This window comes from Equus asinus, chromosome 20 (assembly GCF_041296235.1).
Source record: "Equus asinus isolate D_3611 breed Donkey chromosome 20, EquAss-T2T_v2, whole genome shotgun sequence".
Lineage (NCBI taxonomy): Eukaryota > Metazoa > Chordata > Mammalia > Perissodactyla > Equidae > Equus > Equus asinus.
In genome coordinates, this window is record NC_091809.1 from 55,433,285 (window position 1) to 55,577,463 (window position 144,179).

Consider the following 144,179-nt stretch of genomic DNA (forward strand, 5'->3'; position numbering starts at 1 on the left):
ATGGCAGCACTATCTCCAGCATTAGCCAGTTATACACACTTGCAGCAATTTGTCACATGGAGATGTTTTTATCTCTCACCCACCAGATCATTTTAAAATAAAGCATTGGAAAATGCACAGCCTTTGGATTCACAGACTGTATTCTGCTTATTAATATGTGACCTCAGATAAGTTACTGAACTTCTTTGAGCCGCAATTTCCTTAGACATAAAAATTGAGAATAATACTTTCTTTTTAGGAAAAAGGTTAAACCGGATATTATTTAGACATCCTGTGCTTAATCAGATAATTAGTGCCTGGCAATTAATCAACACTCAATAAACACTAGTTAATATTATTATAACATAAGCAAATTGTTCACAATGCTTAGAGCATAGACGGCTTTAAAAAAGTGTAAGGATTGGTGGTGGGCAATGCTGCTGCTGCTATTTCAACGCTATCTCTTCTAGGAGGGAAAATAAAACACTTTGTGAAAGTTAGTGATTCTTTCTTTTCTTTTTGAAAGCAGGAGAAAGGTATAAGAGAATTGCAGATTTCTTTAATCCTGAAGAGTACAGTGTATTTCTCAAAATGCAAGGAACTCTTGAAGTATAATATCTGAAACACCTATTCAATTGCGGACTCCTGCATCAAGCCCAGGACTACGGAAATGAAATCTCTGAGAGTGGGGTCTGGCTTGCCACATTTTAAACCAGCTCCCCAGATGATTCTTGTACTCACTAAAGCTTGAGAACCACTAATCTACAACATCCTCCAACGCCAGCCCCCAGGATTTGCATTTCTAATATTATCCAGGATTTGGGCACAGGTTGGACTGAGGACTTCACACATTTTCACTTTCTCGGAGGGATCACAGAATTCTCACCCTCATTCCCTTGAACTACAAGTTTACATTCTTCTTCTTCCCAGTCCCTCCAGGGAAAGCTCTCCTTCCATCCTCCACACCCATTCCCAGTCGGATCCCACCCTGGATCTATAGATTCTCTCCCAAATGAGGCTGCTTCTTTGTACTTGCAGATTCAGATCTATCCACAGCTACGCTTACTAAGTTGATTTTTTAAAACCTGAGTTTATACAGTGTGTCAGCTTGTATGCAAGAGTTCTATTTTGATATATTCAAAGAAAAGTTGGAACTGTCATTCAAATTTTAATAACTTTAGAACATTAAATATCAGTAGATCTTTCCAAATTTTGCTCCCAATTGACCCCCACCTTTTTCCTGGCAGTCAGGTTGCACCCCAGGATAGAAAAATCACCATAAAGCAGTCTTCACTTCAGACCTCAGATTTAAAAGATTCAGAACTTTGTTACTTTCTCCCTGGGTAGGTAAAGTGAAAATGAGTTTTCTCAGCAGCAGCCATTCCATCCTGGGTCTGCCCGATGCGATATCGGTCTGGCGGCTGTGTTCACTGGCTCCAGCCAATACTGTGCGACCCAGATCCAACTGTGAATTGCTTCTCTTCCAGCCACTTTCCCACTTTATATTCCTCTGACACAGCCTCAAAAAGGCCATGGAGGAAAAAAGTCTATTTTCTATATATGCTATGTCTACGATGATGACATGCATAGTGATACCCACCACCCACACACTCACGTACATCCCGCCAAGTGCCAAGTTAATTTGTCTTCACAATGGCAGACTCTTCAGCTCTTCAGAGCTTTCCTGGTGATTATCTGACAATTTAACATGAAAGCTGCTCCTGTCCTTTGCTGCATCTCCATTGAACATTCCATCTTCATCCAGAATGACAAGGCATTCAGAGCGTCTTAAAATCAATGTTGAGACTTCTCTGTGAGTAGAAGAGCTACACTCGGAATCAGGTGATAGCGTAAGGCCGTTTTTGTCAGTCACCACTCCCATTCCCACCCTGTCAGATTGACTGGGATCACATTCGTATTGCAGACTAATAGAGAAAGTGGGAAGCTATTGTAAGATTTGATTTTGTCATGTGTGATGATACCTTAAACCTTGATTTTGGAAATGAGAAAGCCATATGCAATTCGAGACTGCCAACCTGAGAAACATTATGCATTATAGCATGTGTCACTGACATTAAGGATGGTTTTGGACCAGTTTGTTTTGAATGTCGGTTATGAAAGATCATATCTTTGACATTTAGTACTATTGATAATTAGTCTCTGAGCCATGAAGTATTCTCTTCCTGGGAAAGATGTGTATAGCTAAATATATTTCCCTTGAAGATCTCTGTATTGGGTTCCATCTTCTCTTTTCCCTCTTTTCCCGGTATTTTCAGCGTCCCAAATATGCTTAGACTGATACCATAATGATTAATATGCACTTTCGGGTAAGGTTGTATTTAATCTGCAAATCAATCCCCCCAAATAAAAGGACATCCTTTCTATCTACAGTGAAAAGGTAAAGCAAGTCCAATGCTTCAGACCTAGCTGTGCAAACCACATGACCACTCATCTACGGAAATGAGAATGAAGGGCTATCTCTGCTGTGAGACAATGATGGAGTAGTACCTGACTGCAGGACGTATATTTTGATAAGCATTATTTTTTATTTGCAATTCAAAACTGGCAAATATTCTTCTGAGCATTAGGCATGATGACTTGAAAAAAGATACCAGAAGCTTGTTTTCTATCTTGGTGCCAATGAAAAAACAACTCAGCTCTGAAATCTGAACTGCTATATGTTACTGTGCTATTTTAATCACAACTCATTAGAACCCTTCATTATAAAGTCTTATATTTTCTGGGAAGAGACAAATTTACTCAAATTTTGCTTGGCTAGAGTTTCCCTGAGGCAGTCAGAACTCTTTGGTAAGGTGAAAATCGGTCCTAGCCATGTTAATGGAAATCCTTGCCTTGGCTTACCTCTTTCATCAACAAAAAAATACAGAATGGATAGTGGAAGAAAGTAGTTACAAATACCAGCTGTGATCGTATATATATATGCACACACACACATATGCACATACAAGGCCTCTGTAGCTGTGTATGTGTGTGTATGGGACATATAAAGTCAATATATCTTATGTTACATTATGAGGGAATTTTACCTGAAAAGGATGGGCTCAGAGATGATGGAATCAGAAGCCTGCAGAATCTTTTAGAATCTTTCCTATGGTTATTTAATAATAAACACTCTAGCCTTCATTACGGTTGGAAGTAGAAAAAAAAATTCAGCAAGCATTGAAATTTTAGCTGTGGGAGGAATAAATAGCCCCTATGACCTCTGAGATTTCCTACAATATCATTGGACGGTTTCCCTGAGAACTTTTTACAACTCTCAGATGCTAAAACCAGCAGCTTACAGATATCTTTCCTTACTCTCAAGGAACATGATCTAAATATGAATCATCACAGGCACCAATATCTTGGCTAGAAAATCTTCCTAGTGACACAGTATCCTATTCCCTGAGAGATGCCAAAGGAATTCTTTCCACAGCTTCTTCCTCAGAAGAGAAGCAATAGGGCATAATGGAAAAAACAGTGGCTTTGGCTACAATTAGACTAAAGTTTTAATCCTGACTCGGCCATTTATTAATTGTTTGACCCGTGACAAGTAAATTAAAACTCCCTGAGACACAGTTTTCTAATCTAAAAATGGAGATAACATTCCCTACCTTAGAAGGTAGTGGAAGAAGTAGAAATAGTGCATATAAAGTACCCAAACATAGTAGATTCTAGATGAATTATAACTCGTAGCTATGACTTTTAGGTTGAATCTGGTTACTAGAATGGAGCATCATCTCCTCATACAAGGTAAACTTTTGAAAGTTTAATGTCTCACTAAGCCCACCACACGTGTCTCTGTGTTGAGGGTAAGTGTTGGGATGAGCGAAGATAAGAATAAGAAATTAGAAGCTAATTTTCATCTTTTTTAGTAAAATTTTAGTATTCCCTTTCACCTTTCCCTTTCCAATTCCTTTCTGCCTCATTTACTTTTTAAAAACAATATTTACTTTTAAAATCAAAAGTAATACATCAATATATTTTTGTTAAAAAGTGTGAACAGAAGCATCCTTGTCATTCCTTTTTTCTGACTAGGGGAGAGTCAAAATAGCTGCTGCTATAGAGATGAAATGCTAGGGAGTAAATAACCAAGCTTGGCTCTTCCGACTAGAAGTCAAAAGTGTCTTAATTATTCTTGCATATTAACTATTTCATGTGAAGTTCAGAATCAGTTTTTAAAATTTTATAAAAGGTCCATTAGGATTTTTATTTTAAGTATAGTGAGTTGTAAATTGATTTTAAGAGAAGTAACACCATTAAAAGATTGAATATTTTAAAATCATGAACTTGGTGTATTTCTCCAAATATACTAGTCTATTTTTAAAAATGTCCTTCAGTAAAATTTATAGTTTTAGTTAAAAGGACTTACATATTTTTTTCTTTTAGTTCCATGATTACTTTTTTAAAATTGAGCTGTAATTGACATACGACTTTGTATTAGTTTCAGATGTACGTCATAATGATTTGATATTTGTATGCGTTGCAAATGGATCGGCACAGTAAGTCTAGTTAACATCCTTCACCATACATAGTTAGAAAAATTTTTTTTCTTGTGATGAGAACTTTTTTTTGATGTTGTAAACTTTTTTTATTGAAGTATAGTTGAAATACAATACTATATTAGTTTCAGGCCTACAACATAGTGATTCAACATTTATATACGTTATGAAACGATCAGCACGACAGGTCTAGTAACCATCTGTCACCATACAAAAGGGATGAGAACTTCTAAGATCTTTTCTCTTAGCAACTTTCAAATGTGCAACATAATATTATTAACTATAGTCACCATGCCATACATTACACCCCCAGGACTTATTTATTTTGTAGCTGGAAGTTTGTACCTTTTCCTCTTCACCCATTTTACACACCCTCCCTCCTGCCTCTGGCAACCACCAATCTGTTCTCTATATCTATGACCTTGGTTTTTTGTTTTAGTTTTCAGATTCCTCACATAAATAAGATCATATGATACTTATCTTTCTCTGTCTGACATTTCACTTAGCATAATGGCATTAGGTTCCGCATATGTTGTCCCAAATGGCAAGATTTCATTCTTTTTTATGGCTGAATAATATTCCAGTGGATGTATATGTGTGTGTATATCACTTTTTTTTTATCCATTCATTCGTCAATGGACACTTAGGTTGTTCCCATATCTTGGGGATTGTAAATAAGGCCGCCATAAACATAAGGGTGCATCTATCTTTTTGAGTTAGTGTTTTCATTTTCTTTGAATACATACCTAGAAGTGGAATTGCTGGATTACATCATAGTTCTATTTTTAATTTTTTGAGGAACTTCCGTGCTGTCTTCCATGGTGGCTGCACCAATTTACACTCCCACCAACAATGCACAAGGGTTCCCAAAAAGGTCTTATGTATTTCTTATTAAATTTATTCATATGTACTTCATAGTTTTTTGCTATTATGAACAGAATATTTTTCTGTTAATTAAAAAATTAATATTGCTATTAATAGTATGTTTATTTTATATCCAGCCACATTACTAAACTCTCATTAGTTCCAGGAGTTTGGCAGTTGTTGCTTTGGAATTTCCTAGTGGACAATCACTTATTAGGCAAATAGTGATGCTTTATTTCTTCTATTCACATGTGTATAGCTTAAGTTCTTTTTATTCATGTTGCATCAGCTAAATTCTCCAGCAATATGTTGATCAATGGAGATAATAGAAGGCATCGTTTGTTTCTCACTTTACTGAGAATGCTTCTACAGTTTCCCCATTAGGTATGATATTTGATCTAAGTTTTGGTAGGTAACTTTTATTTGGTAAAGAGTTCCTTTTCTATTCTCAATTTGCCAATTTAAAAATTCAAGGTGTGGTTTTAGCTTTATCAAATGCTTTTTTACCATCTATTGAGATTATCATATAGTTTCTTCTTCATTTGATCTGGTAATTAAGCTACTTATATATCTGGGAAATATCTTACTTGATCACAATATATTATACTTCACTATATAACCAGAGTCAGCTTACCATCTTATTTACAATGTTCTCCCCTATATTGATAAGTGGGATTGGTTTTTTCTTTTCTTTTCTTGTGTTATCCTTCTCCAGTTCAGTTTTGGCAATAGGATCATGCTGGTCTTATAAAATACGTTGGATAACTTTCAGTTTTCCATTTATAACTTGTAATATTTTATATAACATTGAAATTATCTTTTATTGAGGATTTGATAGAACTCATTGGTAAAATGCTTGGTGGAATACTTTTATTAGGGATAGATCTTAGACTATACAATTTCTTATATTATTACTGATCTATCTAGATATTTTACTTCATGAATCAACTTGGGTAATTTATATTTTCTCTTAAAAATCCTTCATTTCTTCTTGGGTCTTAAACATATAGCAGGTGGGTAACTCAGACCAATACTTCCGAAAAAAAATAGCTAGAAAAGCTGGACAAAATATTTTTAAGAGATATGTTTGAAGGCTTTGGGTAGCTAAAAAGGGCATGAAGAACTTCAGGCTCACGTTAGGGGATTTCATCACTGTGTGAACATCACAGAGTGCACTTACACACACCTAGATGGTATAGCCTACTACACACTTAGGCTCTATTGTGCTATTCTTATGGGACCATCGTCATTTATGTGATCCATTGTTGCCCAAAACATAGTAATGCAGTGCATGAATGTATTTCGGACTTTTTTTTCCTATTAGTTTTTAGATTCTGAAGAAGTGACTGAGACAGTCAATAGTGTTTTAGATAGCCTTTAGGAACTAAAGGAATAAGCATTTGAATTCAGAGTCCTCCAAGAGGAGGAGTTATGGAAAGCTCCCTAGGCTTTGGGTAGACTGTCAAAAGGTTACACTAGAAGTAAGATAAACCAGAAATAAACTGGCCTTCATAATAACTGAAGTCCAGATTTTTATCCCATCTGACAATCTCTGTCTTTTAATTCATATATTTGGACCACTTACATTTACATAATTATTGATATGGTTGGATTTAGCACTATTTGTTTTCTATTGGCTCCCTGTTTTTGTTTTTCTGTTTCTGCTTTCCTGTGTATCTGGTGTATGCCATTTTAATTTATCTATTGGCGTTTTGACTACATTTCTTTGAATAATTGGTTTAGTGGTTGCTCTGGGGATTACAATATATGCTTTTCACAGTCTACTTAGAGTTAATATTTCATGGCTTCAAGTGAAACGTAAAATCTTATAACCATATAGATCTCTTTACCCTTTTTTCTTTACATTGTATTGCATTTACAACCACTGAAAACCCCCATACATAATGTTATAATTTTTCTTTTTTTCTTTTTAAAGAATGAAAAGTCTTTTTTTCTTTTCTGGGAAAAATTTTCCTTGAGCTAACGTCTATTGCCAATACTCCTCTGTCTTTTTTCCCCTCTTCCCAAAGCCCCACTACAAAACCCCAGTAGTACATATTCTAGTTGTAAGTCCTTCTAGTTCTTCTATGTGAGCTGCTGCCACAGCATGGCTACTGACAGACAAGTGGGGTGGTTCCATGCCCAGGAAACAAACTGGACCACCAAAGAGGAGTCCAGCAAACTTTAACCACTAGGCCCTGAGGGCTGGCCCTAATTTTGCTTTCAATAGTCATATATGTTTTAAACAATTTAGAGAAAAAATAGTCTAATTATTCAGATATTTACCATTTCTGTTGCTCCTTCTTCATTCCAAGTATCCTTCTGATACAATTTACCTTCCCCCTTAAGAACTTCCTTTAGCATTTCTTTTAGGGCTGGTCTTCTGTCAACAAATTCCCTTAGTTTGCCTTCATCTTGGAACATTTTTATTTGCCTTCCTCTTTGAAGGGTATTTTCACTAAATATAGAATTTTGGGTTGACCATTATTTTCTTTCAGCACTTTGAAAGTGTTGTTCTGCTGTCTTCTGATCATCATGGTTTCTTATGAGAAATCTGCAATCATTCAATTTGTTGTGCTTCATATGTAATATCTATATGTTTTATTTATCTCTGACTGCTTGCAAGATTTTTCATTATCTTTGATTTTCAGCAGTTTAGTCATGATGCACCTGGTTGTAGTTTTCTTTGAGTTTATCCTATTTGAAATTCACTGAGCTTTTTGAGTCTGCAAACTCAAGTCCTTCAACAAATCTGGGATGTCTTCAGCCATTATTTTTTCAAAAATTTTTCTCTGCATCAATTTATTTCTTTTCTTCTTCTTGGACCCTCATAATAAGGATGATAGACTTTTTTACATTTTCTTACAGATCCCTGGGTCTCCATTCAATTTTAAAAAATTGTTTTCCCCTTTGTTGTTCAGATTTGATGATTTCTGTCCATCTGTTTTTAAATTCACTTACTCTTTTCTCTGTCATTTCCATTATGCTATTGAGCCCACCAGTGAATTTTTTATTTTAGTTATTTTACTTTTCAGTTCTAAAATTCTCATTATTTTAGTCTCTCTCTTTTTTTTTTCTTAGAACTCCTATTTTTTCCATTCATTTCAAGAGTATTGCCCTTATTTCATGGAGCATACTTAGAATGGATACTTGTAAAATTTTTGTGTGATCATTCAACAGCTGGTCATTTCTGAGATCCTACCTATTGATTATATGTTCTATTGAGGATTATTGAGAATTTCCTTATCTTTACATCAAGCAATTTAAAATTATTTCCTGGACATTTTCAGTATTATGTTATGAGGCGTTGGGTTCTGCTAAGGTCCTCTGGATGATTTGATCTTTAGTTTTAGTAGGTAATCAATCTGGTTAATTTAAGATTGCAAGTCCCAATCTGGTTAATTTAAGATCGCAAGTCCCAATCTGCCTTCTCTGTGCTGTGATTCCAATGTCAGCTTAGTTTTTAAAGGGTTTGCAGTGTTGTTTGGGTTCACCCCTGGTGTGGCCCACTCAGAGGCTAGTTTGGGACATGGGCAATGGTCTACATCATAGTTCAGTTCTCAAAGTCTTTGCTATGTTGCTTCCTATCCACCCATGAAGATCTCAGAAGTGACTGACTACACAGATTTAGAGGATCCATTTCTACAGCTGTCCTTTCTATGATTTCCCCAATATTTTCTAGCTCTCAAAGGCCCCTTCTCATGGTCTTTAGAAAGCTGGAGGGAAAAAGCTGGAGTTTTGGCCTCTCCATGCTGCTACATACTTTCCAAAACTGGATCTGCCTCAGGAGCAAAGGGTAGAGAAAAAAGAGAGAGAAAACACTTAATAGACATTCCCCTGATACACTTCAGACCGCAGGACTCCTTTCCCCAGTTCTTCTGCAATAAAGAAGGGTTTTCTCTGCGTTTTAGGTGACTTCAAGCTCACCACTGCTGCTCTGTTCTGAGTGCAGCTTCATGACTTGCCACAGGCCACAGCCGAGAGATTAATAAAAGAAAAAGTAGGGGATTCCCTCCACATTGACAATCCTGCAGGGCCTCTTACCTGGTCCTCTGACTAGAAAAAAAGGGTTTCTCTGAGAGCTTTTCTGTTCACACCTGTTCCAAGATTTGGGCTGCCCTGGAGTCTAAATTAGGAGATATGGGTAGAAAAATAAAAAAACCGGGAACTCTCCGCTACAGTGGTTATTACATGAGTTTTGAGAAAAAGATAGAAGATGAAGCAAGTTTATTTATTTTAGCCAAAACCAGAAGTCCATGAATTCTAGATTTGAATCATCTAAACCCCTGATTGGATTAAGGTGATAACGAGACCCCTAGTGCCACAGTGGTCTGGCAGGTCAAACGAAAGCTCTCTCAGGAGACTCTCTTAATCCTAGGCCTCAATTTATTTTTACAGTTTTTTCACATGCGATATCTGCCACTCAATAAAAATGACTAGGCATATGAAGAGACAAGTTAATAAAAAACAAGAGGATCAATAGACAATAGAGAAGATCCACAGAGAATATAGATAATGCAGTCTTTTGACGCCGACTTTGAAATAACTCTGCTTAAAATGTTCAAGGAGGGGCTGGCCCCGTGGCTGAGTGGTTCACTTCGCGCGCGCTCCACTGCAGGCGGCCCAGTGTTTCGTTGTTTCGAATCCTGGGCGTGGACATGGCACTGCTCATCAAACCACGCTGAGGCGGCGTCCCACATGCCACAACTAGAAGGACCCACAACGAAGAATATACAACTATGTACCAGGGGACTTTGGGGAGAAAAAGGAAAAAAAATAAAATCTTTAAAAGCAAAATGTTCAAGGAAAAAATATATATTGTTATAACATTGTCGCTTGTATTCTTTTATAGCTTTTAATATTCTCTGTATCTGCAATTTAGTCTTTTATTAGAAGGCTTACCAACTTCTTATTTCCATCAAATGAGTGGAGTCAAACTAGAATTTGTGACATTGGAGTGAGGGAATCACTTTAGAAGAAAAGAAGGTTTTAAAGTCAGTTACCTTCCCAGAAAAAAACAGTGCTATTTTCTATACAGTTTAAATAAAGAAGTAATTAAGATCAGTTTTATTTAGCCCATATTTAATATACACACACCTACCCAGCAGCATTTTTTATTCAACTTACCCATTCGGACTATAGTTTCCAGGTTATTCAAGGGTTGTCTTTTTTGACAGTAAATTTTCTTCTGGGAATCCCACTTTTTAAAAAATTTGATTTGTCTTCATCTTATTTTCTATCCTGCCTCACCTTAACTTTTCCCTTTTCTTTTCTTATCCCGTTGAGAAAGCTTACGATTCCTCCAGAATTGGGATCTTGCCACTTGCCTCAGTTAATACTGAGAAAGAAAATGTTTAAACTCACCCAAATCTGTTACCACTGTTGTAAATCTATCACTACATCCTGATGAGTGTGAACTGTCAATTTCAGTCAAAATTAGTTCAAAGGAATTGATACTCCAATATTAGCAGAAATAGAGGAATAAAGAAGCTTTGCATTTATGGAAAGTGCAATACACTAATTGGCTTATCTCATACCCAGCTTGCAGTCTTATGGGCATGAAGTATTCGTACAAGAACGTAGGCTCGTCCTTTCACTGAAGTTTGACTGTTCATAGCAGAGACAACTAGAAAGAGACCACTATCTATGGAGCACAGTACATTAAGTTATTCAGAGCAACTGTCTTTGAACATGTTTTCTCTTAAGTAAAAAAAGTCTTCACAAAAATGAAAATACATTTTCCTCTCACCACAGTGTCCAACAGCATCTCCTAATATATAAATTATATATTATTTCCAGACAAATGCATTATTTTAAATAATTTGCTGCAATATGAATTGTATTTGTTTTGTTTTGTTTTGAGGAAGATTAGCCCTGAGCTAACATCTGCTGCCAATCCTCCTCTTTTTGCTGAGGAAGACTGGCCCTGGGCTAACATGCATGCCCATCTTCCTCTACTTTATATGTGGGACGCCTGGCACAGCATGGCTCGACAAGCAGTGCATATGTCCGCCTCTGGGATCCGAACTCGTGAACCCCAGACTGCTGAAGTGGAATGTGCGAACTTAACTGCTGTGCCACCAGGCCAGCACCCGAATTGTAATTTTTTATTCTCTCTGCTTAAATTTTTCTTTTACAGTTATATGATTAAGTAATCATGGCACATAATCTGATTTATTAAAAATATGATTTATATGGGTGTTCCTCCGAATCTTGTTACTCTGTAAATCGAGGGGCATCGGCATTCAAGTGTTTTTAGCTAAAATCTCAAGTGACGGGTATATTTTAGGTGCATAGCCGCTTCCTCTCTTTTTTCTCAGAGGGATTTCAAACACAGCAGAGCATGGAGTCCTGTGATCTCTCCTTTCATCTCTCCCACCACCTCTCTTTATTTTATTATTTCATCGTTACTTCTGAAGGGGTATTTATGATCTAAACAAGGTACAAAATCTGAGCCAAACATTTTACTTCTTCAAAAAACGAATAAAACGTGTGGTTGCAGCTATAAAGTGAGTGACTCCATGTATAGCATTGGGGAGGGGACAGTAGCCCTTGGTTAAAGAGATGGACCCTTTGCCTGGAATGAGCCTTTCTGGAAACCGTAGCTTTACTTGGACTCCCTCAGGAGTTTCACTTCATGCCCTGAGGTGTGACCAGACTCATACACAGCAGAGGGCGCCCCAGTATAACAGAAGAGCCCCGGGGCCACTGAACAGCTCTGTGATGACTGGATTTATGCTCAGTTCTTATGCATCTGGAGATATCTATTCAACAAAGATCTGGTGAGTGTGTTTTATGAGCCAGGCACATATACACTTTAGGCACTTCAGACACAAAGATGAATTTGGCTCAGTTCCTGCTCTCAAGAAACTTACGTGCAGTCAAGTAGGGGAGATGAGAGTATGTGTTAACTAAAAATAACAACAGCTAACATTTATTTTCTACTTACTATGTTTCACGCACCACGCTAAGGGTTTTGCCTTCACGATCTCATCTAGTCTTCATAAGATTTCTTCAAGTTAGGTACTGTTATTATGGCAGGAGTCACACAGAAAGAAGTGCTATAATTGAGGAATGAGAGTGCTTGGGAAGAAATAAGATAGACTTAAGTCCATCTAAGGGAGTTAGGGTAAAAAGTTAAAAAGTGACATTAGCTATTTACTTGTTTGCCTTGTCCTCAGCTGTGAGCTGGATGAGTGTCTTGCTTGGTTTTGAAACATCAGTGCTTAGACTCAATGAATATCTCAGGAAGGAAAGAATGATGTCTGAGCTCAATCTGGAAGGGTGAGTAGATTTTCACAATATAGGAAAGAGAAAATTGCCTTCCAGGCAGAGGGCTCAGCATAACAAAGGCAGTGAGACACTCAGTAATTTGGGGTAAAGGAAGATCAGGGTATGAGTTGGGGAGTGGAGGAGAAGCAGGAAAGTAGGTTGGTGTCTTAGTCAGCTATTGCTGTGTAATAAGTCACCCTAAATGGAGTGGTTTAAACAAGAAGTATTTATGATTGCTTGTGAGTGTACAGGCCTTTTGGGGGTTCTGCGGATTCGGGCCAGACTTGGCTGATTTCAGCCAGGCTTGGTTATAAATCTGCAGTGACCTGACGAATACACTGAGGAATGGCTTGTACACAAGTGGTGGATGGCTGGCTGTCGGCTGGGTGGATAGAGGTGATTGGGCCATGTGTCTCTCATCATTTAGTAGCCCAGCCTGGGTTTGTCCATGAGGCAATGGCAGGATTCCAAGAAAGTGAGCGGAAGTGATCAAGGCCTCTTGAGACCTAAGCTTGGTATTGGTACTCTGTCATTTCTGCCACATTCTATTGACCAAAGAAGATCACAAGTTCAGCCCAAATTCAAAGGGTGGGGAAATAGACTCTATCCCTTGATAGGAGGAGCTGCAAAGTTACATTTCAAAGGACAGGCATACATAGAGAGGTGAAGAATTGGCGATATCTTTGCTCTCAATCTATTGAGTTGGGATCAGATACCAAAGGGTTATCACCATCTGAATACCAAGTACGGACTTTATTTTCTAAGAATGGAAAACTCTCAAAGGCATGACATAGATTTTGGTTTTAGAATGATATCTCTGGTAGTGGTATGATACAAACTTTGGAGGGAGGAGAGGTTAAAGGCCAAGTTCCTTTGAGGTGGCTAATGCAAGAGTCCAAGATGATGTGGGTTTAAACAGAACCTACAACATTAGTTCTCTCCATCTAGTCTGCCAAGTTACATCAAGATCACCTCTTGTATTCTCTGCCCCTACCAATTCATTTTGCGTAGAGATTTAAGGATTTGAGTTTAAATATGTGGGCCTACAAATTAACTTAGATGGCCTGTAAAGTTCTACCCTATGTTAAGTTTCCATCATTTTAAGAAGAACCTCATCTATGGTTGTTCCAAATGCTTTGAGGGTGAAATACTGTCCAAAAGTTGTTTTCTTACATAAAAGAAATATGGCTTTGTGGGGAATCAAGGAAGGTTTTTGAGCGAGAAAAATAAGTGATCCTAGATATTATTGGGAAGTTAAATTTCATAATGAAAGGTAGGTTAAATTGCTAGGAGAAGGTTGTAGTGAAGGAACCATTTGTAGCCCATAGAAATAGTTCATGTATGGATTCATAAGGCCTGAATTAGACAGGGGGTGGAGTGTGGGGTACGGGCTCTGGGAGTGGGAAGGGAAGAAAGGACCTACAGGGTGGTTCTCTTAAGATTGGAGAGAGCTTGGAGCCTGACTGGATGTAGGAGTGGGACAAGGGAGAAGAAGAGTTGAAGGTAAGCTCACTGATTAATGTCAGTCTTCAGTCTGATTCATTGTGTCTCCAAGGTCATATTTTACAAGAATTAAATTTTCTTGCTTCTAAAAGTAATACTTAGTCATCACGGAAAATACATTTGTTCTTTTATTCATTTATTGAACAAACAGTTAAGGAGTGCTTCCTATATGCCGGTCACTGTTCTAGGCACTAGGGATACAGTAGAAAGCAAAATGAAACAGAAATCCTTGTCCTTTTGGAGAAAAGGAAGGGGCAAAAGTGAGGAAAATCACTCAGACCCTCCCTCCTGCCCAAACTTAACACTTTAGAATATCTACTTCTCTCTCTTTCTCCTCCCTTTTCTCTCTCCCGACCTCTTCTTTCTCTCTCTGTGTGTATGTCTCTCTCTGTGTGTATGTCTCTCTCTGTGTGTATGTGTCTGAACATGGGTTGTTTGTTTAGCAACATCTTGATCACTAAATAAAATACTGTTTTTCTGGCTTAAATTATAGTACAAGATTCCCCCTGCCCCATATTAGTACCTATTCTACATTACTGTCTCTTATTAGCTGTGTGAACCTAGGCAACCTCTGTGCCTCAGTTTCCTCATCTGTAAAAAAGAGATAATGGTAGTGCTTCCCTCCTAGTGCTGTTGCGAGGGCTGAGTTAATACATTTAAAGTGCCTAGAACAGTGTATATTAGAGTACAAGCACTCGACAAATTTAGCCATGAGAATTATTATTTTTATCACTAATATTTTAAAACACTATTTACCAGTCTACTACTATTTTTAGTTCTTTAGATTGCTTTCATTCTAAAGTAACACTAAATAAGCATCTCTTTATGTGAAGGCTTTTTTCTCTATTTCAGATTATATCCTAGGGACTGCTTCCAAAGGTGAATTACATGGCTAAAAGTTACAAACATTCCTTTGGGTTTAGTGGCCTTGTGATTTGACTTTTCTGGGTTTGCCGCCCACATTGACTAAGCTGATTGATTGCAAAATCTCTGCATTACTCTGTGATTGGAATCTGGGAGATTCAGGCCCAGCTCTGGGCAAAGATGAGGTGAAGGGGAAAGTTATTTAGGTTCCTCCATCCTCTCCTTTCTATGCTCTATTCATATCCTTCTCTTCATTCATTCCTCAATTTTTTTTTTTTATTTTTTTGCCTGAGGAAGATTAGCCCTGAGCTAACATCTGTGCCAATATTCCTCCATTTTGTATGTGGGTCACCACCATAGCACGGCTGACAGGTGCTGTCAGTATGCGCCTGGGATCTGCATCCACAAACCCTGGTCACAGAAGCCAAGTGTGCTGAACTCAACCACTACGGCTCAGGGACCTCCCCATTCCTCAACTATTTTGCAGAGAACTTGCTGTGTAGCAGATACTGTGTTGGAGACTGACTATGCCGAGAAAGCCCAGCCCCTGCCTTGGCTGAGCTTGAAGTCCAGAGGCACAATTACAATCAGGTGAAACTGTGATGGCAGGATAGGAGATGAACTGAGCTGTGGGAGCTCTGGAGAGCTCCTCAGACTGATGCCTGGGATTTCAAGGCTCTCTGGAGGAAGTAAAACTTGAGTTGAGGCAGACAGTAGAAGTTGGTCAGATACAGACATGAAATTGACTCTGCCATTATTACTTCCTAGATGTGGGACCCAGGGCAAGTTTTTATCATCTCTGAGCCCCAGTTTCCTTATATATAAAATGAGAATGATTGTGCCTACTTCATAAATTGTGAAAGGAATAGAAAATTTTTTGTGAAGTACTTGGTACATAATGACAATAGCAAACAATTGTATAGCACTTACCAGGTGCCAGACATTATTCTCCTTCACTACATTATTAAATTTCTCAGGCAATTATTTTCAGGCAGTGTAACTCACTGAATCCTCATAACAACCCTATGTTGCAGATACTTCTATTACACCCGTTTTACAAACAAAGAAACTGAAGCAAATGTGTTACTTATTATATAGTTCATAAGTGGATAAACTGGAATTTTAACCTGTGCTACTCTATAGAGTCTCCATAAAAACTGCAAAAAATAGTGAATTATTGTTAAAGGAAGAAGAGCATGTGATGCAGAGGAAACAGTACATAAAAGCACAGGAAGTAAGAGACAACCTAACACTTTGACTTATGTGTAAGACAGGTTCTGGTGGAACATTATCATATCAGTCAGGATTCTCAGTTACTTACAACAGAAACTGACTCAGCATAACTTAAGTTAAACGGAATTTGTTGGTAGGATGTCAGGGCGCTCCTGATAGCAATAGATGGAAGGTTGAAGGACCAGGCTTGGTGACATGTAGAGTCCATGAGAACCCATGGAAACCTCAATAGGCATTGTGGGGAAGAAACAGCTTGGTGAGCAACACCTAGAAAGAGTAACACCCAGCCCTCACCCTGCTTGCTCAAATTCAGAGTCCTCAGAAAGTGTCTTATTGGCCAAGCTTAGTAACGTGCGTGACCCCTGCCCCTACTCCCAAGGCCAGGGGAAGGAGGATCTGAGCCCTTCATCTTCTATTATGGGAAATCGTTTCCAAGAGTTTCCCTTTTTCCAAGACTACTCAGTGGAAGAGAGTTATTTCCCCACAAGAAAATTGGGGTGCCATTAGGATAGGAGTGGGTGTTGGAAGCTAAATAAGGACCTAGTCCACTACATGTGTTAAGAGAGCAATGAGGGTTGATATTGAGGCACCATTCCTGACATCATCAAACAGGTATTTATTTGAACACTGAGCCTTTGTGTTCTAAGGAGAGAAAGACATTTGATCATTTTCACACTGTCAAAAAAAGTAGACAGAAGCCTCATTATGCTTGGGAGACTTGAAACATTTCTGGAAAAAGATAATAACCAAAAGATTATCCTTTTTCAAACTGTGTTTTAAGCCTGACATGTATATCTTCATCATCCTAGGCTTTGAAATGACAATTTGCCGGCTTTTTCTTTCCTCTTCCAGGTTGATGGTGAAGAACTGATTCTTCGGCCAAAATTAAGGTAGATGAAATATCCCAGAAATTATATTTTCTGCTTTATAGTTGGGTTCTTCTTTCATATAAGAGTTGGAGAATTGTAGAAGAGGAGGAAATATTAAAGATTACCTAATTTCTTCATTTTATAAATGAGGAAACTAAGATCCAAAGATGTTCTGTGGGCTGCCCAAGTTCAAGCAGAAATGGTCTCCTGATCTCAGCTCTCTGCTTTTTTCATTCCAGCACATAACCAAAGAAATAATTTTTCCGGATTTTTTTTTTATGGCTTGCAATATGACTCATATTATTCAGTAAACTGTCTGAGCTTCCAAATTTCCAGGGATTATATTGTTCCCATTTCATGGGAAAATCTCGCTTGGTTTGTCTTCTTCAGTTTTCCTGTGTCCCAGTGCTGTCTCCCTCCTCCGGTTTCTACCTCACTCTGCTCCTGCATCTTGCCAGTGTGCATTTAATCATATGGCAAGGATCGTTATGCTCTGCTCATTTCATGAGTATGAATCTCTTCTCCTCAGTTCCTTTGTCTTTGCCCCGAGGCCTAGCCAATTGCACCACATTGTTTCAACAAATGTATAAATGGGAACTTGTAGGTCGATTCATTCCATTTGCCAGCCACCAGTTTCTGCAACTTACTTCTGCCTTTTAGCACTTCTCGGCCCTGCTCTCCAAGGCCTCTGGCTGCCAGCGTGCCCACTGTATCAACTCACCTGGGCTGCAACCACATGTTCGTCTCTTTCCTGCTGTCTTCCCAACCACCAAAAGTAGCCCATTAGTGTCTGGGGCTTTGTTGCCTTTGTTAACTTTGATAATCACATTACTAGGCATAAATGGAGAATGTCTGTTTCAGCTATCTATTGCTGTGTTATAAACTGCCACAAAACTTAGCTGCTTAAAAGAATAACCGTTTATTATTTCTCATGATTCCATGGCTGGATGGTTCTGCTGATGTGGCTTAGCTTGGTTGGGCTTGCTCATGAGTCTGCTGTCAGCTGGCCGGTCAACTGGGGCCAGTTGGTCGAGGATAGCTTTAGCTAGGACACCTTGACTTTCTTCCAAATGGTCTTTGGTCCTCCAGCAGGCTAGCCCAAGCTTGTTCTCCTGGTGGTGGCCAAGTTCAAAGAGAGGAGGAAGAAACTCAAAGGTTCTATTTCAAGCCTCCGTTTGTGTCAAGTTTGATACTGTCCCATTGGCAAAAGCAAGGCACAAGGCCGAGCCCAGAGTCAGTGGGGAGAGCACAGAGGTCAGACTCAGGGAAGTGTGAAACTGGGCCTACTAGTACAAACAGTCTAGTACAACATCCAAATTAAAGCAACTTGAAAACTATCCAAGCTGGTTGGTGGTTATATATATATTATACATGTATACAAATACATAGGGGTGTGTGTGTATGTGTGTGTTGTTTTAATCTAGAGTAATAATAGTAATCAATGGAGTAGTAACCAATGGAATGGACATATGTTGTTTTTTGCCACCCCCCCCCCCCATATGCATTTCCCCTATTTCTTGCCATGGTACCTGATTTCTTTAGGAGTGAGTGACTCCTCCCCTACTCTCAGTATATGCAGCTTTGGGAGAGTGGCACATGACCATGTTTAGTCCATCAAAGCACTGCTTTCCCCTAGTAACAGTGATGGGTACACGTCTCAAGTTGGACTATTAAGAGACTCATTTTCAGGTCTTTAGTTGAAACAGCCTCCTCCACCACGCAAAAGTCCACAAAAGAGACTCACTAAAAGTACACAATGTGGGAGCTGCTTCAGTCACTGCCACTGTGGAGCCGAGAGATGAAGACAAACTCAATTTTACTGATTGTTTTTGAGTTGCTGGATCCACGTGTATCTGAAGCCCGATATGTGATTCACTTTTTCATTTACATGAGCCAATGTCTTCTCTTTTTATTGAAATGAGTTAAAAGATTAATACATATAAAATGCTTAGATCAATGTCCAGCAATAATAAGTACTCAATATGTGCTACCATTACTTGTCCATATCAGTTTGAGTAGGATATTCTGTCATTTGCAACCAAATGAATCTTAATTGATGCAACCAATGAGAAAATATGATGTAAAAAAAGATCCTGTTTACAACAGCAACAGGGAAATAAGAAAAAAATCCATAGGTATTCACCTAATAAGAAATAAGTGAGACTCATATGAAGGAAATGACAAAACATTATTTTGGGACCAGAAGAAGATTTGAATATTCGAAAAGAGACAATAAGAAACTTGATGGGAAGATTCCATATTTTAAATAGATGAAATTTCCATAAAATAAAGTACAAATTTTTCTATTTGTTGGTTCCTCCTCATTCTCCCACATTTGGATACTCCTACCCCAACACTTCCAAATGCGTACTCTATTCCCCTGTAATCATGTATTAATTCCTCCTGATTTAATCTTTCAATAGTTTCTGAATCTGTTTCCTCTTCTACATGCCCACCCCCACAATTCCAGCGTGGGCCTCCATAATTTGTCGCCTGGACTGCACTACCAACCTCCCAGCAATCTTACTGTTTCACTTTTGACCCCTCATGTTCACCCTCAAGTCCCAGCTCTGTAACAAAGCCTTCAAGGCCATTCTTATCCTGTGTTCTCTGCTCTCTGACAACACTCAACTGTTTGTAACTCTTGGCCCAGACTGCACTCTTTTCGCCTTGGTGCCTTCATTGATGTTGTCCCCCTGAGTGGCATCTCTCAGCACCTAAGACTTAGCGCCAGCCATCACACTCACCTCACTGTAGCGCAACGGGCTGTTTGTGTGTCTATTTCCCGACTAGACTTTCAGGCAAGGTGCGTGTCTTATTTTGTATCCTGGCACCCAGCACAATGCCTGGCATTTGGCAGGCCCTCAATGAATATTCGCTGATGAGCAGATGAATGAATGCAAGTTTCCCTAGCCCTCTGATCGACCAGGAAAGGAAAACTGAACATTTCTTTGAGGGGTATGACACCGATGGAAGGATGCCACACTCTGCAGCAGAACGCCTGGAGCTGCTGAGTGGGAGGAAATAAAGACACGAATATCCAGGGTTGAGCAGTGAGATGGAAACGAATAAGGTCGCTTGTGCTGAAACTGTCATTCTTTGCTGCAGTGATAATAACAAGACATAAATATTCATAGTGCCATTATTCAGACAGTTATGAAGTGTTGGCAGAGAGTGTGCTGTCTGAATTTTTTGCTTCAGTGCCTGAAATTATTACTGATAAAATTAAAAGAAAGAAAAACTAACAAACTAGTGGTCTCTGAGAACCAGTGAGATGATGGGAGATTTTTGAAGTAATGGCTAAGTGAAAGAAAGGTCACGGCCAGCACCAGCCCAGGGGGCTGCTCTCTGACAAGGCTTTTATTGGGAATATTATTAGGGTTGGCTCTCACGCCTAGTGGCAACCTGGGCCTGATTATTTAAAACAGGCTCCTCTTTCCTGCCAAAGAACATGCATAAATTTAGATTCCCGAGGCTGTTCTTTCTTTCTCAAGCAGTTTTATTTTATTATTTAAATAAAAACGTTTGTTATTTTCTTCAGATTATAGATACCATGCATGCTTATGGAAGAAAATTTGGAAAAGGTAGATAAGTATAAAATAAAAATAATCTATAATTCAATTATCCAGAGGTAACCATTTTGGAATATTTTCTTTCAGTTCCTTTTCTGAAAAATATAGAATCTGAGTGTTGAACTGGTGAAATATAGCATATGGTTGTGAAATAGAGACCTGAACCAAGCCAGAGAAATTGAGTTTGCAGTATATCCTTGCCAGTTTCCGGCTAGGAAACTCTGAGCAACACACTCAACTGTTCTCTGCCTCAGTTTCCTTATTTGTAAAGTGTGGATAAAAACAATACCCCAGAGAGTGAGTCTGAGGATTAAAAGAGACAATGAATATAAAGCACTTGACCCAAAGAGGAGCACGGAGTAGGCGATCGGTAATTTGTGGCTATTTCTAGCACCATTTTATTAATAACTTAAGTCATCTAGTCCCAGAATCCATCCTATACCTCATTCTTATGTTTAATCATCCACCAAACCCTGTGGATTTTACTTATTTTGTGCTATTTCGAATATATCCCCTCCTGCATCTCTGTGTGGAGGAAATACTCAAACATCCTTTCAGTCTCTGCTTTGGTTCAGGCCCTCAGAATTTTTTGCTTGGGCATTACAATTTTATTTGCTTCTTTTCCTGTTGTGCTCCAAACCATTTTCCATGAAGCAAGCAGAGAAAATTTCTTAAATGTAAATCTGACCACATCACAGCCCTGTGCTAGTCACAGGGCCGATGTGTGCACCTGTGTGTGCATGTGTTTGTGTGTGTATATGCATGTGTGTATGTACACATTTTGGGATTCTGAGGGTGAGGGAAGGAATTCCGTGTTTGGCCCAGGAGAAGTATAGAGAGGGTGGTATGGAGTGGTGTCCAGCTGGTCTTGGACCTCCCTGATGGAAGAGGGTAATTTAGGCCAGAGTCTGAAGGTATTATCACCTTAAGTGTCTTTGGTAAGAATATAGCTACAATCAGTGACGCTCGAGGTACCTGGTGACCAAGGGGCTCTAAATGATCTGTCCTAACATCTGCATGACCCACGACTGCAGAGTCAGCTGCTGAAGCAGCAATGAAGCCAGGAGTGCTGGGCTGCCCAGCAGAGCTGCTGGAGGCAGCAGCCTCAGGGAGTGTTCCAGCACAGTGCCAAGGCCAAGGCTCCCTCTCAGTGGTTTGTGGGAGAACACATCTGGATGCATGGGTGTTCCTAGGATTGTTAGGCAAGACTTTGAACGAGAGCTCTCTGTTCCTGTACAGGAGCGGATCTGGCATACCACACCCTTCATGACCGGGCCCCTGCCTTTGTCTTTGGCTCCTGCTTCATTTCTAGTCAGATACCAACGAGTGCTCTGTGCTCCAGCTGTTCTGACCTCCAGCTGTTCTGAGCTAGTAGTGTTCCCTGGATGGGTCCTGTATGTTTTCATGCTTTGGTACCTGGTATTAGTCAGGATTCAGTCCGGCTGTAAATACCAGAGGCCTAAATAAAGGATGGTACCTTAAACCAGATAGTTTATTTCAGTCACATATAAAATTCTGGGGAAAATGGGATTGGTAGTTCTGCTGAGGGCCTCAAGGACCTAGACTACTTCCAGCTCACCACTCGGACCTCCTTAGGATACGTATTTATGGTCCAAGATGGCAAACATCACATCTGGTTTGTAGCAGTGAGAGGAACTGAGAAATAAGTAAAGGGGCAGAGTATGTAAGTCTTTACTCTGGATAGCCATGTGCTCTAGGTCAAAATTAGGGGTTTCTACTACCTTGAGAGACGGTTGGTCAGACATTGGGGAACAACTAGCAGTCTCTGCTATACCTAGAAGTTCCTACTTATCTTTTATGTAAAATGGTACAGCCTCTCTGGAAAACAATATGACTGTTTCTTATAAAACTATTACCATATGGGGCCGGCCCCGTGGCCGAGTGGTTAAGTTTGCGCGCTCCGCTGCAGGCGGCCCAGTGTTTTGCTGGTTCGAATCCTGGGCACGGACATGGCTCTGCTCATCAAAACCATGCTGAGGCGGTGTCCCACATGCCACAACTAGGAGGACCCACAACGAAGAATATACAACTATGTAACGGGGGGCTTTGGGGAGAAAAAGGAAAACATAATATCTTAAAAAAAAAAAAAACGATTACCATATGTATTGCCACATGACCATATTGTATTACCATATGACCCAGCAATTGCAGTCTTGGGCATTTATCCCAGAGATGTGAAACCTTATTTTCGCATAAAAATATGTGCACCTATATTCATAGCAACTTTATTCTCAATAGCCAAAAACTGGAAACAATCCAAATATCCTTCAACAGATGAATGGTAACCGAACTGTGGTATATTCATTCCATGGACTACTACTCTGCAATAAAAAGGAATGAGCTATTGATACATGGAAAAGCTTGCATAGAGCTCAAGAGAGTTATGCCGAGTGAAAAAGCCAATCAAAAAAGCTGTATACTGTATGATTCCATTTATAAAACATTCTTGAAATGACCACATGCTAGAGATGGAGAACAGACTAGAGGTTGCCTGGGCTTAGGGACAGGGGTTGAGGGAGGTGGGTAGGTGTGGTTATAAAAGGGCACCACAAGGCATCCTCACGATGATGGAACTGTTCTAAACATTGACTGTGGTTGTGATTACACAAATGTACATACAGGATAAAATGGCATGAAACTAAACACGCACAAACTTGTATATGAAACACTGGTGAAATCTGAGTAAGATAAGTGGATTGTATCAATGCCAATTTCCTGGTTGTGATGTTGTACTACAGCTATGCAAGATGTTACCTTTAGGGGAAAATGGATGAAGGGTCTACGGGATCTCTCCATGTTATTCCCTAGAAGCGAATGTGGTAAGAAATGCAATATGTTAAGTTTAATAAAAAATGCTTTCAGGAGTTGGAAAAAAATTAATTTAATTAAAACATTAATCCATAAAAAAATAAACCCACAGTAAATTAATGGTGTTTTAGATGGATCCTGTTTAGATGATCCACACATCATCTTGTAAATAGCAATAATTTTTTTAAAAAAGCAACCCTGGCATTTGTGTAGCACCTTCACACCCGTGAATCTATTCATTTATTAATTCATTTATTGAGATGTAATTGACATATAATATTGTATTAGTTTTAGGGAGACAACATAATGATTTGATATATGAATATATTTGAGATCATGAAAACTATTCAGATTGTCGTTAGTCTGTGTGAGATTTTTTGGTTTAATTAAGAATGGCCTTATTCTGAAGATGTTTTGATATCTCTTAAAATAGGGTCGGAATACTTGGGCAGCAGAGTTGCATTGTTTTGGCTCTCATCCTCTTGGCACTGTCAAGCTCCTGGATTCACTCTAAGAAGCACAAGGCCTGGACTTCAAATAACTTCTATGAATAGTTGCCAAGTTGCAACTACATGGTTTCTGTTCAGTGAGGGGAAAACTTTGGTTAATAAGTGAAGACCCTATTTATTTGTTTTCTCCAGCATGTAGGAGGCTGGCCATCCTGACTGACACTTGAGAGAAGGAAGCTGTTTGAGAACGGCCATCAGTGAGAGTGTGCATCTGGGGCAGCACCAGCACTGGCTACGGTAGGAAGCTTCTCAAGAAGCATTTGGGGTGGGAGGGCAGGCCATCCACCCGAGGCCTGTGCCCAAGTTGATGTCTTAGTTTGGGCTGTTATAGTAAAAATACCACAGACTCAGTGGCTTAAATAATAAACATTTATTTCTCATAGTTCTGGAGGCTGGAAAGCCCAAGATCAAGGCGCCAGTAGATCCAGTGTCTTGTTAGGACACTCATCTTGGTTTGTGGATGTTCATCTTCTCCTTATATCCTCACGTGGCAGAGCAGCAAGCGAGCGAGAGAGAGAGAAAGCAAGTGCTCTCGTGTCTCCTTATAAGGGCTCTAATCCCACTCAAGAGGGGTCTACCCTTATGACCAAATCACCCCAAAGGCCTTACCTCCCATGACCATCACACTGGAGGTTAGGATTTCTTTTTTTTTTTTTTTTAAAGATTGGCACCTAAGCTAACAACTGTTGCCAATCTTTTTTGTGTTTTCTGCGTTTTCTTCCCAAATCCCCTCAGTATGTAGTTGTATATTTTAGTTGTGGGTCCTTCTAGTTGTGGTGTGTGGGACGTCACCTCAACGTGGCCTGACAAGTGGTGCCGTGTCCATGCCCGGGATCCGAACCAGTGAAACCCGGGACCGCTGAAGTGGAGCACATGAACTTAACCACTTGGCCACTGGACAGCCGAGGTTAGGGTTTCAACATACGAATTTTGGGGGGACACAAATATTCAGTCCACAACAGCCCTCCTCCTTCTCCATGCTAACTCCTATTTGCACCTCTGGGCAGATGACAACAGAACTTGCAGTCCTTCTTTGTTAGAGGTGGGCCGGTGTCAAGTTATACTGACAGAACAAGTTGAGGGAAAACAAAGAGAATGTTTGATTTATCTTTAAACCATTAACGGATGAAACTGTAGGGGAGGAGGACATTTCCTCTCCCCAAATGGGGGTTCGTCTAGCTGGAGAACGAATTAAATTCACATGAGACAGAATAGCAAGAGAAAATTAAACAAAGCTTTATGAGGAACCATGGCCCGGGGCCTTTCTTACCAAAGGAAGAAAGGGCACCGAAGAAGTGGGGTGTACATAGTGGATATATAGCCCCCAAACGGGGTGTTTCACATGTGATTGAAAAGTCCCTTTTACAATAGTCACGAGGCTGCTCTGTCAGCACAGCACTTGATGGAAACGGCAGATAGGTCTGCTGTCTCAGTGAGCGCCGCAGGGTGGCAGGTGTGTTGCCTCAGGCTGGGGAGGGGGTCACAGATGAGCGCCGCAATCGGTTCCTAGCCTAAGGAAAGATGCTTAATCCTTAAGAAATGCCAGCGTTGGGAGGGGGAGGGAAGTTAGTTACAAGAGGTTACCAGACTAGTACAATAAAATGCAGATTTTAAGTCCTTGACTTTGGTATTAAGAGTTTTTGGAGAGTAGGTCATCACCTTTCTTCTTCCTGGTACAGAGAGGGAGGCACCTTTTACAGATAGAGATTTACCTTACAAATGTAAACGTGTACTAACAAAGGGCAAGTTCCATTCCTCAGAGCCTCCTTCCCTGTCCCAGTTTATCAAAAGCAATCAGCCTCAAATAATCCTGATGCCAAAGAGACATATCTTGGGGTGGCCAACTCCAGGTCCCCACAAGACTAAACCTTGTCAGTTTTCACTGGAGAGTAACGAGATCAATACCTTCTAGAGCAGTGCTTCTCAAACTTCACTGTGTGCACGAATCATCCGGGGAGAGGGTTAAAATGAGGATTCTTGTTCAGTAGGTCTGGGGAGTGGGCTGCGATGACTCACTTCTAACAATGCTCATGCCAGTGGTCCAAAGACCAGACTTCAAGAAGCAGGTGCTAGATGTGGACTACAAGGTCCATGAGATCAAGGACACTGTCTTCTTTCCCATTTTAGCCCCAGACTTGGCATAATGCCTGGCACAAAAATAAGTTCTCAATAAATATTTGCTGAATTGAATTAATAGGGGACGCTGGCTACAAGGACAAATTCTGTAGCTTAATTTTCTGCTAAAGTAAGCTCATAGCCAAAAACCAAATGGATAAAAACCAACCATAATTAAACATGTGGTTGACTAGGACTTTGGAGTTTCCCAAGCACTTTAATTAAATGATAGCTTATTTGACTTTTACTTTTCACAGTAATCCTCTGAAGAGTTGTCGTTATTATTTTCCTGTGACGGATGGTAAAAGCAAAGTCAGAGAGGGTAAGTCATCGGTTTAAAGAAGGCTAGCAGCACGTACACTGCAACATGGGATCTTCTGACTGCTGGATTTGTCCTGCTGTACTCTGCAGAAATAGTAAAAACTTAACCAGAATTGGATTACGTAAGTATTGTACGGCTTGAGGCTGTTGATGTCCCTATTCCTCTGTAATTGTTACACACTTGGTACAGAAGAGCTAATATATCTAAAATGTAAGTGTATGGGTGCGATGTGAGGAGATGTGTCAAAAAATAACTCAAGCTCTCTCTGGGCTGCTGGGACAAACCAGCTGTGCCTGAAGACTCCTCTCTCTCCCAGCAGAAAGGGTTATATCCAAGCTCAGCTTCTCTTGGGACCAGAGATTTCCTCCCCCAGGGCAAAAATCCATAGACCCCCAAGGTCTGAGGGGCAGGTCAGCTGGTGCTCCCCCTGGGTTCCCCACCAGCTGGCAGCCAATCAGGGCTGTCTGGCTACAATGTGGTCCGATCAGATCACCCCCCCTCTGTCAAGGTTGCTTTCAGTCTTGCCCTAAAAGAAGGAAGGACAGCAGCGGGTGGAGGGTCTCCACCTGAACTCAGCTCTCCAGTGTGTCTAGCACAGGACATGGGCCCTGCGTGCCTTGGGACGATGGGAAGCACTTGCACCTTCTCTCTTGCTGATTCCTGCTTTAGAAATTTCCCTAACAAAGTCTATTCCAAAACCCATGCCGTGTGACATTGTGGAATTCATGAGAACCCTTGTGTGGTATGTGGCAATCACACAGGGACCCACCTTAACTCACTTTACAGGAAAGAGGGGGTTTAACAAGTTTAATCTCGGCTTTCTCTTCTCCTTGCCACACATTCCTAGTCGCCATACACTTTTCTTCTAAGTCTTTCCCAAAGCAGACCACAGTAGATAAAATAACAGAGAGGTACCGAGTCAACATTGTGTTTTTGGTAATCTTGCCCTGATCCGTTTCCTAATCATCTATATGAGGTTTCTGTACAGCATCCTAGGGACAGTAATGGACGACATCACACCTGTTAGCGTGTCTGGGAGTAGCAGCATTCTGGAGGCTAGGTCAGGTCAATGGGGTGTAAGAACCTCAGAAGAGAAAGTAATGGTTTATTTACAGAGAGTCCACACGTCCAAAGTCCCACATGTTTCTCTTTCCACGGATATGCCCCATAGCTCCCGGCCTGAGCATACCACAGCACAGGCTCTGCAATCCCACCTTGCTGAAGTTTCCCATAAGGGAGTGAGAAAGGAGTGTGCAGACTTCCAGGGCCCTTGGGGGACATGGGATCAGGAGAAAGAGCTCACAATCCTGTCAGGATTGTTTTTTGTGTATCGAGGAAGAAATTCTGACCGAAAATGTGGGAAGTCCTAAGGGACATTATGGCAGCCTTTGTGATTTACAGGTATGAATTCTCCCTGCAGACACCTCAGCAAGAAATGTTATTTACACATATATCATCACTTGGAGTTAGAATGTGTACGTGTCTTTATAAGCCACCAATCCCCTGGACAGTAGAGAATAACTCCAATTAGGTAGGTGGCATAATGTCAAAAGTCTGGGCTTAAGGCCCTGGGTTCAAGGTCTCTATGTCATTTACTTTTTTGTACCTTTTGATCCCCTTCATCTGTTTTCTCTACGCCTACCATCCCCCCACCACCTCTGGCAACCACTGATCTATTTTCTGTATCTATGAGGTTTTTTTGTTTTTTTCCTTAAGATTCTACATATAAGTGAGATCATATGGTATTTGACTTTCTTTGTCTGATTTATTTCACTTAACATAATGCCTTCAAATTCCATCCATGTTGTTGCAAATGTCAAGATTTCCTTCTTTTCTTTTTTTTTGGTGAGGAAGATTGGTCCTGAGCTAACGTCTGTTGCCCATCTTCCTCCTTTTATGCTTTAGGAAGATTGTTGCTGAGCTAACATCTGTGTCAATCTTCCTTCACTTTATGTGGGATGCTGCCATAGTGTGACCTAGATGAGTGGTGCTAGGTCCATGCCTGGGATCTGAACCTGTGAACCCTGGGCTGCTGGAACAGAACATGCAAATTTAACCACTACACTACTAGGCTGGCCCTGTGGATTTCCTTTTTTTCCAAGGATGACTAATATTCCATTGTATATACCATTCGTCCATCAATGGACACTGGTGTTTCCATGTCTTTGCTATTGTAAACAATGCTGCAATGAGCAAGCGGGAGGAGGTATCTTTTTGAGTTAGTGTTTGTGTTTCCTTCACATATATTCCTAGAAGTGAAATTGCTGGATCATATGGTAGCTTTATTTTTAATTTTTTGAGGAACTTCCATACTGTTTTCCATAGTGGCTGTACCAGTTTACATTCCCACCAACTGTGCACAAGTGTTCCCTTTTCTCCATATCCTTACCAACACTTGTTATCGCTTGCCTTTTTGATAATAGTCATTCTAACAGGTGAGAGGTGATAGCTCGTGGTGGTTTGTGGTTTTCTTTTTCTTGACACCTTTGGTAATGCATTTTAATTCTCTAAGCCTGTTTGTCTAGAAAAACAAGCAAGCAAACAGTCTCCCTTTGTATGTTGTTGAGGAGGTGAAATAATGCAGGTAAAGGGCTGGCATGGTCCTGGCATCAGAACTCACTAGCATTCCTCTGGAGATGGAATCCATACCAGAGTTTAGCTCATTTTCTAGGACTTGATGTTATCCTCGCTTCTGCTTCTCTGTCATTTTGTTTCTAGATTAGAGCAGTGACTTCTGCTAAGCTCCCTGCAGAGTTGGAAGCATTGCTTTGATAGAGCACCTGTCACTATGGCTCAAAGTTTCTAGATGTGCTGTTGGTCCAGCAGACACTTTCCTTTTTGTCTGTCCCCTTTTTCTTCTCTCCAAATCCCATTCTGTTCCCACACACCACCAACTCTGGTCCCCTACTCATTCCCATTCAGTTTGGATCTGGCCCCATATGTTTATGGGTCAAAATAATTTGTGACCATGGAATATGATTGCTGAGTTTTAATTCCCCATTGCTGACTTGCAGTGAGCCCAGATTATTCGGCTGACCTCCCAGCACAGACCAAGCCCACACTTCTGATGGGTCTTTAAGATTTTGGGTAGTATCCTGGATATCAAACTGTCTATGTCTCTATGATGTACTTCTCCTACCAGAGGTTAGAAAGTGAAGACATTGGGTTGTGTTTGTCTAATTGAGTTGTGCGAGGACAATCCCTACATACATCTGTCTATTGGTCAACTAACATCTCATTTCCTCAAACTGTCCCAGTTTACCCTACTGTTCTAAAGAAATTAACAACATCCTCTTTCTCTCTCAAATGTGTCCTGGTTTGGAAGTTATATTGTAAGGTCATCCTATCCTTTGGGATTGGTATATATTTAAACTTCTTTTCAAATAGAAAAGATGGTGAGTTACCAGGCAAAAGATATTTTTTCAGTAGAATAACAAGAATTGTGAGAAGGAAAGTCAGAATTTTGAAGTCACAATTTTCAGAAATGATGCTTCGAAGAATTTTCTTTCTATACTGCGAACTGGGAAGTGTTTTTATCATAGCAAGTCGTGTTTTGGAAAACTTGGAAGAGGCTTGCTACATCATTTACATTTTAAGTGGTCAACCCTTGTTCAATGGAATAAGTACAAGCGAGCTAAGAATGCTCAAGGGAAAAACACACATCACACATTTTTTATGCTTTTGAAACCTTCTCCTCTTCTTTTTCTCACCTCACTTCATGTTACTGGCTAGAAGGCATCTTCCACAAAGAGGTGTGAAAGAGAAAGCTAATAATACTCTGAAGTAGAAGGAGCTGGCAGAGTCTGTTCATGCTAAAATTGTGCAGCCACGTTAAGATACAACAGAGAGAAACGACTCAAGGAGCTGGGAGGGAAAACTCCCAGCTTTGTTACCATCAACCATCGACCTGAACAGAAGAGACATGAGCTGGTGTAAATGCCACATACTATCAAGCCATGTCAGTGACACAGGACCACAGGAGACAATGCACACATGTGGCTGACAAAGTCTGTACTGCGTGTGAAATAATGCCTTCATCTATAGCAGCTGCAGCTGCGGTGGAAATTCAGGGCTCCCCAGACAGGCCTTTTACCAGGTTCACAAGTTCTTACCTACTCCAGAGGGAACATATATTCTTGTTGTTACTCACAGGATACAACACGCATTAACCCACTCCTTCCCTTCCCCATTCTAAGAAATGGACAAGGAAACCACAGGCAACTTAATGTTTCCTTGATCAGCTGCCTATCAGTAGACAAACCATGCTTCACAGGAAGGTGCAAAGAAAAGCTGGATCTTACTCTTTCATTAAAGCACCACCAGGCCTCAAGATTAGTTAAATAAAAGAAGTCCCTGAGACATGACACACTAATTTACACCTGGTTACTCTGAATGATCACGTGACTTCTATTTGGCGCCAGGTCTGTGACATTTTACTCACTCACATATTTGCATATTCAGAAGCTGTATGAGCATAAAACTATTAAAAATGAAATCCACTATACATTACAGTAGAATGACATGTAATTTATTCATATAACCGACAGTTAGGCAGTACTGAAAATTCATTTAAATAAGCAAGTGATTACACAAATGTCTAATAATACTAAAATTGATAGTCAGAAGGTATAAAATACCATGGGTATGAAATGCCATGGTAAGTACTATTCAACAGACTACAATCATAATTCCAAACTAAATCATGGTTTTTAAAATGATTTTTAGCAGTTTTGGAATGGTTTGATTTTTCCCCCCTTCCAAGCAATGTACTTCTTCTACTGATGTAAGACAAGGTCATTATTTTCAAGAAATATTGCAGAACAACATAGCTCGGGTTTCTCTCTTGTAACGCATTTTCTTGCAAACTGTTTTTTAATATTGCCTCTTGACATAGAAAACAAACCAGTCAGCACTCGGTTCCCTAAGCTTGGATTCTTGGATCAGAACAGCGCCAGGGTGTAACTCTGAGTTCAACAAGAGGCCGGCAGTGAAAAACCTTTTGCAGCTTTTGAAATATGCATACTTCTTTTCTGAGGCTCCAAGCATCACAAACATATGTAGGGATCCAAGCCAATGAAATTATGGGAATAAAATAATTTGATAGCCAGATGACTATGACAGAATTGTAACTGGGTGTAAGTTACGATATAATTCCGCGGTACTTCAAACAAAAACAGCACCTACCTAAAATTGCTTCTTGTAAGCCTTGGTACATTTTCATGAAGCACAGCTATGTTTGCAGGAATGGTTTGGCTTATCATGTGTCTGTCTGTCTGTATTATTTTAAAGTCATACTTTATTAGAATGAGGTCCAAGCATGAACCCAGCTTGAAAAGCTAGCTGCAGTAGTCATGAAACATATCAATAAATTAAAAGGCTTTCACAGAACAAGACTCAGCTAAATCTCTGACATACAAAATACAGCTAGAGAAATACAATTCTTCAATGCTGAATTATGAGGGGGAGGAAAACAATCTAAAAAAATAGAAAACTCTCTCCATACCTGGGTGTCAAGGCAAGATGCAACACTGCATAATGCCACAATATGAGCAGTCACTGGATGACAGATTCTCCAGAAACAGTGGTATCGGGGGATCTGGTAATTATGACCAAGAGATGAAAATACTGTACCAAAAGGCATGCATACAATTACTGTGCATTCAGTGTGTGAGCTGGGATCTAAGCAGAGAACTAACACGACAATGAGGCAGTGTTCCGGGGCATCCATTAAAACCAGCGTGGGTGACTACATGTTGATTAAACCTTCCGAGGCAGCAAAGTGTGGGCACAACGCCATGTCTGGGTTCTGCAGCTGTTTTATGATCCTCTTGCGGAATTTCTCCCGCACACGATTAAATTCCATTATGTCCATGGGGTCCTCTTCAATCCAAAACTTATGAAACTCGTGCATCAAATAGCCTGTTAGAGATAAGACAGTGATAAGAACCCTGGTGAAAAAAAAAAGTCCTTAATCACATTCAAAATCAGCCTGAATGCTGGAAGAGATGTCAGACCAAATAACAGCAACCACAGAGCTCAAAGAAAAGATCAAAATACAGCAAATATTGCTGTTAAAAATTATTCTTTAAAATCGGTGCAGTAGAAGCTACCAAGATGCAAGATTTTTGCAATTGGTCTTAGAATTACTCTCACTCTTCTCAAGCAGGAAGAAAAATCAATTCTGCCATCTCTTGAATACGAATCACTTCTGGAACATACTCTGAAAGGCTGACAGTGACTACTTCATCCTTCCCCTCCTAATTAAATTAGCGTAATGGTCTGATTTTCCAAAATTACTCCACTCAGCCTTTTTTTCCTTGATATTCGATTTGAGTAAAGTTTTAAATTACCCTGACAAATCAAACAAATGCATTCTGACAACCTATTATGAGACAATAAAAAATGTAAATCAACTCTGAACAACACAGACTGGTCATTTAACTACATGAAATTGTTAATAAGCCTGCCTTGCTCTGAAACATAATTTCATATTCAAATACTTCTGTGTCTCAAAAAAATGATCCAGATTGGGAAAATTTGGGGAATAAACATGAAGTATTTGATATGAGAACCTATTCATTGTATTCTGTTTTCCCATTGTGCCCCCTCCCTCCACCACATTTAGAATTGAAATGTGAATAGCTTTTTAAAAAGAGAATAAAAGACATTTGTGTATAGTAAATCAATTGCAAGCTCAAATGTCCCCATATATATTAGAAAAAAGTATTTAAGGAAATAATCCTAGTTAAAAAAAAGAAAACCAAACATTAAACTGGCTTTTCTTTGTCTTAACATTGGAAGGCAATAGAAAATAGTTGGGAGTAAGGAGTCTGGAGCCAGAAACCTGATTTGAATCCTAGCTCTTTCAGCTTCATGGGGAAGGAGTGAGCAGCAGAGATAGTAGGAGGCATAGGAAGAGAATTTTGGAACAAACGTACTAAATTCTAATAGTAAAAAAAAAAATCAACAGCTTTTGTTTGTCTGGTAACTAGCTGCTTATGGGAAAACCTTCAGCATAGCTCCATAAAACAGATTTTTAAAAATCTTTATTCATCTCTCGCTACAATACAAAATTAGAAGTGACCTTCCCTCCCACTCCCAACACACTGCCAGAGGCTGGTCCACTTCCACAAACTCACCTCCAATTACTCATCTCATTACATTGTTAAGTATGCTTGTACATCTTTAAGTATTTGGTCTCTCTACAACTACAAGAGGAAGGGTAGTAAGGAAAGAGAGAATTTATTTTACTTTTTTGGGGGTGGTTGATGGTTCCATTTCTTTTAGGACTAGACTGTCTTTGGACCCTCCACACACAGTAACTGATGTGACTGCTTTTAACAACTCTGACGGGGACACACACCAACCCTCACCCGAATAGCTTCTGGGCTACACAAGCCAGGGCTCACTACTGCTGTCATGGAACCTGACGACCTCAGAGAAGCCCCAGACCAGAGCATCAGCGACCCCAGGAGCCATCCCATCTGTCTCTGCTCTATTCTGTACTTGGATTCCCCAAGGTGGCATCCAGCCTTGAACTCTTCTGGTAAACAACACTGACATTAGCCTGTTCCAAGATGAAGAACCTGATTCTTAAAAGGTTCTTCATCACACGGGGCCAAAGTATGTTGCCCTGTATTTCTCGGAACAAATTCAATCCTTCTCCAACTCAAATATTTGAAGTGCCCTTCATGCACTGGGTGTCTCTCTTTTCCAAGTTAAGCATCCCTATTTCTCTTCACCATTTCTTGCATGCCATAACTTGGAGCTGTTTATCATCCTGGTCATTTCAGTGAAACGCTAACAGAAACTTGTTTCCTCTACTCTCAGTATCTTATTCAACCCAAAGAATTCAACCATCTATCCATCTAGTGACTGGGCAAACTCCTAAGGTACCCAAAGAATGGTATGGGGAACTCTCTAAAAACACAGACCCTTCCAGATTCAACCAGATATCGCAGTCAGTAAGGGGAACCTTACATCACTAAGTTTGTGATGGCCTTTAGTCTAGACGATGGTCTCTAGGAGATGCTCTCTTTTTAAGTTCCCTTGGCTTCTTTCTAAATATTGTAATTTTTATGGTTCTAAATGAAATCTATGATCATTTATAATTTCTTCTTCCCTTGCTGTATAAAATACACACATAATTTTCCTGACTTGGCCTCTGAGCTTAAATAAACACAACTGAGCTGTTCATATCTAGAGTCAAGTTTCCTATTCTATGAATTAAAATAATCCATGATGAATGAAAAGCATCTCATTAGTATGTCATGAACGACAAAGTCTTTACTCCTATTGACAGTAATAAATAGGAACTGTAAAAAAAACAATCTTTTAATGAAGAATTCATTTTTCCACAATGTAGATAAAAATATTCACTCTTCTACAACATGCAGGTATATTGGCAACTCACTCCAAAGGTGATCGAGTATAGCAGAATTTTAGGAGAATGCAGATCCATTTGGTTTCCCCATTTTTCTACCTTACATGCAATTATAGAAAAACATTTTGAAAGGTTTAAAAGACAGGCTAGGATAAGAGTAGAGGTGGGGGTGGTTCATCTTCTCAACCATTCTCAGGATCCTTCCTCTTAAGGCTATAGCAGTCAAGCTGTAAAGACTTGAGACTCTCTTTCTTTATCCCATCAGGAAAATAGAGACTGCATAACGTGATTTTAATCAAAATGCAGAAATAGTTGCTTGGCTTCCAGGGTGCATATTATAATTATAAAACTCCACTCATTTATGTAACATTACAGAGTGTTCAAAAATCCATTTGGTCAATTGGTCAATTGGCCCACCTACCAATTAACAATATGCAACAGATACAAAAGAAGGTAGAGTTCCTATGCTCCTCAATTCTTGGTCTCTCAGTGACAGGGACCCAGGTAGATGATTTCAGATGATGATTTCTTAGCTAAGGAAGCCAATAAAACGGCATGGAAAGTAGAGGAAGGAAACAGTGGCCAGGCTATTGCTTACAATCTCTTATTTAATTCTTATAACAGCTTTGTGGAGCAGGTAATGCAGATATATCTTCATTTTACAGTTGAGAACAGTGGGCTTAGAAAAGATACTTGAATGGTTTACAGTTGCACAATTACAGCTTGAAGCTGGAAGCCAGGACCTGAAATCAGCTGACTTCCCACCGTACTAGCAGTCTTTTCCAGTGTAGTCTCTTCCTCAGGCTCTTCCTACTGAATAGTTCCTTCTTTTGAAGGTCAAAGTAAAGATAATTCTTTCTCCTCTTCTGGCCATTGTGCTTTCCTTCTGCTCACTACACCTAACCTTACTTCATTTCAATGGAGCTGTATGTTGAGTGGAGCTTTAAATTGAATGCAATTTTTGTAGCAGTGCAGTGTTCACTGAATAGTACTGTGAAGTCAGAATGATGCGGCTATTATATTCTTTCACCTAGATGAAATACCTGCTTTGAATACTAATTTGGCTTTCCAGTCCAAGCCTGCAGCATATTTGCTGTTGCTTGAATGTGTCTTGGTTTTGCTTCATTGCATTCAGTTAGTAGATAGTAGAGACATATGCAAGGACACAGGTAATTGCAAGAATATTACAGAGGAGAAGCGAGGAACTGATCATGTCCGATGGAGGAACAAGGAATTCAGAGCACAGTTTGCTTCCTCTAGAGAGGGCTGCGACCCTCTGCCTACACCCCAATCCATAGTGGGATTGCTGCTGTGTCTAAAACCTGGTGAGAGCCTTGAGAAAGAAATAATCCTATTGCATGCTTTCTCACCAGAGCTAGGGTTCTCTTGGAAGCATATCAATTCAGGCCAAGGCTAAATTTTTCCAGAGAAACTAGACTCCTTTTCTCTGGCAAAGGACATCATCCAATATTTTAGCCTCCCATCCATCATCCATCCATCCAACAAATAGTTACTGAGCACCTTCTCTGTACCAGGCTCTGTGCTGAGTATACAGCAGGGGACAAAACAAACATTCCTGTCCTTAAACGTCAATTCCTATGATTCTAACTTTGATTCTCTCTTGCAAGAGCTCCCCCACTGTGTGGCCCTGCATTCTCCTCATGCTGAAGAATCCCAAATCTGCCCTTGCAATTCTTCAGACCACCAGAATTTTACATTAGAATGCCCACTATTCATCTCCTTGTGGGTTTCTTTAAAAGAACTCACTCCTAGCATGCTTAAAACTAAACTCATTCTATTTTCCCTCAAAACTGCTTCCCTGGCTTCCCTAAGGAGCATGGTATATACATAGAAATAGGGTAAGTACAAGGGGCAGGAGACAGAGCAAGGGGTTTTATTTATCTACATGCTTATGTTCTTGCAAATGGCTGACGAAGCTCTTCAAGATATGCACCCCCATCCCCACCCCTGCTTTTCCTACTGTCATCTCTAGTCACCCCTCTTCTCAGACCCTCTGCTCTGTTCCTTGAATTCACCATGCTCTGCGTCTTGTGCCTTTGCCCACGCCACTCCCTCCCTCTGTCTAGACCACTCACCCATGGCTGCTCTATTGCCCTCTATTCACCCTTTAGGTCTCGTGGAAAAGGGCATTTGCTTGGGAAGTTTTCCCCAACTCTCAGACCAAGTGAGCTATGCCAGTCATAGGCCTTTTCCATTTTTAAAAACAATATCTTTATTCCTCAATCACAATTCCTCAATTCTTCCCGCCACATTCTCATTATTTGTTTAGATGTCTGCCTTCCTCAGCACAGAACGTAATCTGTAGTAAAACTTCAATAATATTTGTCAGAAATGGTCAGAGTTGTTAAAAGAGTAAATATAATCATCTAGTTGTCAAAGTAGGAGCAGTAATCACATATTGAAGGGACTTTCATTTTCCATTAATAAGTCATAAGGTGTATATATTTTAAAATTTGCTTTTTATTTTTACCTAATTTATACACACACATAATTTAGAGACAAAGAGTTTAACAAGGCTTGTTACAAAAAGCAAACAAAAACCCAGCAGCAACCCCTGCCCTAATTCCTGCTTCCCTGAAGCAACATTTCAACTCTTTCAGCTGAAGCTTTTGATTATTGACCTGCATAGCTCTAACTAACAGACTTTCCATTGCTTGCTTTTTTTCACTTCCCTCAATAGAAGATGAAGATTTGGCTCCCTTTCACTCATTCCAATCACATTATCACATATTTTCTAAAAATTTTCTTTATCTACTTTTATTAACTGCCCTCTTTTTATTTGCTTAGTTTCTACTTATTTAATTTAACTCTAAACTATTCTCTAAGTATGCCAATGTGTTCAACATGGTAGATATTCCATCAATGTCACATTCTTCAAACAGTCTCTCCCAGAGCACTCTGACCTGCTAAAATCTGGGTTTATTTCTCTTGGCCTATTGCATAGATATCATCCTGGGCTTTCCCTTCACCTTCATCCTGAAGATTCTCTTCTCTTCTCTCCTGTAATAGATTTCCTGCTTTCTGGACTCCATTTATTCCTTTTAGAATTACTCTCTTATCTTGTGGAAATGCATCCTTTAGGAACCTTCCTGATAAAGGTACAAGGAGGTTAAATATTTAAGACCTTGCATGTAAGTCTTCATTCTATTCCCACATTTAACAGGTAAATTAGACTGAGTAGAGAATTCTAAATTGGAAATCATATTCCCTTAGATTTTAAAAAACATTCTCTTAAATTTTTGAAGGCATTATTCTACTGTCTTCTAGAATACAATTTTGCTGCTGAGAAGTTCAATGTCATCTTAACTCCCAAATCTTTATGTGAAAGCTTTGGAGGTTTTTAGAATCATCTCTTTCCTGTGTCATAAAATTTCACGATGATGTAGACCTTGGTGTGAATCTATTTTAATCTATTATGCTGGTGCTTACTAGTTTAAATATGAAAACTCATTCTTCAGTTCTGAATATTTTTCTTGATTTATTTCTTTGATTCTCTCCCCTTAGTTTCACTGTTCTTTTTCTGGTACTCCTATTATTCAGATATAAGATGACTTTCTAGATTGGTCCTTTAATTTCTCAACCTTTATTTTCTATTTTTCATCTATACTTTTTGTTCTACTTTCTGGGAGAGTTTTCAGCTTTATCTTCTAATCTGTCTTAGAGATTTCTTTTCTGTTATCTGATTTTTAATTTCTAAGAGCACTCTTCTGTTCTCTGAATGCTCTTTCGATGGCACCTTGCTCTCGTTTCATAGTTGCAATTTCTTTTGTCTTTGGAGATATTAATGACACATATTTTTAAAGTTTTCTTCTCCCTGCATAGTTTCTATTTCCTCTTCTAGTGGCTTTATTTCTGCTTGTTTTAGACTCTTGCTTGAGGCTTTCATGCTTTAGGCTTTTCTTACTGTTCTTGTTATCTAGTGCTGCTTAAGAAGTTATTCTAAAATCCAGTGGCTTAAAACAACTATTTTAATATACTCATGAATTCAGTGGGTTAGGAATTCAGAAAGGGCATTGGGTGGATGGTTCACAATGTCTGGGGTCTCAACTGGGAAGACCTGAAGTTTGGGGTGACTTGACAGCTGCTGGCAGGAATCATTTGGAGGCATCTTCACTCACATGTTTGATGGTAGATACTAGCTGTTGGGTCCTCATCTAAAGCTGTCAGTCAGGTCACCTACATATGGCTGCTGCATGTGTCCTGGACTTCCTCACAACACGGAGACATCAGATCCCTTACATGTGGCTCATGCTTCCAAAGGCAGCTCAGTCCCAGAGAACCAGGCAAATGCCTTTTCTGATCTAGCCTTGGAAGTCACGTAGTGTCAATTCTGCTATACTCTATTGGTCAACTAACCAGCCAGCCCGGATTCAAGCAGTGAGAGGGACAAATAAACCTTACCTCTCAGTGGGAGGAGTGTCAAAAAATTTGAGGACATGTGTTTAACCATCACACTCAGACATCTGATAATCCTTGGTTGTCTCTGAATATTTTCACAGTTGAACTGAACAGCCAGTTGGACTAAGAGCTGATTGAAAGCTCTGAGCATTTAGACAGGGCTTGTTTACTGGGAGCATGACTATAGAGTGATATGGCTGGGCTGTTTCACTGGGGAGCTCCAGAGGTCAACATCTTGAGCTCTTTTCTCTTGGGCTGCTCAGATTCCCCAGAGAAGAGAAGGCCCTGTCAATCTCTTGACTGGCTGCCAAAGTTACAGGAACTGGGTGGGAGAAGGAGTCTGGGCGTCTCAGCTTTCACAACACTTTCGGTATGGTTTGCTGTTAACTGTACCTGATTCTCATCAGACTAGAGATCCTTTATTTGTCTCTCCCTGGAGAATAATCCACCAGCTTCTGCTGGGGAAGGGGAAAGGGAGGAGGTTTGGGTCTCTAAGAGCTTCTCATCATACTTTCAAGCAACCTCGCTGTTTTTGGTCCTACCTTCACCCCCATTTCCAGAGATACCTAATGCTGCCAATTCTTGAACCTTCTGGGGAGTCCTATGGAATAAATTAAGTTGCTTCTTAACTTTCCACACTACCTGTTTGGGATTTGCTCTCTCAGGACTACTAAATCAGTTACTACCTAATCTGTTTCTCTGCTTTCAAAATAAGGTTTTTCTTGCCTTGTTTCTGATTTTTCCTGTCCTTGTGGATTTATGTTTTCTTTGAAAAATTCCTTTATATTAACTTTAATGAAGTTTCAGAAGGGAGCATAACGCATGCTCTCTTTAACCAGAAGTCCTGATTAATCAGATACAAAAGAAGACAAGACCCTAGATAATATAATCACTATTAATTTAGGAACTTAGATAAAATAAATTGCTATTAACTCGTGATGTTATCACATTTTAAAAATGAACTGGAGAACAGTACTGCCCTGTGGTGGATTTGAGGTGAAACAACTATGTCTCAACCATACTTAGAAAGAGTGGCAGAACTGTTTAGCAAATTATCAGCAAAAAAAATCTGAAAGAGAAGGAGAAGAAAAACTGAGATTTTCTTGCTAAGAAAGCCTAGGTCCAAGGCCCTCAGGGTGGCAGGCATGGTTTAAGTGACGTTTCTCCTTTAATTTGCCTAGGTTGCTGGACAACTTGGTGGACTAGCTTTCCGTTTCCTCCAAACCAGGTTGCGTCAGGCCCACAGGATCATAATGACATACAGCTGGATTTTAGGATTCTGCCTCCAGGAATGGAGACTAGCATCGCAGGGCTCTACCATACAGTCTCAGTCTTTATCTTCTGAAACCTCAGCACAGCTGCAGCCCCGAAGGATACCCCTCAGTCAAGCACAACGTAAGGCTCTGGTTCAAAGCCACCAATACTTCCCTCTACTAGCACCTACTCTTAGAGGGTAGCAATGGTAGTGTTAGTAGTAAAAGTAATACCAATGACAAATCTACCACCATCAGTATCACCCACTAAACCAACACCTTTTCTTTCTAATATTCACTGAGCACTAACTACGGGGCCGGCTTATAACAACTTTTGATCTATCATTTCATTCTATCTTCATAGCACCTCTATAAGGAAAGGATTCCTTTTATAGATGAGATAACTGAGGCTTAGTGAGATCTCAGGCTGTCTTGAGAGCCTGCATTAAGTGCTATGCCATGCTGGGTCAAAGGGAGAGAGAGACACCCATAATGTCTTTAAATCAGACCAGAAGTGATTCATTGGCTATTATGCAAGGGCTGGGAAAGAGGAAAAATCCACCATGCCTGAAAATATAAGTGTGGGTTTTTTAATGAGAAAACCAACAAACAATCTAAACTGAAGGAAGAAGTTCAAAGGCCCCAGAGCAGGCAAATCACAGGGATCTCTCAGCTTTGATCCTGGTTGAGTGTTCTATAGAAACCTACATTGATAATTAAGCAACAGGACACTTACAGAATGTTTGTTGGAAGTGAGACAATGTTGGAGCTTCTGGGGCGATGTTGTAGAAATGAGTTTTTAGAGCTCCACTCACCAGTAGATTATATGCCAGATCAGTTATATTGATGCCCACGATTGCAAATGAGTACCTGTAAAGCATAAACCACAAAACCAACTGTGTGTCACATATGGGAAAGAAGCATTTAAAAATATGATAATCTGATTATTAAATTACTATTAAATTATTAGAATGGCAGGTTACCCTTCCCTCTCGATCAAAACCCTGAATTTTGTAATTTACCAGAAAATTTGAGTAATATGTACCAAGAGAATTGAGAGTTCATATGCTTTGACTTGGTAATTCCATTCCCAAATATATGAGAGAAAAAAATCAGAAAGTGACAAAGCTTTATATGCAAGGATATTCACTGCAGCATTATTTATGATGGCAATGGCATGGAAACTATTAAAATACTCTAAAAAAATGATTGGTGAAATAAATGATGGTAATCTCATGTAACATACTATAGCCAATAAAAACTATATTTCTAGAGATTATTTAAGCAGGATATAAAACATGTAGAGAATAGGCCAAGTTTTATTATATACACACAAACGTGCACAGAAAACAGGCTAAAATGAAATGCTACAAAATACTAATATTTGTGTGTTAGAGTAGTAAGATTGGGGTGATTTTTTTTTTCTATTTACTTTCCTATATTTTCTTTTTTTTTTTTTAAAGATTGGTACCTGAGCTAACAACCGTTGCCAATCATTTTTTTTTTTGTCTGTTTTTTCTCCCCAAATGCCCCCAGTACATAGCTGTCTATTTCAGTTGTGGTTCCTTCTAGTTTTGGCATGTGGGATGCCATCTCAGCATGGCCTAATGAGCGGTGCCATGTCTGTGCCCAGGATCCAAACCAGTGAAACCCTGGGCCGCTGAAGCAGAGCGCACTTAACCACTCAGCCATGGGGCCGGCCCCTACTTTCCTATATTTTCTAAATGTTCTATGACAAATTATATAATACTCTTAAAATTAGGAAGCACTTAAATAAGTATCTTAACACTCAAGGTACATTTTCTAGTCCTTTTTCTACATATCTGTCAAAAATGAAATGGAACTGAGTTCTTAAGTCCTCTCTGGTAATATAAATCCAACACATTAAAAAAAAGTTCTCTTTTCAGAAATATTTTTGGATGAAATGGGGAATTATAAAAAAAAACTTCTAAAGTAAGTTTTTATCTGATACTTGATAGAAATTCTTAAAAGAAAATTACCAAATATACTTCTAAATGATAATTTCTGAAAATCATTTCTATATAGTTCATTTTCTAAACCTTGTCAGTTGGTCACAGGCAATGTAGTATCATGTAATCATATAAATAAAGCCAAAAACATATAAGCAGGTCCTTTTAAAAATTCAACTGGATTGTATATTTCCATCAGGACAAGTGGGTCCTCATCCTTGTCATCTTTCACAGTGCCCTTAGGACATTTTTGCTCTGGTTCTGGTTCAGACTGACACCCTTCATATACGAAATCCCCAACTCACCCAATTGCTTTATCCATCCTTTTCTTCTCCCAGTCTGCTTTGCTGAATTTGCTGAATGGATGAATGAACAAATAAATAAATATGATTTAATTTCTAATTGGTACTTGTTCCCTTAATGTTTATGTTAAAACAGTCAACTAGATGCAGAGATCTGTAACTTGGTTATCAAAACTAATCAACTTCCATGTCATCTATTAAAAAGCCACAATACAATTTATATGGAGCTCAGGAATGGAATTATTTAAAGCCATGCTACTTATCCTGTATTCACTTTAGTACAGTAGTGGGAGACAGCCCTAAAGGCCAATATTAAAATACTCTTTCACACTATCAGTAATTATCAAACACAACACTTCCTCCATGAAACCTCGCCTGGCCTCTCTCTCTCCTCTAACTAGATGCTACCTCCCGCTCTCATGATTTCCCATTGCACCTCATTTGGTTTATCTCAGGGTATTTATCCTACTCAGCCCTATTTGCAATGTCTGGCACACAGTAGATGCCAAGTAAACGTTTATAGATTCAGTTAGTGAAAGACAGAAAGAAAGGAAGGAAGGAGGGAGAGGAGGAAAGAAGAAAGGGAAGGAGGATATCTAGGTTTTAAAAATTCCAACAAGTGCTATGGCATTTCCTCCAGCTAAGCTAAGACAGCTAACACATAGCAGTTCCATTTTAATCCACTTCAGAATTTGAGCTTCTGAATAAGACTGTTTGAAGAGAGCATTCTGTCACAGAAGCACTTGGAAAATACTGCCTTGCCTTTCATTACTTTGTGCACTTGTTTATCCCCCCCATTCTCACCCCCTCCATGCTGCCAATGTCTTATAGGCAGGAGCCACGCTCCACACTTCTTTGTGGCTAATGTAACTTTCATTCGTTGTTTTACACTAAAAAATGTGATTAGCATTTAAACTAAATAAAATTTTAAAACTAGAGTTGTTATGAACATTTAGTTTTCATCTAAGTAGGAGAAGAGAGAGTTCTCATAATACACTGCAAACACTACATTAAAAGATACATGTAATACACACAGCGCAAGACCACAAAAACATGATGAGAAATATATGTACTTTCTACTCAGTACATGACTCATTATAATTCAAAGTAACTGCCTTTACTTTAGTTCATGTTAAAATATGCCACCTCTTTCATTTGTTTGTTTTTGGTGAAGAAGATTGGCCCTGAGTTAACATCTATTGCCAATCCTCCCCTTTTTGCTTGAGGAAGATTGTTTGGTGAGTTAACACCTGTGCCAACCTTCCTCTATTTTGTATGTGGGACACTGCCACAGCATGGCTTGATGACCAGTGTGTAGATCCACACCTGGGATCTGAACCCATGAACTCCGCCAAAGCAGAGTGTGTGAACTTGACCACTACACCACCAGGCCGGCCCAGTCACCTCTTTTTAAAGTGTAACTGCCAACTAACCAACCAACCAGCCAAAGAGGCATCAGGAGATTTTTATCTAAAAAGACTTATAACCAAACTAAAATGAGTTAGGCATGAAATTTAGGAAAGTTTATGTAAATGAATTTATAAGCACCTATTTGTTTTTTTTTTAAAGATTTTATTTTTCCTTTTTCTCCCCAAAGCCCCCCAGTATATAGCTGTATATTCTTCATTGTGGGTCCTTCTAGTTGTGGCATGTGGGACGCTGCCTCAGCGTGGTTTGAGGAGCAGTGCCAAGTCCGCGCCCAGGATTCGAACCAACGAAACACTGGGCCGCCTGCAGCGGAGCACGTGAACTTAACCACTCGGCCACGGGGCCAGCCCCATAAGCACCTATTTTCTCTTCAACAAATCATAAATATATAGTGTCTCTGTATTTGTTAAGTGAAATCTCTATCTGCATTGGAAATATAAGAAAAGGCCAAAAGACCTCCACTCATGTGATTACTTATAGGATATCCTGGCCCAAAGAGAAGGAATCCCTCCCTTCAGGAAACACACACACACACAACAAAAAAACAAACAAAAACTTAATAGTCAAAATTTTCCTCTTAAACTTCAATCTACTTTTATCCCTCAAGTTACTTCAGGACTCAATGGATGGATGTTCACAAGAGCAATCACATATGCTTGCTGAAGAATAGACAGGAAAGAACTTTCTTTACTATATATTGGCTTCTCCGTGTTGAACCCCTGAAATATTCAGGGCCTGACAGAAACTACGTTGATATGGCAATCAGTCAACATACACTTCTTTCAGACAATGATGAAGGACAGTAGCATTTTCAAAACATTTTGATTTGTATTCAGAGACATTTACCATGAATTTGAAGTGATGCGTACTTGAACTTCATCTAGTCAATTTTATTGTAGCTTGAGGGACAAAGCCTGGTAGTTTTATCTACATGTCTACACACACAAACACACACACACACACACAAATGCTAGGCTCTCCTTAAATAAGAACAATCACACAAACCCTGAAATACCTCCTCTCTGATAGCTGACACAGGAGATAAAACTATAAAGCCTTTTTTGGAGAACGGCTCATAGACAAAATTAACCTCCCTCCAATGGTCAATCAAAAAATATTTGAAGCTTATTGTCACTTCCCGAGGACCATGGAGGATTCCTGTCCTCTGGCTGGTGCTCCTCCAGGAAATGCCACTTGTCAGTGCACACAGACGACTCAGCCAATTTTAGAGGGATTATGTTACAGAAATATGCAATTCAGAAAATGTAGTTAATAAATAAAATAAATTAAAAAAATTAAAATTGATTTTAACCATGTAATATGTCAAGAAAGAGCTAAATGGTCTTAATGTTTTCCAAAAAGTAAATAAAAGGTAAAGAAAATGAAAATTTAATCTTATAAAAGATTACAAATACAAATTTGGGACATACAGTATGATTTAATGAACCTTAGCCAATAGCAGCTAGAATAAGTAAAATAGCAAGGTGGGAGAGGGGCCCCAAAGTCAACCTGTTTCTGAATTTCAACAACAGTGTATGAAATTTTGGACTTATTTAGCAAACATGAGTGCTAACAAGGAACTTGCTATGCTGAGGAGAAAAAAGTGAGACAAAACCACGACTGCAAATAGTAGAACTCCTTATAATAAGAGTGAAGTATATATAAATAATAACTACTATTTATAATAATAAAATTAGAAATATACTAATAGAAGAGCAAATTTGCTCTGTGCAACAAATTTCCCAAATAAAATGTCCCTCTCTGGCGAGTAGGTGGGGTCACAGCACACGTGATGAGGGATCAGCCTTTAGGTGAAGTGTTCAAAATGTGTCTCCAACCAGCATAGTTAAGGCTGTAGAAAGACTCTGACATTTTCTATCAGGTTGGTCTAATCTGATTTTTCCTTCACTAAAACACAGCCCAAATATAATAAAACTATATCATATAAAAAGTTGGGAAATGTTGCTTTTTGAAATTTTTTCATGAATTTATATTTCTTTAAAAATTTTTACTCACACTTATTCTAAAATAAAATAAAAGTAACAAAACACAAAAGCAAAGAAAAGAATACCTTATTTCCTCTTTAGTGATATCCCTTCATGTAATCAGTTAAAGAAAAAAAAATTAGAAAGGTAAATGAAAGTGCAAATAATTCAGAATCTAAAATTTTACAAAAAGCAAATCAAAAAACCCACCTCAGCAATTCCAGACTTTCTCAGTTGGCCCCTGACATCATGACTTCCATTCTCCCCTCTATTCCCCCATCATGCTCCCTTGTCTCTGAACTCTTTCTCCCAGACTCTGCTTCCTCTTTCTTCCAGGCCCACATCCTTAATCTTCCAGGACCCCAGTGATGTTATTAGTGCCTTTAAATACATATGTCACTTGAATGGTGCCACTTCACATCCTAAATCCCGAAATAAGAACTGGAAGTTTTAACTTCCCTGTTCAGCATTTGTCAAAATGGCGCATGTGAAAGAGCTTTCAGTCTCACCTCAGCTGGGCTGACTCTCCTGAGAATCACATCAGTATATCCACTAGGAGACGAAGTTAATTCTACCTAATCCATAAAGCCTAATGCATCTTTTATTTCCAACAATTACCTGCACTTGGGATGAAGAGAGTCAGAGAGGACCTGCTGAGCTGCCGCCGAGTCCCTTTCAGCAAAATACCTGTGGTTGGAGGGAAAGAAAACCGTAAGTCCACACCTGTGGATTACATTCATTTTAATCCAATCTCAGGCCACTTTGCATTCAGAGATGGACATCAGCAGAAGATCATCGCTTGTTTCAGCTCCTCCAGAGAATGAAAAGCTTTTCATAATAGAATTTTCCAAATATACTGACAGAATAATAGAGTAGTTGTAAAACTCACACAGATTTAGGAATGAGTCCGGTAGGTTTGAAACTTAGTTATGAACTTTACCATCCCCAGAGAGCTAAGAATATTCTTCTTAAGGAGGGATAGAAGTCAGACAGAGAAAGATAAATACTGTATGATTTCACTCATATGTGGAAGATAAACACATAGATAAGGAGAACAGGTTAGTGGTTGCCAGAGGGGAAGGGGGTGGGGGGAGGGTGGATGGGGTAAAGGGGCACATATGTATGGTGACAGATAAAAACTAGACTATTGGTGGTGAGCACAATGCAGTCTATACAGAAACTGAAATATAATAATGTACATCTGAAATTACACAATGTTATAAGCCAATATGACCTCAATAAAATTAAAAAAAAAAAAAAGAAGGGATATAGATGGGGGGCAGGATGAGGCCCCTCAGAAGGCAGAAGCCTGGATGAAAGGGACATGGTGAGGGGCTGTGACAGCCAAAGTTGGAGAGAGAGAAAGAGATTAGAGGAAGAGAGAGAGGATGCGTTTCAAATGCATTTTTCTTGGAGCATATACATGCAGTATTTGAATTCTGGATGAACGGAAAATATCTTATAGAGCTTAGGGATGTTAAAAATAAAATTCTGTTCTGGGGAGAAAGGCACAGTGAAGCTTCCTAATAAACACAAAAAGCTTACATACTCTCAAAAACACATTGTAAAAAGTGCTTCATAAAGAATTATAAAGTAAAATTATAGCATATATTACTTAACTTGATGTATATAAATTTCTTGCATAAATCTAAACCATAAACAAGCTCTTGAATTTTCTCTCAGAAAATCTCAAACCAAAGTCAGCAATTTGAACACATATGTCCATGATTATTAATAAAATTGAGTCTATTTTCATACTGCTGTTGGTCATCCTGGTTTCGTCTTTTATATCTTGTCTGTTCAAATTTCTTGGTCCAGTGTATCTAAAAATGTCTCAAATAAATGAGATAAATAACCAGATAGAGAATAATATCCTGGATATGGATCCTTTATCATTTATATTAGTGCCAGTCTTGGCTTATCTTTTCACTTTGTTTATGGTGGCTTATCCTACAAAAGTTTTCTATTTTAATGTGTGAAATTTATTGATTTTTCTAGTTTATGCTTTTTTTGGTCCGTCTTTAAGAGAGACCTCTTTACACACATATCTGAAAGATTGTCTCCTAAAAGTTGTAAAGACTTGTTTTTGACATTCAATTTGTGAATTGAGGTGAGGTGCAGATTTAATTTTATTTTTTTCTAAATGGAAGGCCAATTGTCCCAGTTCTACATATTCAGAAGCTCATCCTTTACCCACTTATTTGTAACACCACATCTGTTATCAAAATTTACTTTTTATTCATTCACATTACTTAATAATGTGGCATTTAAAACATTTCATAAAAGATTAAACTTCCTAAATTTAAAATAAAGGCACAGATACATGGAAAAAATGGGGTGCCATCAAAAATGACTGAGTAAGGCTTAATTTCTTTTAAAAATACACCACTATCCTCACTAATAGGATGATGTTAAAGGACATAAGAACCAACTTAAAAGGACTCCCTTTGGCTTGAAAAATAATAACTATATGTGGCTCAACTTAAGGGTGAAGAAAATAAGAAGCACAATTAGTTGAATCACAACGAGCATATAAAAACCAGTAGTTACAAATGACATTTAAAAAATACAGACATAAAGCAAAAAAAGGTTTTTTTGGTCACTAACAAGGGAACTAGGACACCAATTCCTCACTCTGAAAACTGGCAACTAAATAGAAAAATTGAGCATCTGTCCTGCCTATATTTTAGAGAAACCAAATTACCATAGTTGATGAAGGAAAATGAGACTTTACAGAATTCCAGCCAAAAGTTGTGGGAAGAATAACAGAATTAGAAGGGCACTTTTCGCATAATTAATTAATTGGTTGAATGAAGATCATAGAAGGACGAAATGATTAGATAAAAGGCTGATGGGGGATTTTGCAATGGATTTTACAGGCTGTGGACCCTCTGATCCATCTCAGCGTAGGACTGGGAGTGGGGACACCACAGGCCTCCCCCCGTGATGTCAACCTGAACCTACTCAAGCCTTTCCAAATACCTCCAATTTTCAGGACATACAGGGAATGGGTACAAATGCAAACAGAAAATCCAGACCATGGGGCACTTTAGAGGACAGCTGACCTGGAATCTTGCACAGGTTAATGACACTGGGGAGGGGACAAAAGGTCACGGCAGAGGGGAGAGACACAATAACTAACTGCAACGTGTAGATCTTGTATGGAACTGAATTAGAACAAAAAAGCTATAAAAAGACATTTTTGAGAGAACTGGGAAATTTTCACATGGACTGGATATACATGACACCAAGGAATCATTGTTAATTTTGTCAGATGTGATAATGGCATTGTGGTTAATGTAAGGTAATACTGATTTTTTTTTAGAGCCACATATTGAAATATGAGGGTGAAATGACAAATAGTATAGGATTTTCATTAACACACCCTCCAAAAAAAACGAGCATTGCAGGTATTTCAAAACCTCAATAATGACTGAATCTGGGTGATCAGTATAAGGAGAGTTCTTTACAATCTTCCCTCTTTATTTGAAGAACTTGAAATTTTTCATAATAAAAAATGAAAAATAAAACCATTTTCAATTTGCTTTAAAAAATCATGATGTTTGTCAAAGAAAGGAAAGATGGTAGTAGCTTTTTAATTCTGCAAACCTGAGTTATCTCTCAGAGGACTGGTGCATTTTCTTGGAGTCCTCTGGGAAGTGGCTTTTTGACCTAATAACTCAACTTTTCCATTTCCATATGAAGAGACCAGAACGTCACTCTAATGCTCAACCATGCTTCATTTTACTTACTGCAAGTTGTACAGTCCCAGGAGTCCCATTCCTCGAAAATCTGTCTTAGGATCATCACCTTGGAAACCAATTTCACACCATTGCTTGGAAATCCGAGATTCCAAAGGAGTATTGGGCTTCAAGAATTTCCATAACTGGAGATAAGAAAGAAAATTAGCCTGTTGATATAAACACAGAAATACTCTTTCCTACTGGCTCAAAAATCTCCTCCTTTACATTATTAGAGGAGATTTGCAAAGCTGAATATATGTAAATACATTACAATTAAAGATTTGATCATCTTTCAATTATGTAAGACATCAGTTCGCAATGTATGGTCTGAAGACTCCTTGGAAGGACCCTAAGACCTTTTCTGAGGGTCTGGGAGGTAAAAACAGTTTCATAATAAAATTAAGATATTATTTGCCTTTTTATTCTCATCTTCTTGTTGAGTATATAGTGGAATTTTCTGGAGGCTGTATGACGTGATGATGTCATCACTCTGAAGGTAATGGACTATGCACTATTTTGGTGTTTTACATCTTTCTGTTTTAATTTCCAATCAGAAATATATATATTTATACATTTAAATATATGTGTATATGTATATATATATATATATTATCTCCCATAAAATCTCTTTGGAGTTCTCAAAAATATTTAAGAGAATTTATTTTTGGTGAGGAAGATTGGCCCTGAGCTAACATCTGTTGTCAATCTTCTTCTTTTTGCTTGAGGAAAATTGACACTGAGCTAACATCTGTGCCAATCTTCCTCTACTTTATGTGGGATGCCACCATAGCGTGGCTTGACGAGCCATGCTAGATCCATGCCTGAGATCCAAACCCACAAATTCCAGGCTGCTGAAGCAGAGCATGTATGAACTTAACCACCACGCCACTGGGCCGGCCCTAAGAGAATATTTTTAAGAGAAAATATTGAGGCTATGTGTTATTCAAATTCTCAGAACATGCTTTTCTACTTATATAGGAAAACTTTTAGCAACATTGTTAACAAAAAGAAGAGTAAACTGACTTGAGTTTCATTTCTCACCTATACCAGGGGTGAGAGCAATAATGGTCATGAATAAACCTCAAAATATATTATCATCTTTAAGAGTTACCTAAAAAAACTTCAATTACAATCAATTATATATATTAATTTACAAATATAAATTCTAAACACTGTGCTGTTCACTGCTTAAGAAACTGGTTCTATTTTTCTAAGTTTTCTACAGGAAGAGAGATTCTGCACATATCATTACTTGAGAGAGAGAGAAAGGTTGAGACACACAGTTGTATAAATACGTAATGCTGGAACCATTAGTTCTGTCTAATAAACAATGATAAGCATGAAAGCAAATTTACTTTTTAGCCTATAAATAATATTTTATATTATATCTTCATTATAGACAAATACAAACGTAAAATATCCCTGTTTCTATTTCAGACATTATCCAAATTTTAAACTGCTTATTCTATGTTATACGATTTCAAAGCTTAAACAGAACAGTAGTACGCAAACATCTTGTTTTATAGCGAATTGCCACATTTCTGACAAGTATAAAATAATGTTCAATGACAGGAAATACTAATCAAAAAAGAGTTGTAATTCATGAAAGTTATTTTAGGCATTAATCCAAAATTACCTATTATTCAAATGACACAATATTTTATGTTAGTTTCACAACAGGTAAATTCAATCTAAAGAGTAAGAAAAAATTTCAGAGGAAAGAAAGTAAATCTATCATGTGCGAAAGCAATATATCAAACAATGGTATAAGAAATCTTTTTTATATTACTTATAGAAGAATTTGCCAGTGCTCTGCATTCCTCGAAACAGAAAATGTTTCTGAGTTCATCAGAAAAGTACTAAAAGATGTGAGAAAAGGTCACTTAAAAAATCCTTTGGGAACTGATTTGGTTACTGCTACAATGGAAAAAAAAAAAGAAACAAAAGGAAACAGATTGTAAAGCTCATCACATTCATTTAAATAACATTTTTAAGTAATCTCAGGGTCCTACACAGTTTAAAAATACCTAGTTTCATGAGTGAGTGGAGTAAAATGGCAAAAGCAAGCATTTTATTTCTACAGGTAAAGTTACAAGCCTCATTCATCAGGGGAATACTTTGTTTGTGGGGTAAAAAGTTTGAATAATAAAATGCTTTAAAAAAACCCTCCATTTTAATAATTTCATGTATGATGACAGACTAGACTAATGGCTAAAACATGTTCTTAATTAAATCCTTAATCCTTTCTTCTTTAATAAGGGTCTCTTTCCTGGAAAATGAAAGTCGATTATGCTAAAATACTTCTATGAAGTACACCATGTGTCTATGTCCTGTAAGAACGCTTGAGCCGTTGGATTCTCTTCTGATAGGCAGGCTCTTTCCTGAAAAGGAGGAAGAGGGTGGGAAGCAGGTGTCCCTGAAGGGTGAGGTCATTTCTTGCATCTAGGAAGCTGACTGGAAATCTGAACTAAAGTGGCAGGCCTCTGGTGGAGGGGCTCTGAGGAGTGCAGCCATGTAAGACTGTGCTACTGGGAGCAGAGTTATGGCAAAGCCACCAGCCAAGTGCAGGAGACCAAAGCTAGGAAGGGTGATTCCCGTGGTAGATGACAAGGTACATGTGTGGAAGCTGCACTCTGAGTCAGTCTATCACCCATCATGGCCTGTGCTCTCTGTGCAATTCTCTTCTCTTTGCACTCAGTCTTTACCACAAGCTTATTTGCCTTGCCTCAGGTCTGTAGCAGAACAGAACGGGCAAGGCCATCTGTCTATCATTCATTCGAGGAGAAGCAGTTTCTCTCTGAGGCCACCATGGAACTGTCTCTTCCTATCAGGAGAAGACTTTATAATTCTGGGTTATATTTTTTCTATTAAGTGTATGAATCCACCTAAAATTTTGCCTTTATTATTAATTTGGTTAGAAACATTTAATAGAAATGTGCATTTGAATAACTCATATGGACAGTGCTACATGAATATAAAGTGATGTTATACAGTTTCATTCCAGTCTATGTTTAAATGATTATAAAATCCAGATTTTTGGGGCCAGCCTCGTGGCCAAGTGGTTACGTTTGCGCACTCAGCTTCGGCGGCCCAGGGTTTCACTGGTTCAGATCCTGGGTGCAGACCTAGAACCGCTCATCAAGCCATGCTGAGGCGCTGTCCCACATGCCACAACTAAAAGGACCCACAGCTAGAATATACAATTATGTATGGGGGCGGTTTTGGGGAGAAGAAGAAAAAATTAAAAGAAAAAAATCCAGATTTTTTTATCCTCTAAGACTTTAAGTAGAAACACTGATACTGTGTTTCTATAAATTATAGACTTTTTGTATAAACTATAAAAATAAACATATATTTATTTATATAAACTATAAATCAAAGCACTTAAACAATGTGGCAATATATTACCCAAGCCTCTAAACCAAGAGTCGGCAGACTTTGTAAAGGGCCAGATAGTAAATATTTAGGCTTTGGTGGCCATACAGTCATTACTGCAACTATTTAATTTTGCCATCATAGTACAAAAACAGCCACAAACAATACCTAAATGAATGAATGGATGTGTCCAACAAACCTTTGCTTACAAAAATGGGTCCTGGCCAGATTTGGACCACAGGTTTTAGTTTGCTGACCCTTGCTCTAAACAATTTTATGAAGTCAGTGGTACCAAGAGTGTTATTACCCATTTTAAAGATGAAGCAGCCTAAGCTGAGGCAGTTAAACAAACCACGGGCCAGCCCCTGGAAACACAAATGTGAGCAAGACATGAGGTAGTGCAGGGCACCAGGGCAGAGCCCTTTCTAATCACCTGGGCAGTCATTTAACTGCCCAGCCTCAGTTTCCTCATCTGAAAACTGGGAATAATGCCAAAGTCTCACCTCAAGGTTCTTGTGACAACAAATGAAATAATGCTATAAAATACTTACTGTGATGATTGGCACATATTAAACATTCAATGAATGTTTCATTACTACTGATTTTATTATTATCATACTTGGACTTTGAATAAACTGAAGAGGAGAATCAAGACCCCACTCTTAAGTTTCTAAGTTTGCTTGGGGAGACTAGTAGAAGATTTCAAAATTCAATGAATAAGGATTCAAAAAAGTGAGCCAGCTTCTGCTGTGAGAATAGTGCTAACAGAGCGATGAGCAGGAGCAAATACCTGGGCCTAGGGGATGGCATGGCCTATTCTGGGTCAGGATGAATGACAGCATGGTGGAAACATGCTGTACGTAATGGAGGTCCAGGAGACAGAGTCTAAAGATATAAATTGGAAAGGGTCCAAAATGCAGGCTAAGCTGCGTGGGCTTCCTACAATCAGACAATAGGGACCCTGAAATTTTTAACCTAGAGACTAATAATGTGACTAGGTAGTCCCTCCAGCAGTGTTTGAGAAGATGGAAGGGAGGAAGCTAATGGTTAGTGGTGGAATTAAAAGGCTATTTTAATAGCTCAAGTTGGAGATGATGGTTAGAATAAGGCAGTAGGCATGGAAAACATTCGAGAGGTATTTTGGGGGGGCTCTATGGGTAAGATTCAGTGATGTTTGTAGATGCAGAGTATCTCCCCAATCATATTGCAAGCCACTTGCAGGTGGAAAAGATGCCTTTCCTCAAAGGGCCTAAGGCAGTGGTCGACAGTCCTGGCTTTATCATTTACTAGTTGTGTGAATCAGAGCCTGTACTAAAATGCTTGTAGTTTGCACACCTCTAAACTAAAGATAACAACCATCATCTTGTCCCCCTCTTATAGCTGTGACAATAAAAAATGATAACACATACATACTCAAATCATGACCACAGATAAAAGCCATGTCATAAAAGTTCTTGACATGTATCTAATGAACTACTATAATTCATGTATTCGCCCACACATGTTGAAAACCCACTATGTGCCAGCACACATTCAACAGATCAATTAAGATGGTGCAATGCAGGTACCCAAATGCCACTGATTCAGAGGGCATCTGAGCCATTCTAAAGGATTGTTCAGGCCCTTGGGGCCAGTCTGTTCATTATACCACTTTTCTCTTTTATTCACCTCTTATTTCCCATCTTGAGGTCATTGCATTGAGTTTGACTACCTCTATCAGAAAACAGAAAATAGAAGGCAATAAAAGGAGATGAAGCTCAGCCAGCAGGTTGGCTAAAGTTAAGCAGAGGCGAGAGGGAAGAAGAAAAACTATTGCTATGAATGAGGCTCCTTTAATTTTTAATGATTCACAAAGATCTAGCACTAATTAGTAGTGACAAATGAGTCATCTGCTTAAGTACTTACATACACAAAAACACACACTCCTTCACACAAAAATATAACGGGCTACATTGTTAAAATTACACCCTCTATTGATATTTTTCAATAAAATAAAGTTAAGGCAGCCAAACAAATGTTTTCTTCCAATTTTCTTTCTGCCTTTTTGAATCCTAGGAAAGGACAAGGAAGCATGCCATCCTAAAAAGCATCTATTTTCAGAAATCAATTTAGAAAATATTTCAGATGAGTAGTTATAAAGCTTGGTCTTAATTTTTTTGGTCTGAATTTTTTTTAACTCAAAATTCAGTGTTTTGAGGTAAAGTTTTATTGATGTTTCATAATACACCATCAGATCCTACGAGCCTTTTAAGGTTTTGCTTTGACAGCTGGAAGGAGTATTTATAACTGCATGTTATTCTTCCAATGGTTTCAATACACCAGATATAAACCTTTACCTCTTCTTCTAATACTCTCCGAGTTACATGAATAAATAATCAGCATTAAGATCTTGGGTAATTTCCCAAGAGGGCTATTGCTGAAGCAGAAACCAACTTCCTCTTCTTTGATGTCTATTAAAAGTCATAAAAGGAAATCCCAGGTCAGTCTTTGACAAATGCTATTACTCCTATTGGCTTTCAACACAGTTAAACAAGCTAAACTTGAGTCAAATGTGAGAGCCCAGAGAAATCTGACGCTTTTTCAGATTAAAAAACTTATATTTAAGCTCTCATGTGAACCTTCTAATGAAGAATTTGCCTCCAACAGTTGAACCAGCAAGAAAAGTAGCCTTTACCAACAGTTCAGTGCCCACGTCTTACTCATCTTTGTTCCCCCACGTCCAGAGCAGGGCCTAGCACACAGTAGGCACTTGGCAAACATCAGCTGACCTAAGTGAAGGACTGAACTGTGTTTAAGGACTAACCTTCAAAAGCATTTCTTCATGTTGAGGATTATCAGAATCATAGGGTTCTCTGCGTAGTTTTTCCACATCTGCAATAAGGTTCCTGTACCCAACGATTTGCAGAAGGCAAGCCTGAAGAGAGATTCCCAGCCTAAGGTGTTCAAAAAGAGAAATACATGAGGAAAAACAGAAAATACACTTTGGTGTTTGTTCACTTGATGTATGCACAATATGACTTTTCATTTTATTTAATATTTAGGAAATTGCTCAAATTGGATCTATTTAACAGAAGCACAATTTCTTACTGAAGTGCCACATGGATAGTTCTGGGACTTGGTTAAATTTACCTCTCATTCTGGCCTTTTCTTAAGTCCAGTTGCAACAATATGGTTTAAAAAAACAAGGGAGCTCATTATGCAGGCAACTTGAAAGAAAGATGTAGAAAATAAAGGTGATAATGGGTTCTTAAGGGATCATTTAGTCCCCCCAGGTGGGTATATTAGAAACACCTCAAAAAGGTGTGTGTGGCAGGGGTGGGAGGAGGAGAAAGAGAGAGACAGAAAAAAAGAGAGAGAGAGAAAGCCCTCAGGGGCTTAGGGATAAGAAAAATTTTCAAAGCAAAACAAAACAATAACGACAACAAAAACACCTCTGCTTGGGAGCATCCCTAATAGACTGAGGCACTGCCAAGAGAAAGAACTCACTACTTTACAAAATTTCCTTTTCATTCCAACTGCTCTAGTTGTCCGAGTGTTTTTCTTGAGGCTGAAACAAAATCTGCTTTCCTTATTACCAAGTGGTTCAAATTCTGTTCTCTGAGCAAATTTATTTCCATTTTTTTCCCTACCATGCCTATTTATTTTAAGATAGCAATTCTTTCTTCTAGTCTCATCCCCAGGGTAAAAAAAAAAAAATCCCTCATTCCTTCAATTCCCTCTCATGGGACACGGTTTTCAGATGTTTTACTGTCTTGCTGAGTCTGCTCTGATTAATAGCCCCCTTAAAACTTATCACCAGAACAGAGAACAATCTGGCACATTACTTCCTGTGATCTGAATGCTCTTTTTCTCTCCTACAATGTAGAAGGTAAACTAGAGTCTCTTTCAGCAGTCATTACAACTTTATTAAACAGGTGGGTAAATAATCACCAGGATCCTTTTTCACATAAACTACTGTCATGTAAATTACTCTCTACTTGTGTTATGGCATTTTTAAATCTAAAGGTGGCATTTCATGTTTATTTATTCCCGCTAAGTTCTTTACAGTCATTCACTTTTGTGGTTCAAAAATGGTTGAACATAAGCAGTTTCACATGATTCAACCCAAGAGTTACTGTCCGATATACTCCCACTCCTAATTCACTCACTGAAGTTTTGTTGTTGTTGCAGTGGTCATTATAATTGTGATGATGGTGTCATCATCATCTTCTTTTTTGGGGGTGAATGAGATGTATAGAGGTGAAATCTAAAGTTAGGGACAATAGAGAATTACAAGTCTTAGGATTGTATACTTATTCCAAACATAGAGGGCAGTGTCCAATAATCCAGAAGACTGAACTTAATAAAACTGAATATTCCATAAATGGCCTTTATAATTACTTGTTACTGTAGCATCAGAGGACTAAATAAGATATTTAAATTTAGGAAAAGGGGACAGTGCCACTGACCACCCGGAAAATCAACGCAGGACTGAGAAGAGAAAAAATGTAATTAATTGTAATTGAAAAAAACATAATTAAAGTGAGGTTAATAGTAGTAATGGCTTGATAAATTATAGAATATTTCCCCCAGCCCTCCCTCCTATTTCTTGTTTCTTTTTCAGAACATCATTTAATTTTTTAAAAATCACATTTTGTCAATGTTAATCTGGTAAAAAGCACTAGAATCCATATTGAGACATAAAGACACAATTTACTACATACAAGGATTTTTCTCCCTAAAGGAAATCAAAAAAATAGATAGTGAGGAAATGCTTTTGAATGAAACATAAAACTGACATAGAAAAGATTTGCTATTAAATCATAATCTGTAAATATGATTATAGGACTAATACATTCCTCATGCCCAATTGTAGTCTTAAATTTTTGGTTCAACGTAATTTAAAATGAATTGTCTTCTTATCACCTTCCCAGAGGAGTAAAATATATGTCACAAGGTTTCAAAAAGACATTTATTGCATAATTAAATCAACTTTCAATGGCTGAATAAGGAAAAGGGAGCTAATTAGCTGAAGTGGCTGCAGAAGGATGCTATGGCAACCACGTGGAAATGGAGTTTTGTGATGAGCCCCAATTAGCTAGTCCCTAAAATCTCTCCAAGAGACAGACCTATACAAAGTGCACTCTGAAATTCCCCTCAACAATGGCTCCCAGTCTTCGGCAATTAAAAGCATTTCTCAGCGACAACATTTGAGATTCCCGTGTATGCACATCTATCTAGAAGACAGTTTGATTGCTACCTACCTAAACTGTCGCTAAATATCTCTGCATGCAGAATTTATTCTATCCAATATCCTTAGCCCAAAGTTTTACTGAAAAATTCCTGTGCTCAATGGAAAATATAAAGCTAAATTTTAAACATCATGTACATTGCCAAATGCATTTTAATACTTCCAAGACGAGATGACTAAATTACAAAGTTCTAAAGTCCTCGTACAAAAACCATCTCTCCCACACACATGCCTGTCTTCTTGACAAGCAGGTAGGAACTGTCTCCAAGATTATCAGCCTGTCATGAACCGAAGGAATATTTTTGATGGAGCAGAATCAGCTCCAGCACATTTACGATTTGAACATTTACTGTTAATGTAAAACAGAGGCAGCACATAGAGCAACTGTCGATGAATGGTTCCCCTTTATTTCATCTTCCGATATCAGGGGCATCCATCAGATTTCTTGCATTCATTGTATCTCAGAAGCACCTGCATAAATCACAACCAAGGTACAGAGTTGCTGCCATTTACAAACATGAAAAAGGCCCCTTTTCTCTTTTATCCTTCATCTGAAAGTCAAAACATGGCAGACGATTGTTTTAGGGGGGAAGGGGGAGATGGGGAGAGGGAGAGAGAATGAAAGAGAGAGAAAGAGATTGAGAGCACACTCAAATGAGTGCTATAGAACCACTAAATATGTGGCCATGTGACTTGTGTTCTATATTTTCAACAAAATAAATTCTTACTGTGGGTTTATGTCGGGGTTAATTTTTTTCAGTTCCATGATGTCGTCTATGGTTTTTTCAATAGCATCAGGGTGGACGCTCACTGAAGTTTGCAACAGCTGGAAAACATTTTTCAGTCAGTCCCCTTGTCATGAACACCAGTGGCTTAAGCAGGGTCTACTTAGACAGGGGTTTCAAGTATTTGGTTAAAGCTTCTATAGGAAGATACTAACCTAAACTAAAAGCAAAAATTGATTTAGTTTTGGAATTCTAGTAAATTTGACATTTTCACAATGGGGGTAGTGCAATTTTCCTGATTAAGGTAATTAACATAAAACACAAATACATATGATTTTTCTAACCTCTTCCATCTGTTTCAAGCTACTTACATTGAAATATTTTCTTTTTTCCCAAACAATATGATTTCCACGGTTAATGGGCATCATGTATATGATTAAAGAGTGAAGTACTTAGGGGAGATTAGTCTTAAGGATGCTAAAATTAAATAATAATATAGAATTATAAAGAATCTTGAAAAAGAAAACAGATTTTCTTTCTTATGTGGATGCTTAACTATGTGCTATAAAAGCTCGCATGGTGGCTTCTTTGGTTTTCTTGGAAAATATTTTTTTTCTCAGATACATTAGACAAATGGTATATTTCTTCACGATTCAATCTGCTGAACTCAGCAACCATCATAGTATGGAAAATCTTGAGTATAAAGTTAAATGATTTGGATATTGAAGGAAATACCAGAGTTAATGATGTATGTATTTTCAAGGAATATGTATTTTATGATTCGGAAAGAGGTATAAAGAAGATTAATCCAACAATGAAGTAATAAGTGCTTCATAAATCTGCCTAGAAATTCACATACAGTGGCTGCTCTCATGTCAAAAGTACAGTGGTTTGTGATGGGCAAACGCTTCTTTCTTCTCAGTTTGTAGGGCCAATGGTATATTTCTTAAAAGTTTTACTTTTGATGATGGAGGTAAGCCTCTAGGTGAAAAGTTGCTGAAAAATATAGAAATGATCTCACTTACCTTACTTTTTGAATCCCTCAGTGATGTTTCTGTAAAACAGAGAATAAAAAAAGTCATGCAAAAATTATCCTTTATGAGTGGTTTAAAATTACTATAGTGAAATATAACACTGTATCCTCCATCCCAGCAAGCTTGCATTTTGCTTACTTCTTTGTTTCACGCTTACCGATTTTCATGGTTCTAGAAGCTCCAGGCTTGGTATTGTAACAGATCCGTTGCAGTTCACATCTTCCAGTCAGCTTCCTCATTACAAATTTCAGGCAGCGCCACAAAAATTTGCAGTAAAAATATAGGCACACTTGGATCAACATTCTGTCAAAAACAAAAGACAGCACCCTTCCAATAGAACTCTGGAAGGGAATAGAAAGCAGCCACCACCAGCAAGAAAAGAACCCCACAAGAAAAGCAACCATTAGACTCCTGGGTTTACAAGCATATTTCATTTTTCTAATCCCATGTTATTTTATTTCTGGTAGCTACACAACCCATCATTGAGAGGGAAGCCCAAGGTCTGTGAGGACGCTCTTACTATGACTGCAAGCAACTCCAGAAGACCCTGTGCTAACAAATTTGATATTCCAACAAACTGAGGATGAAGCACAGGAATCCTTTCTTTTCTTCCCTTTGCCTAAAAACATTTTGAAAAGAAATCAGTACCATGAAAAGAGAATCTTTGTGTTTTAGGAGTTGTCTCACCCTTAGACATGGGGGAAAGAACGTGTTATGGCAACTCTCATCTTCTGCCTCTGAGGACAGCTTCTCAGCTCACTCTGGTTCATTACCAGCCCCTCCTCAGTGCCTTTTTTTGGGCCACTATTTTATTTCTTCCCTTGTTTCCACTCTTTCCTCCTTCCCTCTGCTTTCCTTCAGGCACTGTTGTCCTCCCTAAGGACTTGGTTGTATGGCCACCTGTCTTCTCTGCTGACCAATCCCAACACTTCTTGGACTTGCCAGAGGCCTCCCCCTCAGTTCACTGAACAAAGCACATTGACCTTTGGTTCCCCAACGTTCTCTGATTTAAGCCTTCCCCAAACTCCTACCTCTTGACAAGTTTGTTCCTGGCTCTTGCCAAACAAATTTTTCTTTATTGCACACCCTATCTTACTCCAATAGTACCTCAACAAGCTATGAAGTATACTGTCATCAATTATGCACTTATTCACGATATCTCTGGCACATGAGAATTTGTGTTTTTATGCTGACTTTTAGTTTTTAATATGTGAGTGCCTACTGCTTCACAGTCCTGCTCAGAGTCTCAAAATGACTCAAGCTATAGAAGTAAAGAGGACTTATCATCCAGGAACTTATTTTCAACTCATCTTCCCTTAATACTCTGAATTCGTAGGAGGCAGAATTATTTATATTACTTCCTATTGGTGTCACTTCTAAAAGATGGGTTTTTTTCCTCCAATGTCCACTAATTCCCTCCAGTGCTAACATAAGGTGATCCAGGGTCATTCAGATGAATAGGAGTAGTCAACTAATAGCCTCAGTGATGTGATCCATCCCTGAATATGAACCAACGCCTTGACTGTGTTCCTATGCTCAAATTGCTCTGACTCCAATATCTTGAACAGCCTGTGTTAAAAATAAAAATTCCAGGGGCTGGCCCCGTGGCCGAGTGGTTAAGTTCGCGCGCTCCGCTGCAAGCGGCCCAGTGTTTCGTTGGTTCGAATCCTGGGCGTGGACATGGCACTGCTCATCAAACCACGCTGAGGCAGCGTCCCACATGCCACAACTAGAGGGACCCACAACGAAGAATATACAACTATGTACTGGGGGGCTTTGGGGAGAAAAAGGAAAAAATAAAATCTTTAAAAAAAATAAATAAATAAAAAATAAAAAAAAATAAAAATTCCAACAGGCTAACTTGTACAACAGCATGGAGTCTATATCATATAAATGCAAAGGGAATATGGAGGAAACAGTATAAGTAACCAAATTGCTACACTAATATAACACAATGGAATCCTTTGTAGGCAGTCAAATTATGTTCTAGAATATCTAACAACATGAGAAAAATGCCCATAATATTCTTATAAAATAGAAAAAAGTTAGAAAGGAATGTGTATGGAATGATCTACTTTTTCTTTAAAAAATCAAGTAAAAAATTTTAATGGTGATATATTAACAAGGAGGAAAATACTGGCAGGATACAGGACAAAAACGCTAACAGTGGTATTTTTTGGTTAAGTATATTTTCATTTTTTTCTATAATAAGTAAGTATTATTCTATTTAAGAAAAAAAGAAAGTTTTAACAACAATTAAAATGTACTAAATGATCACCAAAAGCCATTACAAAGTGCATATAAAATTTCTATGTGAAGTCAGATTCTGCTGAAAGACAAAAAATGGATTTACTATGTCGTAAAGTCTGCAATTCAACTGTTTTAGTCAAATATGTTTTAAGATCTATTAGGATTTGGGTATTAGCTTTCATAAAAAATGGAACCCTAACAACAAAATTAGTGGAACATTTTAATTAGATGAGTGAAAAATTAGATGAGCAAAACCTCAACTTGCTCTCTTGGAAAAGGTTTTCCAGTTTTCCAATTATTGGATAGCTATGCCAAAAAAAAAAAAAAAAAAAAAGATTGAGCAATATATTGGTTAACTGGTCACCAGCAAAGTGATAATGATATTAATTACTGGTTGGCATTGTTCTTATTACTAAGTCAAGTGAAGTTTGACTTATTCTATTCTATTACTTATTCCAGTAAAGTTTGTCTAGCATGTGGGCCACTTCCTCAAATGAAGCCTCTTTTAAGTCTGTGAATCAGGACTCCATGATAATCAAGTTCTTGTGACACTAAATCTTCCCAGAGAAAAGAGCTCTGATTATTGCTTAAGGAGCATCTTTGTACTCGCCCTACTTAGGGCACAAGCCAGCAGATCATATTATAGCTCAGATCAACCCATAGAAAGTTTCCCTGGTGCAACCTCTCTGTTAGATCTACACAAAGATGTGACTTGAGATGGAGAGGTGTCACTCTAGGTGGCAGGAAGTGTCCAGAGGGAGAGTGGCTTATAGCCCATCTGTAATTTCTCCCATTGGCCTCCTTGCATATGAGAAGAAAATGCCTGGGGAACTGTTTTCATCAAGACAGTCTTACATAAGAGGGAGAAAAGACATCATGTTCTATTTGCTTTTATCTTTTTTTTCAACTCCCCTGAGGATTTTCACACTGTCAAAGACAGGGAAACCCAGCAGAAATCCACAGTGAGGGCTTAGGGAGGATGCATCATTTCTTAGGGCTCCCCACTCTGTGAGGTGTATCACATCTGTCTCACCTAATCACAGAAACAGCATCACAAATCGTGAAAGAGACATGCCCATTTCAATTGTGAAATGAAATTTATACACTGTTTCCTTACCCTTTCGTAATTTCTGGGCCTGTAGTTCTGATAATGCTATTTATTACCAAGCATATATTTTTATTGTTTTCCTTGTTTTTCTAATGGATGACCATGCCCATAAATATTTCATTAAAAGGTCAACTTGCTATGCTAGGCCATATATTTTCTTGCTGTGTTAGGTGCTATATTTTTTTAAGCCAGATCATCAGATCAAACAACATTTTGACAGACATAATTTATCTTGTGTTTAGATCATAAACTTAAGGGATGGTCAGAGATTGAAACACCAGTGCTACCCCTTACTTTGGAAGCCTTATTTTGATGACAGAAATAATACCCAACTCGCTTCCTCATGAAAGGACCAGGTCAGCAAAACCTCCATTTGAGCATCTCAGGATGGCTGTTCTTCACCATCAAGTGCTGCCAGGAGCTCACTTCTTAAATTTTTGGGCCTGCTTAAGTCTCCAAATCGTAAAGGTTATGGAAAAACTGCTGAAGGTCCAGAGAACAATAAGCATGGTGAAACGTTTGGGGGGAATGTTAAATTGGTTTGGTATATTTATCCTGAAAAGGAAGAAATTAAGAAATGGGTCTTTAAATGCTTTTAAGCTAATCAGTGGTTGGTTGACGGAAAAAGAAAGATAAGAAGGAAGGAAGGGAGGAAGGGAAGAAGGAAGGAAGGAAGGCAGGCAGGTAGGAAGGTGTGCCTGTTTCTTACCTGAGTTTAAGCACTTTTGGATCATAGTACCTTTCCTCCTTTTAATCTCCTTTATGTCCTTATGTTTCTGATGGCATGCCTTGAGTGGAGGCATCTCAAATATACCTGTGAGGCAGATCCCGTTTGCTTTCTTTGATCCCATCCTTCTGTTCCTACTCTTAGAATAAGCGTTAGAGCCAACCCCTCTCCATCACCTGAACCCTGTGTTCAAGGGGTTTATAGCTCGGCTCGTGTTTTCCTCCTGGCCTGAATCATCAAACCAATAAGTTTAGTTTTAATTAGGGGAATATTTGCTTTTTTTCTTCAGAACACTAGACAGTTTTCTCAGTTCTGATGGAAGATTCTCAACTCACGACTGAAAGGATCTCCTACATTTTGCAGGAACAACAATCAAATTCTCAAGACTATGAGGAGACACTGCTGATCACCATCTCCTATTTTTAACAACTACCTGCAGAGACAGCAGTTTCTGTGTTTGTTTCTGGTTTTTTAATCACAGCTTTTTGATAGTATTCCAAAAAGAGTGTTACTGAAGCACTGGGAGAATCTGATTCAATAATAAGAGCTACTTAGGTTCTATTTCCAATATTTTCTGTTACTGCCATTTATTAACATGCCGCAGAGTGAAGTTTATGGCTGAGTTCACAGCAGTGCTCTTCCATAAAGCAATTATGATCGCTTTCATTATTTAACATTCATTCTCTAGCTTGAATCAGAATAGCCACCCAATGTAAATTATTCAAAATGGATCATATCTCTGCTACCAAATAAAAGCGAGCTCCTGTCTTGTGGTGTTTTGTTAGAGGGATCTATGCAGCATGGATGGGGCCTCTGAAACAGGAGATGCACCTAGAACCATGTGGCCTCCTGCCATGGGTGGGGGGCTGTGGGTACCTGTGGTGCAACTCTACTCCATCATCTTAACTTTGTGACTGCTGTCTTCTTTTGGAATAATAGAGAAAAGTGGCTTATTTTGAACAGTCTCAATGAATTTGCTAATGTAAGTTAATTCTTGCTTGAAGAAATCCTGTAATAAATAAGAAGTACACTATTGGTGAGGAAGGATATGTACAAAATAATCACAGTTCTTGGTTCAAACCGCAGTTTCCTAAATGAAACATTTTTCATCCAAATGGCCATAAAGAACAGCAAAACGCTCAATGTTTCCACCATTTCATGCACTTTCTAAAATCACGTTTTGAAAAATTTTAGTTGCTCTATTGAAGTTCCTAATTAAGGGCACTGGTCATCAATTGGAGATTAACTTGTCAACAGGTGTTTGGCCTAGTAAATGAGACCCTCTCTATCATCAGCTTCCTACTGGGAAGAGAGACTGCAGAGGACTTGATACATGAACTGGAAATGTGAAATCACACAAAAAAACCATTTGTGGGCCTCTAGAAAAACAAGAGTATTTTACCCGCATTGAGCAGCAGTGAGGCAGTGCCCGGTGTCCAGGCGATTGGGGCCCCATGGTCTTTTCCATCATTCCTTATCTGAAGAGATCATGCTGGTGGTTTTGGTTTTTGTTTTTGGTGAGGAAGATTGGCCCTGAGCTAACTTCTGTTGCCAATCTTCCTCTTTTTTTATCTTGAGGAAGACTGTCCCCCAGCCAACATCCGTGCCAATCTTCCTCTATTTTTTTATATTTGGGGTGCTGCCTCAGCACGGCTTGATGAGCGGTGTGTGGGTCCATGCCCTGGATCCGAACCTGTGAACCCCAGGCTGCTGAAGTGGATGTGCGAACCAAACCACCACGCCACCATGCCAGCCCCATATCATGCTGCTTTTGAAAAGTGGTGGGAATAAATCTCTCATGGATCAATATTTTTCCAAATTCTATTGCTATAGCAAAGGGCACTGTTTTTACATTCAAGGGAAATTTTATCTGAGGGCTTAGAGAGCAACAGCTGACTGTGGGATAACTAAAATAATAAATTAATTAATGGTTTATCCTTTTCTTTTTAAAGAAAAGGAGGCACAGGTTTATCTTAATGTATTAGTGACATCACTATTCAATTAAAAATTTGATGCTTAAATACATACATTTTACAAGATTTATTTTTTTAAAAACCAGATTTTTTTTGCTATTTGGATAATACTTTTATTGACTTATAAGGGAAGCAGCATATACATTATACTTTGACACTTAAAAAGTATTTAAATGTAATCTCAAATATAAACTTCTATTGTAAATAAAAATATTTTTTAAAAGAACCAAAGTTAAATAAATCTATAAATAAAAGAAAGTCATCCTCACAAGGTTGTAATCTATCATAACCTTAATAAAAAAAATTAAATACATAAAAAAATAAAAAAGAAAGTCATCATCCAGAATAGGCCTTAGAATCTTCTATAGGGGATAAGGCGCAGGCTTCTTAATATTATAGATTCTCCACATAACATAACTTTTAAAAAAATATATAAAAACCACCAGGACCAGGTGAGAGGCCCTTCTCAGTATTATGAATAAATTCTTTCTGTTGAGTTAAAGACCTGCAGCAGATGAAGGAGAGTGATGTGAAATGAACTGGGGAAAACATTAAAATGATCACTGAAAGGCAGTTTACTTATTATTTCAAGGAACTGAAGAAAAACAAGATGAGAAGACTGGCCACGCAGTACAGAAGGAAAAGGAGTGGGGATCACGGCAGAGGGAAAATGTGAATATAAGTCAAGAACTTAATTTCATTGTAAACCACACGCCATCCCTGTCCGCAAGGAACTCAGTCTCTAGCCAGGAAAATGACAACAACAACAAAAAGCAGAAAAACAGTGTGATAATTTTATTAAAAAAAAATTGCCCAAAGTGTTGGAGAAGCAGAGGAGAGAAAGTCTCTTCCTCTGATATTGGACAGTAAAACCAGCTCTTTTCTTTTTTCTTTTCTTTTTGATTTAGAAATAATTGCTACCCATACAGCCGACTCTTGATTATCCTAACAAAGAGGGCAAGAACGACGTGGGAAACCAGCGTGCCTTACTCAGTTCAGAAGAAAAGTGAAAAATACAACAGTTAGATGAATGAAATTCAAACCAACATTTATTGAGTGTCCGTGGCCTTCATTTATCTTGCTCATGCTCTGTAGGAGGGACTTGAACAGTGACGTGGCCGAAAAGTTGGCCCGAAAAGTTGAGGGAATTAAAGGGGCAGGAGAGCTGGGATGCTGATGATGGAGCCTCAGAGAATCTCTGATGGCAGCTTGATGGCGACAGGCAGGCTCCGGTGAGCACTGACAGGAAACTGCCTAGAAAACTATTCAGGTTAACACCTGTCAACAAGGGGGTGGAAACAGTTTTTGTTCTAATGCAGCAAACAAACTAATTAAAATATATGTATGTGTAGATACATGTGTATGTGTGTGCTGAATGGAAATACTGCCACTTAAAAGGGAAGCGTCTGGAGGTCGGACTTCAAGTCTAGTCTCATGTTGCCACTAGGAGCTGTGTGACTTTGGACGAGCCACTTTGCTTCTCTGGGTCTCTGCCTTCTCATTTGTAAGGTGAAGGGAATGGACTAGATTTCTGGCTCTAGGGGGAGGCTAGATACGTGTTGCAAGGGAAAAAGATTGTTCACCTGACTCTCCCTTCTCTTTAAGGTCCATTTGAGGTCTGGCTGAAAATTGCCATGCTTCTGGGCGGTTTTATGTCGTGCTTGCAAAGGTGTCCCAGCCCTGCCCCCAACTTCATCTTTGCAACTTCTACTCACCCCAACAAACCTGGACCTCCTGCTGCTTGTGGCAGCTCGTCACACTTTCTCAGGCTTTGTTCACAGCATCCGTGCCACCTCCCACACCCTCTACCCTTATTTAAAAATATGAGCAGCCTGGTCCTTCCTTTCCCTCAACATCACCCATGTGAAGCCTTCCCTGGATATCACAAAGTGCCTGTAGCATGCCACTGGTCACATCCTTTCTTTTTTTCTTCTTCCTCTTCTTCTCCCCAAAGCCCCCCAGTACATAGTTGTATATTCTAGTTGTAGGTCCTTCTGGTTGTGCTGTGTGGGACGCCACCTCAGCACGGCCTGATGAGTGGTGCCATGTCCGCGCCCCCCGGATTCGAACCAGCGAAACCCCGGACCACCGAAGCAGAGCGCAAAAACTTAACCACTCTACCACGGGGCCAGCCCCTCACATCCCTTCCTATACCTTAGTTTTATATGCGTGTGCCTCATCTTACCAGGTGGTATATTACTTTGGAGCAGAGACTACCTCATATTCATTTTTGTATCTTTTGTATCACTTTTTTCACTTTCACGTCTCACAACAGGGATGCAGTGAGGGGGAAACGCAATGCAGAAATGATGAGAAACAGCTTTTAATTCAGACAGGCCTGCATTCAAATATCTGTGTGCCCTTGGGCGACTTACTTAACTTTGCTAAGCCTTCTTGCTCTATGCTGTAAAGTGGGATATTAATTCCTACTTTATTACAATTGTTATTACTAGAAAATAATATTTAAAAATGTGGAATAGTACTACAATTGTGAGCAGTAAATTCTTACTAAACAAATCAGTGGGCCAAGATACTGATCAAGTGTGAACGACTTCTAAAACCCAACTTACAGATATTTTTGCTAATTGGAAGCCTTTATTTTCCTAATTATAGGAGTAAAATATATTTTTCCCTCAACTGTTTCACAGCCAGGACTTGGGCACAAGTCTGCTGTATTGCTCAAAGCCTTTCCCCTGGGGGGCTGAGTTTGGCACAGGCTCTCCCTTCCTCTCTTCTGCCTAAGGAAGGGAAATATGCAGTGAAGTCCATGGCCAAGAAATGCAGATCCTGGGGCTGGAATAATTGGCAGCAATTATCTATACGGAGTGACTTAAAAGATTCCCTGTATTAGAAATTCTCAAAACTAATAATGTTTTGATGACTATAAATATATAATCTCAATAACTAAATCCTAGCAAGGGAAAAGTTCTCCAGTGAAAATCTTAGGCCCTCTCTTTTATATACATCAACTGAATTAAAATTAATAAAATATATTATTCAAACTAAATCCTAAGCCTCGGTTCTATTTTGGGCTTCAAAAGTGTCCCCTCTTTTTCTGATCACCCATAGACACACTTTCTTCTCCATTTAAACCCTTGTTTTCTTTTAATGCAGACCATGGCTAAACTCATATTGGGTGACAATGGGGTACTTATCCAATATCCCACATCTACTCTCGATTTAAAACACACTCTTCAGCCAGGTGTACTAATTCTGTAGCATTTGTTTCTAATATTTCACACAATTTTTTTTTAACAAGCATCAAATATCTTCTCCACTCCTTTATGCTCTGAGTAGTTATACCATTAATATATCTGACGGTAGCAGTGACCTAGAGAGAGCAGAGTTTGGGTACCATGTATCTTAAATGTGGATTAATTAATTAAAACCCATTCTTTCTCACAAACTGGTTTCCTTAAGATTAACTTCATTTTCTTCTAGGGCTGTACATGGAGCATTTCGTTCCAGAGCAACTCAGAAATTAACAGATTAATTACTCTGTGGGCTTTTAAATAATGCTGAATTCATCTCGGTGAAAGTCAACTCCTTATTCTGCAAAATATATTTGCTGAGCTCAGGAATTAACACCTGATTTAGTCAGACCATGTTTACATAACCTTCTCTTTGGTTCAAATGAAAAGATTGCCAAAATTGTCCAATACCTATGGGAATGGATTATAGGGAATAAAATGTAGTCTAAATTATCTGATAGAGCTTATAATGCAGGATTATTACTTCTTGCCCTCTTATCCTTCCAAATTCCATAAACATTAGCATATAATGAATACACACACATTGTAACTTAATAAAAAGCATTAAAAACCAAAACCAAAACCAAAAAACAAAGCCAAAAGCAATAATCAACTAAAGAGGAGCAATGATCAAGTTTCCTTTTACTATTTCAGAATCAATGGTCAATAAAAATCCTCAAGTTTCTTTCTTAATGTGTAATCTATTATCTAGCTTCAGTTTCACACAAATAATCAATGTCAAGTAATATTTGTGAAATATATGTGCCAAATTAAAAGAGAAAAATTTGTGTCAGAACACATAACTGACAGGGATATGCTAGTTCCATCATCCTTGGATCTGCTCTGTGTGATAGATCTTGCCTGTATCTGTTTTAAATCATCAGATACAAATTAATTTTAAAATGTTATAATCTCTACTAAACACAGTGTTGCATCTATTCAGTCTAACAAAAAACTAACAGAAACCAGTGCTGCTATTTCCCCTAAAATGGCTGGTTTTGAGGCCACTTGAGTTTTTCTAAAACAAGATGCTAAAGAAGAAATCCAGTAGTACAAGGGTTGGTGCAAACCTCATCATAGCCATCTTCTCTTTTAAAAGGGATCTCCTGACTTCTAAGCTTCATCTAACACTAAATCGTTCTGTTCACATGATTCTACAGCTAAAAGACACCATGTTTACATTCAGGAGGGATTCATAAATACCAATTTTTCATGAATGTGTAAACAGATGGGTTAATTACCATGGCAACCAAAAACCGTATCAGATCAAATACTTTGCTGGCAAATGTCCTAGTGATTTTTCAAATACTTTCGTTTTACATGGCTGAGATAAACAGAATGAAGAGTATTCTACAGAATAAAACAAATGCTAATGCCTGTAAATGGTTTAATAGTGACCTCCTGCGAAGTTTTCACAGTTCTAAGCTCCAGCAGCAAAAGATAATGAATCCCACAAAAACTGATCTAGGTGCTTCAGAAACAATGATACAACCAAAACCAGTGGGGAAAAGAAAACCTTCATGCAGCCACTGAAAGAACTGTCACTTCCCTAAAAGAAGAAGCCCACTAATCATTTGCTTAGAGAAAACAAGCCATTGCAAGGGGTGAGAATGTGTAATAGGGGTAGGCCGCCATCTTGAGGGAAAGAGACTTAATATTCTGCGAGGTGTGTTTTATTTTCTAACTTTCAGGACCAGACTAACTTTATTTTGTTGTGTTTTAATATGATTAAAAATTTCTCCAAGAATTTCATTAATAGAATTGTGAATGGCAGTCAACATTCTTGGAAATAATTCTAACTATAGGTCCAGCCATATGGCTTTCGAAACAAAACAAGATCACTCCCAAACCCACTGACATGTACAGCACTCCACACAGCACAATCTTCAGGGAGTCAACAACGCGCATTTCAGAGGCATCACTGAGGCAGGAACAGCAAGACTTAGAACATTTGTTTTTTACCAAAAATGAACATTTTAAAATGCCTGTGTCGATTGGCCAGCCAACTGAAATCTAAATTAAGAAATATTTAAAATTCCTTATCTCAGGAAAATGATTCTACACAAATTACATTGATTCCTAGACTACTAATTCCTCAAACGTCAACCTCAAGGTCAGCAGCACACCATTCTTTAGAGATAGACGTGGTGTGAGGTTGTCCAAAGTACTCCCTGCCCCGTGCAGTCTTGTAATGCTTTGTAATCTACTACTTTTAAGTGCTCTCAATATAATATGCATATGGAGTTAGCAGAGGAACCTTGTGACCAAATTACTGTTAGCCAAAACACAATGCTATTTTATGCAATCCCAAGAGACCTGGTTACAGAATCACATGGTGAATTGAAATATTATCCTAATTGGCAAGGAAGTTTCTCTATTTTAGAGGGCTTGTCCAGGGAACCCTACACACTTACCTCAGGAAGTGCTTCATTGTGCCTGTTTTGATTATCCAGATCTTATCCAAACTGTTCTCAAGTAATTGCTTCCAAATTTGCCTTTAGCAAAGTAAGCGTAAGCTGTGGGAAGAAATTAGATATATTTACTATTATGGGGGCTGGAAATCCCAAACCCCAAATTTCTGCTTATCTTAGTAAGCAGACAACACGCTATGCACACAGAACATTATCAACCGAACTGCCCACGTAGCAACGCAATTCAATGGATGGAAATCATAGCTAAAGCCTTTCACTTATAATTATACAATTAGTCTTTCATTTTAAGTCGCTTGCTAGAAGAATTATTAGTTTCATGAGCAATCTCTTCAATAGTAAGCTTTTTCTCTATTTTGGGTATTATTTCTATAACCAGAAGAATAGTATTTGTAAAAAAATAAATAAAAATGAAGAATCATAAAATTAACCACCTGATTTCCAGATATCTCACGGTTTTAAATGTGGCAGCCTCAGCCTTCCAGAAGTACAACTCAAAAATAACTAGGAGCAACTGGCAATGTCTTTAAGCTAAAAAATAGCTATTTAAGAGCCAATCAAATGAATGATATGCCCCGGCCCCATTTTTTTTTTTTTTTTGGCACTGTGAACTAAACAGTAAGATTTTATATTTGTCTAGCTCTTCTCAGTTTACAATTTACTTTCACAAAGTCTACAATATCAGGTTATTGGTTTTCTTCCTTCTGACAAGGAAGACACCAGAAGCTGCCTACAAAGCTGCAAGTTGGAATGAGTCAGGAAGAAACAGACTAGAGAAAATTCTCAAGATCATCAAAAACAAGGTAAGCCTGAGAAACTGCCAGTTAAGAAGTGCCGAAGGAGACATGACAACTAAGTAATGTGGTACCTTGGGGGGGATCCTGGGAGAGAAAAGGGACATTAGGTAACAACTAAGGAAATGTGAATAAGCATGGATTTTATTTAATAATTAGCTATCAATATTGGTCCATTAGTGTGACAAATAAATTAATGTAAGATGTTAACAATAAAGGAAACTGGGTGCTGTAAAGGGAACTCTCTGTGTTATCTTTGGGACTTTTCTGTAAATCTAAAACTATTCTAAAATTTAAAAATTATTACCATATGTTAGTGCTTATGCTCTAGACACAGACTTAGGCCTAGGGATACAGGGTGAACAAGAGAGGCATCAGTTCCATTCTCTAGATCCAACAGTCTTGAGGGAGGAAAGGAGAGAAGATGATACAGGAAAACAAACAGGTACTTAAACACAGTACCGTTGTTCCCCCTTATCTGAGGAGGCTAAGTTCCAAGACCCCCAGTGGATGCCTGAAACTACGGATTGTACCAAATCCTACATATACTATGCTTCTTCCTATGCATACATACCTGTGATAAAGTTTAATTTATAAATTAGGCACAGTAAGAGATTAACAACAATAACTAATAAGAAAATAGAACAATTATAACAATATACTGTAATAAAAGTTACTGTAGATGTTAACAACATCAGCTTACACATTTTGTTCTTTCCTTATTGAGAACTTCCACCTTTTCATTTAAAGGAAGTACTTTATGGCATCTCTTTGGCACATCTGAATTGCCAGCATCACTACCCTTGGGCTTTGGGGCCATTATTAAGTAAAATAAGGGTGACTTGAACACAAGCACTGTGATACCATGACAGTCAATCTGATAACCAAGATGGCTACTAAGTGAATAATGAGCAGGTAGCGTATACAGCATGAATATGCTGGACAAAGGGATGATTCTTGTCCCAGGCTGGAGGGGGTGGGACAGTGTGAGATTTCATCCTGCTACTCAGAACTGGCATGCAATTTAAAATTTATGAATTGTTTACTTCTGGAATTTTCCATTTAATATTTTCAGACTGTGGTTGACTGCAGGTAACTGGAAGTGCGGATAAGGAGGGGACTACTGTATTACAAACGAAAATGGGTGCTGTGACAATGAGATGCGAGATGCCTATCCTAGATGTAGGAGTCAGGGGGTTCCCCAAATAGCATATACAAAGTCCTAAATGCAAACACACAATGTGTGGAAGAGAAAATGTTCAATCTACTAGTGAGTTGCTCAGTGAGAGGGACAAGTTAAAGCAGGGACGGCTGGATATGGAAAGGCAAGAAACGGTCAGATCATCAAAAGCTTTGTAAGCAATATTACAGACGTTTGACTCTTATCCCATGAGCAATGAGAAACTATTGAAAGTTTTCAAACTGAGATGCAACATAATCAGATTTCTAGTTTTAAAAATATACTCTTGTGTATTGTAGTATGTATGTATGTGATTGTCGCATGGAGAATAAATTGGATTGTGGTGAAATTATAGGTAGAGACACCTTTAGAAGGTTGTTACAATAATCCAGGCAAAGATAATAATGGCAGGATAAGGCAATGGACAGAGACAGAAGTGGATGGATTTGAGAGATATTTAGAGGGTAGAATCAACTGAATTTTTGTTAATTGAGTGGAAGTTAGAGAAGGAGAAGGAGGAGTCAAACATTATGCCCATGTTTGTGGCTGGCAACAGGGTAGACAGTGGAATCTTTACTAAGACACAGAATTGTGGAGATGCAGGTTCGGTGTCTGGGTGTATTTGGCGATGTCTGGGACATTTTGAGTTTGCAGAGTCAAGTGGTAGTGTGGATATACATGGATCTGAAGGTCAGGATAGCAGTCCAGGTTGGACACAAAGAGTTCGGATTCCTCAGTATACAGATGGTAAATAAAAGCACAGCCCAGAAGGAATAACTAAGTAAGTAGCATATACAACACCTGTTGTTTGTAACAATATTTCTTTGTCATTAGGATATTATTAAATTAGAATTGTCATGCTATTAAGGTAGTAAAGAATAGGCTATAGTTTAGAAAGACTTTATTGAAATTAAAAAAAAACTTTATCCTTAAATGTTTGAATTTCAGTTAGCTAGTGACAAATAAAAATGGCAAGCAATAGGATATATTGGAGTATATGAGGAAGCCATTTGGTATAAACCTAATTCGGCCTGACTTTTTTTTTTTTTTTTTTCAAAAGGGCCTGACTGTGGCTATTGAGCACGCATTGCATATCTACTTAGACATTTCCTATGGCCAGAACAAAGGCCCTTGAGATAAAGGTGCAACTTTCCCCCACATTAGCATTTCCTTAGGGATAAGCATTTTTCCTTAGGCTGGGAACTGATTGCTGCACTCACCTCCCAGCTCACCTGTGACCACCCAGCTGGAGACAACAGACTGCCACCCTGCTGTGTTCACCAAGACAGCAGACCTACCTGCTATTTCCATCAATCGCTGTGCCGACAGAGCAGTCTCGCGACTATTGTAAAAGGGACATTTCAATCCTATGTGAAACATCCTCTTTGAGGGTATATAACCACCCTTATACCCCGACTTCTTTGGAGTGCTCTGTTCCTTTGTGGAAAGACTCTCCCGGGTTATAATCCTCAGATTTAAGCTCAGAATAAACTCACCCAAATTTTCATTTATAGATTGGATATGGATTATTTTCGTCGACACTAGAAAACTGATTTACCTAAAAATCTCATTTCATAGTGATGTGGGAGAAATGAAGTAACATAATCCTTCAGCTTCCTGTACCTGGGGGTTCCTGAATCCACCCATTTCAAAAAACTTCTCGAACATTTCTGTGCCCAGCACTGTGCTGGATAATGCAAAATAGTTTAATACTATAAAGGAGCCTCACTATTATTTAAGGGGAGATTTGGCAAATATGGCAGAGAGTGTGCACGGTGATTAAGCGTACAAGTTTTGGAGACAGAGAGTTCATATTTGGGATTTCCAATTAGCCAAGTAGCTTCAGACAAGTTGCTTAACCTCTCCAGGATTCAGTTTTTTCCCTGTTAGATGGGGAGAGTAATTATAACTACCTTGCAGGGTTGTTCTAAGGACTGAATGAACCAAAGCATGTAAGGTGCTTAGCATAGTAACAGATATGTAATATGCATTCAATGAGCAATACTCATTGCTCATCGTATTAATATTTTGCCATTCTTTTCTTTCTTTCTTTCTTTTTTGGTGAGGAAGACTGGCCCTGAGCTAACATCTATGCCAATCTTCCTCTATTTTGTATGTGGGACACCACCACAGCATGGCTCGATGAGCGGTGTGTAGGTCTGCACCAGGATCCAAACCTGTGATCCCTGGGCTGCCAAAGTGGAGTGCGTGAACTTAACCACTACGCCATGGGGCCAGCCCCAGCCATTCTTTATTACAGCCTCCTCTAAAGTAAAAGATCATTTTGATAAGTGAAGAATCAATTAGGAGACTGTTAAAATGAATTCTGGCAACTCGTGACCTGAACTGGGACAATGACAGTGGTGATGGAAAGAAGTAAACAGAAGTGGAAAATATTTGGAAAGTAGAATCAATTGGCCTTACTGATTGGATAGGAAAAGTGAAGGGAAGAAAAATAACAATTAGTTCTAATTATCTGTCATCCAAACAGGAAACAAAGACAGCAATTAGTTCTAATTATCTGTCCCCCGATGAGAAAACACCAAAAAGGGCTTTGGTGGCAGAAGAAAGCCTGTGCAAATGGTATCTAAGGCACTGCTCGTTGGTATTCATTAAATAACTTCTCTAAATGTTTTCTGTAGAAAAACAAAAAGAGGGCCCGGCCCGGTAGCGTAGTGGTTAAGTTTGCATGCTCCACATCAGCAGCCTGGGGTTCACTGGTTTGGATCCTGGGCACGGACCTACACACCGCTCATCAAGCCATGCTGTGGTGGCATCCCACATAGAACAACTAGAAGCACGCACAACTAGGATATACAACTATGTACTGGGGCTTTTGGGGGAGAAAAAAAAAATGAAGAAAATTGGCAACAGATGTTAGCTCAGGGCCACTCTTCCTCGCCAAAAAGGATACCTTAAAAAAAAAAGAATTACAGTTTACTTTTAAATCTAGCTTTGTTTTGAAGGAGGCATACTTGTTAATGTCCTATTTACCGTTAACTAGACAATCTGTGTAAAAGGCAGGAACATGGAACAAATCATACTTGGTGCGCAACGTATGATACCCAGGGAGTCACTACAGAAGAGCAATGTCCTCCACGTTGTTCTTCCACGAGTGGTGCTGTGCTAATCGACTCCTTTGCGTTAGGCCTCCTTTGTAGGCAAAGCAGCATTTCTCCAGCGGCTGGGCAGGGCCGAAGGTCGGGGAAAACTTGAGTTTGCTTCTGTCTGCACACAGCTCTAACAAAATGGTAGCCCTGACAGGCTTCTCAAGTATTTTACCCACCAGCCTGTTGACTTTAACTCGATTAAATGTAAGTTACTTGCCTTGTTTATATCTGTCTCACTAATTGAAAAACACTGATACTTTTTGTTTAGTTCAGATTGATTGAGGTAGTATTTACATCAAGTTCGCTCTTGTTTGGTCAGACATTAAGTCCAATGCCACCTGTTTCACAGCATGCAAGGAGAGCACGAAAACCGCTCTGTCAGCTCTCCTTTCCCGACACCTTCCTCTCCAGAGGGGTTTTTAACCTGAGGTGGACATCAGAATTACCTGCTGTATTTTAAATCGCTCCTATTGTCCTAAAAGGATCGGTTTCATGTTTCTCCCCTTTGGACTACGTGCTCCTCTAGGGCACCAGAGAAGCCCCAGGGCCTGATACAATGCCTGGCACATTGAGTTGTGAAATGAGAAACAAAACAGAGTCATTTACCTTTAAGAGCTTTAACATGGAGCCCTGACGCCGTTAAGGAAATGGGTCATAGGCACGTCCTCATGGAGCAGAACAGGAATTTTGAACCTGCAGCTCGCCACAGTGACGGCCTTTTGCCTCCCTCTAGCTAGCTTTAGCAATCAATTCTATTTAGCCAAAATTAGTTTTCTGCCTCCAACCCCAATTAACATTCTTTGCAGTGCAAAGCTCCCTTCTATGCCTTTAAAAGCCCCTGACTTTTACTCCCTAGGGGGACACTGGATTTCTACCTGAATCTGTGCTCCCTGAATTACAATTCTTTGATCCCCAAATAAACACCTCTCTGCCTCCCATTTTGGTTCTGTACGTTTAGCTTAACAGAGCGCTCAACACAGATTTGTTGAAATGAACTCTGTACCCTTTTAGAGAAATGCACTTCTGTAACAGCCCTGATCAATAACAGCACTAATAAAACAAACTAAAAATCTCTCCACTGAAAGAAAAAAAAAACTTTGTAGGTCTTTGTTTAATCAAAATAAAGGATGTGATCATAATTCTGGGCTTCCTGAGCCTCTCAGCCTGTCTGCAGTAACTTCTCCCTCGCGGACGGGCCGCTGCCCCGACCTACGCCGAAGGGCAGGATCAAACGACTGCGCTCGGTGGATCAAACCCCTCCAGAGATCAATGGACGCCTCAGCGCTGCGTGTGGGGCTGTGCGCCCTTGTACCTTTTCTCCAGCTGAGAGGAGAGGGGCAGCGGGGAGTGGGCTGCTGCTTCTGAAAACTCGTCCTCTCGCCCGGCATCAAGGAGCTTGCTCTGCCTCCTTCGAGGGAGCAGCTCCCCGAGGCTCTTTGTAAAGTACCACTGGGGTGACCCTACCTCTTAGAAGCTGATCTATCTATTGAACATCCCAGGGAATAAATTAGAGACTCAACTAGAGGGAACAGAACTCCTGTCTTTAAAATCATAATCCCCACATGAGATGAAAAACGCTGCTTTCTATGTAGCCCTCCAAACTCGGACTGACTGCATCCTCTATGACAACCAAAATGCTTTGTGGACTCAATGTTTGTACATAAATAAAAGGCAATTCACAAAGTAAATACTGTTCTATTCTTATAATTTGCCTAATTTGGGATTGCCCCAGTTTTTTAAAAAATGTTGTATAGAGTACATTTAAAAATAAAATTTAATTTTTAAAATGGTCTTAACTTACAGTCTTATGAATAAAAGCTATTATTTACAAAGTGCTTACCATGCGCCAGGCAATATTCTATGGGCTTTATTTATATTAACTCGCTTACCAGATATCCTATAAAACAAATAATAATAATATCCTCATTTTACAGCCGAGAAAACTGAGCAACAGAGAGGTTCAGGAAGCTTCCAAGGTCACACAGCTGGTATGTGGCAGAGGTGGGATTCAAACCCCTAGCAGCCTGGCTCCTGAGACAGTGTTGTTAGTTAACTTTCTGTGCTGCCTCTGGAAACCACTGAGGTAAAATTCTGAATTGATACAAGAATGAAGAGAATGTACAGTGTATCCAATTCAAAGGAAACTGCAGAGCTGGAGATAACCAAGGCCTGGATGTACACCTGCAACTCAAAATGTAAGAGAGTTCCTCTGGGAGGTAGCTAGGGGATAGCTCTTGAATAACAGTGCCACTGAAAAGAAGCCTCTTTCCTTTCTGGAAGCAGATGTACTACAGAGCTGAAAGTTTCTAAACATAAAAATTTTATGGGAAGAAGTTATATAACAGAGTCAAAAATTATGGGTTTTAGGGGCCAGCCCAGTGGCGCAGGGGTTAATTTTGCACCTTCCGCTTCACTGGCTGAGGGTTTGCCGGTCTGGAACCCAGGTGCAGACCTACGCACCACTTGGCAAACCATGCTGTGGCAGGCCTCCCACATATAAAGTAGAGGAAGATGGGCATGGATGTTAGCTCAGGGCCAGTCTTCCACAGCAAAAACAGAAGGATTGGTGGCAGATGTTAGCTCAGGGCTAATCTTCCTCAAAAAAAATTATGGGCTTTGTATTCTTCATGGAGGCCACATTTTCAAGGACATATAAATCCTTGACAGAGTAATTCTGATATAACTAATAATAAAAATATCCCCTCTCTCCCCCCAATGTAAATCTAGTGCTCCCTTGGGTTTAGAAAATCCAATGAAATTCAGGCTCCTGGTCCACACTGCTATCCGTGTGGTGATTTCATTCTCCCCAAATTATTCTTTGAGTCATGGTCAGGGTGACAGGCTCTTCAAACTGGCATTTTCCCTCGGTTTTCTTTCAGTCTACCTCTGTATGGTCTAGTTTTCATAATACATTGCACCTTTTCCTTTGTAGGTAAAAATATTTATTTATTTTTTTTAGCAAACATAAAATATATCTAATGGTGGGTAAAATATTCCAAATTTATGTAAGAGATAAAAACTAACTTAAATTAGTTTTCTGAAATTCATTGCAAAGGAAAATAAGTTCCGTTCTCCTTTAGATTTCCCTAATTGCTTCTTGTTTTCTTTTCATGCTATGACACCACTAGGAGAAAAAAATTAACCAAATAGGTCAACCTCAAAACAAAACTTACTGTAATTAATGCTAACCAGAAGATGAAAACACGTCACTCCCCCTACCCTGAATCTAGATTAAAAAGGGCAAGTTTGGGCAACATTTTATAGTAGTAGTAAAAAAACCCCTCAGTTTAGCAGCTGGGGAAGAGAGGCACACACAACTTCACTCTGCAGATGATAAAGTCAAGATCGGCAACATAGAAATTATTTGCCACAGATTTAATTTCCTCAGTTTGAGCTATTCTTTTATTTCAGGTGGAAGAAGAAAGAAACAATGTCATATTGAATCACAAATTCATAAATAATAACTTTTATAGTTTTCTCCCCTAAAAATAAGATTGATCGAAAGCTGCTCTGGGTATTAGAAGAGAGCTTGTGGCCAATTTAGTTCAGTTCCGTTTATCCTGTGTTTTTATTATACTATGTCACTTTAAATATTTTCTAAAAATAACTGAGAAAATTTCCTGATGACAGTAATCAACTCTAAGTAAGTTATCTTAACTATGTGGGAATTTCAGTTTCCCTCTTAAATGGTCTCACAGAATGTACTTGCGCCCTGCTGAAGGCTAGTGAAATCAAAATGGTAACATCCCTCAGGCAGGCAGGCAGGCAGAGATTTGCGAAAGAAACAGATATAGGCTTCTCTTTTTGCACCCTTTCTTCGGTGAAGGCTATATTTAGATGGAGAGGGTAAAATGGAGGAGAAAGGCACCAGTCTGATACAGGCCAAAACTTACAGATAACTGAAGCCAAGGTAGTTTTTTTTTGGTTAGGAAGATTGGCCCCGAGCTAACATCTCTTGCCAATCTTCCGCTTTTTTTTTTCCTCCCCAAAGCCCCAGTACATGGTTGTATATCCTAATTGTAAGTCTTTCTAGTTCCTCTATGTCTGATGCTGCCACAGTGTGGTTTGATGGTGGTGTGTATGTCCATGCCCCAGATCTGAACTGGTGAACCCCACGCCACTGAAGTGGAGTGCGGGAACTTAACCGCTGGCCCCAAGCTAGTTTTAAGATGTGATTAATTCAGCTCACAGCTCCCATCAATTCTCTATTATGCTTTGTATGTATGCATACCTGTGGTTGGTTTTAAAGAAATTAGAGAAACTTCTCCAAAACAAGGCTGACCTCAGCAGGAAGCACGTCTCTGTGGGAACAGCAGGCAAGGGCACAGATGTCTTACGGCTAAGGAGTAGCCGGTAAGCCCTGCCAAGTGAGGGGCTGGCTCTAGCTGAGCTGACCCACAAAAACACACAAGGAGGTCAGTCTTCTTAAATCAGGTGGGCCAAGTGTCAGATTCAAATTGGGTGAATAAACGAGTCTAAATTAGCAATTAAGATAATGGCTAAGTTTGTATCACACTTCATATTTTGTCAAGTTCTAAGCAGCACTGTCAGTGCAAGGGAGACCCAGACAGATGAGGGACTCTGTCTTCAAAGGATATAACGCAATCAGACTTACCACGTGAAACGAGGAGGGAAGGGAATGGGAGGGGAGAGAAGAGAAGGTAAAGAAAAATTTCTAAGGCTATTTATGAGCATTTGAAACATATATAGAGCACAATTTTGACTTTATACAGGGGCATGTAAGGAGAGAGAGCAAGCAATATGAACATTTACTATCCCAGAGAAATGAAAAATCTTTCAAATTGTGCATTTACATTTCACACACGTCATATTAGAAATATAATGCTCATGCATAACAATCTCCCTCTGGCCACATTCCAGAACTTTCCATTCCTCCTTCTCTGGTGATTAGCTTGAAAAACGCTCTGCTGACACTCACGAAAATGACCGCTAAGGTTTTTTCCCTTCTTCAGAAATAAAACACTCATCCAGAGTTTATTTTTGTGATTTATAGCAATGGAGGCTATGCAGGCCACAGAATTTGGGGTTGCCTGCAAATATATTTATGATCTGCTTCAAAGGGACAGTGGTTTTCTGGCTTTCACTGTGGTCACCTACATGTATGTACTGTTTTCATGGAGGAAGAAAAGCAGGGAGAGCAGTACTGATGAAATTTGTTTTAATCTATAAAAGAATAAAGAAATTCCAAAACGTAAATATTAATCCATTTTCCCACAAAAATAATCTAGATGTTGTGCATTCTCAATTATATATTTTAGTGGGGTTTTTTTGGTGAGGACGATTCACCATGAACTAACATCTGCACCAATCTTCCTCTATTTTGTATGTGGGACACCACCACAGCATGACTTGATGAGCAGTGTATAGGTCCATGCCCAGAATCCAAACCTGTGAACCCCAGGCCGCTGAAGCAGAGCATGTGAACCTAACCACTATGCCACCAGGCCAGCCTCCTATATATTTTAGTTCTAAAAATTAAATTTCTAAATAAAACCACAATAAAAGAATGGTAAACTCATGTTTGCATTAACATTAAATGGATATGGTTTAACCAATCTAAACTGAGGCTTTTTGCAAAGTTTTCACTTTCATATAATCAGAACATAGTGAGGTCATCTATCTAGAAACATTTGACAGGAAGGTCCGAGCAAATTGGGGTGCTTCCAGGGGCCTGGAAGCAAACAGGTTACTGGGTGCTAAGAAAACTGCAGACCCTCTCCATTCTATCAGAAGAGGTGAGATTTCCTCCTGAAGAGGTTGAGCCAGAAAGGCTCTGAAGGTTCAGACATGAGAAAATGCGATTGAGCTGTCACACTGAATACAAGAAGGTTATGTGAAAGTCTACATGACAAATCTAAGATTTATCCAGGCTTCTTCTTCCACTCAACTCCCAGAACAGAAGCAGCCAGAATGCTCCTTCATAGGTTATTGGAGATTTATCCCTCAGGAAACTACCCAAGACACATGTGGATTTCCCCCAATGAAGCAGCAACCTCTAATGGGACTACTGTGAAGCCAAGTGGTCAAGAAGCCCCCCCTAACCCACGGAAAGCTTCCAAACGGCATTTTAGTGCCTCCACCTTAAATATGAACATATAGCCAGAGACTATCAGACAATTAAAGAAAGTTTCTAACTTGAGTGAATTACAAAGACTCAAAACAAAGAAAGGTGAAAAAGGGAATTTAGAAGAAACAGAGGCAATGCAAAGAGAAGAAAACTATAATACATCATAATTAATTTTCACAAATATAAGAAAAAAGGGAACAAGAAATAATAGAAATGAACATTCAGAGAATAAGAAAATGTTTATGGAAATTTTCTTAAATGACAGAAATGAAAGATCAAGTTGAACAAATCTTCCAGATTTGAGGAAATCTGTCAAGAAGAAATTGATAAAAAGATGAAAAATGGGAGAAAATTGGCGAGAAAAAGAATCAACATCCATATAACAGTCATTCCAGAGAGAAAGAAAAGTGAAAATGTATGTGAAAAGACTGTCAAACAAATAATACAAGAAATTCTCCAAGAACTAAAGAACATGAGTCTTTAGATCAAACAGGCCCACAGGGCACACAGCTCCTTAAATGACAAAAGATCCTCACCGAAGCACGTCATGATGAAATTCCACAACATAAAAGTTTCCAGCAGGGGAGTGAAAATAAACATACAAAGGGCTAAGAATCAGAAGTGTCCAATTTGTCAAGAGGAACATAGAAGCAGGAATACAAACTCCGAGAAAAAATTCTTTCTGATTTAGATTTATATACCCAGCCAAAATATTAAGCATGAAGGGAGAATGAAGACAATTTTAGACACACAAGGCCTTCCATGTACCTCCCAAGCATGCCTTTTTAGGAGCTTCTAAAGGAAGCATTCCACCAAAATGAAGATGGGGAATGAGAAAGACATTGGACCCAGGAATCAGAAGGTTCCCTACTGGAGAACGGTGAAAGGAACTCTCAGAATGATGGTGAATGAGGGCTTAAAAAAAGGATGTCTCCATGAAAAAAACTGGAACCGACAGATTTTTTGACATGTATGAATGTATGGAGAAAATATTTACAGTTCTATTGGTTTGGGGATAAATTTGTGATATGTGTAATAGAAAAATAAGCAAGTAAAAATAGGCCAAGTACTAATACTTGGGAAAACAAAAAGTTGTACAAAAAGAAAATACAGTAGTCTTGCCTTATTTGCAGTTTCCCTTTCCTTGGTTTCAGTTACCTGTGGTTAACCATAGACCAAAAATATTAAACAAAGAATTCCAGAAATAAACAGTTTATAAGTTTTAAATTCCACGCTGTTCTGAGTAGCGTGATGAAGTCTGGCATCCTCCTGTTCCATCCCACCCAGGATATGAATCACCTGTTTGTCCAGCATGTCCACGCTATATTTGTACCTGCCCATTAGTCACTTAATAACCATCTCGCTTATCAAATCGGCTGTTGCAGTGATTGTGTTCAAGTAACCCTTATTATACCTAATAAATGTCCCCAAAGCACAAGAGTAGTGATGCTGGCAATTTGGATATGCCAAAGAGAAGCCATAAAGCGCTCCCTTTAAGTGAAAAGGTGAAAGTTCTCGATTTAATAAGGAAAGAAAAACAAATTGTATACTCAGGTTGTTAAGATCTATGGTAAGAAAGAATCTTCTATCTGTGAAATTGTGAAGAAAGAAAAAGAAATTCTTGCTAGTTTTGCTGTTACACCTTAAATGTGTATGTATAGGAAAAAATATAGCATATATAGGGTTCACAGTTTCAGGCATCCACTGGGGGTCTTGGAATGTGTTCCCTGTAGATAAGAGGGGACTACTGTATAATCAAATGTAAATAAAATTTACATTGTCAAAATTTACACTTATTTTGTTATTCACTAATTAATTAATTTAATTTGTTATCATATTAACAAAATTAGTAATATTGGGAGAATTGAGGAAGAAGTGCATGTGTGTAAGACAGAGGAGTTACATATGAAAGTTAAATCTTCATTTCAATAGGAAAAAATCAGTGGATCTAATACTTTAAAAAAATTGAGAAATAGCAGTATAAGCTGACTATTTAAAAGTAAGGTTGAACCCACCAGAAGAAACAGCTAAAAGAATTAAAGTGGGTATTTATGAGAAACAAATCTGGAATGGAGATGGATTAGGGTAAGAGGATTGCTATTTTTCATTATAATGTTATATAATTATATGATGTCTTAAATGATGTGTGAGTATTACTTTGATAAAAACAAAAACTTAAATGTAAAAGAGAGGACACACACAGGGAGATGCTTCCAGCCTCCTGAGGTCCAGTGCCCTTAAACCCTGTGAACCCACACTTCAACAAAAAAGAAAAGAAAAAGAAACTAAGGCTCAAAGAACCAGAAAGTCACCTGCAACAAATGGATGGATTTGAAAAGCTACTTCTAGAACAGTATCCAACCAGGCCACGCATTGCAGGTTGTATGTTAGATTTGACATAGATGAAGATGCACTGAAAATATTTAATAGGAAAGTGGAAGAGTTTGAGTTAACAAATGTTGACATGGTTCAATGTGATGTGTGCCCATTATCTAACAGAATGTCCAAGTTATTTGATACAGTAACTATGAATCCTCCCTTTGGGAACAAAAATAATAGAGGGATAGATAGGACTTTTCTGAGGATTGCTTTGGAAATGGCAAGAACTTCAGTACAGTCGTGCACTTCATAACGTTTCAGTCAGTGACAGACTGCATATATGACAGTGGTCCCATAAGATGAATACCATATAGCCTAGGTATGTAGTAGGCTATACCATCTAGATTTGTGTGAGTGCACTCTGTGATGTTCACAGAACAGCGAAATTGCCTAACGACCCATTTCTCAGAATGTATCCACATTATTAAGTGACGCATGAGTGTATATTCTTTGTACAAATCCTGACCAGAGAACATATTCAAAAGAAAGCTTCAGAATGGAAAATCAAGATAAATATTATTACAGAGCTACTCTATGACCTGTCAGCATTATATACATTTCTTAAAAAGAAATCAGTGGACATTGAAGTGGACCTAATTTGGTTTTCTTTTTAAAAACTTCCAAAGCAAAAGCATCTTAAAACCTAATTACAATAAATACAATATTTGTTTATTTAAAAAATGCCACAAATTATAGATACCTTTTTCAGGCATGTAATAATGATACTGTGACCACGGGTTTTTGAAAAGTCATTATCTTTTAGAGATACACACTGAAAAATTTACAAATGGTACGATACGTGCCTAGCATTTGCTTCAAAATAAAACGGGGTAGATAGAGAGTAGGGGTGAAATCAAAAAGCAATGGTCATGAGTTGGTGATTACTGAATATTGGGATCCATTACACTATTCTGTCTACTTCTATATATATTTGAAATTTTCCAAATAAAAAAGTTACCAAAAAAAAAGGTGCCAACCACTGGGAATCACTGTAAGTATACTGGGCATTTTTTTCCAGCCAAGCAAGGACATGATGATTAGTACCTGAATTTGTTCATAACAGAAGTTAGAGGTAAATCCATTCCTCTTCAACAACTTTGGGAAATTACAACAACGAGCAGGATTTTGGTATTTAACCCATACCATTTCCACAACTGACTTAGTTCTCTTAGGGTCTCTTTAAATCCCCTACTCTAGAGGCCCCAGTGTGGTGTTAGGTATTGTCATTTTTTAGTAATTACTACTGAGCTTTTTTCTTAGTGATAAAAAATATAATAGTATATATCAATGACATCTTAGATTCAGTGAAAAATGATAGATGGGCTGAGGAGAAAAAAGTGGCAACTAAAACATGGCACACTCTAACAATGTTTCCTAATTTCATAAATGTTAAGACGAAAAAAATTTGCCTCTTGGAATTGATGAAATACAATATTTTCCCCAAAAGCAACTTTTCTTATCCTAACTCTTCATCTCCAAACTAAATCAATCTTTAGAATCAGTAGATCCACAGAAGGATCTCTGCCTCCACCTGTTTGCCTGTGGCATCCCTACCTCCTCCTACTTGTCCCCGTAGCACTAATTTGAAAATACCAGATTTGTGTGCCTTTCCTTCTGTCCAATGCCAAGCAAGGTGCCTTGTTCCAGAAATACTCAGAAAATGAATAAACGTTTCCTTTCGTGCCTTTCAGGGTGTTTTGTGTTCAACAGGTCCTAAAGACTGACCAATATGCCAACATAAGCATGGACTCGCACCCTCTACCAGTCAAAAGTTTATCACAAGGAACAGAAACTAGCTCTGCCTATTTAAGCAGACAAGGAACTTGTTCTGAAGGTAACCCACACAATTTCCAGGAGCGCTAGAGAACTGGGTTTAGAGGTTACATAGCCAAAAATAACCCTTAAAATGGTTGGTCCAGTGTAGACACCTCTACTGCTGCCACCAGGTCCAGACTCTTGAAGCTAGCCCCACCGACCCCCCAGTACTGGTCAAGGGGCATTGCTCCCCTGAGGCACAGTCTGGGTCATGGGCCCATGCCTATGATGCAAGGTGTCTGAGAAAGGAAGCATCTGGCACTTTTAGCTCCCATAGTGAGGAATGGGCTCTGCCTCATAATGTGGGAGAGCCCCCAAGGTGGGAAAGAGGTTCAGATGGTGGTGTTCAAAAGGAATGGTAAGTGCTCACTCTACACTATAAACAAATACCTTTGAAAGCCAAAATATAATACAGAGCAGTAGAGTAAACATAGAGTACCCTGAGTGAACACGTTTGTCTTTCGTCTTTGTCTAATTTGATTAGGGGGACTGTGCATTTTTACTTTAGAACCTGAAGACACGTCTATTTTATGGCTATTCAAAATATACATCATTCTGAACTAATTTCAAGTATGATCTTAGATAATTAAAGAATACCTGGAAATAGTCTCTTTAATTTAACCCAGTGGGGGTCAAAGAGTAGATGAACTTATTTTGAGTCATGATTATATCATTATCCAAGGAATAATCACTAAGTAAAAAAGAATAAGGATAGATATTCATTACAAAGCAAGGAAAGGATGTACAATTGTTATATGTTACATAAATGTTACTAAGCTGAATTAGACATGGGCAGATTCATGTTTAAGTGCCTGGGAGCTCAATTTAAACTGCATAATCAGATTTAGGAGGTGCTTTTAAGGTCACGTGGGCCAACGTCCTACCCAATAAAGGCATTCCCTCTTATTACATCCCTGACTCGTGGCCCAAAATGTATCACTTTCAGTACAGTGTTATATTGTTTGTTCCTGACCTTTTTGATGTGGACACTATCATCTATGAATCCAACCAAAGATGACAGTAATCTTGCCTATACTGTTGGTTAATATCAAGTGCACTAAAACTATTTTTCACAACCCAAACTGTTGTTAAACTAGGACTTCTACTCCCTGTTTTGCGCAACTGATTTTAGAACCTAAATGAAGCCAACATCTATTCTTTTTAAATATAATCTTAGTTTCAGCCCTTGCTCTGGGATAAGGGATATCAAGTTTAATCCTGATTATCATCCAAATTCATTAGTGCTTTGAGCTTTATATTATCAACAAACCTGATATATGCATCATCTAAGCATATCTGAGCGGTTGATAAAAGTGTAGAAATGTCAGGGTCAAGGCAAGAGCTCTGGGGCAGGTCAACAGAAACCACCTTCTCATGTTGGCTTCCATGCCTGTGAACAGCTGGGTGCAGCTCTGAGGATGGCTGATCAAGCCAATTATTAGACTGCATCCCAGACCTCATTTCTGCATCTCACCCACAAAGATTACTCAAGAGCCTAGTTGACAGACGTGTACCAGAAGATTGTGGAGATGTAAACATTTGATGAGTCTGGCTCTTTGTGAATACTCTAGGTTATCTACAACTTAAAGGAATCACAGGAGGGAATTTTGATATAACACAGAACTCCTTGGTGAAGCAAAAATTATAAACCAATCCTTCTGTTTTATAAGTTGATTTTCACATACTAGGTTCATATATTGGGCTACATATACATTATAAATGAGACAGAATATGAAAGTCAAAATTCTATCTTAGATATTTTAATACAGGCTTTTAAAATTATGACTAATGATGTGCATAACATACATTTTAATTAAAACAGCATTCATAAATGTATACTATTTTAAGAGAATGTATGATTAAACTTCTCAATTAAAAACAATTGTTTTAAATGGATAATTTAAACGGATTCTAAGACCAAAGAAAATCTGAAGTTAAGATGTAAGTGTTCTACTGGACTATAGAATCTTCAGAAAATCTGGCTTCCAAATTCTGAAGGGTAGAACATTCGTTTTCTTCTAAAGGAAAAAGGAAGAAATATACTTGTAGAGTAAGTTCATTCCAGAGATCGATTCACACTTAAAATATTTATAACGCCAACTGATGATGTAAAAAAAAGTCAGGGAACAGACTTTATGATGTCATTGATGATATTTGCTAACCCAAAAAGCAGCTGTAGGATAAATAATTAGTTTCATTATGAAGGAAACCTTGAAAACATATGGCAGCTTTTCACCATCTACTTGTACAAGGGAAATAGGAAGGCAAGTTACAGCGCTGAAATAAGCTCTTAGACCAAGCATTCTAATTAACCAAGTCCTAATCCCAATAATTAAAATGGAAACTACGTTTAAAAGGTACGTAAACACCTTTGAATCTGCAGGCATTAGCTTGTGTGAGACTGATTTTTTAAAAGGGTCTTAATGAACTCTCCTTAAGCATTTACCACAATCATCTTGCTTTATACCAAAAAAGCAAAAACTCAAACAGCAAATGATGAATTATTTCTATGGCATCTGAAACATCAGAGAGTACACAGACAATACACAAATTGTCTAATTACACTGAGAATGAAGTAATTTATCCCTTACAATAGTAGTAATAGTTAACGTTTTATAGACATAGAGGATTGGATTGGGCACAATATTATTTTTTAAATGTGCACATCTTCCATTTTACAGCATAGAAACCGACGTAAAATAAGACTTTCTCGTGGTCAGCAAAAGTGAGCTGGAGGGTTAAAAGCTCCTGGGATGCAAGAACATACTGTCTTCAGATTCTTTAAATTCAGAATATTTACTGAGGACTTAGAATGTGAATTGAGCACACAATTTCAGTTAAAGCTCTCTCTGGTTGACAGTCCATGTAAGCTGTCATTAGAGATCACTGAAGTAAGCCTTTCTTTAATATATCCACATGAAATCTTGCTGAAAATAAAACCTACAGTCCAATTGCCTTGAAATTTTAGCAACTTCAATATGTCCTTGATCACTTTTTTTCTCATGTATTATCAGAATTATAAGGCAAGATATGTTTGGCAGATACTTCAAAGAGGAACAGCACAAATACCTGAAATTGAATTGTTTTCTGCTCTATTTTAAAGAATAATTATTTGATAAGAAAGACTCCAATTAACCATTTCATTATACATTTTAGCATAGGGTAATTTTCATGATTTCAAGAACTTCTTTAAAGTATGAAGTAGAAATTTAACCATACATATGGATACTCAAATATATGAAGGTCTTCTGAAGATGGTCCTTAAGACAATTAGATTTGTTGACAGAAGTGCAATCTAGAATGGCACTCTATTGTCATTTGCTTGAGTTTGGCAAATTGGAATCTTCAAGAAATGAGTAACTGTTCTCTATACAGGCTGCACTGGTTTGATCTTCAACTTCCCCGGAAACATCGTATGCTGATCAATAGTGAAAGTACCCACTGGGTCTTCAAAGACACAAATATAAGTGGTATTTTTTTGGAATTAATTGTATTTGGAACATGCTGAGTAGGTACTCTCTGGTACTACAAGCATATGGTCATTTTCACATAGTGCTATTTCTGTAAAATCTACATTCTTTTCATCATCGGAATCCGCTTCCTTAAAGATAGCTGGACCAAGTCAGGAAATAACTGCTATTTAATATCTTTTTCTACTTGAAGAAATAGGTTTCCTAAAACCACAACAACTGCTTATCTTATTTCAGGACTTTGTGCCAGAAGCAACTGAATATTGATCAGCATCTCAAATATTTTATTTAAATACCTACATTTATATAAAAATAATACAACTTTTAAATATTATACTCCAGTATTGTTTGATGATGACCTTTTACCTGAGGAAATCAGATGGTATCGGGATAGTGAAGGAGCACTTTAGTCAGGGCAGAACAACTGCTTTTTTAATGCAATGAGACGCATTCACCCAAATACCATTTACCAATTCCTGCACATGTTCTTTTCAACTCCTTCTTCCATTCGCATCAGCAACTATTTAAAGTCTTTCTTTTCAGAATACCCTTCACACTTCTCTCATTCTCAGCAGGCCACTCTGTCCTCCAGCTGAGGCCATCAGGTAAAATCCTTCAACTTATAGGTCCACTCCACTAGCTATAAACCCATGAATTCCTTTCCTTCTTTCCTCCCAGATCTTACTCTCTTCTTCAAGGCCAGATCTGTCAAAATGGCTGGTCATCTCACACCCTGACTGGAGCTGCCCAGCAGAATTCAGTGTCCCTCCAGGCTCCTAAGTGGACACCCCCCACACCTGGCATAGCAAGTCTCACATCTTATGACACAGATCCCTCCCCTCGACTTCGCCTACTCATCTTTGTAGATTAGGCATCTCTCACTAAGCCCAGCAAGCAGAGATACTCAACAAATATGTATTGAACTGAAACTGCTTACTTTTAAGCATGAGTTATTTTCAATAGCTTGAACCAGAACTCAGCTTGTCCCAGATTGTCTGCAGAACAGCATATGATTTCTGCTCCACTTTATTTTTTCAACCCATAAGTGACCCAAAAAAGAGGGGTGAGAAATTTCCAGTGACTAGAATTGCCAGATAAAATATAGGCTACCCAATCAAAACCGAATTTCAGAGAAACAACAAATCACTGTTTGTAGTATATGCATGTCCTAAATAGTGCACCGGACATACTTATACCAAAAGCAATGATTTTTCGTTTCTCTGAAATTCAAATTTAACTGGAAAGCCTGTATTTTTATTTGCTAAATCTGACAACGCTACCAGTGACTGTCTAAAAACTCTCAGAGAACTCAAGGAATGCTTCTTTAGAACACCTGGAGGTCTAGCCAAGCTCTGCAAACTTCCCAATTGACCAGATTTTTTGTCTGTTAATACAGCTGGGGTGATTTGTGAGCATCTCAGTAATACGCTTTAGGAAATGGTGTTTATTACGTAAAATTTTCACTTATTTTGTTATTTCATAGAATTCCCTTCTAACACTATTATCAATAATTTTAGCACAAAGAATACTGTAATGTTGCTCAAAATCTCTTGGAAAGCTGATATTCATAGAGTTATTACCATGCCTAAGTTAATTCCGAGCTACATGTATTAGTAATTAACAATCTTTGAAAATTTCATATTTTCAACTAAACCAGCAAAACACAATAAGGGAAATAAATGTCTTCCATTTTGGGATTTCTCTTCTTCGTTAATCAAGCACAGTGAGACATACTGTCCTCACTAACAGGCTGGGGAGAAGCAGCCTGGCAGGCGGAGGTGGAGCCTGTGATGTAACTGCAGTGGGTCTTTGTTGGAAAAGCCTTTCCTAAATGTGAAACATCTGTAAATTGACGCTTCAGCTTCACCGTGTATGCACTGGCAAGAGAAAAGAGTTGCCGCTTTTGGCATTGTGTGTATCTTGAAGGCTTGAAATCTTAATCAACAGAAGAATTCCTCACAGGTCGTTTAGAGACATACCTGTCTCAGGAATGGAAGAAAAAGCGGGTTTCTTTTGCAAAGGAGTACCATTTTAGAGTGGTAACTGCTGTCTGTGGCTGTTTACTGATTAATGGTGATGGTGCAATGAAAGTTATAACCCAAAGTCTAAGGAAAAATGCCCTACAGCTTGTTCCAATCCTGGAAGTTCTTTACATTAATGCTCTCTTCCTTCAGTGCTCCTGAGAGGAATTACAGAAAAGATATTAATTTCTTATTCCCAGGAGAGAATTAGGGAGAGATAAAAACCTCCCAATGTAGAGGGATACAACACTGTGCCTTCCTCCAAATTTGAACTAGACTGATCCTCAGAGACAACTTCTAGGGAGAGAACGACTAAGTCCTCTGTAACTACCTCGTTTAATAGGACGATAATGAATTAAGATGTTTATCACAACGCAAGCACACTACCTGTTTTCCACCATATTGGCAGCCCCAGTTAAGGACCGTTAAGCTACGGGCACAACACGCACACTGCAGAGATGCAGAACAATGCCTGGATGCCTGCCCAAAACTGGTCTCTCCAAATGACGGACTCAATTTATGGTTCCAATCTAAAGCTCATCCGGAGTTAGCAGCGTCATTTTCCTAGTTGCTGTGGGAAAGGGATGAAATTTGGAAATCTCAAGGCACGGAGCTTCCACCTGCCTGTGCAGAACTGAAAGGCTGACAAACATATTCATTAAACTTGATCTGAAGCAAGTGAGCCTGCGAGGTCATTCCTGAAATATTCATAAGATGTGTTACCGGACTCGCCACTTAGAGGCTGAGCAGAAAGACGGTGAGTAGGAGCAGCCCGCACCCACAGTTGGAGCAAAGGCGCTCACAACAGCACACCCCCCACCACAACACTCCACTGTTCTGCCTTTAACAGCTCTGTTGGCCGTCGCTCCCCACTCGTCCGTTCAATTCCACCTGCCCAGGAAAGAGAGATGCTCTAATAAGTGAGGAGTTTCCCAGCAGTTGGAAGAGGCACCAGGCGCCAGCCCCTCAGTTCCTCCGGGCTCACAGCACAGATGACCCCCAGCCCCGTGGCCCCGCCAACCCGTAGCCCTGAACTGCCCCAGGGGCCGAAACCCACGGGGCAGGGGGACCCCAGGATCCAGACTGGCCACTCGCCCGACCCAGGCGGCCCTTCTCCACCTCCTATTTTGGCCTGTGCCAGGGACGCCTCCTCCAGAGCCCTCGCGTGCAGTCGCTAGGTGACCCTGGCCGAGATACAAACAGCGTCTCGCGCTGACCAGCAGCCTCGCGGTTGTTAATTTTGGGAGCAGGAGGAGGAAAGGATTACGGTCCTAGGTGACTCCTAAGCCCCGACACCGAGGCAGAGCGCACTTTCATTCACGTCCCCTCTCTGCCCGCAACCCTTATATTTCTGCTGCGCCCCAGTCGCAGCGCATCTCGCACAGAGCCTCGCGACCTCGCCGCCACCTGTCTCCTCTCCAAGGGCATTCGCCCCTCGCCCCTCCGCTCCTCCAGGGTCGGCCCCAGGCGCCCCTGCTCACCTGCACTCCGGCGGCCGCAGAGAGCTCAGCAGGTGCTGGCACGCGGCAGTCGGGTCTCCATCTCCGCCTTCCCCAGGCGCTGCGGCTCCGCGCTGCGCGGCGGCGATCGACGCGGTCCGTCCCCGGTGCCGAGGCTGGACCGGGGTGGCCGCGGCTGCCGCACTGGCTGCGGGCGCGGGAGGGGCGGGGGCGGGGCGGGAATCTGGGTCGCGTGGAGCGGAGCAAGCCGGGATGCACCCGGGGCGGCCCGCGGCGAGGAGGCGACCGAGAGCAGCCCGGGGAGGGCGTGCAGAGGTTTCCCTGGGAGCGCGACGCGGGCGGCGACTGAGCATGCCCAGTCCGCGAGCCGGGGGCGCGGGCGCGGTGCCGGGGGAGGGAGCGCAGCCCCCTGCGCGGGCGTCTGGGGGTGGGGAAAGGGTTAAATCTGCGGACCCGGTTGCGGTGGGCAGAGAGCCGGCGGTTGGCCGCAGTGGCCCAGTATAATTGCGCCTGGATGGACCCCTCAGAGGAGCCGGGTACTGGAAGATGATGAACCTCAGGAGACCTGTGAATGGGATTCGCAGAGTCCCGGAATGAGTGGGTACGGTGTGTTCCTCGCTCCCTCCCGGGAGAATTGTCCAGATGTCAAAGTTTGTCTTTAGCTCAGCTCCAACCTCTGCGGTCTCACTGAGTGGTTTCCGCAATCTAGACACCCACCCCTCAACTGCTTTCCTGTGCCTTGGGACCTCCCCCGCAGGGGTGCCCAGGCAGCCTCCGCTTTTCGCGACTCCTGGACCGGTCGGGTCAAGTTCTCAAAAAGCCAGCTCTTTAATTAGGTGTAATTGATAGATCGTGTCAGTCTACCCAGGTCACCTATCTGCATTTCAACCAGGGCTTCAGAAACAAACAACTTAACCCCGGGGTTAATTATAATGGATGAATTATAGACACCGTGGTCTGGGGCTATGTGGGGAACATTTCTTCACAGTGCAATACGACCGGCCCAGAACTCACTCACACACACGCGCACACACACTCGGAAACCCGTGCCTGTCTTTGTTTCTTCGGTATTGTATTTCATGTTTGATGAAGAACGTTTTCTCCATATCTAATCGAAAAGTTTCTTACGTTAGAGGCGGCATAGTGTCAGGGAAAGAGGATGAGCTTCGAGGTGGGCCGTGATTTCAGTTTCCACCCCAAGAGATTTCCTAGCCCTTCTGCACCTCTGTTTCCGCGTCTGTAAAATGGAGGGAGGTGATCCCTCTCTCTCTCGACTGCTGTGAGGATTAAATGAGGCTATGACAGCAAAGCACCTGTTACATAGTAGATGTTCTCTTAAGAAAAAATCTCTGCAAGTTCCACCTCCACTGTTCTGTTTTTATGAAAGGTTGGGTTAGCGATAATCCTTAAATGGTGAACATTTAGGGTTTTCCCTCTTCACATTAAATAAACTTAAGCTTTGATCTTTCTAAATTTTTTTTATCATTGTTAAACATTAACCACTATTACCTTTTCTTTCAACTCTGCGGTTTCTTCATACTTCCTTGAATAAACCTGTTGGAAAAAGCTAGATCAAGGCCATATATAGGATCTATTTGGAGGGAAAAGCTTTTCAGGAGAGATTCACTATAGGCGGGTTTATGCACATAACAAAAGAGTTTCACTCCATAGTCTTTTAAAAGTAATTTTGGGCCCGGCCCTGTGGCCAAGTGGCACCGGTTTGGATCCTAGGCACGAACCTAGCACCGCTCATCAAGCTATGCTGAGGTGGTGTCTCACATAGCAGAACTAGAAGGACCTAAAATTAGAATCTACAACTATGTACTGGGGTGCTTTGGGGAGAAGAAAAACAAGAGGAAGATTAGCAACAGATGTTAGCTCAGGGCCAATCTTTAAAAAAAAAAGAAACAAAAAAATGTAATTTAATTTACTTGCGTTCTCCTGTGGTCTTCGTTTCACAACTATTCCATAAAGTAAGGTATGCTTGTATGGAAGGAAATTTACTTTCCACTAATACTGTCCACTTTTTAAAGTATCACTGTTAAAGAAATAAACTTTTCGTTACTCCCAAACATACCATGTTCCTCATAACACTGCCTTTATTTATGGTGTTCCATCCTTTCCGGAACACTTTTCTCTTTCCATTGCACTTCACAAAGTTCTACCCACACTTCAAGCTCAAATACCACCTTCTTCCTGAAGGCTTCCCCAGACTCCAAGGCTGATGCTGTGCTGCCATCGCATGAGTGCATACTTCTGTCACAGCACTGTTTAAGTAATGTAAAACAATTTTCTGAGCAACTATTATGTGCAGACACTGTTCTAAGTGCTGGGAAAACAATGATGAACAAGACAGACAAGGTCGTCGCCCTCATGGAACTTAGAGTCTAGTTTGAAGAAGATAGGCAATAAACACTTTAACAATAAAGAATCACCAAGGACACAGGTCAAGCATTTTTTTGTCTTTGCGCTATTTATCAAATTAATCTATACAGTCTTGATTCCTCCTTCCAAAAGCATCAATAAAAATATTGCTATTGGCCATAGGCTAACCAAACTACGAGGATGTGGATCCCTGCCAGTTTGTTGCTGAACCAATAGTTTTTACCCCTCTCATTTGACTCTCTCAGCTAGAATGGTCCTAATCCCAAACAACTCTGGGTAGGTACCTACAATCCCATATGATGAATGGAAGGTGATGGGGACAAGGCCAGAGAGTTTAATCCCCACGCTAAATTATATCCTGTCTCTAATCTCAAGGAACAGTGTTTCTCCAATGGCTGGATTCAGCTGATTCCCAGATCTCCTGCATCCCAAACATCTCTTCCAGGGTCACACACCACTCCCATCCCTCACCTTCTCACCACCTTTGGCCATTATTTATGTTAATAGTTATCCTCTGTTGTTTATCATTTGACTGTTTGGACCTACATATTGTCTGAAAGACTCAAGATTTTCTCTCTGATTGTCTTATTGTCTGAGTGTGAGACGGACTTGGCATCACTTAGAACCTACTTTCTAAAGCATATTTGCACACATGTTTTCCATAGCAATTAGTGACAGCTTTGCTGCTATTTATTGTTTGACTCTGGGATGGGATTTCCTTCTTCCTTGAATTACAGAATTTAGCAGATGACCTGTATGCAATAGATCCTCAATAAGAGATTGTGAAATGAATGAATGAATATATACAGGTTCTCAACTCTTCTTACTTCCTCAGGATATAGTTCTTTTCTAGTTGGCCTTCCTACTAACCCAAGGATTTGGCTCAGTTTTGTCCTTTCCTAGTCTACTAATTTCTCTCTAGCCATAAATCCACAGATTTCTACACTTCAGGGTCCACAGAGCATCGTGGGAGAAAACCTTAGCCATAATTCATTATAAATTTGTGTGTTTTTGCTAAGGCCACACATATCACCTATAAATCAATATCCCTATTAATTCCTCCAATCCACAATAACTATCTTTAAAACTTTTTCTCCTTTCCACCTCCTCCATCCACCAAGTTTTGGACAATGTACATTTGGCTCTCTCCACTGCACCAGAAAAGAGAGACCATCAAGGGTCACCACTCTAGGAATTAGCTCATTATTGTAATATATCCTCCTCTTCAATCTCAGCAGAGTAGATATTATCTTTATTCTTGATGCTAGTCTGTACCAATAGACTATTCTCTTCCATCTTTATTCCCTCTCTTCTGGCTAGTACCAACTTTTCTCTTTCTCTTATCTCTCTCAACCACCTTCCATCTTCTAATAAACATACCTAGAGATTTTTAAGAAACCTGACTTGATTCCAATTCCCTTTTAAGATGTCTAAAAATTAGCTATGTAGCGTAAAGTTCTCAGGGGTCCTTTAAAGAAAACTCATTGGTCCTTTCCCATCTCCAGATATTTCTTTTGTGCTTCCTCATGGCTACAGTTACGTCTGCCAAGTTTGTAAGTACACAAAGATGTATGACCTCATGCTCTGCTTACCGAAGCAGCTTTCCTAAATAACCCCGTCATCAAACATCTTTTGTCTTTTAGAGTACTAGGTACTGTTCAAGAAAAACTACTATGATATGCAGCTTTGTCACATGCAAACAAATAAAGCATTTCTCATCAGTTAATAAACACTGGAAAAATACAGGTGATAGACAATCTAACAGGATGACATGCAGAGAAGTTTATACAGTTTCAGGTAATAGACTTTTTGGAGACTAGTATATCTTTGGATAATCCAGGAAGTCTTCATGGGCTTCCAAACAGGCAGGGTTGCAAGCCCAGGTAGTTTGGAAACAGTTAGTTGTTTGGATGAAGGAATCAAAGTGTCTGGTGACATTTGCTACAGCAATGTTACATAATGTTAAAGCGTCAGCCGGGAAGTTACCGGACCTGGGTTTAACTTCTTTCAATTTTGCGTCTAAAGTGAGGATGATAATAACGTGTACCTCATAGTGTTGCGTGCAGGATTAAATTAATGACGTGTAAAGTGCTCAATACAGTGGCTGGCCCACAATGCTCAATAAAAGTTAGTAATGTATCCAGCTGCATTATTTCTGGATAAAAAACCTGTTTAATAGATTACCATGAGATCAACAACCAGAGGGGGTAGTTGAAGAAAATGAGATCACCTAATGTAGCATTTAGAAGTAATGAGTGCAGAAGCCACAGAGGAGGAAGTTTTGTCTCTAAAGCTGCCCTAATTACAGCAGTGGAACTGAGGAGGAAGGGAAGACCTAGGAGATGCTGTGCTCTGTCATCTACTTAGACTCCACATTGGCTCATTACAAATGACACGGAATTTGAGCCTTTTCCAGACAGGCGGATATGCTGGCTCGCTCAGGAGATCTCTCCCGGAACATCATCCTTAGGAATTTCTTTGAATACAAACTTACCCACCCAGAGGCTTCTTTGTTTAGCTAAGTTGGATTGAGCAATGGGCAAGTAGGCATTTCCTGCCTGGATCATTTTGTGGGTGGGGCGGTGGCCCATTTATTTATTTTTAATTTACCTCTGACTTTAAGTGTTGTGATTTGAAGAGTTGGTTGTAGGAGATGTATGTATTGTATGTATTGGCTTCACAATGAAGCTAGAAGGAAACCTCTGGGCTTAAAATGTATTAGGCCTTGTCTCATTTTCTTTAATTGTTGTGTAAAGTTTGGAAATTAATATACGGCCACTCTGTTTTCCAATAGAATAGATTTTATAGGCCTACGGAGTTCTGCGTACAAAAGTGAAGTGGTGGTTGCATCCAATATGCCTATTAATATCTATCTTGATGAAATTGTGGCTAGAATTATGTGAGAGTTAATCATCATGTTGGAGAATGCTTTAAACCAAATAAACGACAACTCTTGGATGTGCTGCTATGGCAGTAGTTCTCAAAACGTGATCTAGAAGGGGCTTTCCAGTGGCCTAAAGACTGGGCCAAAATGCAATTCACTTAATAATCATTTATTTAGCACTTAGCATACATAATGCATATGCTAAATACTGGAGACACAAAAATGGATAATACACTGTCCATGATCTTGAGGAACTCATATCCAGATAGGTGCACACACACACACACACACACACACACAGTGTAGGCTTTTTCTCCGGGTTTGTTTCCAACATAGAATTAAATCTCTCCTAAGCCTCCTTCTCCTCTAATCTCGATTGCCCAGTCAGAGTCCTCTGTGCCTGGTTTTGGTTTAAAGTGTCATTCCCTCATGACAATGCAGGCCAAAAACATCTGTGAGTCCTGGTGCTCAGGTCCCACTCATGTCAGCCAAGTCCAAGGGAGTTTCATTAATCTCTAGGAGGTTGCCGATACTGCAGGAATTCAACAGCAAGAAACTGATGTCAGACAACAAGGTAGAAGTTAAAATATTTTGTGAGGGCCACTGTGTATGATATTCCTACTTGGAAATTTTAATGGGCCCATCCTGGAAGGGCCTTTACTAATGGGCAGCCAGGGCACTGACATTTAATAGGTGGCAGCTTCTGTACCAGAATGTATTTTTAAGGAGTAAATTTACATTTTTGAAAGCCGTTTTGAAGAATAGTCAAGTTTAGTGGGTCAGAGAAAATTTAGGCTTATGCGGGTCTATGAAAATCAGGCTGTAAATCAAATTAAGGAGCTATGTAATTTCTTCCTGAAAATTTATGCCTCTTAGGTGAAAGAGAAATCCTTTGGTGAGACTCTGGAAGGACAAGTTATCTGTTTTAATGCCGAGATAAACTTTGAGGACAATTCAAGATAGCTAGAAAAAGACATATTTGCCATGGACAACAAATAAAAAATGTACCTATTGAAAGTAATATGGCCTAAAATCCATAAAACTAAGTGAGAATATCATTTTCTTTGTGAAAGATGGTGGGCTAGACATGGCTCCCATATGACATCATTTACCTTAATGGTCAAAACCCAGCCAACTTCTTGGATCTCAGTTATAGTGTAAGGGAAGTTCAGGTGTATTTAAATTGCTCATTGCTGATCCTGAGGTTGAAACCACCCTCAACATTGTTTTAGGTGGAATAGTGAAATTTGCTGTCATTGCTGATGATATCATCAAAGACTGCTGAGAACTAGAACTCATGGTTTTGATAGTGAGGCTTGAAGGAAGCAATGTCCAGGAGTCTCAGAACATACTCAATAATATCCAACTCCTGTTACTTCTGGCATTGACTTGGAGAATGTGGTCAAGATGGCTGTGGCCAGCATGGCCAAGAAGTGGTTCCTTTTTTTAATCCATTGGGGATGGACGTCTCCATTCCTAGAAAAAGGGATAGTTCTCATCACTAGGAAGAAAATAGTCTCCCATTTGAGAAAAAAAATGGTTAGTGAGGGTGAGGAGTTATATGGGAAATCTTAAATCTACTTTTTTCAAGAATAGATATCTCAGTAGCCTAAATAATTCTGATTTCACTTATAGTTTTCATTAACGTAATGTTGTCATGTTGTTTTCCTTATCATGGTAAACCTGCCATTGAACAGCCTTTTGCTGACTTTTGAGAGCAATCTATATGGCCTATGTGGATATAGTGAAAAATTTGAATCAGGGCCTAGTTTATTTACGAAGTTTCCGCTGGACATATAGTCCAGAATGATAACAAAAAAATAGAGATAAAAAAATCTCAGGCAAAATTACAGTTATATTAAACCATTGGAAGGTCATATTAAATTTTATATGAAACATTATAACAAATATCTATCATAACATTATAACTATTATAACATAGATACATTAAAACATAAATATATTATGAAATATTACATTGAAACATAACATTATAACAAATACCTATTGAAACATTATAACAAATATCTATTACACAATATAACATTATTACAAGTTTCTTATTCCAAGACATTGTGAATTCATGAGGTTTTTTTTTTTAAAGATTTTATTTTTCCTTTTTTCTCCCCAAAGTCCCCCAGTAAATAGTTGTGTATTTTTAGTTGTGGGTCCTTCCAGCCATGGCATGTGGGATGCTGCCTCAGCATGGCCCAACGAGCAGTGCCACGTCCATGCCCAGGATCCAAACCGGTGAAACTCCGGACCGCTGAAGCGAAGCATGCAAACCCAACCACTCGGCCACAGGGCCGGCCCCTCATGAAGTTGTTTTATTCCAGGATATTTCCCAATGAAAGATCCACATGTTTATTCCAGGTACATATTGTACCATTCGCCTTAATCTTGAACATACTGTGTACCTCACAATCAACATCAAACTTAAAGGCTTGTTTGTGTCTGTGGAGCATAAGCTTTCATTTTTATTTCAAAACTGAAAAATTCTGAATCTTCTGAAAATCTGTATAACTCATTTCCAGGTGAGACAACACTGAAGATCAAGTTTGTTACAGATATTGGTGCTTTAAATTGATTTTTTCTTCAGAACCTACCAGCCTATAGTTGAAAGAGGGGAAAATATAATAAAGTGTGGTTTTTTCAATAGTTATTTATGTGGTGGAGAGGAATTGATTTAGGTTTTTGTTTAAATTTTGGTAAAGATTTTAAAATCTGTTCAGTAATTTAAATTCTATATTATGTGACCTATTAGTAAAAAATTCTGTACTAAGCAGCAAAAAAAAGAGAGTAATCTTTGTGACTATGCATTTATTTTAATAAGTCAAAAGCAATATATTTCCCCTATTTTGGAAGTATGAGTTGATAGTTTTGAATAAATAAGGGATGGATGGATTGATGAGTGGATGGACAAACGGATGGACAGGTGGATAGTTGGAGAGAAGGAGGGAAGGCGGGAGGGATGAATCAATGAATAACATGGATAAAGCATTCGCCTCTCCAGAATTTTCTGAGGCTCTCCAGATTTCAAATATTTTTTCTCATTGTCAGATTGAGACATGGGTCTCAATCTGACAATCTCAATCTGACTCATCTCATTGTCAGATGAGTCTCAATTTTTCGTTCAGAAAATGTTACCATATACATGGAGACATTTCTCCTACTAATTTAATATGCAAACTGAAAAAGATGAAGATTACAGTGATAACCTGTTTCCATCCAGCATTTATTGAGTGCTATGTGCTAGGTTCTGGCAGACAACGGAGATATGAAGATAAATAATGTGGAGGCAGCCCTCAAAAATCTCACAGTCTAGTAGCAGAAAAAGCCATGGAAACATAAATTTAATGCAAAAGAGTAAGTGGTGGATTAGAGATATGGACAGATTTCTGATAGGAGCCCATTAGAAGGAGTGTCTGTGATATATCTTTCCTTAGTACGTCCAGGAAGTTCCTACATACGATAAAAATATTCCACCAAGGAGCATGTCTCCTCTTAGCTCAGTGGCACGTCATGACCGTGCCCTGTTACTCATGCAGTACAGGTATGCAGGTCATGTAAAAGTATGTGGCTTTAGATTTCATGGCATCACATATTTAAGTGTATTAGTCACAATTTAGTGAGTTTACCCTGGAATGAAGTGCCTTTAAAGGCTGACTTTTCAGCTCTTGAAATTCCACATAAAGCTGGGCTTAGAGTACCTGTTCTTTGTTATTGTAGAAAAGGCATTTCTTCTATGAAACATCTCTGAAAAGTCAATGACATTATTTATAAATTCAAAATCCATTAACTTCCTTCACTTCAACAAACATTTCTTGAATAGATAAGACACGTTTCTAGGAGAGATTCCACATATTTACGTCTTAAAAATTAGTTGTAGCCAGAATAATAATAACACCTAAAAATCATTTTAAATATGATAAATAAGTAATACCTCTACATAGTTCTCACTATGTACCAGGTACTAGCGTAAGCACTTTACATATTAACTCAACTAAACTGACATGGGGGCTCTAACAAGTCTCTGACTTAATGGATTTCTGTGGACTTGGGAATAAAGGACATGAGAAACTGTGTTTAATCTGTGAGGAAATAAAATCCTCTTTTAAAATCCCTATTTTATTTGCTAGATCACTTCTGCCAGTGTTCCCTTAGAGCCAGTATAGAAGGAGCTGCTACAGATGGCAGAATTATCCACAATTTTTAAAGTTAGAGAAGCGGCCAATGATAAAATGGAGAACTCAAGACTCAGGAGCTACAAGTAGGTGAACCAATATGTCTTTTTATTTATAACATGTATCCTTTTATGAAACTTAAAAGCATGCTTTAGTTAAATAGAATAGAATTAAATTATATTTTTCTGTTCCCTGTTCAGTTCTTGTCTCTATATCAAAGTTCTGAGTGACAGGGGTGCCTCATATATAAAAGTAGACAAATATCCTAAATTAGAAAGTAGGGGGAAAAGCATCCAAGAGAAAAATTAAAATGCAATAGCAATGCCATCATGTTTTCCACATCCCAATGTAGAGTCAGCTCCAGGTGAAGGAACTGTCAAAAATTATCCACAAAGGCTCTTTCTGATTTTGCTGTTCTCAATAAAATGGCAGAAAAAGCCACTAGAGTTGCGGGTAGCTCAATCCTAATGGAACATAATTCATAATTTCATGGTTATGCTATGAACATGAACTGAGGATATTTTCTTCTGTGAGTGGAGAATTTGCTAAGGAATTTCTAGTATACCTAGTTATATGGAGAGTGCCATCAAAACTGTGGATGGTTTTTCCATTCTGGTTGAAATTGATTTCCGTTGAATGGTAGGAAAGGGGCCAGGAATACTTGGAACAGCAGATTTGCATCAGAATGCTTGGGTAACCGTTTTCCAAATAAACATGCCAGAACATCACCCAGGCCTAGTGAGTCTGAACCCTTGGGGGATGCCCATGCATGCATGTTGTTTGAAAACTCTCCCAGGTGATTCTAATGCACACAGCTAATTATGAACCATACACTTAGGAAATAAGCCAACTTCTGTTAAATCATCAAGTGTAGCTCACTTGTTTCATACTTTATTATATTCTTTCAATAAAATAATAAAATTTGTATGTTGCCCCAGGCTGAACCTTCTAAACAGGCCTATTGTGAATAGACTACCATGTGCTCATTTCCTTTCTTTGCCTAAGTGAAACTAGTTCTTTACTAGCATAACAAGTGCATTTAACAGGCACTCCACAGAGAGAAGCAATGTTTGCCATTAACATCTATTAGGCTGTGGTAGGCATGGTAAGGCCACAAGAGACTGGGCCAATTCATTTACAAAGAAACATGATGTAGCAGATAGAGATGGGAGAAAAGCCTTCAAGCAAAACAGTTTTTAGAATGGTGGCCAACATCTAGAGGGCCTTATTTTGTGCCAGGCCTTATTCAGAACACGTTACTCACATTATCTCATTTCATCATCATAACAACCATAAAGGTGGGTTCTATTATTATCTCCACCTTACAGAAATGACTGCTATTTGGTGAGAAGGAAAAAAGAGCACAAGTTTTATTATGTTTTGTTTCTTATCAGATCATTAGTTAAAAGCAGCCCCATACCTCGTGGAAATTTGGGATGTATTTTAGAGAAGGGGCATATGCCAAGAGACTGTACACTCCTCCTTCCTCTTTCTAGCCTCTTGCTCTCATTCTCTCCTTTTATCTTTTCATTTCCCTTTGTTCCTCTCCCATCACTTTTCCTTCTCCACTGCTTAAGCCATTTGTCTGCAGACATCACCCACAGAAATTTCTTAGTTTTCCTGGGAACGTCAGGTATAAATAGGCAGAAGAGGAAAAAAAAAAAAAACCCAAGCATTATGCCAGGCAAAACAGGAAGAGTAAGAAGTACGAGGTAAGAATGCTGTAGAGGGGAAAAGCCAAAAGACACAGGGATGCATCCAGGCTGAGTGGAGGGAGGGGTGTCCCAGGTGATTCTCCCAAGAATTAGGACACCAATTAGGTTCATAGGAGACTGGAGGAAAGAGAGGTGGCGACATGTTTCAAATGACTGAGCCGAGGAGTGGGAAAGAGGGATGCAGTCAGATGCAAACAACACAGCTGTCATTTCATCTCTGCAAAATTGGAAGGTGTTATGAGAGGCCAGTGAAGGTAAAGAGAAGCACAGTGCTTAGACTGGGAGGGACCACTACCTAATAAGACACTTGTCACATGTAAATGTCAATGAAATTATAAAATCATATCATCTTAGATTGAAAGGGACCTTTGAAATAATCGAGTCAGGTAATTTTAAAAAATTTTAGCCATAGAACCCTTAAATGACCTTCTATTGTGAACCTCAAAAGCAGATCTACTCTGCATAATGTGGGCATGGGCCAGTGTCCCTCTCCTCTCCCCACTCCCACGCTGCCTTTAAACCAGTGAACAGAAGAAATCAACAAATGCATAGTGGCAGTGTTTATGCACTTGATCTTGGATGCTATGGTGCAGGATACAAAAGTATAAGCTGTGGCCTTCAAAGAGTTTATAGTTTAATTAGGGAAACTTGAATTAACAATGTAAAAGTTGAATAGTTGAAAGAGACCGGGAGGTGGGACCTACCTGACCGCTGGAGGAGTGGTATAAATCAGACCCCACCCACTCCTGTTCCCTGAGAGCTTGGTTTGTTCCCATGATGGGAGCCTTTTGAGCACACCTGGAGTCCCTGACTTCTCACCTGTAGGGTCAAACCTGTCCCGGCTGCTTCCCCCAAGGCTGAGGTGGCAAGAGGGATTTAAAGCCCCGGTGGGCTCCTCCCTGCTGCTCCTTCTCAGGGTTGGTCTGTGAGCCCTTCACAAGGGCTTCCTGCCCATGTTATTGCTTCTGAGCCCATGTCACGGGAACTTACCGTCCCTGAGAAGTGAGACTTTGCTTTGCTTTTGCCAGTTCTTCTAAGGAGTGGACTTTGTCCTTAAACTGTAGTGACTGAGACCTTTTACATCTCAGTGGGCTTCCCAGAAGATGCTGTGAATTCTAAGAATTGTCTGCTGTTCGATCTTTTTTTTTGTTACTGTTATGTGATAACTTTGGTACCTTATGTTGCTTTCACATCACTTACAGGTCTGTCCTGCTTTCTAGATGTACTGTTTTCTGATCGATTGATGTCTAGTTCTATGCATAGTTCTGCATCTTCTCTTTGGGTCTAAGCAGACCTCGTCAACAGTGGCTGAAGAGATCCTGATTCTTCTTGCTGGTGGCTTCTCCTGGTCTTACCTGCTACTAGACTGACTGAGTGTGTTTTGTCCTTCCCTGAGCGCATATGTATCTCAGGCCTTTATGTCCACTGAGGGGTTGGACAAGCTAACTTACAAAGGTGACCATGGGTGGACTAGCAGCCTCACCTGTGCCTTCCAGGTCCTGATTCACCCCAGTAACACTGTGGCTCTGTGGCATCTAGACCAGCGGTTGCTGGAGGAGAATGCTGCTCTGAGGCCTTACACCTTCCTCACTGAGGAGGGCCAACTCTTGAAGACCCAGCATATGGGACATCGCATCAGAGTGCAGCCCACCTCACTGGCACTTTGATAAGTGAGGAGGAGTTACAGAAGTCCTGTCTAGCTATTTGGTGTGGACTTTCCTTTTTCTAGTTTTCTAGCACGTAGAATCTAGTCATGGACTCGTCTACTGAGCACATGAAAATCAGGCTGAAGATTAGGGGTAAGCAACCTGTTGTGTAATAGCCCCCATGATAGCATTTATGGGAAGCCCCGACAAATATGCGGGGAGGGAAACAGCAATGGTATGAGAAGCAGTAAACCAGCTCTTTAATTCTAGGCTAGAAGTTTTTCTGCAAAGGAAATTGAAGTGCATCACAGCAGAGAGGCCTCAAGCCCCAAGTGTTTACAGCAGACCTATGTCAATTGTGGCACTCTGAGAATTTTCCAGCCGGATGTCCAGTGTACACCAAGGGTGGAAATGGCTCAGCTCCATATAAAAGGCCTGGGAGCTCTCTCCTGTCTGGGCTGCTTTATGTTGTCCACTTCCAGCACCTGCACATGACTCAGAACTCTGGCTTCCTGGTCAACGCTTGGCATGAAAGCTGCCCTGTTTGGAGGGATGGAGGTTGCATTTTGTCATACCCTCTTCAAATAGGACTCAATCTTTTCAATCTTGGCTACATCCTTAGTGATAGGCTATCGGCTGGAGCCTCAATCTCAAGGTCCACGTAGGACCTCAACTGCAGGGGCTTCCTTCTAGCACTTGTGGCCTTCTCTAACTACCAATTTGGCTTGGCGTAGCCTGACTCTAACCTGATACACCTGAGCACTGAGCCTTCATTTGAATGCTCTCTCTTCCATGGTCTATGGCCTTTTAGTGGGAGACCAGCATTCTATAGCTAATGGATGACTTCCCAGTCACCTCATTAGTGTTCTGGGAGCAAGGGGTGTTCTCACCATGTTTTTCGTGGCCTGAGGGCCTAGATTGTGGTGATCAAAGTCTGAAACCCAAATTCTTCAGGGATTTCTACATGTCAGACTTCCTTGGGGCTCTCTTGCTCCATTTGTATAAGAAACAAACCCAGGATACTCTGGCTGTGGAGTTCTCTGGTTTTGCCTGCCTTCCATCCCTTACCTCAGAATCATTTCTGCTAAGCAGTTGTTCCAAACCTGACTAACCAGGAAAGTATAGGCTTGGGTCCTGATATGAAAGAGGAGAGATTTGAGGGATTTGAGGGATTTGAGAGATTTGAGAGGACCGTTTTGGACCTACCAGGAGCTGTCCTGAGGCTGTCCTGTGTATCTGATGCTGAGCACCAGGTCCTATAACTTCAAAGAAGGGTGACTGATTCTTGCTTAATCCCGGATTCTGGACCAGATAGACAGCCCAGTGCATGTGGTCTTAACTCTGCTTTAAACAAAAACTATGGCTAGGGGAAGTAGAATTCTTGAAGCACATTATCCCTCAGGAAATGCAAATGATTGCTCAAATCTAAGCGTTTTTATTTAGAACATCAAACAAAGATTCTCAGCTCTTCTTCAGTTAGTAGTTTGACCCCATTTCTCCACTGTCAATGTCCCTAGGTACTCACACCTCCAACCACCATCTCTACTATTGACTTATCTAGAAGAACTAAAGATAGTTCTAGATCATCTTGAGATCAAGCCATACTTTTTAAAACGGCACAACCAAGAATGTAAGTTGTTGTACTAGAAGTGAACTCCTTATTGTAATATCTTTCCTTGTGGTGATTAGGTCTGACCCTACCTCTGCCCACCATCTCTTTAAGATATTGGGAAAATCATTCATTCCTTGGCTTTCTTTATCTGACTCATTGACATCCTGGTTTCATTCCTGATCACTGTATTTACTTCAACAGCTAATGAAAAGGAAAGGGGCACTTGTGATCTACGCCATTCGATTTTAGCTGTTCTCATAGACACCTTCAGTGTGGCCCAAGAAACTCAACTATCCCCAAATACACAATGGCTCTCCGTTGCCACAATACCTCCTAGCCCAGACCCATCCTCCCAGGCGACCTGCCCACATGCGTCCCACCGCTGCTTTAATAATTGGCAGAACCATTAGCCCAGCGTAGATCTTCAGCACTGGCCACTGTGTCAACATTTCTGGTATCAGTCAGATTTGCTTTTCACTCCATTCTGTGACCTGTGGCTGAAATCCTTGTTCACCTTTCTGCTTCTTATTGCAACTCTTTGGTGTCTGTTACTTCTAATTGATTTTTCTTGGTATAAACGGGGCTGACTTCTGAGAGACCCTTTGTTACCATGGCTTGGTAACATCTGCTCAACACTCCTAACCCCTTTCTTTGGTACTTAGACTCCTATTTAAACTCTGAATGGGAGAAGCCTAGGATCACTTCAGTGATGTGGCACTTCCTAAAGGCCTCCGCACCAGCCAGAAGCCTTTAGTGATTCTGGAGCTCTTGAGGCAGGATTCTGATTTCCAAATATTGATACTTGCCCAGGACTGCTTTTTTTTTCCCTTCCTAGAAATTCCTGCTTCCACTGCTGCCATCTCCTGGTCAAAGGTGCCTGCTACATTGAAAGAATATGGCTATGAGCAATTTGTCCCTAACTCCTTTTGTTTCCTGAATTCTTAGCCAAGGCTTGTCTAACCTCCTTGCCCCAACCTAATCTCCTTGGGTTAAATTAGAATCAATTAACATGAAGCCACTGTCACAATAACATTTATATTCATCAGACTGAAAGAGCATTTAAAAGTACAGAGGAATCTGTAATAGACAGGATGACATATGAAATATGTCAGAGACTCATAAACTCCAAACAATTATTTTGACAGGCATGGAAAACTTTTTTTTTGCTGAGGAAGATTAGCCCTGAGCTAACATCTGTTGCCAATCTTCCTCTTTTTTTTGCTTGAGGAAGATCAGCCCTGAGCTAACATCTTCCTCTATTTTAGATGTGGGTCACTGCCACAGCATAGCTGGCCAGTGGTGTAGGTCCGTGCCCAGGATCTGAACCTGTGAACCTGGGCTGCCAAAGTGGAGTGTGCTGAACTCAACCACCAGGTCATGGGGCCAGCCCCCATGGAAAACATTTTTTTTTTAAAGATTTTATTTTTTTGCTTTTTCTCCCCAAAGCCCCCCGGTACAAGGTTGTATATTCTTCATTGTGGGTCCTTCTAGTTGTGGCATGTGGGACGCTGCCTCAGCATGGTTTGATGAGCAGTGCCATGTCCGCACCCAGCATTCGAACTAACGAAACACTGGGCCGCCTGCAGCGGAGCACGTGAACTTAACCACTCAGCCACGGGGCCAGTCCCAGAAAACATTTTTTAAGTTGAGATCATGGTCTACCTACATCACCACCTCAGTAATTCAACTACACTAAGTTTCTTGTTTCAAGTGATTTTTCAAAGCTATCTATTTCCGTTATGGTGTGTTAAATTTCACGCAGAAGAGTTCCATAATTGATGCTAACTAATTATTAATTCCTCATTCTGAGAATGTCAACAGGCTTCCTAGAGGTATTGAAAAGTAAATTCTGGGTCTCATTAACTTTCTACTAACCACGTGGTTCCCTAAGCCACGATTTCAAATGGGTGAGAAAATGATGCTATCCAACCTTATTTATGACACACAAAGCTGGAACAGAAGAAAACAAGACCATTAATGCTGCTTGACTTTTTAAAAATTAATATAGCATCTAAACTTTCAATTAAGATTCTGGACACACTGTCTTTATTGAAGGTTTAAAAGTTATATTGTGTGAATTCTTACATGTGCTTGCTTAAAAGGTGCAACCATTTAAACATTTTTCACACCTATATTTTTCTCATAATGTTTAGATAGACTTCAAAATATCAAAAAAGGGGCACTTTCTTTGCAATGGTGTCCCTCAGCTTAGTGTATGCAATTGGAAAGGAGGAAAGACTTTGGGTAGGACTCCTGCCTCTGTCACTAACTGTGTGGTCTTGGGGAAGTTGCTTAACCTTTCTCAGCCTCAGATTCCAGATTTGTAAAATTGAGAACATAAAACTTACTCCTAGGGTTGTTTTTGTTGTTAGGATTAAATAATAATGTAAGTTAAGTATTTAACACTTAAATACCTCACAAAAAGGTAGTTGTAGATAGCTATGTTTTAACTTATAAAACTGAGTCCTTTTATTCACTTGAGAACACAGACATGAATGTAAATCACTCTCTTAAAAAATATCTCCTACTTACACAGCTTATACACTTTGTTTTTAAGTCTTACTTGCTAGATCTATAACATGGAATATGGAGATGCCAATAATTAGAATTGTTTTGAGACATAACTTTATGTCTTCAATAATTCGATAATCTGAGTGCTGTATCATCTGGCTTCTTGGTCCCTTGTACCTTATAAAGTTAAAACATTTCACCTAAAATAAAAATCCCAAATACGTTAGAAAATTGGCAGTTTGTTACTCTGGGGCAGATTTTTAAAGAGCTCTATCTTGATGAATAATACACAGTATTTTTCTCTGATGGTTGAACACCTGCAAGAGCAGTAGGATTGCTTGTTAAGCATGCAGATTGCTGGGCCCTGGCCCCAGAGATTTTGAAATGAACCCTGTAATCCATTGGGGTTCAGAGCAACTATTAAAACATATTTGTTTTTAGTTGACTCATGCCTGGTGGGGTCTGGAACTCTCCATTTTTAACAAGTACTCCAGTGATTCTGCTGCAGTCTAAGGACCACCCTTTACAAAACATGCCCTCGTGCAGTGGCCTCTAATGCACAGTATGCAAAACTTGGGTATCTGGAAGAATACGTGGGAAATTCTGTTTATAGTTTCATCGAAAGCAAACTAATCTTCACTCCCCCTTAGAATACTGGAGGCTTCCTTAGGGCTGCACGTCGGATTGTCACATGTCACAGACTTTGAGAGGTGTTCTAAGAGAAGAGTGGAGTGGGAGTTCACAGGCAGGGGAGCTGCCTCTGGTATCCTCCCTTCTTTAAGCAAGACATGATTTTTGTGCCTGGTAAATGCTTATATAATGTAAAAACTACTTTTGCAAAATGGGCAAGTAGGTTAGAAAATTCTAAATTCCCCATTGTGAAGATGAATAAAGATAATAATTCAAGTACAAGTAACTAACAGAAAATGGCAAAATTGATGCTCCTAATATGAGGTCTTAGTGAGTCATAATGTAAGTAAAAGCTAAGACCATCTAGTCAGATCTAATGAGAAATCCCCCCAAATTAGAAGTGATCATGAAGATTATATGAAATACGGATTTACATCCAGCATAATTAATGATGAAGCTTGCCCTCTTTGGGCAAACATCTTTGTATTTTTGGGTCTTTGAGAGATTAATGACAGTATGAAGCCATTAAAGTAGTGAGACTATTTTTTTTTTTTTTTGAGGAAGATTAGCCCTGAGCTAACTACTGCCAATCCTCCTGTTTTTGCTGAGGAAGACTGGCCCTGAGCTAACATCCATGCCCATCTTCCTCTACTTTATACATGGGACGCCTACCACAGCATGGGTTTTGCCAAGCGGTGCCATGTCCGCACCCAGGATCCAAACCGGTGAATCCCGGGCCACTGGGAAGCGGAATGTGCGAACTTAACCACTGTGCCACCTGGCTGGCCCTGACATTTTTAAATGTTTATAAATTTTTAAGAGAATTTTTTCTTGTCAAGTTAAGGGAAATATTTTTAAAAAGTTGTTTCACTTTATCATATCTTTAAAAATCCACAAATCCCTCTCCTCTGGCCACCCCAAAGATTTTCCTGCACCCTGAGTTGTCTGCTATTGCTTTATTCTCTTCTACTTGAAAAGCATGTTGCAGAAAAATAATTATTCTGTGAAGTAAGAAGGTCTTTAGCCTCAAGAATAAAACCATTGTGGGAGGGAGGGCAGTTAATGCTTACAGCTCAAATTTTACATTTTTCTTATTTATTTATTTGAGGAAGACTAGCCCTGAGCTAACATCTGCCACCAATCCTCCTGTTTTTGCTGAGGAAGACTGGCCCTGAGCTTAAATCCATGCCCATCTTCCTCTACTTTATACGTGGAACGCCTGCCATAGCATGGCTTGACAAACGGTGCCATGTTCGCACCTGGGATCTGAACCGGCGAACCCTGGGCCGCCAAAGCAGAACGTGAACTTAACTGCTACACCACTGCACCAGCCCCTGAAATCTTATATTTTTCCGACTGACCAAAAACAATCCTCAAGCAGAGTTTTATATTTTATATTATAAATGAAAGGTTGGCTCCTCCCTCCTTTTTTTTTTTTTGTGTTACTTTTGCCTCTAATTACTGCATGGAAGTACTTTCACCATATGACTTATAAAACTACAAACTTTTCATTGAATTTTTATCACCATAGCATGAATAATGCATTCAGTCCTCAAATGTCACAGTGAACATCAAATGGTTTTACATAATGCATTCTTGCTGGAGTTTCAAGAAGCCAGCAGAGAAGACAAAAGTTTGGAAAGGAAATGTGACACAAATTTGTCATTTACCCAGCAGGGATAAAATAAGTAGCAAAAGAATAAGTGGAGAGGAAAGACTGAGAACTGAACGTGTTTTTGTTTATAACCTTAAATAGGAAAAAAAAGCAAAACTAGTATAGTTGCTCTTGGGGACAAGTGGGGGGAAAAATCCAGAAAGTAGCAAAAACAAATGGTCTGGGTGGGGGAGAAGGGGAAGGGAAATTAGGAACCTCATAAGTATAGGAATTGAATTTGAAACTGCAGTGCAACAGTATCACATTTTGGAACCATAATAAACTACAACAATTTTCAAGGACTGTTGGGAACATTTTCAATCTTTTCTGACTGAGGAATCTCAAAGTAGAAATATAATAACTCTTAGAATTCTGCCTTTGAATGCTTTACTAATTGATGAGAGTGCTCATCCTTCTAGCATCCTCTTCTCTTAGGTTTTGAGATAGACCATATTATGATAATCCAGTCAGATGAAGTGTTCAACCCCCTTATGGAACATGCTGTTAATTGCCCAAAAGCTGTCATCTCATTTTTCTTGTTAAGAGAAGCCTAATTTAACTTTTCTCTAGATAGAGTGTAGGCTATCCAGGTCTCTTGATCTCAGGGTCTCGTCCCAGCCCCATGCAATTAATCATGACCAGCCTAAAGCAGTCCCAGTAATTCTACTTTCTTTGGCTAGTGATTGGTCTGGGATAAGCACGTGTAATAGTTTTTGATTGCTGCTGTAATAAATTAGCACACGTTTATTATTTTACAATTCTGTAGACCAGAAGTTTGGGTTGGCTCTTGGTTTCTCTGCTCTGAGTTTCATAAGGACAGAATAAAGGTGTTGCCTGGCTGGGCTCTTACCAAGATGCTCTGGGAATGATCTGCTTCCAAGCTTATTCAGGTTGTTAGCAGAATCCAGTTCCTCGTGGTTGTAGGACTGAGGCCCCCACATGCTTGCAGCCTATCAGCTGGGGGCTGGCCCTAGCTCACAGAAGCCTCTCTCCATTCTTGCACATGGACCCTTACATCACAGTGTGTTGAATCCTTCACACTTGGAATCTTTCTAACTTCTTCTGCTTGATTTCTCTTTCTCCAGCAAGAGTAAATGTTCTGCTCTTAAGGAATCATGTGGTTATATTGGATCCCTGGATAATCTATTTTAAGGTCTGCAAACTTAATTATATCTGCATATTCACAGGTTCCAAGGATTAGCGTGTGGATATCTTTGGGGGCCCATCATTCTGCCTATCATAGTATGCAACCTGTGTGGTCAAAAAACAAGGGGGAGTCCACTGGGAGCTTCATTTCCTGGATGAAAAGATGGAAACTCTGCTCCTTTTTTCCAGCTAGGGATGCTAGTATGGGGACAAGATGTCTGGAGCGGCAGACAAATCATAAAACACTTCCATCATCACAGAAAGTCCTGTTGGAAAGTGTTTTTGAAAGCATCCAGTAGTGCAGAAGCAAGACTGCATCAGGGAGACTGAACATGTTTTCCCTCATACCCTCTTCAGTAGTTTGCAATGTCTGGCTGATTTGACCTCTCTAGGTTGCACTTGCCTCTTCACTTGCTATTCAGTTTTAGCCTCACTCTCTTTCCTGAACTATTGCATTGGTGCCTATCTGCATCCCAACTTGTTCTTTCCCCCTTCTAACCTATTCTTCATACAAATTATTCCTCCCCTCAACAACACTCTCTTGTCAGTGCCACTTGTGCTGGCCAGCAACCCTTAACTTTTGCTGATAGTCCACTGTGGTGGGGTGTGGATAGGGGCATTGTATCAGCACTATAGGGAAGTGACTTCCTCCTCACTCCCAAATTGCCTTCCCTGCTCTCAGTTTATAATCCAGTGCAGGCAGAATGATTATAATACATTCATAACCCACAATATTAAAGCAGGAACAATGGCTAATCATCACCTTCTCCTGTGTCTTTTATTTCTGCTCTCTTACGAAATCTTTTCCTTTCCATCTGCCACTGCTGTGTCCCAGTTAATAGTTTGTTACTTTTCACTTGACCACTGCGATAGCCTGTGAAGCAGTCTTCTTTCAGTCTCTCTTCCCACCTTCCCCCTGAAGCTCTGGTCCTATCACTCCATTTCTTCCAGGGACCCCCTTAGACCTACAGAACAGAATAGCCTAAAGTCTTCTATAATCTGGCGCAGCCCACCTTTCCTGTCCTACCTCCCTCAACATTCTTCCACTCATCTTCCTACCACTCTCCGCTATTCACCATTCCCCTGGCATGTTCATGCACTTTCACCTCCCTCGCTGTCGCCCATAAGATGTCTTTCAGATCCCAAGGTCCTCTCCCATTCCTCTAAGATTCCTGAGGAAAGAAGCAAAAAGACCCCCAGAGGAGGGGGTGGGGGAGTGGGCATTATTGAGGGACCGACGGACACACACCTGTTTAAAAGTGTCCAATTGGATAGCTAATAATAAGCAGCACTCCCTACCCTTACCCTTTCCCCGACTAAGACAACCTAATTTTCACCACAGCGGAGAGCGATTGACTGGTGAACCACGCCCGGCAGAGAAAGAGTCAATAGGAAGCTCTGGAAGGCGAAGGGAATTGTGGGAGCGCCGTTCGTCGTCCCCGCAGACTCATGGGAAACGTAGTGCACCTTTCTCCAACATGGCTGCGCCCAGATGGGGTGGTGTGTGAGTATCCGCCGCTGCTTTCTGAGATAGATTGGAGAGGCTGGCGAAGGAGAGCGCACCCACGTGGTGAGAACTCAGCCTGAGCCCAGGCGGAGGTTTGTGGCACGTCTTACTGGCGGGCATGATGGCTGCAAATCACTGCATTCTCTTGTCGCCTTCTTCCGGTTTTCTCTAGCTGCCTCACAGTCCTGTGCCTGAGAACCTAGGGCGGGGAGGGATGGCCGGCGCAGTGCTCTGGGGCAGTCCGTAGGCAGTAGGCTGTCCGGCGTTGGGTGATCCTGTCTGTCCGTGTTTGAGGTGCACGTGTTTGTGTTTAGTGCGGGTGCTCACGTGGTGTCTGTGTCAGTGTCCTGTTTCCTCTGAGGTTTTGGACTGGCGATTGCAAGTAGGGAGTGTTAGTCTGGCGCGTCCGGGGCTTTTCTGACCCGTGCCAATCCAGTGAGGAAAAGGCATTGTTGGTGGTCTGGTAGCTCATACAGCTGAATCTTCCTACGCTCTTGTTTGAGTAATCCTGGAGATCCTTGGGCCTCTGGTAGTGTCAGCTTCTGGTTTTGATTGATTTCACTTAACAGATATTTACTGAGTGTCTGCTGTATGCCAGGGACTCAAGTCTATGCCCTCAAGTAGATGACAGACTTCTGGGTGAGCCCACAAACAGGTCGTTATTAGACAATGTGAAAACTGCAGAGATAGAGATACACGCCAGGTATTAATGAAAACATTGAAGAGGGCCACCAAACTCAGAATTCTGAAGAAGAGGTTTAGGAGGTAATATCGCAAGAGTAGTAAGTTTAGGCTTACTCAATTAAACGTTTATTGAATGGCTAGTAGGTGCTAGATCCTGTGCTAGGTGCTGAGTGCCACAGGGTGAACAATATAGACAAAATTTCTACTTTCAGAGGTTGCTTTTTAGTAAGTTGGACAAGGAAGACAGTGAATAAACAAATTAATGAGGGCATAAGAAAATATAGAGTAGGTATTCTTCAAGGAATTAAAACGGGATGATATGACAAATGACAGGGTTAATTTTTTCTAATCAATTAAAATTTTTGTTTTCTTTCTTAATGGTTAATGCAATTTGAATAGTTACTAAATTCAAAAATTAGGAAATAGGAAAGCTCCCTCTCATTCTTGTACCAATCTACCCATTTCCCTTTCCTGGAGGTAGCCTATATCACTGATTTCTTGTATGTCCTAGAAATTTATATGTATACCTGTGCTGTACTCGATAATCAGGCCCCATTTGATAGGAATTTAAGTTCTTTCTAATCTTTGCTATTAAGTATAATTTACCTACAAGCACAGGAACATTTGTCTATAAGGCTTGGTTCATTGTAGGCACTCTGTTGTTCAAGGAGGGCATGGACACACATGCTACTATTACCACTGAGGGCGATATCCATAGGATGTCTTGGGGTTAAACTTAGTAGCAGAGCGTGTGTGATCTCTTAACTCTTGTTATCCTATAGAGAGTGTGCTTTAGCTGGATGTGATTAGACTGGACTCAGCATGGCTAGTATTCTAGTGGTGACTTCACTCCCATGACATTCCATAACACTCCCATAACAAGGCAAGGGGCATCCAAGCCTTTGTGCAATGGTGGAAATTCCTTGGCCAGGGAAGTGGCCTTGTTTGAAAGGGAGCATCCCCAGACCTCAGCACCTGGTATCAGCCTGTTCCTTGTTGAGGTGACTCAGACCTGCTGGGCCAGTGCATTGCCAAGTCTTTGGAATGAGGAACAAATGAGCCTCCAGAGCTATCTGGATTTGTCTTTCTTCACCTGTAATAATATTGCATGACTGAGGGAAGGAGAAGGCAAAGGGGATGAGAGAAATGTGATTATGAGGCTCCATCTGCTGGTACTGCACACTTAGTGTCAGACTCTTAAAAAGATGTATTCAGTATCTTAGTTTTCTCATTTCTTCCACTTTGCAGTCTTTGCCCATGTGACATATTAAGAAAAAAAATTCTTAGTGTGTTCATCCCTTGTTCTCAATTTCATACTGCAAAGATGCCGTTCCAAAGATGATGATCTTGGAATGGAATAGCAATAAGAAAGTTCCTTTGAGGGCCCTCAGTTTTTCTTTGTCTTCTTAAACCATTCTGATTTGGCTCTTCTGGAAATTAACAATAATTTAGTAATTTGTTGTTAGTGCCATGAGGTTGATTTTGATTCCTAGCGACCCTGTGTACAGCAGAGCAGAACCCTGCCTGGTCTTTTTCGTACCATCCTCTCATCTTCTGGCGCTATTCATAGGGTTTTCATGGCCGGTTTTTCAGAAGCGGGTGGCCAGGTCTTTCTTCCTAGTCCATCTTAGTCTGAAAGCTCTGCTGAAACCTGCCCACCATCATGACCCTGCTGGTATTTGAAATACTGGTGACATAGATTTCAGCATCACAGCAATAGGCAGCTGCCACAGTATGACAACTGACAGATGGTGTGGTTCCCTGACCAGGAAAGGAACCCAGGCCTTAGTGATGAGAATATCAGAATCTTAACCACAAGATAGCTAGGGCTGACATAATTTAGTAATAGATGTATTTAATCCTTAACAAAGTTATGAGTTAGTGTCAAAGATTAACACAGCCAGACATTAGTTAGAGCAGTAGAAACATTTTATTTTCTTACTACTGACAGTAGGGGAAAGAGCTGAGCTCCATTCTCATTTGTGCAGAAGTGATTTGGGTGTTTTAAAGGGAGAATGGGAGGGGCGTAGAGCAGGGGCTCAGTAGACTTAGAGAAGTGAAAGATTACAAAGGATTGGTCAGTACAAATGCAGTTAGGCCAGCTGTGTTTGCCAGCTGGCAGTTATCAAAGTTCTCTCTCCTGCCACAGAGACTGGGAGACAGAGGCTCTGTCTTTCCTTTGATTACATTTCAAAGGAATGGCTCTCAGGTCCTTGAGAGAGACACTTCTGAGTTGCAAGAGATGCATATTTACTATTTGTAAGCCCCTTTTAGTAAATGCTCTCAGAAACACAGGTCAGGGGCCTATTGTCAGGTGTTGCTAGAACAAATGGTAAAATTTCCTGGCAGCATTTTGAGTTTTCTCAGGCATTTTAATGGTTAACTGGGGTCCTCCTAGGGACATGGCTTTATGCTGCCAGAAGCTGTGCTAGAGTTTGGTCACATTTTTTAGTGCAGCGATGGATGCAGTTACGTGCCAAGAATAGGCACTATTATCCCTATTTTACAGATGAAGAAACTTAAGCACAGAAATAATTAATTAGCTCACATAGGATCATACAGCTGATAAGTCGATAAGTAGAGCTGAGATTTGAACCTAGGACCTGGACCCCTAAACACTGTGTTATACTGTCTCATGGCACTGAAGGAGGCTCTGGGGAAACAAAGAAAAATATGATTTAATCCCTGTCCTCAAAGAGCTCTTCGTTCACTGGAAAGGAACAAACATTAGAATAAATAATTATAATTAGTGCAATATTAAAAATATCCATTCAGCTGTCCCCTTCCTGTCTAAGGATGACTTCTAAGGCTTTCTCTCTAACCTCATTCCCTCTCCTTTTAGCCACTTTGTATTGTCATCTGCCGGCCAGACATTGCAACTGTGTATCTCACCAGTACCTCAAACATATTATATCCTAACTGACTCATTACCTTCCTTACTGAGCAGCTCTTCCTGACCTTTTTCTGACTTTCCAGTTTTGAAGTGATGTCACTAGTCTCTCAGTCACTCAGGCTCTGTCCTGTAAGTGATGTGTGATTCCTCTCTCCTTCACGTCTGAGTAGTATTCAAGGCCTGTTGATTGTGCCTGAGCTTTTCTGTTGCCCTCCCCCTCTCGCCGTATGTCCTTTCTTCCTACAGACTCCACCCTTCCTACAGACTCCAGTCCAGCATTTCTACTTGCCAGGCTGGATCGTAGCAGGTCCCTTTGCCTCTCACTTCTCTAGTATGCTGTCCAGCTAGTCTGTTATACTGGCCTTACCTCCTATCACATGCATGCTGTGTATTAGTTAAGCTGGATTACTGTTCTTTCTATAGACTCTGCATTTTTCTTCTGTACATAAAGATTAGTAATTAGAGTTTTGACTGTTTATGAGCTGTTTTGGAATATGATTTTATTTAACTCCCTATATTTATTTTGTTTGCTAACTTTGAAGACTTTCAAGTGGGTGAAGAGTGGGATTGGTGGATCAGCCAACATTCTCTGCTTAAAAGATTATGCTTACCTCTCACTGTCTTTGCCAGACACATCCATTTCTGTTTTTAGCTTCTTCCCTTTATTGCCTTACTGAATACTCTCCCTTCCCTATGACACTGTTTACTTCTGTCCTTCAGGACTCAGCTCAGGTCCCCTTCTGTTTTGAAGTTCTCTGCAATTTTTCTAGTTTATGTCAGTCTTACTTTGTCTCTAATTCATGTCACAACTAAAGACTGGACTGTACCATTAACACTTAATTATATAAAGATATATCATGTTCTTTCATTGTTTAGTCTGTTTTCCTCAACCAGCTTAGACACTTTTGTTGAAAGCATAAACTATGTGTTGTAGTTGTATGCCGCAGAGCACTGAGACCATAAATAGGTGTGTGTGTATGCACCTGTTATCGTTCGTTTATTCCCTTCAACAAGTTTGTGTCGAGCACCTGCTGTACGTTGGCATTTCTGCTCTCTTGGAGTTGACATCCTGATGGGGGATTTAAGCTAACAGATGAAGCATCACAAATTGTGTTAAATTCTGCAAACAAAATAGGCCACTGTAATAAAGCATGGTGTAGAGTGCTGATTTGGATGGCGTGAAGACCTCTTTGGGAAAGCACTTAGTGACTACTTGCTGATTGACGTATTTCAATAAAATGAAAACAATTCTATGGGGTTCTTGATATCTGTTATTTTAAAAATTATAGATATAAAAATGTATAATGTGTGCAGTTTAAAAAGTAAACAAACACCTAAACCACTGTCTACCTGAAGAAATACCTTTGATGCTTTTCTGTGTTACTTTCATATTCCATTCCTCTCCTCCCCCCAGAAATAACTTCTCTCCTGAACTTTGTGTTTATCATTTCCTTGCTTTTTCTTGGGTTTTGCTCCATATGTATTTCTAAATGATATATGGCTTACTTCTGGGTTTTGAACTTTATGTAAATGGAGTCATACTGTATATTCTTCTGTGAATTTTTTGTTTTGTTTCTTCTTTTTTTCTTTCCTAATATTAGTTTATGAAATTTGTCTGTGGCACATTTTACCTAGGACTTCGTAAGTAAAGGGCTGTATCATCTCTGGGGAAAACAGCTCCCTTAGGAGAGCTGAAGCTCTGGAACATATTGTAGAACCCCAGAGCTGCTATTAGATGTTCTTGCTTCTTTGTTACCTTCTTAAATATTCCTTTATTGTCCAAGCATCTGTTTGTTCTCACTTCTCTTGGTTGGTGAAAGGTAAAGTAAGCATTTAAAAAAATTGTCACATAGAAATATTTATAAACTATAGAAAATATGAATAGCATCATTATAACTGTCCCTTCAGAATCTTAAAGTTGACATTTTGTACTTTTTTTTTTTAAGTATTGCCATGGACAGCAACCATCAAAATAATTATAAACTTAATAAAACTGAGAAGAAGTTCTTAAGGAAACAGATTAAAGCCAGGCATACTTTGCTGAGACATGAAGGCATTGAGACAGTATCCTATGCTACTCAGGTGACCTAAAACTGTTATTATCATTTGAATAATGTATTTGAATGTAAATGTTTTGCAATGTTAATGTGTCACAGTGATATTTGTTAATAATTGCTCAGAGAGGAATGCTGTAATTGTTCAGTCGTGTGTTATGTCTATATTCAGTATACGTATGATGGGACCTGATCACTTTCTGTTTTGGGACATTGAATTTCCCTTGATTGTGTTGAACTAGAGGAAGTTGTGAGTAGATATTAATAACAATAACACTAAAACTGTTTACAGTTTACAAAGCATTCTTACATTCGTTATTATATCTAATTCCCTAAAAATCCTTATGAAATAGGTGAGAAAACTAAGGTTCTAAGAGGTGGTGATATGTCCGTTGATGTGAGGTGGCTGAATAGAAACCTAAAGCTAGATCTTTTGTATCCTAACGCAGGCTTCTTTCTTCTATTCCTAACTTTGTCTGTATTATAAAGTGTTTTGATTATATGCTATAAAACATTTTTTGTTTATTAGACCTTATCTACAAAGACTTTTCATTATCTGATGGCAATAATTAAATTATATATATATGAGGGACTATGAGACTTCCTGGGCTTTGAATTAGAAGAACTTAGTTTAACTTTTAGCTTCTCCACTATTTGGACATGAGCAGTACCCTTGACCTCAGCTTTATTCATTCATAAGGACATAGTATTGCATACCTTTTTATCTCATTGGATTGTTAGAGTCCAAAGAGAACATGTATGTGACAGTACTTACTAGTCATTAAAATACCATATAAATATAAAGTATTCTTATGATGTTCTTTCTGGTTCTAAGGATATGAGAAGAGGAAGGAAGCTTAGCCATCATCTAACCGAGGGCCAAAGACATACAATTGAGAAGGTGGAACTAGGATTAAAATTCAGGTCTCTGGACTCTCAGACCAATACCATTCCCTTATATCATGCTGAGGCTGCCTTCTGTGCTGCGTCGTAGTTTAGGAATGAGTAGCCTTTTGAGGTGAGTTTAAATTTAGCAGGTAAAAGGCCCATACTTAGATTTCATTAAATATTAATGACTTTAGAGAATTTAAACCAAATCCCTATAAAAAGGATAGAGTAGATAACAGATTAGAATTAATATGTTTGCATAGACTTTCTGCCAAGAGCCACTGAGGCTGTGAGGCATTCAAAAGATTAAACTGACGTACCCTACTCTGATCTCTTCCCAAGCATGCCTTATAGGGGTCGTGACGAGAATTGGTAAGAAAAGAAATGGGTTAAGTTTCTTTGCTGCCTCTGAAGCTTGTTTCTGGTTGGGTCTGTCTTTTCTTTCAGATCTCTAGAAACTTTAATCTTACCTTGGTGACTTTTAAAGTATCAACTTATTTGGGCTTGATTATTTTTTTCTCCACAGTATTTTTAAAGGAAAAGAGTAAAATTGTAGAAGGACTTCCAATTATATATTATCTATCTAGGGGAGAACAAATGCTCTTTCCGCAATGTGTTTTAAGTGTACATGCCTTTGTGCAAATTTATAGCCATCGTGAGATTTTTCTAGAGGAGTGATCCTCAAACCATCAGGACTGAAGATAACAAAAAAAAATTCTAAATTCTCTACTTCATATTGTCGGGAAAATTGCTTGGCTGAACAATTATAAATAAAACAATTATTGTATTTAATTATATGGTATAATTCACATGGAATAGGAAATGAGTTCTTTCCTTCACTCCCCTCTCTGCTTGTTTTTGTGTGGTTTGCCTTTAGAATTGCCCCCAAACCACTCCGACAGCATCTTCGAGCACCACTAGTCCTCCTCAATCACGCCTCACCATCTTCCTTAGTTCCTAGATGGAGCAGTGGACCTCGACATTTACAAAACCTTTGCAGTTCCTTAGATTTGGGAATATGGAAATGTTTTTGAAACTACGGCTGCATATAACCAAATTATTTTGGTGCTTTAATTTACAAACCCCATGGAATTAGGTCCAGGGCAAGCCATCTGAGACTAAATTTTACACCATATTTTGTAGTATTGCATTAGTGTGTTTGTCTAGGATGTGTAGGTGTATACTTTGGTACATATAAAATGTTGGCTGTCCCATGATGGAACAGAGCTTTTCTTATTATCCAATTTTATAATAATTCTATTACGTTCTTTTAAAACAAGGTTGTAGATAATCCTATTTTGTATAAAAGAAACTAATACGTTATGTTCTGATTTCCAGCTTAGTATAAATCAGAGTTTGGCAAACTGCTGCCCTCGGGTCAAATCTGGCTTGTGAGCTAAGAATGAGTTTTACATTTTTAAAGCGTTGTTAAAAAATAAAAGACTACGTGACAGACTTATATGACCTGGGAAGCCTAAAATATTTTACATAGGCCCTTTTCAGAAAAAGTTTGCTAGTACCTGGTATAAATAATGAAACTTATGAGAGTTGGCTATCGATGGTTTACTTTCGTTATGCTACAAAATTTTTAGGAGTTACAGTTACAGATCATAAATGAAAGATCTTAATGCTGTGTAGAATGCTTTATAAGTACAGTCGTCCCTTAACCACAGGGGATTGGTTCCAGGACCCCCGTGGATACCAAAATCCGTGGATGCTCATCTCTTAGTCGGCCCTCCGAATCCTTGGGTTCTGCATCCAAGGATTCAGCCACCCGCGGATTGTAAACATTGTACACATCTGCAGTTGGTCAACTCTGCAGATGCGGAACCCACGGATGCTAAGGACCGACTGTACAAAGACTACAAGGGCACTAGGCCATGAACATTGGAATAAAAACAGGAGACTCCCTCCCCCATCCCCCAAAATCCCTTGAATAAGTTCAGGGCAGGTCTGCAAATGACAGGTAGTAAGCATGAAACTTACAGAGGAAAAAATTTTAATTGCAAAGTAACTGAATTACTCATAGAGGAAAATCTTCCTATTTTATGTTCAGTAGAACCTGTAATTGGTTTTTCTTTGAGTCAATACCTTTACTTTTAGTTTTTAGTAAACATTATATAATGGTTCTATCAAAAGTATGGATTCTGGAAACTGACAGAGATAGCTTTGAAACCCACTCCTACTAGTCATTACCTTAACCCAATTTTTCTCATCTTCAATTGCTTCCTTTATGCCGTGGGGCTAATATTACCCACTTTGTAGGATTGTTGTGAAGATTATGTTAATAAGGATTAAGTAGGAAAAAGCATATAGCAGTGTCTGACAAAAAAGCAAGTATTATGTAACTCCTTGTTCCTTCTTCTCTCTCTCTCTGCGCTTTCTCTTTCCATTATGTTAAATTTACATTTATGAACAGTGAAAAAAGTTATCTTTTAATTTGTATGTACGGTCATTAGGAAATAAATATTTTACTGAAAGCACTTTTAAAAATCAATCTTTACAACATAGGAATACTTTTTAACCTCCAAATATTTAGTAAATTGATTTATAAACTTTGGATGAAATTAGAAAACCAAATAACCATCGTAAGGAAAACTTTTTTAATTACACTTTTGTAGACATCATCTTATTTTAAAATCTTACTTAAAAATAAACAGGTTGATATTAATTGCTCATGTTGGTTTCTGTTTTTGCTTTTTTAAGGTCCTGGTTGTTGCCAATGGTGGTTTGGGTAATGGTGTGAGTAGGAACCAGCTGCTTCCAGTTTTAGAGAAATGTGGACCCGTGGATGCTCTCCTAATGCCACCTAATAAGCCCTACTCATTTGTAAGATACAAAACTACAGAGGAATCCGAGAGAGCCTACATTACCCTCAACGGAAAAGAAATAGTGGATGATTTAGGACAAAAGATCATTCTGTACTTGAATTTTGTGGAAAAAGGTATTATCATACAAGTATCTTTTAAAAAAGTAGTTCTTTTTTTTAAAAGTAATTCTTGCTTTTTTTTTTTTTTTTCTCTAAAGGTTGGCACGTAAGCTAATGGGGCTGGCCCCAAAATAGTTCTTACTTTTGTGTGAATTTTGTTTTCATGCCTGAGTTGGGAGTTTCAGTTGTTATGAAATAAAATAGGACATCCGTTTACAAATGTTCTTTAAATACCTAGTTGTGCCAGGCATGGCCCTGGTAGTTGAAGGGAGGTGAGTTAGACATAGCCTGCCTTAAGGAGCTGGTTCCACCAACCTATCAATATATTTTTTATGCATGTTACTTATTTTGGAATCCTACTATCTAATTGTGTTTTTCAAAATTGAATGTTGGGGACTCAGATCACCAATTTATTTTACAGTGTCTAACTGGAAGCTTTCAATTAATCACCTGGGAATTAATTATGATCCAAATGATTATGTGCAAGCTTCATCTTTATGGAGGAATGTTACTGAACCAAGTTCGTTTTTGCTGGCTGCCCAGAAAGCCAAACACTGAGACGGCGAGATTGTAGCAGAGAGAGGGTTTAATCACAAGGCAGCCATGTGAGGAAGTGAGAGCATGAGCCTCCAATTTGCTTCCCCGAAAATAGGGACTCAGGGATATTTATGGGATAGTGGGGCAAGGTGGTCTGAAATGTGGAGAGAGGTGATTGGAGGTGAGGAGAGGTGAGGTAATTGACGATCTGCACAAGTATAGTCAGACTTCATAGGGCTCATCTTGACAAAAAGGCAGCATTAGCATGACCTGAGGGTGGAGTTTTTAGCCTCTTTATGTCAAAAGGTCACCTATCGGACATCTGCACGGGCCTGGTTGATGAGTTGGTGGTCTCAACTGGGTTAAGTGGACAAGGAGTTCTAATTCCTGAAAAACAGCTCACACACCCATTACCATGGTGACCCAGGCTCCAGGGAGATGTTATCTATAGGAGCCTAGTGGGAGTCAGATAGTGTATTGCCTAAGCAGCACAGTCAGCAATGGGTGGGTTAAACAGCTAAAAACTGTAATCAGTAATTGCAAAAAGGAAAAAAAGACTTTAGTACTTAGATACTTAATCATCAATGGCTGTTCGCTGGTTTCAGGAACACCTTTAGCCACCAAAGATCCCAAAAGCTTTATAGTGGCACTGTCCAATAGAGCTTTCTGTAGTAATGGAAATGTTCATATGTTCATATCTGTGCGGTCCAACATGATTGTGGGATTGAGGAACTGATTTTAATTTAATTTAAATTATTTTAATTAGTCAATTAAAATTATTTTTATTTTTTTTTTGCTGAGGAAGATTTTCCTTGAGCTAAAATCTGTTGCCAAGCATCCTCTTTCTTTTTTGCTTGAGGAAAATTAGCCCTGAGCTAACATCTGTGCCAATCTTCCTCTATTTTGTATGTGGGTTGCTGCCACAGCATGGCCGCCCCCAAGTGGTGTAGGTCTGCACCTGGGATCCGAGCCTATGAACCTGGGTGCCAAAGCAGAGCATGCTGAACTTAACCACTCTGCCACAGGGCTGGCCCCTAACTTAACTAATTTAAATCAAACCTTTATAGACTAATTTACAGAATTTCTATAGGGATTATTACATCTTTTCAACATTGTCCTGTGGAAATGAAATGTAGTGAGGTGAACTTTGATTTAGATGTCTAATCTCGTTCTGTTATATTCACTTGCCCCCTATTTAGGCAATTAAAGGGTTTGTTTAGATAGCCTTTGAGTGGGTGGATGAGTATAATCTGATCAAATTTGTGTTTTTGTAAAATAAGACTCAAGGAAACTTTTAAAGACTCTTTTAAAGATAAATTTTAGAAGTTGTAATTCTCAGTGTCTGTATTTAATTTTAAATCTGATTTATGCTTTATAGATTTAAAAAACTAGATTATCTCCATATTTTATATGTTTATGATCAATTTTGAAAATGGAATGGTTTGAGAGTAAGTTTTTATCAGAAAATACTGTCCTTGGGTTTTCCCTCGATTGGTATCTTGAACACTCTGTAAGAAATTGCACAAAGTGATTTTTGGAGTGTTCTTTATTTGAAATCATACATTAGATCCAGATGTACTTCTAAGACTGTTATAATCACATTTATAACCTTGGAAATCATTTTTAGTAGAAATGAATGGAGAATAAAATGAATAGAGAATAGAACTGTCGCAAACATTTTGATACTTGTTTTATATCTGCGACAAGATAGCCAGTTAATAACAAACACAAGAGATATTTTTGGTTCTTCAGTTTTAAAAAACTATATTTAGAAAACTAAATATGAATTACTTATGCTATAAATTACTTGTATTTAAGGAATTCTTCCCAAACTTTTCCTTATGTAATTTGAATAAATAATATAATGCCTGGCATATAGTAAGCACTGAGCGAATATTTATCAGATGATTCACTGTTTCTATTTCCAAAATGTTAACAAATCTAGTAGACATTATTTTTGTGAATTTTTATATTAAATGATTGAAAGATGAAAACTGTTCTGCGGAAAAGCTTCGGAAATTGTGTCTGTGACATGATCAGCTCTCTAATAGTAAATATGAATTACACTATTCCCCTTATCTAATCATAAATTCTTTTTATTTTGCCTTCTAGAGCTGTACTTATCTAAAACTTCGAAGGACATAGGGACTTAAATTATTGTAATATATGCTAAATAATTCTTCATAAATGATATTTTTATTTCTCCAGAAAATTTTATGTTATTTTGCATTTTTCTGTTACTTGACCATAGCTAGTATCAAGAATCTGAGGGCAAAAACAAGCATGTAAATTTTTGTATTCATTATTTGTGGACAATCAGACTTGGTTATAGCATGGCATACTGTAGATATTATGAGAAACCTTGTTTCTTAGTGAGATTTAAAAGCTGGTTCAGTCATGTTCAAACAGAATATTTAAGTAAATACTGTTCTATTTGATAAATACAGTGGACTTATGTACCATAAATGTACCATAATTTTATCTTGGTCTTATTTTTGTATTTTTAATATGTCATGTGCCTTTTAGCATTCTTATTTCTGAAAATAAGGATTAGGAGTCTTATGAACTAATAAATGGCTTTTGGGACAGAATTATTTGTGTATAAGAACTTTAAGATTTGTATGTGAGTATTTTAATTTCATTTCCCACAGCGCAGTGGAAAGAGTTGGGGCTTCAAGCCTTACCTCCAGGCCTCATGGTAGTAGAAGAAATTATTTCTTCTGAGGATGAGAAAATGCTTTTAGAAAGTGTTAACTGGACAGAAGATACAGAGAACCAAAATTGTAAGTAAAACTTAAAATCTGGTATTTAAAAGTGTCTGCAAAATGGCCATGATACTGATCTTTCTTTTCTTCTCCTCCTTTGGTTTGTTAAAACTGTACTGTTTCCTTAAAATTACTGAAAGTAGCCTGGATCCAGTGTTAGGCAAGTCATACCAACAATTCTTAGGAGCATTAATAATAAATAACATTTATATAGCTATCAATTTTAAACTCCAAACTGATTAATATTTGTAAGCCAGCCTTGTAGAGCTAACATTTATAACCCCTTTCACATGTATTGTCTTATTTGATCCTCTCCACCTAAGGCAGATATCCTCTGAGGAATCAGCAGGTCAGCACCGTACTGTTCTAATGCAGTCGGAGCCTGCTGGAGATATTTGCAAATTAGTTACTCTGACTCTCTCCACATCATTAGCAGTCTTGTGAGCGGCACTGTGCGTGTTCAGCTCTTTCAGATAGATTGGGGGAGACTCTTTAAGGGTTCGTTACAGTTTTAGACTTAAAAGAACAGCAGATACGAGATGAAATGGTTGATTTTATTAAAGCAATAATTTATCAGTTAATGAAAGTTACCATTCCTAAACTAATCCTTACTTATAATGTTCACTTTAAAATATATGAAGGAATGAAATTCTTTTCTCCCAAATAATTTGCTTTCTTCTCTTCATACAGTTCAAAAATCCTTAAAACACAGAAGAGTAAAGCATTTTGGTTATGAATTCCACTATGAGAACAACAATGTAGATAAAAATAAGCCATTACCTGGGGGTAAGTAATTGTTAATAAACAATAAATGCTGGTTAGAAAAAAAGATTTAATATATTAGAAGTACATCATAGCTGAGGACATGTCTCATTTGTCATTTGTAGGTAAACTTTGAAATAGTTGTTTAAATTTAAAACATTTTAATTAGCCAAGTAGTGCAGTTTTGTGTTAAACAATTAGTACATAAAGCTAAAGTTCCTCTTGAACACTATCCTTACTCTCATACTTCTTAGAAGTAGTACTGTTAACAGTTTAGTATATACCAATCCTTTAAAGACGAGTTTACTTTCAAATGTAGATACCTAGAAAGGTCTGTACTAGTTGTTAACATGGAGTAGTGTATTGCCTTCTGTAAGTTATATAATCATATATTACTTGTATTACTCCAACTTGTTCCTTTCCCTTCATGATATGTCCTGGAGATCTTACATAGTTTTTCGTTTTATTGAATGTTCAATAATAGTTTATTCAGTTAGTTCCCTTTTGATCGACATTTAGGTTATTTCTAGTTTTTAGCTTTTACAAGTAGTGCTGCGGTGAGTATCTTCATACACCTCTCTTTATGCACTAAGCAAGAGTTTCTAAGGGAGATTGCTAAATTAGAATTGTGTCAAAGTTACCTTCATTTAAAAATGTTAATAGAGGGCCAGCCTGGTGGTGCAGCCGTTAAGTGCACACATTCTGCTTTGGTGGCCCAGGGTTCACTCGTTCGAATCCCGGGTGTGGGCATGGCACCGCCTGACAAGGCATCCCACATATAAGGCAGAGGAAGATGGGCACGGATGTTAGCTCAGGGCCAGTCTTCCTCAGCAGAAAGAGGAGCATTGGCGGCAGATGTTAGCTCAGGGCTAATCTTCCTCAAAAAAAAAAAAAGTTAATGGATACTGACAAATTGCCCCCAAAACAGCTGTGCCAACTTATTCTCACCAGGTGTGCACTCACCCCCTCCCCCCCACCAACATGTGATATTATAAAACTTTTAACTGTATAATTACCTGATTACTAGTGAGGATGGTCATTTGTATTTTCTTTTTCTTTTTTTTTTTTGAGGAAGATTAGCCCTGAGCTAACATCTGCTGCCAATCCTCCTCTTTTTGCTGAGGGAGACTGGCCCTGAGCTAACATCAGTGCCCGTCTTCCTCTACTTTTTTTTATATGCGGGATGGCTGCCACAGCATGGCTTGACAGGCAATGGGTAGGTCCACACCTGGCATCCAAACCTGCAAACCCCGGACTGCTAAAGTAGAACATGCGAACTTAACTGCTGTGCCACCAGGCCGGCCCCCATTTTTATTTTCTTTTCTGTGAATTCTTTTTCATATGTTTTGCTAGTTTTTTCTTCTAATGGGTTGTCTAATTCATTAATAAGAATTTACTGTATAATCTGGATACTAATCCTTTCTAGAATTCTTTGTTGGAGTTAAATTTATCTATATTTTTATGGCTTTGGTCTTATTTAAGGGTTTCCCTCCCTCATGAGATAACATTCATGACTCCAATAAAAGTAAGTTAGTTCTACTTTGAGAAGTGTTTTTTTTAAGAGAAATAATTTAAAATAATTAATTTTAAAATAAATTGAATAATTAAAAATAAAAAAGAAAGTGGTCAGGCTAATTTTCAGTATAGAATATGGAAAATTTTATCATTTTATTACTGTTTTACAAAATACCAAAATTGTCAGCAAAATTGCTCTTGGACGTTTTATTTGCTAAAATCGGTAAGATAACTTTAAAAGATTCTTAAGAAGGTTTTGTTTATATTTTGCTTTGCTTGTGGTTTTATTGCTGTATTTGGGTCTGACTTCTAAATTAAAGGCTGTATGATTTTTATCATAGTGATTTTTTTTTTGTTCTTGGGTTAAAACATGCAAAGTAAATATTTTAATATGTTTTATCTTCATGATTAATGACTTCAGGTCTTCCTGACATTTGTGATAGCATTTTGGAGAAATGGTTAAAGGAAGGTTTCATTAAACATAAGCCTGATCAATTGACTGTAAACCAGTATGAACCTGGGCATGGTGAGTGTTTCTTTTTTTTAAATTCCAGTTATATATTTCATAACTCAGTAGATTATGTAACTCTCTAAAATCAGAGGTATTATTTTTTAGCTCAGACTAACTCTTAATGTGCTTATGTGTTTTACTTGTGTTGACTTCAGTTCCTTGCAAATCTGCACAGCGATCTCTTGAGGAGCTTGCATCCCAAAGTGTGAACAGACTGACACAATTGCTATTTGTGATTTTTTTTGTTCCCTCTCAACATTTTATTTAGAGAGGGAGAAGATTGCTTTAACAACAATGGTATAATGGAAGAAACCAAATAATTGACAGATACAGAGAAAAGGCTAATTGGGTGATCTTGCTCTTCTTTCTCTTCTGTTGAGAATGTGGAAGACAATTCTAGGATGACATGTTAGTGAAAAATCTTTAGGTTATTGATTTTTTGCACTTGTTAACAGCATCTTCGTCTGATATTTGTAGTAATCAAATGATCTTAAGAGCTTTATTAATGGTAGGAGTTGTAGGTTGTTTTCCCCCCTGCATTTATCATGCTGTATTATGATTGCTTATTTATCTGTCAGTCTTTCCATGGGTCTGTAAGCTCCTTGAGGAAGGAACTGTGTCTTACTAGCTTTATATACTCTCACCGTGTAGCAGGGTTCCTCTCACTTAAGAGGTGCTCAGTTAACATAGATTGAGAGGTTGGTGGAGGCAGCCGTGTCTTAATTATCGATGTGCTTAGTCTTCACACCTGGTTATTGCTTTTGTTCTACAAGTACTTGGGAATCCAGTGTTCAAGAGGAAAAGTGACTTTGTTATTTATCTTTCACTTCTTCTTCTTGGGCTAGGGTTGGGTAAATGTCCTAGTTAAGCAGTGACTCTCAAATCTTGATTTTATTTATTTTTAGTTTTTTATTTATTTTTATTTTTAAAAGATTTTATTTTCCCTTTTTCTCCCCAAAGCTCCCTGATACATAGTTGTGTATTTTTAGTTGTGGGTCCTTCTAGTTGTAGCATGTGGGACGCCGCCTCAGTGTGGCTTGACAAGCGGTGCCGTGTCCGTGACCAGGATCCGAACCGGCGAAACCCTGGGCTGCCGAAGCGGAGCGCGCGAACTTAACCACTCGGTCATGGGGCCGATCCCTCAAATCTTGATTTTAGAATGAAGTCTTAGCATGAAGTTAACGTATTTTTGGTTGAGATTTAGTTTAATTTTTATTTGGTTACAACCACCATAAATGTTTCCTTTTAACTAAAATTATAGTACATTCCTGATTATCAAACAATGTTCTCACCATAATAGTGTGAGGCTATATTTAGAGTCATCTTAAATCTACTAAAGGAAAAAAGAAGTGACTTATTATCCTATCTTCCATCTCAGGAATTCCCGCTCATATTGACACACATTCTGCTTTTGAGGATGAGATCGTTTCTCTCAGTTTGGGGTCAGAGGTAAATGTTCAAACCCTTTTACTAGCTACCAAAAAATGTCTTATACAATACCCTTTCTTGTAGGATTTCCCACATTTCTTAGTTCAAATGAGTTAAGGTTTTAAAATGAAAAAGTAAAGGCACCATTAGCACTTTCATTTCTTACAGAAGTGAAATTATCACTCCCTCTTCTTTTAGATGTACAGAGTTTTATGTATCAGCTCATCAGATGCCAGGAAAAGCCCTGTAATTTAAATTTTTACACATTTTACTTTTAGAAGTTGAATAAAATCCAGACTTCCCTTGACAACAATTTACTGAGGCAGCATTGCCATCTAGTGGCCAAAGATAGTAGCTGCAGGCTGTAGAAAAAGGAAACAAAACTAAAATCTAAGTGTTTGGAATTTTGATAAACTTTTTCACATATATTACCTGATTCAGTACCTTCAAAAACTTTGAGCAGCAGAGGATAATATCCTTATTTTTACAGATGAGGAGTAAGAGGTTCATGTTTATTCATTGACTTATGTCTATAGCTGCACTTTACCCGAACTGCTAAAGCTGTCAAAAACATGATTTAAAGTGATCCATGCAAACTGCAGATAGAATTTTAGATAGAAATCAGAATTTAAATCTAGAAGAATCTGTAAAATATGAGGTCACCTAATTTAACTAGAGGTTGCTTCAAAATCTGATCTTGTTCCTGGAGGCAAATATACTATTTACTAGTATTTTTTATATTTTCATAGTTCCCGTCCAAGCTTTGGCTTTTTTACCTTTACTGGGCTTGTGTGATCATGTTGATGCTGTGACTAGAGATTTAGTGCTGTTTGTTTGATAAGACAAAACCATCTTATCAGCTGCCTATGTGGGTTCCTATTACGTGCTTTGAAAAATAATGAGGATGGGAAGGAAAAAAAAAGAGCTCTTCTCTGTCTAGTCTGTTTTCATTTTACCTCTTATCCTGGCTTGTAGCTTTAGGGGACCAGTAAAAAGCATCCTTGTCTTTTCCTCTCAATTGTGAAACCAATTGAGAAATGAGACAAAAGGTCAAATAGAGATCAGAGTGTCAACTTAACTACTGAGAAAACATGGAAGCATGTGGCTCTAGATCTGTAGCCACGTGGACTTCACCTCTGAATTAGAGGGCATATTGTCCTTTTTACTGGCACAGACAGACAACTGGAGACCTCCTCCATAGGGCATGAAGAAGCATATATGAGATTCTGCAAACCAGCTGGATCTGAAAAGAGACTCAGCCCTGCGTTCTTTCCTGGGGAGTTAGCAGTGAAGGAGTGGAGATGTGTTGTTCTTACACTGTTAGTGCCTTGGAAATTCCCTCCCCTCCTAGGGAAATATGAGGAATGGGGACTCAGTGTTCCTCCAACATCCCACAAGGTCATCATGGAGTTTTTAATTAAAAGTTGTAAGGAAGGGAAAACTTGCCCTTTAGTTGCACTGAAAATCTGCTGTAGCCATTATCTCCATTTGGCGTCTCTGGAGGCATATAATTTTTAGCTGCTAATTTGAGTGATGGAGTTTGTGGTTAAAGCCGTCTTTGTAATAGCGGGCAAGCATGCATAAGTTATGACAAGACCAGTAGATTTTCTTATAAAAGATAGCTTATAAGGGGAAGTGAATCTTTGTAATTAAAAAAAAAAATGTCTACTAAACATTTAAGTTTATCACGCTATTTAAAACAGTCTGCTATATTTGGGGCTCTTTATTTCATCTGTAAAATGGGATTAATAATACCTCCTGCCTGGCTGAAGGATTGGGATGGGAATAAAATGAGTTAATGAATGTGAAAATGTTTTTCAAACTCAGAGCAATCCACACATGTAAAGGCTTGTTAAAGTATGCTGCTTCTTGGGCTCCTTACTTGAAGGCCTCACTTCTGTACCAAAGGGACATGTTCCCCTGGCCTTGAAATAGGATTTCAAGTGGTAGCTAGAAAGATGGCTTTCTTCTTTTCTTTTTGCGTTACCCACCGTTGCACCCTGTGCTGTTCTGTTTTGTTTTTGATGCTGTGTAATCACTTAAATTCTCTCCTAGACCTAGAATCTGGGGGGCGTAGTTTTGTCTCTCTTTATTTTCTCATCCTTGACATCTTTCATTGTTTTAAGAAATTTACTGTAGTTTCGACTCCAGCTTCCATTTCATTGTAATAATTTGTTAGTGGCACCATTTTTTTTTTTTTTTTAGCGTGTGTTTTGTTTGTTTCTCTCTCCTTGGCTAAAATCCTCAAGGTTATACTTTAACTTTTTACTTTCATCTCTTTCCCAGAAAATTTCTGAGATCTCTTAACTCTTAAATGCTCTGACACAAAAGGTTCCCATGAGGTATTCTTAACTGTTACATAAATCTTACTTCAATGCTCTATCTTTATGACTACCTGATCGTATTCTTCTTAAAACTCTTATGGTTCTTCTAAAAAATATTGTAAATTTCATAGTGAACGAAAATTGTCTTTATTTTTTCACATGTATTAGTTTTGCCTCTACAACTAGATTGTAAATCTTCTATGGTTGTATGCCTCCAAAAGTACTACAGATACCCATACATAGGTTATATGATATGTGTCTGTTAGGATGCTTTTAGCTGCAAACAACAGCAGAAAACCCAATTAAAAATGATTATGCCACAAAAACAAGTTAATACCTCATATAGCAAGATGTTTTAAGGAAGGCTGGTTCCAAAAGTTTTAATTTGTTGGCTTAGCTCAGTGATTTCACCAAGGAGCCAAGATTTTTCCATCCCAAATGCTCACTGCTCCCTTACCTGAGGACTGGCTTAGGGAAATAGCCAACAAGGGGTCGTCGGATGCATCAGGACATGTGAGAATAATATACACCCTCTGAAGTAAAGTAGGCTTTTGCTTTTAAGTTACTCCTTCTCTGATAGGTTTGTCCTGCTGTAAAATACGTGGCTTTGGTTGGCCATGCATGTTTTGAGATATATCCTTGACATAAACCTCCTTGTGATAATGAACTAGTAATGTTGTTAGACAAATAATCAGTTCAGCAGTACCAAAGACTTGGTCAGTTAAGGGTGAAAATGACCATTTAATGTGCATCTACTTAAAGCCAGAACTAAACTTTTATTGTAAATAAAATAAACAATTTTTTTGATTAAGGTTTACTTGGAAAAATGAAACTAAAAATTATGAAGATAGTTAAAAAAATTTTTTTATTTAGCACCTTTAGATTATATTTCAACTATGTACTACCTTTTATTTATTTATTTTTTATTATTATCTTTTTTGAGGAAGATTAGCCCTGAGGTAACATCTGCTGCCAATCCTCCTCTTTTTGCTGAGGAAGATTGGCCCTGAGCTAACATCTGTGCTTGTCTTCCTCTACTTTATATGTGGGATGCCACCACAGCATGGCTTGATAAGTGGTGCTAAATCCGTGCCCGGGATCCAAACCGGTGAACCCCAGGCCGCCGAAGCAGAGCACGTGAACTTAACTACTATGCTACCAGGCTGGCCCCTGCACTAACTTTTAGAACAAAGAATGAGTCATATGAGCTTTGTTTTGGTATTATTTTTCTGATAAAAATGTGATAGTATGATAAAAATTCCTCTGGTTAACTTTTATAGTTTGGATATAAAGAGCCTTTTTTTTTCCAAAAAAATTATTGAAGTCTTATCAGTTTTTCCAAGAACCTCTCTTACTCCTTTGATATCCAAATTATTTCATTTTGAGGTGCCTATTGTGTATCATTGTTGTTTTCTTTTCTCTTCTTCAGTTGTGACATTCCTGACTCTGCCGGAGCTTCAAATGTTAGGTGGCTTTGCATGTGTTTTAAGTGGCTCTGCGGCATTTCTTTCATCAACTTCGGGAAGTCTGTCTTTTGCAAGAATTGTGGTTTCAGTTGTTTTGTATTTGCATTGCATTGGATAATATTTATAGGATCAAGATTCACTGAAAGCCTGACAAGGGGTTACTTCAGTGGGCAGAGATAGCTGCTGGTATTGAACAGAGAAATATTGGGGCAAATCCTAATTTTATAAGAAGTTGGTTCATCAGTAAATATTTCTTATTATGATGACTTCTGCAACTGAGTGACCTGGGTAATTGGGCGTTTGGTTCGTGAAGTGAACATTGACATTCAGCAGGCATCTGTTGAATGTCTGCTAGAGGGCTATATCTTCCGTGATATTACCTGTTCTCTCTCCAGGCTCATGCTTTCAGCAAATAGTTATTGAGTCCAGCTTGATATCCTGAAATAGAGTATTGAATAAAAATGTTTTGTGAAATGTCTTGAGCTGCCCACTTGTTCTATTGCCAGCTGAATGGTTTTGTAGCCCCCTTGGGTGTTTTTCAACCTGGTATCTGTGTAGTTTGCCCCAGAGATGTTCAGTTCTCATTTGTCAGGAATGACCCACCGGGGTACTTCTCTTAGGAGTTTATTGCTTTAACGGACAAATGTTTCATCATTTTCTGATCTTCAAACAAACTGGGGAAAAAATACCAAAGATATTTTCTTTACGGAGCTTAAAACAACATTCTGGACTCTGGGTATATTGACATCCTCTCCAACCTCAAATTCAGTCCTTAAATTTACATATATAAGCAATATTTACAGCCTCAGAAGCCAAACAGTTTCTTCTTCCCATTTTAATCTTGATTCAAGGCCCAAGACTTTGTTCTTATCTAAGAGTTCTTGGAATATTTACATTTTGGAAGTTCTGTCAAATGGATTGTTTGTACTGTGCAGTTCCTTTCTCCCTTCTCTCATCCTTTATAGCGCATTTATGATATTTTCCATCATCTCAGTAGTGCCCTCAGCATTAAAAGGATAGTAATAGGCCATCCTAGTGGGTGTGTATTTCTGCATTTGCGTGTGTGTGTGTGTGTTTGTGTTTGTGTGTTTGTATGTGTGTGCTTTGTATTCGTAGCCATGGTACTTCTGTCTGGCTGTGTATGTTGATGTAGATGTGGAAAGAGCATAACTCTCACATGGGATATTTAGTTGCATCATAGTACAACTAACATGGCATTAGGCCAAATCTTCATTTTTCTTTTAATCCAACCTGTCTCTAACATTCACAACTTCTGTGGACAAGTAGATCTGCTGGTTTGTGGGCTGGAAATAAATGCTATATCTTATTTGATCAAGTTCGTTTTTGTACATTGAAGTCTTTTTTCCCTTTTAAGCATTTTCTCTACCAACTTCTGTTCTGAAGCTCTCCTATTTCTGCATAATTTTCTTATCTTTCAAGATCTGTTGGAAGCCAAAATTCTCTTTTGTGTAAATTGGGCAAATGAGATTCTCCTGACAGTTCTTTAAGCGAACTCTTTATCTCCTTTAAATGGAGGAAGGTCTTCTTTATTGCTGCCCTTACAATAAGGATAATGGCAGAGAGATATGCCTATTTCAGCCAGCAATCTGCTAATAGAATCTGTTGCACAGTGTGACATCATAAAATAGAACATTTTGCTATATTTGGAGCCTTCAGGGTACTGATTCTTCTATCTTTGCAATGAGAATTTGTGCATTTACTTTGCAGCAAGACAGCAGCGTTGTATCACTCCAGGTATATTGTAACTAGAATAAAATTTGTCAACGAAGTGCAGAAAACTACAGTAGAAGCCCGTTCAGGAGATGTAGTTGGCACCAGTAGTTGGCTCTTAATTGAAAAGTCACTTAAGTTGGGGAATAATAATAATAAAAGATACATATATATTGCAAACATTTTATTTTAACTTACATATAAAATTCACTCACCAATATTTTGATGTAGGGCCTTTCTTTCTTTGAGAGTCCACAATCTGCCTTGTCTTCCAGTTTTCATTTCTTTAAAATGAAGCAAAAGCTTAAAGGCGTCTAATGAAACCATCTGAGTATAGAGTTTTATGTTTTAATGTTTTTTCCCCCCAAGATTTTATTATTGACTTATCACATCTGTTACAACAATTCTAATTTTGTTCACTTTCATTGACTTTTTTAATAACATTGAACTTCGTTTATATAGAGAAAAGCCTGTCTTTTCTTATTCTATTTTCACTGGTTTATGTAATATTTAATTAAATTAAATAATTGCTGGAACAAATGTAGCTGGCACAAAGAGGTTTGGGAACGCACAGCTGACTTGTTGAGCATATAGCTGAACTGCTGAGAACAGAAGTGCACGAACATGTTAGCTGCCTGTGATCAACAGACACGCAGGGCGTGAGTGTGCTTTACAGAAGAAATCAGGCACATTGGGTGGTGAAACGGATGTCTGTTAAAAGAGCTTTTATTTGTGTGACCAACATTGTCTCAGGCAATGTGGGAGATACAAAAATATTTTCAGGCTTAATTTTGTCCCCCCTCAGATTTTCAACCTAAATATTCAATTCTGTAAAAAACATTTCCTCTTTTCTAAATCAAAATTCGTTATCTTTTTCTTCAGCCATTTACCACCCACTGCTATTCTCGCATACAAAACAAAACAAAACAAAACAAAACAAACTTGCTCTTCCTGGGTTTCCTGTTGTGGTTAATTGTCCACTAATTGATCAATTTAGAACCTGGGAAATATTCTTGACATGTATTTTTAAGATTATGAATTTTGCCCTCGAGTACTAAGCAGTACTAACTGCATCCCATAGTGTTTTTTAAAAAACAGCTTTATAGAGGTGTAATTGTCATAGAGTAAATCGCACATATTTAAATAGACACTCATGAAAACTTCGCCACACTCAAGATAATGAGCATATCCCTCATCCCCAAAAGTTTCCTTGTCTCCCCTCTTCCTCAACACCTTAGATTACTTACTATTTTCTAGAGTTTTTTATACAGGAATCATACAATATATTTGCTGTGTGGCTTCTTTTACTCAACATAATTATTTGAGATTCATTCCAAGTCTAGCTTAATTGATATCTTTACTTTCTTGCTGGACAAGAGAAGAACTTTAGAACACTTTAACTCCATTACACCCTTCTAATTTATGTGCTGTTATTATTGTGTATTTCAATTTTCTTCAGTTTTTTAGATAGTTCTTTGATTTATACAGTCAGTGTTCATTTAGACATATTTAACCATTTTCTTTGCTCTTCTTTCTTGTATCTTACACATTCCATCTAGGATCATTTTTCTTTTGTATAATGTATAACCTTTAAATTTCCTTTAGTCCAGCTCTGCTGTTGGCCAACTCTGTTTTATTTTTGGTCAGCAAGTGTCTTTATTTCACCTTCATCCTTCAAGGATGTTTTCACTAGGTATAGAATTCAAGATTGGCAGTTATTTTCTTTCAGCATACTAAAGATTTCTTTTACCCTCTTCTGGCTTACATTATTGCCTTTGTTACCTTTGAAGGTGACCTTTGTTTATTTCTCTGGCTTCTTTTAAGATTTTTTTTTTAATCTTTCTTTCTTTTTTTTTTTTTTGGTGAGGGAGATTGGCCCTGTGCTAACACCTCTTGCCAGTCTTCCTCTTTTTTGATTTTTGTTTTCTCCCTGAAGCCCCAGTACATAGTTGTATATCCTAGTTGCAGGTCCTTCTAGTTCTTCTATGTGGGATGCTGCCTCAGCATGGCTTGATGAGCAGTGTATAGGTCTGTGCCCAGTGTCCGAACCAGTGAACCCCGGTTTGCCAAAGTGGAGCACGTGAACTTAACCACTATGCCACTGGGCTGGCCCCAAGTTTTTTTTCTTTATCTTTCATTTCCTCTAGTTTTATTTTGATGTGCCTGATTATTCTGTGTATTTTGGTAGGTTTGTTTATTCTGCTTGAGATTCATTGGGTTTCTTGAATCTATGGATTGGTTTTTTCCATCAATTTTGGAAAACTCTCAGCTATTATCTCTAGATTTTGGCCTCTGTTCCATTCTGTCTCTTTAGCTACCTTTTCTCTATGTCCTTTATTTCACTTAGCCTGTCTTCTGATTTTCTGTCTTTTGTCTCTCGTGCTTTACTCTAGTTTCTTCTGTCACTACATCTTTCTTCAACCATGTCTGATTTATTAAACTCATTCATCGATGGCCTAATTTCAGTCATGGTGTTTTTCTATTTTAGAATATCTGGTTTTTATTCAAATTTACAATGTCCTTTATTATTATTATTATTATTATTATTATTTCCATTTCAAGCTTAGCATTTATATCTTTGAACATGGTAAGCATGTTTGTTTTGTTGCCTGTATCTGATATTTGAATATCTGAGGTTCTTGTGGTTCGTTTCTGTTATCCCTGGTAGATTCTCTTCTTCCAGAGCAGATACTGTGATTTATTCTGATTCAGAATTCTGGAATGAAGGCTAGTTTTCTGTATTTATAGAAAGCTTACAGGCAGTTATGATATTTAGTTAGGATTTTGAACCATTGAGTTACAAAATACTGAAATGCTATATCGATATAGTATCAACTCCAAAGGCAGCAAGATTTCAGATTAATCTTTCAGACAAAGAATAAATAGAAATGAAATAATATAGGCCTCAATGACAGCTCTAATCATCAGTTAATTAAATAATCCAATTCAGTGCTAGAACCTGGAAAAGGTAAAGCCTGTGTGTATTGCTTCCAGATCCTTACGTGTTTACCCTGAGACTGGATTCAGCACTGGACAAGTCAGGAGACTTGGGTTCCAGATTATTCCTATTTGTAACTTTTAATGGACCATGGAGAAATCAGTTCATTTCTGTGCTGTCTGTCATAAATTGAAGTTGGCATATAATTCTTGAATTTTAATTGTCCTAGGGAGTTGATAAGCATTTAAAAATAATAATAGCAGCTACTGTTGCTTTCACTCTTATCACCAACACTACCATGACCATGATCATCACCACCAGGAGCCACCTATTCTTTTTTTTGGTGTATGTCTTGTAGTTGTTTTTTAAAAAAAATTTTTTGAGACATAATTGACATATAACATTGTATTAGTTTCGAGTATACAACATAATGATTTCATATATGTATATATTATGAAATGATCATCACAATAAGTCTAGTTAACATCTATCTCCACACATTGTTACAAATTTCTTTTTTTCCTTGTGATAAGAGATTTTAGGATCTCTCTTAGCGTATTTCATATATTCAATACAGTATTATTAACTATACTTACCATGCTGTATGTCACATCACCAGGACCATCTTGTTTTATAACTGGAAGTTTGTATCTATTGGCTACTTTCACCCATTTTGCCCGCCCTCCACCTGGCACCTTTGGCAACTGCCAGTCTCTTTTCTGTATTTATGAGTTCAGTTTTTTTTTTAGATTTCACATATAAGTCAGATCATATTGCGTTTGTCTTTTTCTGTCTAACTTATTTTATTTAGCTAATGCCCTCAAGGTCCATCCACGTTGTCACAAATGGCAGAATGTCCTTTTTTTTCCCCCTGAGGAAGATTTGCCCTAAGCTAATAACTGTTGCCAATCTTCCTCTTTTTTTGCTTGAGGAAGATTAGCCCTAAGCTAATATCTGTGGCAGTCTTCCTCTATTTTGTATACGGATCACTGCCACAGCATAGCTGATGAGTGGTGTAGGTCCACACCTGGAATCTGAACCCACGAACCTGTGCTGCTGAAGCAGAGCATGCTGAATTCAACCACTAGGCCAGGGGGCTGGCCCCAAGATGTCCTTCTTTTTATAGCTGAATAATATTCCACTGTGTGTTTGTGTGTATATCTATCTATCTATCTATCTATCTATCTATCACATTTTCTTTATCCTTTCATCCATCGATTGACACTTAGGTTGCTTCCATATCTTGGCTATTATAAATAATGCTGTTATGAACATGGGGGTGCAGATATCTTTTCAAGTTACTCTTTTCATTTCCTTCATATAAATATCCAGAAGGGGAATTGCTGGATCATATAGTAATTCTGTTTTTAAGTTTTTGAGGAACCTCCATACTGTTTTCCATAGTGGCTGCACCAATTTACACCACCAACAGTGCACAAGGGATCCATTTTCTCCACATCCTTGCCAAGACTTGTTATTTCTTGTCTTTTTGATGATAATGATTCTAAGAGGTGTTAGAATCATCACGATGAGATATCATCACGTAGCAACTACCTATTCTATACTAGGCCTGTAGTAGGTACAATAGTAAATGAGTTTTTCCTTATGTAGTGCAATCCAGGGCCTCAGGGTACTTCTGGATGTATTGTCTTTTGTAGAGAGACAGAAAACTCTGTTTTATTAAAAAAGTTCAGAGTTCTTCTTCTCCTCCACAATAGACTAATTCTCTCACAATGTGGTGGGATTCGATATTTGTAAATCCGAGGAAAGTATGTAAACGTACATTTTTGACATAGTTGTATTTCTTTGTAAATAGTTTGTAGCTTCATTCTTGTTCTTTGCAATTGTGTCTGTCTCCCTTTTCCCTTCTCTCCTTTTCCACTTGTCCGAACATGGTAGTCATGGCCATGATGAGGTATGTAGAATCACTTGTTTGCTATTTAAAATAAACAGCAAACTCTTAAATCATTTAGGTCAGTGAAAACGTTAGTGCAACTACAGAAGATTTATATTGGGCAGGCTATGGGAAACAGGTGGATTTCTCTGTATTCTGCTAAATTCTCAGCTATGGAATATTTTCTCGAGTTCAATGTAGTAAAATCTATCCTCTAAGCTTTCATCATTCTCTGTGAATCACACATCATTCTTCACATCAGATTTTCTCTTATCTGTATACTCTTCAGGGTTTCAAAAGGTTAATGATCTCAGCCTATTTCTAACCAATAAGGATCAGGATCAAGTTTGTCTTTTTTCTCAGAAGTGTTCCCAATGACAGGATACTCTTCATTTTCTCGTTTAGCCAACATGGAGATGTGTTTATTTCTTCATGTACTGTCTGTCACGAATCTTATCTTTACTTGAATCATAGAGTGATAGCTGTATCTGGGGTTTTCATTCTATTGTATTTTGACTGTGTAAAGGTTTTTATAAGATCAGAATGTCTAGGGTTTTTTGTTTGCTTGCTTTGAACTGAACATTATCCTCAGTCGTGCCCCATGAGCTTGCTGGGAGCTTGATCTTTATTGACTCTCCCATCTCAGAAGAT

The 144,179-nt window shown here is 38.9% G+C and overlaps 2 protein-coding genes, 1 non-coding gene and 2 pseudogenes across 18 annotated transcripts in view; 3 read left to right on the forward strand and 2 right to left on the reverse strand.

Annotated features, from left to right (window-relative positions):
• Nucleotides 1–30,939: 30,939 nt before the first annotated feature.
• ELMOD1 (ELMO domain containing 1) lies at nucleotides 30,940–94,675 on the reverse strand. 11 transcript variants are annotated; one of them, XM_070490350.1, is made up of 13 exons: nucleotides 94,357–94,486; nucleotides 72,004–72,105; nucleotides 65,242–65,374; nucleotides 60,438–60,621; nucleotides 60,272–60,300; nucleotides 59,250–59,347; nucleotides 56,095–56,224; nucleotides 49,926–50,059; nucleotides 46,792–46,860; nucleotides 46,260–46,283; nucleotides 42,764–42,814; nucleotides 41,225–41,358; nucleotides 30,940–32,352 (listed from the first exon to the last, which is right to left on the reverse strand). In XM_070490350.1, the coding sequence occupies exons 4-13, from the start codon at nucleotides 60,580–60,582 to the stop codon at nucleotides 32,180–32,182; spliced, it is 987 nt and encodes a 328-aa protein (XP_070346451.1). In that variant the 5' UTR covers nucleotides 60,583–60,621; nucleotides 65,242–65,374; nucleotides 72,004–72,105; nucleotides 94,357–94,486; the 3' UTR covers nucleotides 30,940–32,179. The 11 variants fall into 11 exon arrangements, with proteins under 11 accessions (XP_070346451.1, XP_070346453.1, XP_070346445.1 ...); XM_070490352.1 differs by lacking the exon at nucleotides 46,260–46,283 and adding an exon at nucleotides 64,348–64,452 and having other exon boundaries at nucleotides 60,438–60,583; nucleotides 94,357–94,480; XM_070490344.1 differs by lacking the exon at nucleotides 65,242–65,374 and having other exon boundaries at nucleotides 60,438–60,583; nucleotides 94,357–94,666.
• Nucleotides 59,865–59,932, reverse strand: LOC123279225 (small nucleolar RNA SNORD77). The gene has a single exon (XR_006517142.1). It is a non-coding gene; the product is annotated as a small nucleolar RNA SNORD77 (small nucleolar RNA).
• On the forward strand, nucleotides 79,210–86,183 carry LOC123278951 (rRNA N(6)-adenosine-methyltransferase METTL5 pseudogene; annotated as a pseudogene).
• A 5,538-nt stretch (nucleotides 94,676–100,213) lies between the features above and the next one.
• On the forward strand, nucleotides 100,214–101,179 carry LOC106843640 (succinate--CoA ligase [GDP-forming] subunit beta, mitochondrial pseudogene; annotated as a pseudogene).
• A 14,910-nt stretch (nucleotides 101,180–116,089) lies between these two features.
• Nucleotides 116,090–144,179, forward strand: part of ALKBH8 (alkB homolog 8, tRNA methyltransferase) — a 52,521-nt gene continuing 24,431 nt past the window's right edge. The window contains exons 1-8 of one of the 6 annotated variants that reach the window (XM_070490355.1): nucleotides 116,168–116,301; nucleotides 121,733–121,868; nucleotides 122,676–122,858; nucleotides 125,435–125,672; nucleotides 128,846–128,977; nucleotides 129,650–129,745; nucleotides 131,658–131,762; nucleotides 133,126–133,196. In XM_070490355.1, coding sequence (XP_070346456.1) covers nucleotides 125,531–125,672; nucleotides 128,846–128,977; nucleotides 129,650–129,745; nucleotides 131,658–131,762; nucleotides 133,126–133,196 — 546 coding nt within the window. In that variant the 5' untranslated portion in view covers nucleotides 116,168–116,301; nucleotides 121,733–121,868; nucleotides 122,676–122,858; nucleotides 125,435–125,530. Of the gene's footprint in view, nucleotides 116,302–121,732; nucleotides 121,869–122,675; nucleotides 122,859–125,434; nucleotides 125,673–128,845; nucleotides 128,978–129,649; nucleotides 129,746–131,657; nucleotides 131,763–133,125; nucleotides 133,197–144,179 lie in introns of all 6 variants that reach the window. The other 5 variants (XM_044752700.2, XM_014860776.3, XM_014860777.3 and 2 more) reach the window with 5 other exon arrangements.

Coding starts and splice junctions, on each gene's coding strand:
- ELMOD1 (XM_070490344.1), bottom strand. Junction 56,225..59,249: donor AACCCCGACATAAACCCACA/GTAAGAATTTAT, acceptor TGAACACCTTAG/GCTGGGAATCTCTCTTCAGG. Junction 46,861..49,925: donor CTGGGACTGTACAACTTGCA/GTAAGTAAAATG, acceptor CTCCAACCACAG/GTATTTTGCTGAAAGGGACT.